At 33.4% G+C, this 130848-nt stretch overlaps 6 protein-coding genes and 6 long non-coding RNA genes across 20 annotated transcripts; 5 read left to right on the top strand and 7 right to left on the bottom strand.

Moving 5' to 3' along the window:
* Positions 1-6345: 6345 nt before the first annotated feature.
* Positions 6346-6813, bottom strand: LOC124449568. The gene is made up of 2 exons (XR_006949445.1): positions 6596-6813; positions 6346-6439 (listed from the first exon to the last, which is right to left on the bottom strand). It is a non-coding gene; the product is annotated as an uncharacterized LOC124449568 (long non-coding RNA).
* A 15923-nt stretch (positions 6814-22736) lies between these two features.
* Positions 22737-27042, top strand: LOC124447822. The gene is made up of 2 exons (XR_006948842.1): positions 22737-22806; positions 26855-27042. It is a non-coding gene; the product is annotated as an uncharacterized LOC124447822 (long non-coding RNA).
* Positions 27043-27049: 7 nt separating this feature from the next.
* LOC124449026 (serine/threonine-protein kinase/endoribonuclease IRE1-like) lies at positions 27050-28415 on the top strand. Its single transcript, XM_046999968.1, has 3 exons — positions 27050-27058; positions 27100-27561; positions 27642-28415. The coding sequence occupies exons 1-3, from the start codon at positions 27050-27052 to the stop codon at positions 28308-28310; spliced, it is 1140 nt and encodes a 379-aa protein (XP_046855924.1). The 3' UTR covers positions 28311-28415.
* A 15427-nt stretch (positions 28416-43842) lies between these two features.
* On the top strand, positions 43843-61634 carry LOC124447819 (serine/threonine-protein kinase/endoribonuclease IRE2-like). Of its 3 annotated transcripts, XM_046998815.1 has the most exons (11): positions 43843-43913; positions 45215-45292; positions 50985-51156; positions 52585-52636; positions 52819-52917; positions 52990-53154; positions 53371-53526; positions 54152-54242; positions 56185-56256; positions 59911-60608; positions 60863-61634. In XM_046998815.1, exons 3-11 carry the CDS (start codon positions 51011-51013, stop codon positions 61508-61510), a joined length of 2127 nt encoding a protein of 708 aa, XP_046854771.1. In that variant the 5' UTR covers positions 43843-43913; positions 45215-45292; positions 50985-51010; the 3' UTR covers positions 61511-61634. The 3 variants fall into 3 exon arrangements, with proteins under 3 accessions (XP_046854771.1, XP_046854770.1, XP_046854772.1); XM_046998814.1 differs by lacking the exon at positions 43843-43913 and having other exon boundaries at positions 45158-45292; XM_046998816.1 differs by lacking the exons at positions 43843-43913; positions 45215-45292 and adding an exon at positions 48661-48838.
* Positions 46395-47235, bottom strand: LOC124447823. Its single transcript, XR_006948843.1, has 2 exons — positions 47135-47235; positions 46395-46631 (listed from the first exon to the last, which is right to left on the bottom strand). It is a non-coding gene; the product is annotated as an uncharacterized LOC124447823 (long non-coding RNA).
* Positions 61635-70346: 8712 nt separating the features above from the next.
* LOC124447820 lies at positions 70347-84982 on the bottom strand. 2 transcript variants are annotated; one of them, XR_006948840.1, is made up of 5 exons: positions 84471-84982; positions 75469-75488; positions 72198-72587; positions 71340-71666; positions 70347-70374 (listed from the first exon to the last, which is right to left on the bottom strand). XR_006948840.1 is itself a non-coding variant. In XM_046998817.1 (4 exons), the coding sequence occupies exons 1-3, from the start codon at positions 84980-84982 to the stop codon at positions 72202-72204; spliced, it is 918 nt and encodes a 305-aa protein (XP_046854773.1). In that variant the 3' UTR covers positions 71297-71666; positions 72198-72201. The 2 variants fall into 2 exon arrangements, 1 of the variants encoding a protein (XP_046854773.1); XM_046998817.1 differs by lacking the exon at positions 70347-70374 and having other exon boundaries at positions 71297-71666.
* Positions 83491-84421, bottom strand: LOC124447821. Its single transcript, XR_006948841.1, has 2 exons — positions 84200-84421; positions 83491-83757 (listed from the first exon to the last, which is right to left on the bottom strand). It is a non-coding gene; the product is annotated as an uncharacterized LOC124447821 (long non-coding RNA).
* Positions 84983-101161: 16179 nt separating the features above from the next.
* Positions 101162-118615, top strand: LOC124449677 (TNF receptor-associated factor 5-like). Of its 3 annotated transcripts, none has more exons than XM_047000633.1 (8): positions 101162-101277; positions 112116-112192; positions 113371-113534; positions 114957-115008; positions 115961-116059; positions 116125-116289; positions 116476-116631; positions 117699-118615. In XM_047000633.1, the coding sequence occupies exons 3-8, from the start codon at positions 113389-113391 to the stop codon at positions 118290-118292; spliced, it is 1212 nt and encodes a 403-aa protein (XP_046856589.1). In that variant the 5' UTR covers positions 101162-101277; positions 112116-112192; positions 113371-113388; the 3' UTR covers positions 118293-118615. The 3 variants fall into 3 exon arrangements, with proteins under 3 accessions (XP_046856589.1, XP_046856588.1, XP_046856590.1); XM_047000632.1 differs by lacking the exon at positions 101162-101277 and adding an exon at positions 110231-110469; XM_047000634.1 differs by lacking the exon at positions 101162-101277 and adding an exon at positions 110956-111034.
* Positions 106218-107326, top strand: LOC124449024. The gene is made up of 2 exons (XM_046999967.1): positions 106218-106521; positions 106605-107326. The coding sequence occupies exons 1-2, from the start codon at positions 106218-106220 to the stop codon at positions 107324-107326; spliced, it is 1026 nt and encodes a 341-aa protein (XP_046855923.1).
* LOC124449671 lies at positions 107221-110184 on the bottom strand. 2 transcript variants are annotated; one of them, XM_047000624.1, is made up of 6 exons: positions 110020-110184; positions 108740-109822; positions 108358-108611; positions 108091-108224; positions 107728-108005; positions 107221-107655 (listed from the first exon to the last, which is right to left on the bottom strand). In XM_047000624.1, exons 2-6 carry the CDS (start codon positions 109398-109400, stop codon positions 107582-107584), a joined length of 1401 nt encoding a protein of 466 aa, XP_046856580.1. In that variant the 5' UTR covers positions 109401-109822; positions 110020-110184; the 3' UTR covers positions 107221-107581. The 2 variants fall into 2 exon arrangements, with proteins under 2 accessions (XP_046856580.1, XP_046856581.1); XM_047000625.1 differs by lacking the exon at positions 110020-110184 and having other exon boundaries at positions 108740-109991.
* Positions 118616-120808: 2193 nt separating the features above from the next.
* Positions 120809-123254, bottom strand: LOC124449707. 3 transcript variants are annotated; one of them, XR_006949515.1, is made up of 7 exons: positions 122952-123254; positions 122756-122851; positions 122544-122599; positions 122166-122376; positions 121443-121602; positions 121070-121176; positions 120809-120986 (listed from the first exon to the last, which is right to left on the bottom strand). It is a non-coding gene; the product is annotated as an uncharacterized LOC124449707 (long non-coding RNA). The 3 variants fall into 3 exon arrangements; XR_006949516.1 differs by lacking the exon at positions 122544-122599; XR_006949517.1 differs by lacking the exon at positions 122756-122851 and having other exon boundaries at positions 122544-122579.
* A 304-nt stretch (positions 123255-123558) lies between these two features.
* On the bottom strand, positions 123559-125619 carry LOC124449700. Its single transcript, XR_006949504.1, has 3 exons — positions 125333-125619; positions 125082-125176; positions 123559-124244 (listed from the first exon to the last, which is right to left on the bottom strand). It is a non-coding gene; the product is annotated as an uncharacterized LOC124449700 (long non-coding RNA).
* Between the last annotated feature and the right edge of the window lie 5229 nt (positions 125620-130848).

Genomic DNA, 130848 nt, shown 5'->3' with positions numbered 1-130848 from the left:
TTTTGGACAATTTGACTGGGATAGTATTAAACCTGAGCTATTTCACATACATGAAATGTTGTCCCATGTCACATATTGTCCCCTTTCTAACTGAACACTTCATGTAGAGATGTCAAGGTGTGTTGATCTACGGCTCATACCAGATTGTTTGCCATATTCCAAAGGGCTATTGATGTATGAAAACATTTTCTATAAAGTAAAAGATGTGTTCCTAGGTATGCAGATAAGCTTTGAAATTTGGCAAAACAGCCAGTTTAAGATCACTAGGTAATTTTTCTGGTGATCATTATAATTTTAAACTAAATTATTTTTAGATTTACATTTGAACTAGTTTTGATTCTATGAAAAGTTATTTATCATAGCCAGTAAGCTTGACACATGAACCAATTCTTAATACTCATATAATTACATGATTAAAGACATGTTGTTTACATTCTGTTTTTTAGCAAGTACAATGCTACTGGTAATTGCTATATAGCACAATCCTTGCAATGGACTTACAGAAGATAATAGTCTACTGAAAGGCTTCATAACTTAAATGGCATTAAGCTGTCCTTAATTGCAAAATTTCCTCTGATTTTTATTATTTATCTTTGTGCACTCTCCAGATTTTGAATTTTTTCCCAAAATATGAATTTTCTGCCACTGTAAGTGGAAATGGGTTAAGGGTTTTTATAAACTTGCATGGTTTTGAAGTCTGAACTTTTACATTCATGTACTGACCCCTTTAGTATCCTCTTTTCTAACTTAATCATATGTGCAGACTCTGAATTTTGGATATATTTTAGACAATATAAAATTCTATAATATACTTGAGTTTAAAAAATTCTACCGTGTAGTTTTAGCTATAGAGCTGTTTGTCGAATGTGGTGCCAACTTCACTTGTTTATTCTCAAGGAATACTATTCCTTTTATATTTTGTGCACTCTCCAGATTTTGATATTATAGACAATAAAAATATCTACATATGGCCAAGTTTAAAAAAATTCTACCGTGTAGTTTTTAATTTACAGGCCTTTGTTTGCAAAGATACCTTGATATAGGAAGTTAATTATTAAATATTATATTACGCGTATTCGTGTCATCCGACTTTGCCGATGATTTTCTACAACTTATTTTTTTGTGCACTCTCCAGATTTTGGATATATTTTAGACAATAAAATATCTACAGTATGGCCAAGTTTAAAAAATTCTACCGTGTAGTTTTTATTTATAGGCCTTGTTTGCAAAGATACCTTGATATTGGAAGAATTATATAATATTATATTACGCGTATTCGTGTCATCCGACTTTGTCGATGTTTTTCTATCATTTATATTTTTGTGCACTCTCCAGATTTTGGATATATTTTAGAGAATAAACATATTCACATTATGGCCAAGTTTAAAAAATTCTACCGTGTAGTTTTTATTTATAGGCCTTTTTTGCAAAGATATCTTGATATGGGAAGTTAATATATAATGTTATATTACGCGTATTCGTGTCATCCGACTTTGCTGATGATTTTCTACAACTTATTTTTTGTGCACTTCCAGATTTTGGATATATTATAGACAATAAACATATCAACAGTATGGCCAAGTTTAAAAAATTCTACCGTGTAGTTTTTATTTATAGGCCTTTGTTTGCAAAGATACCTTGATATGGAAGTTAATTATATAATATTATATTACGCGTATTCGTGTCATCCGACTTTGCCGATGATTTTCTACAACTTATTTTTTGTGCACTCTCCAGATTTTGGATATATTATAGACAATAAAAATATCTACAATATGGCCAAGTTTAAAAAAATTCTACCGTGTAGTTTTTTATTTATAGGTCTTTGTTTGTTAAAGAACCGGAATTCTTAACTTATTTATGCAAGATTATATTACGCGCATTTGAGTCATCCAATTTGTCGATGTTTTTCTATCATTTATTTTTGTGCACCTCCAGATTTTGGATATATTTTAGACAATAAAAATATCTACAATATGGCCAAGTTTAAAAAAATTCTACCGTGTAGTTTTTTATTTATAGGTCTTGTTTGTTAAAGAACCGGAATTTTAACTTATTTATGCAAGATTATATTACGCGCATTTGAGTCATCCAACTTTGCCGATGTTTTTCTATCATTTATATTTTGTGCACTTTCCAAATTTTGGATATATTTTAGACAATATAAAATTCTATAATATACTTGAGTTTAAAAAAATTCTACCGTGTAGTTTTTTAGCTATGGAGCTGTTTGTCGAATGTGGTGCCAACTTCACGGTTTATTCTCAAGCAATACTATTCCTTTTATATTTTTGTGCACTCTCCAGATTTTGGATATGTTATAGACAATAAAAATATCTACAATATGGCCAAGTTTAAAAAAATTCTACCGTGTAGTTTTTTATTTACAGGCCTTTGTTTGCAAAGATACCTTGATATGGGAAGTTAATTATTAAATATTATATTACGCGTATTCGTGTCATCCGACTTTGCCGATGATTTTCTACAATTATTTTTTTGTGCACTCTCCAGATTTTGGATATATTTTAGAGAATAAACATATCAACAGTATGGCCAAGTTTAAAAAAATTCTACCGTGTAGTTTTTTATTTATAGGTCTTTGTTTGTTAAAGAACCGGAATTCTTAACTTATTTATGCAAGATTATATTACGCGCATTTGAGTCATCCAACTTTGCCGATGTTTTTCTATCATTTATATTTTTGTGCACTTTCCAAATTTTGGATATATTTTAGACAATATAAAATTCTATAATATACTTGAGTTTAAAAAAATTCTACCGTGTAGTTTTTTAGCTATAGAGCTGTTTGTCGAATGTGGTGCCAACTTCACGGTTTATTCTCAAGGAATACTATTCCTTTTATATTTTTGTGCACTCTCCAGATTTTGGATATGTTATAGACAATAAAAATATCTACAATATGGCCAAGTTTAAAAAAATTCTACCGTGTAGTTTTTTATTTATAAGGCTTTGTTTGTTAAAGAACCGGAATTCTTAACTTATTTATGCAAGATTATATTACGCGCATTTGAGTCATCCAACTTTGTCGATGTTTTTCTATCATTTACATTTTTGTGCACTCTCCAGATTTTGGATATATTTTAGACAATAAAAATATCTACAATATGGCCAAGTTTAAAAAAATTCTACCGTGTAGTTTTTATTTATAGGCTTTGTTTGTTAAAGAACCGAATTTTAACTTATTTATGCAAGATTATATTACGCGCATTTGAGTCATCCAACTTTGCCGATGTTTTTCTATCATTTATATTTTGTGCACTTTCCAAATTTTGGATATATTTTAGACAATATAAAATTCTATAATATACTTGAGTTTAAAAAAATTCTACCGTGTAGTTTTTTAGCTATGGAGCTGTTTGTCGAATGTGGTGCCAACTTCACGGTTTATTCTCAAGCAATACTATTCCTTTATATTTTGTGCACTCTCCAGATTTTGGATATATTATAGACAATAAAAATATCTACAATATGGCCAAGTTTAAAAAAATTCTACCGTGTAGTTTTTTATTTACAGGCCTTTGTTTGCAAAGATACCTTGATATGGGAAGTTAATTATTAAATATTATATTACGCGTATTCGTGTCATCCGACTTTGCCGATGATTTTCTACAACTTATTTTTTGTGCACTCCAGATTTTGGATATATTATAGAGAATAAACATATCAACAGTATGGCCAAGTTTAAAAAAATTCTACCGTGTAGTTTTTTATTTATAGGTCTTTGTTTGTTAAAGAACCGGAATTCTTAACTTATTTATGCAAGATTATATTACGCGCATTTGAGTCATCCAACTTTGCCGATGTTTTTCTATCATTTATATTTTGTGCACTTCCAAATTTTGGATATATTTTAGACAATATAAAATTCTATAATATACTTGAGTTTAAAAAAATTCTACCGTGTAGTTTTTTAGCTATAGAGCTGTTTGTCGAATGTGGTGCCAACTTCACGGTTTATTCTCAAGAATACTATTCCTTTATATATTTTGTGCACTCTCCAGATTTTGGATATGTTATAGACAATAAAAATATCTACAATATGGCCAAGTTTAAAAATTCTACCGTGTAGTTTTTATTTACAGGCCTTTGTTTGCAAAGATACCTTGATATAAGGAAGTTAATTATTAAATATTATATTACGCGTATTCGTGTCATCCGACTTTGCAGATGATTTTCTACAACTTATTTTTTGTGCCACCTCCAGATTTTGGATATATTATAGAGAATAAACATATCAACAGTATGGCCAAGTTTAAAAAAATTCTACCGTGTAGTTTTTTATTTATAGGCCTTTGTTTGTTAAAGAACCGGAATTCTTAACTTATTTATGCAATATTATATTACGCGCATTTGAGTCATCCAACTTTGCCGATGTTTTTCTATCATTTATATTTTTGTGCACTTTCCAAATTTTGGATATATTTTAGACAATATAAAATTCTATAATATACTTGAGTTTAAAAAAATTCTACCGTGTAGTTTTTAGCTATGAGCTGTTTGTCGAATGTGGTGCCAACTTCACGGTTTATTCTCAAGCAATACTATTCCTTTTATATTTTGTGCACTCTCCAGATTTTGGATATGTTATAGACAATAAAATATCTACAATATGGCCAAGTTTAAAAAATTCTACCGTGTAGTTTTTTATTTACAGGCCTTTGTTTGCAAAGATACCTTGATATGGGAAGTTAATTATTAAATATTATATTACGCGTATTCGTGTCATCCGACTTTGCCGATGATTTTCTAACACTTATTTTTTTGTGCACTCTCCAGATTTTGGATATATTATAGAGAATAAACATATCAACAGTATGGCCAAGTTTAAAAAAATTCTACCGTGTAGTTTTTTATTTACAGGCCTTTGTTTGCAAAGATACCTTGATATGGAAGTTAATTATATAATATTATATTACGCGTATTCGTGTCATCCGACTTTGCCGATGATTTTCTACAACTTATTTTTTGTGCACTCTCCAGATTTTGATATATTATAGAGAATAAACATATCAACAGTATGGCCAAGTTTAAAAAAATTCTACCGTGTAGTTTTTTATTTACAGGCCTTTGTTTGCAAAGATACCTTGATATGGGAAGTTAATTATATAATATTATATTACGCGTATTCGTGTCATCCGACTTTGCCGATGATTTTCTACAACTTATTTTTTTGTGCACTCTCCACATTTTGGATATGTTATAGACAATAAAAATATCTACAATATAGCCAAGTTTAAAAAAATTCTACCGTGTACTTTTTTATTTATAAGGCTTTGTTTGTTAAAGAACCGGAATTCTTAACTTATTTATGCAAGATCATATTACGCGCATTTGAGTCATCCAAATTTGTCGATGTTTTTCTATCATTTACATTTTTGTGCACTCTCCAGATTTTGGATATATTTTATACAATAAAAATATCTACAATATGGCCAAGTTTAAAAAAATTCTACCGTGTAGTTTTTTATTTATAAGGCTTTGTTTGTTAAAGAACCGGAATTCTTAACTTATTTATGCAAGATCATATTACGCGCATTTGAGTCATCCAACTTTGCCGATGTTTTTCTATCATTTATATTTTTGTGCACTCTACAAATTTTGGATATATTTTAGACAATATAAAATTCTATAATATACTTGAGTTTAAAAAAATTCTACCGTGTAGTTTTTTAGCTATGGAGCTGTTTGTCGAATGTGGTGCCAACTTCACGGTTTATTCTCAAGCAATACTATTCCTTTTATATTTTTGTGCACTCTCCAGATTTTGGATATATTTTAGAGAATAAACGTATCAACAGTATGGCGAAGTTTAAAAAAATCTACCGTGTAGTTTTTTATTTATAGGCCTTTGTTTGCAAAGATACCTTGATATTGGAAGTTAATTATATAATATTATATTACGCGTATTCGTGTCATCCGACTTTGTAGATGTTTTTCTATCATTTATATTTTGTGCACTCCAGATTTTGGATATATTTTAGGTAATATAATTATCTATATTCTGGCCAAGTTTAAAAAATTCTACCGTGTAGTTTTAAGTTATAGGCTAATTAAGAGAAATGGAAAGTACACTGTAATATAAATCTTAGTGTTTTCTTCAATTTCTTGACTTTTATACATTTTTGTGATGTTTAAGGACAGTAAAATAATAATAAACAGTTAAGAATTGTTTTTTACTATTTTATTTGATGGAAAACGTGTTTTAAAGACGATTTTTCGATTTATCATTTTGAATGATAAATTTTAGTTGAATGTGGTGTTGAATGTTGTGATGAATGTTGTGTTGAATGTTGTGCCCAATGTGGTGCCAATTTCACGGTAGTCCTAGATCCGTCCCTGCATGTTATGACAATAACAACCATACGTACTGATGAATACCATATCCAAATGCTGTAGCAAGGTGTAGTGATAATATTATCTTTATAAAATAAAAATAGAAATTAAAACTAAGAATAAACTAAGCTTAGTAAATTTGTTTGTTCCTACACTAATATACCCGGACTCATAAAGTCACGGCAAAAGTAACATACGACAATATCTAGATTATAAAGAATGATAAAATAAAGGTACTTACCACAATTTTTACGCATTGAAATATATTCTAGATCATAACTGCCTCTAAACTTGTAAAGCGAGCTGTACATTATCTTGTCTTGACAACTATTAGGCAAATTCGATTCTTTCACGAGCGATTTTCAAATGAACACGAACGCCGATATTTTACAGGTATCGAAATAATGTTGATGTCAAATTGATTTAAATAACTTTATTTATCCATGACAGATATTTGAGATAAATAATACTTTGCGAAATGCCTTAAATATTCGAAGATCCTGGTTTGTAAACGTTATCCGCCAAACATTTCTATAGAAATTTGTATCTCTTGTGGGTAACCGGAAGTGCATTTTGCATATATAATTAGGCTTCACGTTTAAAAAGGAAAGCTCAAAATAATTCGCGATTTCGCTGCCAAGCAAGAACCCGATGTAGTGTTCATCGCAGAAATACAGCTTACATGATACTTGTAATCTTGAGATATCTGAGTATAACATTGTTTATAAAAACAAAGCTTTTGGACTACATGGAGATGGTGTATATGTCTATATATAAAAAATATTTATTCAGTTTACAGTTCTTGACTAATTTAGTTTGAGGCTTTTTGGGTTAAAATTATGCCAATCAACTAGTTAAAAACTAATTAGTTAATTCAATTACAGCAATGGACATTTTTATATTCTTTGTGTGAAGTCGTTTTGAATTGTGCTTTTAATAGACTTAACTTTTGCCATCTTACGGATCAATTCTGATTACCAGGAGACAGCTTGAAATATACCTAAATGATACAACCAAACATCGGACATGATCTTAACAAATCTTTATAGTTTCTACAATAAGAATTCTATATCAACTTTCCTTCATTTAATTTATCAGAATATAATGTAATGTTATCTTATCAAGGCGTGAGATTTACTTTTCCCAACATTTAAACCAACGAACGCCTGTTTTGCCTTATTCAACTTAAACAAGCAAATGAAACAAAAGTTCCACAATATGATATTGTGAATTTTCATGTATAAGACGAACTCTTAATTATGGAGCTAAGGTTTTTTTTAACAAACTTCCAAAATACCAAGGAAACGGTAATAAAATTCAAACATGTTAATAAAAACAATAAAACTCATAAGGCCGTATCTTTGCTTTACATAACAATAAACTTTTAATGGTTTAAATTCAGTTGGACAAAATAATTTGCCACGTATCAACTGAAAGGACAAAGCCATTTGACGCTTAACTTTTCAGAACGTTAAGTGATTTGAAAGATCGAATGTTCAAAGCCTCAATCATCGACCAGTAAAAGGTTTGTAAGACAAAAGACAAAGAATTATCGTGTGTGTAAACGATGTATAAATGAGTTCTTAAATGAAAGTTGTTCGTCAAATATAATTAATACACTTTTAATAAATATTAATCTCAACCTAGTACAATAAGATATACATCATAGATACCCGTAGCAACTTGTGATCCTGTAGTTGCACACCAATTAAACAAAGTTACAAATACAAACAATTTGCTTACCGAAAAATCACTGTCATCTAAACGAAGGCGTGTTTATCGTGATGTGTCGCTTGCTAAGAAATTCAAATTGCTTGCTCGCATGCAGTTATATTTATCTTTGGGTCCGGACGGTATATTTATAAAATATGTGTTATTTCATTATACTTGTGATAGTATGAAATCACATTTATGAATCCGGAAGATAATTTAGTTTGAAATTGCAAATGGACTCATGCATGTCATCATTGAATAGTTTAGATATTTAAGTCGTATTTGAAGTAGAAATATTGATCAGGAAGTGTGTTATCTTTGTGATAAGCTAATTTGTAAGTCCTTATATTAAATGCGGCTAAAAAATTTGCTAATCTTTTTAACGTTGCAATTGTCTTTCGTCAAGCTTTGGTTGCGAAGGTTCATGTATGCAAATTCATCGCATTATACTTACAATAAATTTAAAAACAGATATGAGTATTGCAACTTAATTCTTTTCAATACTTCCACTTTATGATCATAGTTCCAAAATATCTTAAAAACGGTATAATTTAGTAAAATTCATACTTATTTCTATTGATCAATTTGTTCCAAATGGTAATCAAACTGATAAAAAAAAAACAATAAAAATCATAAAACCATATCTTTGCTTTACATAACAATCTATTCTTAAGATGTTTTAAATTCCGTAGCACAAAATAAATTTCCACTTATCGACTCGAAGGAAGAACATATGATGCTTAAGTTGTCAGAACTTTAAATCTTTCTAAAAGTTCAACTGCTCAAGGCTACACGCCGTTAACCAGTAAAAGGTTTTTAAGTCAAAAAACAAATAATTTTCATGCTTGACTGTGACGTATAAATGTGACCTATGGAAGTTTGTAAATTCTGTAATTGTAGATAAATCAAAGGAATTTACAATTCCAAACAAGAACAATATGCTTACCAAAAACAAATCACTGCCATCTTAAACAAGGTAAGGCTTATTTTAAAGTATATTTTATTATTTATGACTCACCATGAAGTACATTTTCTTTAAAATCACAAATGGACTCTTGCATGTCATCATTGAATAGTTTAGATATTTAAGTCGTTTTAGAAGTAGAAATATTTATCAACAAGTGTGTTTATATTTGTCATAAACTATAGTATCGCTTGTTCAATTTAGTAATTCCACACTTTTTATGGAGCTAAAGAATTTTGTTATCTTCGTGACGTTGAAATTGTCTTTCGTCGATGCTAAGTTGTTGACGCTAAGGCTGATATGTGCAAATCCATCGAATTAAATAATACAAGTTAAGCAATCTGAAAATAACGAAAAAGCTATAGAGTTTCACGAAAAAGTTATGGAAATTCAAGAACAATCGTCAGGTCAAAATCTTGTTGATGATGCTCAGTCTTTAAACAATTTTGGTAATTTATTTTATGAAAGAGGAAATTACGAAAAAGCTATAGAGTTTTACAAAAAAGCTCTAGAAATTCGAAAACAATCGTTAGGTGCAAATCATGTTAATGTTGCTGATTCTTTAATCAATCTTGGTTTGGTGTTTGAAAAAACTGGAAACTACGACAAAGCTATAGAGGTACACGAAAAAGCTCTAGAAATTCAAAAACAATGTTTAGGTCCAAATCATGTTGATGTTGCTGATTCTTTAATCAATCTTGGTTTGGTGTTTGAAAAAACTGGAAACTACGACAAAGCTAAAGAGGTTCACGGAAAAGCTCTAGAAATTTGGAAACAATCGTTAGGTCCAAATCATGTTGATGTTGCTGATTCTTTAATAGATCTTGGTAATGTGTATTATAATACTGGAAATTACGACAAAGCTATGGAGTTTTACGAAAAAGCTCTGGAAATTCGAAAACAATCGTTTGGTCCAAATCATGTTAATGTCGCTTCGTCTTTATACAATGTTGGTTTGGTGTTTTATATAACTGGAAACTACGATAAAGCTAAAGAGGTTCACGGAAAAGCTCTAGAAATTCGAGAACAATCGTTAGGTCCTAATCATGTTGATGTCGCTCAGTCTTTAAACAATCTTGGTGATGTGTTTGATGAAACTGGAAACTACGACAAAGCTATAGAGTTTTACAAAAAAGCTCTGGAAATTCGAAAACAATCGTTAGGTCCAAATCATGTTCATGTCGCTTCGTCTTTAAACAATCTTGGTTTGGTGTTTTATAAAACTGCAAACTTCGATAAAGCTAAAGAGGTTCACGGAAAAGCTCTAGAAATTCGAGAACAATCGTTAGGTCCTAATCATGTTGATGTCGCTCAGTCTTTAAACAATCTTGGTGATGTGATTTATGAAACTGGAAACTACGACAAAGCTATAGAGTTTTACAAAAAAGCTCTGGAAATTCGAAAACAATCGTTAGGTCCAAATCATGTTTATGTCGCTTCGTCTTTACACAATCTTGGTTTGGTGTTTTATAAAACTGGAAACTACGACAAAGCTAAAGAGGTTCACGGAAAAGCTCTAAAAATTCGGAAACAATCGTTAGGTCCAAATCATGTTGATGTTGCTGATTCTTTAATAGATCTTGGTAATGTGTATTATGATACTGGAAACTACGACAAAGCTATGGAGTTTTACGAAAAAGCTCTGGAAATTCGAAAACAGTCGTTAGGTCCAAATCATGTTAATGTCGCTTCGCCTTTATACAATCTTGGTTTGGTGTTTTATATAACTGGAAACTACGACAAAGCTATAGAGTTTCACGAAAAAGCTTTAGAAACTCGAAAACGATCGTTGGGTCCAAATCATGTTGATGTTGCTGATTCTTTAAACAATCTTGGTTTGGTGTTTAATAAAACTGGAAACTACGACAAAGCTATAGAGGTTCACGAAATAGCTCTGGAAATTCGGGAACAATCGTTAGGTCCAAATCATGTTGACGTTGCTACATCTTTAAACAATCTTGGTTTTGTTTATTATGAAACTGGAAACTACGACAAAGCTATAGAGTTTTACGAAAAAGCTTTAGAAACTCGAAAACGATCTTTGGGTCCAAATCATGTTGATGTTGCTGATTCTTTAAACAATCTTGGTTTGTTGTTTAATAAAACTGAAAACTACGACAAAGCTATAGAGGTTCACGAAATAGCTCTAGAAATTCGCGAACAATCGTTAGGTCCAAATCATGTTGACGTCGCTACATCTTTAAACAATCTTGGTTTGGTCTATTATGAAACTGGAAACTACGACAAAGTTGTAGAGGTTCACGAAAAAGCTCTGGAAATTCGAAAACAATCGTTTGGTCCAAATCATGTTGACGTTGCTACATCTTTAAACAATCTTGGTATGGTGTATTATGATACTGGAAAGTACAACAAAGCTATAGAGGTTCATGAAAAAGCTCTGGAAATTCGCGAACAATCGTTAGGTCCAAATCATGTTGACGTCGCTACATCTTTAAACAATCTTGGTTTGGTCTATTATGAAACTGGAAACTACGACAAAGTTGTAGAGGTTCACGAAAAAGCTCTGGAAATTCGAAAACAATCGTTTGGTCCAAATCATGTTGACGTTGCTACATCTTTAAACATTCTTGGTATGGTGTACTATGATACTGGAAAGTACAACAAAGCTATAGAGTTTTACGAAAAAGCTCTAGAAAATCAAAAACGATCGTTAGGTCCAAATCATGTTGATGTTGCTGATTCTTTAAACAATCTTGGTTTAGTGTTTAATAAAACAGGAAACTACGACAAAGCTATAGAGGTTCATGAAAAAGCTTTGGAAATTCGCGAACAATCGTTAGGTCCAAATCATGTTGACGTCGCTACATCTTTAAACAATCTTGGCATGGTGTATTATGATACAGGAAACTACGACAAAGCTATAGAGTTTTACGAAAAAGCTCTAGAAATTCGGAAACAATCGTTAGGTGCAAATCATGTTGATGTTGCTGATTCTTTAAACAATCTTGGTTTGGTGTTTAATAAAACTGGAAACTACGACAAAGCTATAGAGTTTCACGAAAAAGCTTTAGAAACTCGAAAACGATCTTTGGGTCCAAATCATGTTGACGTTGCTACATCTTTAAACAATCTTGGTTTTGTTTATTATGAAACTGGAAACTACGACAAAGCTATAGAGTTTTACGAAAAAGCTTTAGAAACTCGAAAACGATCTTTGGGTCCAAATCATGTTGATGTTGCTGATTCTTTAAACAATCTTGGTTTGTTGTTTAATAAAACTGAAAACTACGACAAAGCTATAGAGGTTCACGAAATAGCTCTAGAAATTCGCGAACAATCGTTAGGTCCAAATCATGTTGATGTTGCTACATCTTTAAACAATCTTGGTTTGTGTATTATGAAACTGGAAACTACGACAAAGCTATAGAGGTTCACGAAAAGCTCTAGAAATTCGAAAACAATCGTTTGGTCCAAATCATGTTGACGTTGCTACATCTTTAAACAATCTTGGTATGGTGTATTATGATACTGGAAACTACGACAAAGCTATAGAGGTTCACGAAAAGCTCTGGAAATTCAAGAACAATCGTTAGGTCCAAATCATGTTGATGTCGCTGCATCTTTAAACAATCTTGGTTTGGTCTATTATGAACTGGAAACTACGACAAAGCTATAGAGGTTCACGAAAAGCTCTGAAATTGAAAACAATCGTTAGGTCCAAATCATGTTGATGTTGCTACATCTTTAAACAATCTTGGTATGGTGTATTATGATACTGGAAAGTACAACAAAGCTATAGAGTTTTACGAAAAGCTCTAGAAATTCAAAACAATCGTTAGGTCCAAATCATGTTGATGTTGCTGATCTTTAAACAATCTTGGTTTAGTGTTTAAAAAACTGGAAACTACGACAAAGCTATGAGGTTCACGAAAAGCTCTGGAAATTCAAAACAATCGTTAGGTCCAAATCATGTTGACGTCGCTACATCTTTAAACAATCTTGGCATGGTGTATTATGACAGGAACTACGACAAAGCTATAGAGTTTTACGAAAAGCTCTAGAAATTCGAAACAATCGTTAGGTGCAAATCATGTTGATGTTGCTGATTCTTTAAACAATCTTGGTTTGGTGTTTAATAAAACTGGAAACTACGACAAAGCTATAGAGTTTCACGAAAAAGCTTTAGAAACTCGAAAACGATCTTTGGGTCAAAATCATGTTGATGTCGCTACGTCTTTACACAATCTTGGCATGGTGTATTGTGATACTGAAAAGTATGACAAAGCTATAGAGTTTCACGAAAAAGCTTTAGAAACTCGAAGACGATCGTTGGGTCCAAATCATGTGGATGTTGCTGACTCTTTAAACAATCTTGGTTTGGTATTTAATAAAACTGGAAACTACGACAAAGCTATAGAGGTTCACGAAATAGCTCTGGAAATTCGCGAACAATCGTTAGGTCCAAATCATGTTGACGTTGCTACATCTTTAAACAATCTTGCTTTGGTTTATTATGAAACTGGAAACTACAACAAAGCTATAGAGGTTCACGAAAAAGCTCTGGAAATTCGCGAGCAATCGTTAGGTCCAAATCATGTTGACGTCACTACATCCTTAAACAATCTTGGTATGGTGTATTATGATACTGGAAACTACGACAAAACTTTAGAGTTTTTCGAAAAAGCTCTAGAAATTCGAAAACGATCGTTAGGTCCAAATCATGTTGATGTCGCTGCGTCTTTAAACAATTCTTTGGTTTTGAAAAACTGGAAAGTACGACGAAGCTGAAGAGATTTACGAAAAAGCTCTGGAAATTCGAGAACAATCGTTAAGTCCAAATCATATTGATGTCGCTGCGTCTTTACGCAATCTTGGTATGGTGTATTATGATACTGGGAAGTACAACAAAGCGATAGAGTTTTACGAAAAAGCTCTAGACATTTCTAAACAATCGTTAGGTACAAATCATGTTAATGTCGCTTCGTCTTTAAACAATCTTGGTTTGGTGTTTACTAAAACTGGAAACTACGACAAAGCTAAAGAGGTTTACGAAAAAGCTCTGGAAAATCAAGAACAATGGTTAGGTCCAAATCATGTTAACGTCGCTACATCTTTAAACAATCTTGGTATGGTGTATTATTATACTGGAAACTACGACAAAGCTATAGAGTTTTACGAAAAAGCTCTAGAAATTCGAAAACGATCGTTAGGTCCAAATCATGTTGATATTGGTGATTCTTTAATTAATCTTGGTTTGGTGTTTGAAATAACTGGAAACTACGACAAAGCTATAGATGTTCACAAAAAAGCTCTGGAAATTCGAAGAAAATCTTTAGGTCCAAATCATATTGATGTCGCTGCATCTTTAAACCATCTCGGTTTGCTTTATGAAAAAGTTGGAAAACATGACAAAGCTATAAAGTATTTTGAAAAACCCCTGGAAGTTCGAAAATTGAATGTGCCAGGTGAAGACCATACTCATGTCACGTCTTTGAGCAGATTTCGTACGATGTACGAAGAAACTGAAAAATATGAGTCTCAAAAAACTCAGAGTAAATTTCCAGTTCCAGGTCATGCTCATGTTTCTTTGTCATCAAATTATTTTGGTAAGTTTGTAGGTATTATATTCAACATAATGTTGGTGGCTGATTTGCGTTAATGATATTTTGTTAAAGTGGAAGTCCGTCCAAATTTCGCCCCATCCTTTTTTCGCCAGGTGAAAAATAAGGTGATTAGAAATGGACTTAATCCAATGGGTCAAGTTATCATTTCCTTTAATGTTAGCCTTCTTTGTTAGTTTTTTTGTGACAGATTTAGACAAATGCCACACATCATATTGGTGATCAATATGAGGGTGTTTTTTTGTCATAGCACTGGCAATTTTTGTCCCAAATGTGACTTAAAAAAGGGAAATTATGTATAAACAATTAGGAAACTATAAGTTCATACTTTACGTCAAGGAAAGTACACCTAAATTCTATGCACGAAAGGCTAATTTTACAATGGTTTTATGTAGGATTATTTTTTTAACTATAATGAACACCAAACAACGATGTTTTAATTATTCAATGTTATTCATTGCAATTGACTAGTTTCCCCACATCAGTAGAAACTGTCGTTAAGGTTGAATTCGAGGACAAGCAAATGAAGCAACGAGATTACAGCACACAGTTTCCACACAAATAAACCTTCGTATTTTTTAAAAAATAATATTAATCGATATTTAAATTCTATATGTAGTGCGGAAACTGTGCGATAAAGGCCTTTATGGATGTGAAACCGTTCAATTAAAACAGAATACAAATAACCAGCTCAATACTTGCATGTAAGCTATAAAAGTTTCTTGTGTATATACCTATGAATAAAAAATTCTGAAGTTTCGAGAAGAAACATTTTGTGATTAGGAGAAGCATTTTGACTTTACGTAGAGCTTTGAGCAGCAATTGACGATATCACGTCAAATACAAGCCGCTGACATGTTTCTGTTCCCACACACCGGATGCCCTAGCTGCAGCATTTCAACTCAATTTTTGTGAACATATTGAATCGAACAAACAAAAAAATTGCCGCATATTTATTTTCACGGGACTGACAAAGTTTTAAGACCAACATTATGTGAGGGTGGAGTTCCCCTTTAATAAATCTTTGGAGGACGCAATTTTGTCATAAAGTTCATCAACGAAGTTTGTTAACGCTGACAGCCATAATGAATATAATTAGTTATCAAATGTATTCTGCCGTTCTTGTACTAAATGTTGGACACTTCGATTATTAAAATAAGCTTGAAAATGTGTAAATCTTGACGATGAAGCTTGCTGCATTGACGTCTCAACCACAGGTGATGTTGTAACTTGTAATTGTCACTGAGTCCCTGAGAATATCGTAACTATTAATCATATTCCATATACAGACATTACTGAACTGGAGAATCAGCTCCTTAGGGAAAATATACTGGCACAAATCTTGCATCCGTCAAATCAATAAATACATTAATGGCAAAGGCAATAATATCAATGTCAAATTTAATTCATGTTTTTTGTGTCTAACTCCAACTATTTGAGATCCATAGCTGAATGATGGCTTTTAATATGTTTCAGTCGGCTAAGAATACATACAAATTTCATAGTATAATACAAAATAATTTAGCCCTAATGAATTTAAAGTCCTAGATTTTAGTGGTTCATTGACATACAAATTGTTTCATGTGAGGACTGGGTTATTCATTTTGGTTGTAGACAAACAAAAGAGCGAAAGCAATAATTAAAACGCAGTTTGGATTAATATTTACATTAATCAACAAAAAGAATAATTCAAAAATCTACCTATAAACTAAAAACATGTACATAAAACCCGCTCTAAAGAACAGTTAGATGGAAACAAAACATTTTCATCAAACAATCATTGCTCAAGATGTATAACATCTATAAACTCATTGTTAGTTGCAAGATTTAAATACAACATTGCACTAATTTAGAGATAATAATATTCCATATACCTGGTTTCTATTTCAAAGTGACTCGTAGAATTAAAGCGTACATTTAAATATCATCTTATAATATATACGTATGAAAATTTAAACACACTTTGAGTCTTTGACATCTTAGAAAAAATTTTATTTCACCAAACCTAGCTTTGTGAAAATTATGTTATCAAAAAATCATATACTGAAAAATTGATAAACGTTGGAAATAAATTAGGTTGATCTTAAAACAGACATATTTTAGCATGCTTATGCCATTTTCAGTGTATTACTTTTTACAGCAAGAAAATATTACGTCATTTATACATGTAACAGATATTAAATTCTACTACGTCATCAGGTATTGTGGTGTCAAAGTTGTACGATAGAGAGCATACGCATGCGCAAGTTAGCCAGTTGTGTAGGTCTTGTCGCAAGCAAAGCTACGGAAAAATTTAGGAAGGATATTTATTCATTATAATCCTTCCCATCAATGATACAATTTCTCACAGGATCTTCTAAAAAGGATACAATCTCTAATTACAGATAAGTTTATCGTTTTCCTAACGTTATTGTTCATAACTTTTGTTCCATTTATATAGAAACCATTAAAGTATGTCATCCGAATAATTAACCGATGACCAATACGCCGTGTCTGAATTTTATGAAATCAAAGCGCCGCAACGGCCCGATAGTGCTCCCATTAGCGGTGACTCACGTTTATACTCATTGCTTTCGGCTATTGAGGGTAACATGCCAGAAACGAATAAATATCTTAAAGCTATATTTAAAGAGCATAATGCCGCCAAAAAGCGCCCATGTGCGTCTATTAAAAACAATGAATTATTGATAATAGACGAAACCGAACAAGGCGAACAGCATGAGCACTTGGCCCCAAAGAGGGAAAAATCACAAATCTGGGCACAATTCTGACGGCAATGACCGCTCATTTTACCAGCAAAGTCCTGAGTCTGAAAGTACTGTGGTAAACCCTGAGATTGTGCATGAACAATCAGACGATACTTTGAGTTTATTCGGGGGACCAGAAATTGATTCAGAAATTGAAAACGCGGTCGATAACGATGATTTTCTTTCTGAAATTGCCCAAACACAATCTTCTAAGGAGCAATCCGTGCCCCCAATTTCAGAAAAATTAGCAAAAATCATAAACGCCAAGCTTAGCGAAGATTTTGACGCTACCAAATTAAAAGAAATTCTTAATAAGTACCCTCGGCCTAAAAATTGCGAGCAAATGTATGTGCCGAGAATAAATCAAAAAATATGGCAAAGAATGAAGCCATTTACTAAAAAAGAGGATATAAAAATGGCGAATCTACAAGATTTCACCATCAAAGGTTTATCAGGGCTTGCTTGTAGCATTGACAACCTTTTACAATGCCGGGAAATAAGAAAATTCCAAGTTATAGAGCTCTTATCCCAGCACTGCTTTATTTAGCCATGCATGCAAAGAACTTTCATACAAGCGCAGAGGCAATTCGGCCAATACTTCATCCTGATTTTAAACCGCTGTTTGCAAGGACTGAAAAAGTGGGCCCTCTTGTTTGGGGAAGACCTAGCAAAATATGCTCAAGATATTCGAAGCTCTAGTAGGACAGTAATGAATCTAATACCCAATCCAGGCCAACGGGCACAAACTATTTTTACAAAACTGTTTTCATCAACCCAATCACAGGCACGCAAACCTTTTCTATACCAACAAGGGAGGGCACAGTTCCCTCCCAGAAAACCCCAAAACTTCCAGAACCGGAAAACATTCACAAAGAACTGGAGTTATTAAAATATCCGGTAACACCATTTTCAGAGTTTGTTGAGCATGTACTTAAAACTTATTTGACCAGAAAGGTTTCAGGCTTGTCAAATTAAACAATGTCACAATGAATGGGCAAATCTTACTACAGACCCCGATATTCTTGAGATAGTTTCAGGGACAAAAATTTCTTTTAAAAGTCTTACATCAGTTCAGCACCAGTCCCCTCCTAACTCTCTTCCTAAACAAAGAAGAAGCGAAATCGATGAAGCTATTCAGGCATTGAGAGATAAAGGAGTAATTATTCCTAATAAATTTGATTCTACTGAATTTGTATCACCTATCTTTACCACTCCTAAAAAGGATGGTGGTGTCCGCCTGATTTTAATTTTAAAGAAACTAAATGAATCGGTCAAAAACTATCATTTTAAGATTGAAAATATCTACACTGTACTTAAACTTATCACTAAAGATTGCTGGATGGCATCTTTAGATTTAAAAGATGCCTACGATAGCGTACCTGTCCATTCAGAATCTCAAAAGTTCTTAAATATCCTTTACAAGGGAAAATTTTAACAATATACAGCATTTCCCAATGGTCCGAGGAAATGCTGTATATTGTCTCATCTTGCCCGAGGAAATTTACTAGGCTACTTAAACCAGTTCTGCCTACATTACGTGTCAAAGGTCACATTGTCATTATATACATCGATGATTCAATCTTGGTAGGCTGTTCCTATGAAAAGTGCCTTGACACGATAATAGAAACCTTAATTTAATTAGAGAAGCTCGGTTTTGTCACACACCCATTGAAATCTGCATTTGTTCCTTTACAAGAAATAACTTTTTTGGTTTTTCACTGAATTTATGAACCATGACAAATCAGCTTACCAATAGTAAAAAAGAAAAATTGCTCTCTTTTATTAATGCAATTCTAGCGCCCGCTAAAGTTCGGATTAAAGAATTGGCTCAGATACTTGGTCATATAGTATTAAGCCTTCCCGCAGTGGAATTCGGACCGCTTTACTATCAAAAACTTGATAAAGACAAAACTTTAGCATTATCACAACACAAAGGCAATTTTGAATCGTACATGATTATTTCCGATGAATCCAAACCAGAGTTGAAATGGTGGCTAAAAAATTGAAAGGACTTTTTAAATACATTCTATCTATACCAGTTGACGTCCTCCTCTATTTAGATGCATCTCTGACTGGTTGGGGGGGGGGGCGCCCTAGGGAAAGAGTACACTGGAGGAAATTGGTGCAAACATGAAACTGAATATCACATCAATATTCAAGAAATGAATGCCGTACTCTTTGCGCTAAAATCGTTTGTTCCCCAATCAAAAATTAACATGTTGAAATGAAGGTAGACAAAACTACTGCAGTGTTTGTTACAAACAATATGGGCACGAGTCATAGTGTCATGTTCAATACTACATCATGAGAAATCTGGTAATTTTGCATAATGCACAATATCAAAATATCTGCCGCACATTTACAAAGGTCAAAAAATGTAATTGTGGACAAAGAGTCAAGAAAATTGTACCGTGAAGGTGAATGGAGGTTAAATCCGTTTGTATCAAGATTGCCATGAGCAAGTTTAATTTCCAGCCTGTAATTAACTTATTTGCTTCACGACTAATTAAACAGTTTAATCAATACTGCTCTTATCAACCAGACCTGAGGCAACATATATTGATGCGTTCTCCATCCCGTGGAACAACTTAAAGTTTTATTGTTTCCCTCCTTTCAGCTGCATCTTAAAAACTGTTCAAAAAATTCTACAGGAAAAGCCACAGGCATTTTGGTGATACCAAATTGGCCAACACAACCTTGGTATCCCCTAATTGAACCAATACTTTTACAACCTCCTCATGTTTGTCCACCGTCGCAAAACCTGCTCAAACTACCAGCTGCACCAACAGAAGTGCATCCACTAGTAAAGAAGCTAGAGTTGAAAATATGTCTTGTGTCAGGCAACAACTTACATCAATAGGTGTATCTTCCAGTTCAACAGAGATAATCATGACCTCTTGGGGAAAGGGAACAAAATCCTAATAACAAACTTATATAACTAAGTGGAGTCTATTTTGTGTTGCTGCAAAATGTGAATTTTTTAATCCCTCTATTACCGCAATCATTCAATTCTTAACTAACCTTTTTCATTCAGGGCTATCTTACTTTGCTATAAATTCTGCACGCAATGCATTATGAAAGACCAACAATCACACTATTCCATTTGGGCAACATCCTTTAGTGAAAAGATTCGTGAATTGTATATTAGAATTAAGACGTACATTCCCTTGCTACACTTCTATTTGGGATGTTAATATTGTGTTTATTTACTTAAGGAAACAACCCCCTACACTTGATTTGACATGAAAAGATCTTACTATCCGATTAACGTTCCTTCTTTTAATACTAAGTGGAAAACGTGTGAAAACTCTCCACCTGCTCAATTTAACCGACATGGATCTATCTGAATCGAAATGTGTATTTTCAATCCGAGAAAAGATCAAACATCTAGACTTGGTCATCGCATCGCTCCAATTACATATGAAGCCTATCCTCATGAACATGAACTCTACATTGTACGGTACTTGAAGGAATATATTGATCGAACTAACGATTATCGCAGTTCTATATGCAAAAAAAATTTAATAAGCTTTATAAAACCGCATCAAGTGGTTTCCCAGAATACTATTTCACGTTGGTGTAAAACATTATTAAACGCTGCAGGTATTGACACCAAAGAGTTTGGCAGTCACAGCACTCGAACTGCATCCGCTTCATTTGCCACAACATAAGTAGGGGATATGACGAAAATTGTTAAATCGATTGGCTGGTCGAATGCAACCACTTTTCAGATATTTTATAATAAACCTATTAAGAAAACTTTTAATCTAGGTTCGCCATTTTAGGGCAAAACGGAATTAGCTAAAATCGTTACCTTTTATGGAAAAATTTAAAATTTTCAATATAATCAATGTATGTAAAATTTGCTACCTTCTCTTTTTCTGTGGTTAACCTTTTTTGCAGGCAAACCACTTTGTTAATAGACATATTACGTCCTGAATCCATTGCTTGCTATGAAATCTCGTACAACTCTGACACGACCATAGCTGATGAAGTAGTAGAATTTAAGAATTAAACGAAACTTACCTTAAGTTGAAACTTACCAGTGTGCGAATTATGGTGTGCAATGTGCAATTTGCACATCGTTTTAGCTAAAATAAAAACAATTGCACATAACTTTTTCAAACGATATGCAAAAAAACTCCTTTATTTTATTCACTACCACCACATAAATTGAAAAAAGTTTTCTAGCTTAATCTTTACAGATCTTTACTTTATAAACGAGTGCGCTGCATGACAATAAAATCTATGCCCAACATAAAGTTCTGATTAGAGCCATAGAAATAGACCAAAAAAAGACAAATTGTAAAATTAAATTTATTGTAAACTTATAAAGGTAGGGGAATATCCTATTTAAGACAATAGACAACCATACCTGTCTATACAGCCTTTTACAAATTATTTCAGGAAAGCATTTCAGGTATAACAGTCTTCTGTCTAAAGCAATCATCCTACATTCTTTAAATACTCGGGAGCAGTTATAAGATAACGTGCTACATACTTGTTCCACCAACAAGGCAGTTTAGGTTGCAGGATATTCTTTAATTGGGCCTGAAAAAGGACTGACTAAGTGCGATATTGTTAAATATAAATTAAAATTACTGCTGCTTTTACTTCTTTTCGTATTCCAAATGAATGCCTATATCGGCATAAGAGTTATCAAGTTTTGCTAGGAATCAATTAAATTAAAAGCTCAACGGATACTTACAACTAAATTTGAGTCTGATAAAAGTCTAGCCAGAACAGTTATGGGTCAAACTGTCAGTAAATAAATAGAAATCTTCATCACTTGGTTCATTATTTTCACAAAATCAGTCAGCCAAGCTACCATTACTCGTTTGTGAAGTAATATCCTGGCTTTTGTTGTCGAAATCTCTTTAACTTTCGCGAGTTATCCACAGACAGAATTTCTCTATTCTCACAAGCAATGCCGCTAACAGATGGAATCTAGATAAATAATGTTTACTATATGCAGAGTGACTATTGTCTTTTGTTTTACCAATATACTCTTTGGCAGTCGTAATTCATGAAGTTTGTTTATCTACATTTATTAGTAAAATTACGCCTAATGAAAGCTGGGCTATTACGTGAAAATATATACTGCCCCCTCAATACTTCCAATTGTAAGGTCATTTTTTTACTTGAAAATGTCAGTCATGTAAAACAGTGCCTGATGTATGTATACGAGATTTTGCAGCTAATGGGCAAAACAAAATGAAATATATAGCTTTAAAAAGCTACTATCCAAAACGACTTTCCTATTTATTTGTGTTATTTGTTTTCGAACGCTAGCTGTAAATTTTATTTTTTTACTTGTTCTCAAAATAGAAATACACAGCTTGTGTGGATAACGCTTTTTAAATATTGTTCTTAGAAATCACAAGTAGTGATGATTCTAATGCTAAAGATGTCGGAAATTCTCCTGGTGTTGAAAATACAGAACAAGGTATGCCTTTCAATTTTATTTTATTTTATATATATTGCATAACCTAAGCATATTTGTTTTGTATTATATCCCAATTCAAGTCATTTGATTGGTATTTTTGTGTTTTTATGAAGATTTATATTATTTGATAATATACATGATGTACGTATACAGTGTTGCACTTTCGGACTCCAAACGTTCGTTTATTACGTATGTTCAATGCTGCATCAATGCGTTAAATTTTCCTTCTGCAAACGACAAATAATTTAAATGTACTGTGTACCAGACGGCAGTGCTCAGCACAACTTGACAAGTCTTTGTTTATCTTAATAAATACTGCGTAGCAGCAAAGTGTCGCAACTCTTTTAATAAAGTGCTCAAATTGACTACATTTGATAATTTCCATAAAAGAAAAACGATTACAATAAATGGACTAAAACCTTTTAAAACAAATTTTGACATAATGTACACCATACAGATCAGACCCTGCATTTTAGAAGTGCTCAGGTTAGACCATCTGTTTTAAAAGTGCTCGTGTTTGATTAGATTAATTACTATTTTCTTTGTTAGAGTACAGGAGATTCGTCGGAGTATAACTTTTTTCCAGATAGAAATTATGTTTTTTGCTCCTGGTTTGCAGCATGTTGACACAATTAAAAAACATCACCAAGTCCAAGTTCTAATAAAAGTTTCCTTCAAATACAGTCTTCAATCAATTTTTTACATTAACAAATGTTATGACATATATGAGTTTTTTTCATCACATGTCTAAGCAACACTTAATGGTAACATTTGCTTCTGGTTTAATCTGTTTTAACGATGACAGTAAACCTTGTCACTTCACAATTTGCACTTTAAGCACATTATAGTCAGTTGAAATTAAGATAAAACGTGAGGTGATAATGAAATCATGCAATCTATTATTTCAAAGTAACGTTTATTTGTATTCTGCTTGTTTAATAATAAAAACTTCTCAACAAACTATCCTTTGGATATACTGTCATACTTCACGTTTGCACCAACATGCATACATTACCTAGCTAATGACATTGAAAATTATGCAAAGAATTGCCACCATCAAATCGCCTTACTCAATATACTTCAATAAATAAGAATTCCTGTTCATTGTAAGTAAAATACCTCAAAATCATATGGAAAATAAGCCACCTTGACGATGTGAATTCTCAAGGTTCGACAATAAAAAGAAGGCTATTTGCAAATTTCATTATGAGAAATGTAGCATTAAATTGCACATTTCTTAAACGATTTTCTAAATTCTAAATTTACAGAAAATTACAAGTTTTTTTGAGCTCTTTCCTTGCTAAGTATACTGGAGATTACCTCTTCAGTGTGAGCATCATTCAAAAGTCCACAAAGATCACTTTCTAGCTTAGAATTAAATTTTGAATACTTTTTACTTAGAATTGCATTTTGAAACTTGCATAGGGCATAAAAGTTGCTGTATAAGTTTTTTCTACTAGAAAATTTCCCAAAATAGATACGCAAATAACGTTACTAATCGCAAAACATAAAAACAACGACTTTATTCATTGATTTCAATAAACTACACCCACTGATCTCAAAATAAATAAATGTAATTATTTGGACTATATTAGAAGAGCAAGTGACTCCAAAAATCTCATTTATGATTCAAACTGTGTCTTAATTGATGATTGTCAACTGGTTTGATGACCTCCATTAAAAAATGCACGTGAGTCAGACCAAGCCACTTACGACTTAAGCCACCCGATTGAGCAAGAGTAACACTACCGCATAAATATCGCTTACAGAATTCAATGGCTGTATCATGTTTTCTTAGTTATTGTAGCACTGACCACTGTATAGAGAGCCGAAACTATAACTTTTGGTGGGTTGGGGGAGGGGGTGTTTAATAACACTGCTAATGAAATATCGCATGCAGAATTTAATGGCTGTATTATATTGTCTTAGATATTTTAGCACTGACCACTGTATAGAGGCCCGAAACTATACCATTTAGTGGGGTTGGGGAGAGGGTGTTTAATAACGCTGCTGATGAAATATCGCTTACGGAACTCAATAGATGTATCATGTTTTCTCAGATATTGTAGCACGGACCACTGTTTAGAGGGCCTAAACTATAATTTATATTGGGGTTGGGAAGGGGTGTTAAACGACGCAGCTGCTAAAATATCACTTGCAGAATTTAATGGCTGTGACATGTTTTCCCAGATGCTGTAGCACGGATTACTTTATAGAGGGCCGAAACTATAACTTTTAGTGGTGTGGGGGAGAAGATATTCTTTAACGCTGCTGATGAAATATTGCTTACAGAACTTAATGGCTATATCATGTTTTCTCAGATATTGTATCATTGACCATTGTATAGAGGGGCAAAACTAGAACGTTAATTGGGTAGGAAATGGGGTGTTTAATAACGCTGCTGATGAGATGTCGCTGACGGAACTCAATGCCAGTATCATGTTTTCTCGGATATTGTAGCACGTACCACTGTATAGAGGATCGAGACTAGAATGTTTAGTGGGTGGGAGAGGGGGTATTCATATTTTCAATTGTGGTCCACTGATTTCTTGTGAATACCAACGTATTCTACATTTAACATAATGCAAATATAGTTAAACAAATAGACCAATAAATAGACAGCTAGATGGCTAGATATAGAATTGATTTGAAATTTTTATGTGAAAGCATTGAAATGATTTGCTCAATTGCTCTCTTTAACTTTATTTATAAATGATCTCCAATATATACGAGAAAAGTTTTCAAATTAGTAAAATGTGATTGTGGTAGCCAAAGACAATTGAAATGTTCTGCATCCCACATAAAATACCAAAAAGATGTTACAAATTTTAAAGACGTAAATTCGATCATTTGCTTGCATCGTTCGTGTTGCTTATCTTGTCAATTATTTTAAACTTTAGCACTACAACATCATGATTTCTTTCACATGTTTCTAAAACAGACAAGAATCTTATCGAAAGGGCTGAAAGATATGAGAAGAATTTAAATCGCTTACTTTTTTGTGGTGTTGAATATTCATTGAATTGCATGATTCCTTTTCTACCTGAAGAAATATTTCATCAAAAAGTAAATTTTCTCGATAACGAAAACCAGCACACAATAGACACAAGACAGAAAAATTGTTTCTTGTAAATAAACCATCATATGCTTAGTAAAATAAATGAAAAATACAAAAACCATCGTTCTCAAGATATTGAAGCTTTTATTATGTTCGATTCATCTAACTTGTGACGTCACATTGCATTATAAGAACTAGAATTATTCGGTGCATTTGCTAATACTTTACTTAAACTTTGCAGAGTGTCTTTCTTTGTGATGTGTTATTGATATAAAATACTGCCTACTATTATCAACGTAAAGTTGTCAGGAAAATGAAGTTTATTTAAAACATGGCAGCGACTCATTTTGCATGCAATATGATGTCACAAGTTAGATAAATTGGTAATAGCAAGGACTTCACTTCAGTATTTTTAGAATAAAAGAATCATACATAAAAGGTTTTAAAAAGCATTCATTTCAAAGTTCTGGTCAATGTAAATATTATGTAACTAGCAAAGTTTTCGTTTCATTTGCACTTTAATGATGTTCAAACAAGGTTTGAGAGAATAATTGTTGAGTTTTCGCTGCTGATCGAACTTCAATGTTCATATTTGGCATTAAACTTATAATAGTCTATCTAAAAGATGAGTGTCGAGAATGAAAAGAAAAATTAAATGAAGCTATTTTGTTATCTTCTGCTGTAAACAAATTTTTAGACTCTAAAAATATGCTCTATTTATATTTAAATTTTCCAAAACTTAAGGTTATTTCTTAAAAATATATGAAATTACTGCAGAAAGAAGTTTTTGTGATTAATTGTATGGTATAAGCTAACCTCAGATGTTGCCAGATTTGATTGTACAATTAAAGAACTTATGATTTGTTTAGTGGTTGCTGATAAGTTTTTCAAAAATAGTATCCTTTCCTGATTGGGAAAGTTTAAGCTATTTTGACGTATTAATTTCGTTTCCTTCACCCTTGAATGTAATATTTTATCTAATTTTTTTAGAATTGGTGTTGCAAGAGTGGAAATACATTGATGAGTCAACGAAACATAGAGAATTGTTTTTAAAATTGATTGAATATGGACGCAATTCCAGTGTTGAGGTTAAAGTGGTGGGCAATGTACGAGTAATTTTCTCAGAAGAGTTTTGCATTGGTAAAGGAAGTGATGGAACACGTGTTTATCTTGGACTGGGTAAGGATGGTTATGGTAAAGCACTGAAACAAATACGTCGAGATAGCTACATCCAGCTTGCGCTGCACGAAAAAATTTTGAATAAATTCAACGCAAGAAATTCGAAATATGTTGTGAATTATTCTTTCCTAGAGGAAGAGACTGGAACAGAATATGTATATTTGATATTAGACTTATGTGAAGAATCATTGGAGAGTTTTGTCAAGTCTTCTACTTTACATGATCTTCAAAAAGCTCTTCCCGAAATTCTCAGACAAATTTTGCAAGGATTAGTTGATCTTCATAGCGGCCCAAATCCTATTCTTCATCGTGATTTAAAGCCCACCAATGTTCTTCGAGATTTACAAGACAACTTTCTGATAGCTGATTTTGGCATTAGTCGAATATTGGATAACGATTCTACGACATATCAAAGCAAGCCTAACACGGGAACTGAGTATTGGATTGCTCCTGAATCATATTGTGAAGATAAAGATACAGTCGATAAAGGACGGTACAAGAAAGAGTCTGATGTAATGGTAGGGTGAAGGAATATAACCATTTGCACGACATGCATGTATACAGTCAATTTGTAACATTACATTGTTAATCTTTTTAGAATGCAGGAATGGTAAGTTATTATATTGCAACAAAAGGAAAACACCCGTTTGGAACTAAACGGCATGGATTAGACAATATGTTAAATGGAAACCCTGTTGGCTTGGACGAAATCAAGGATGAAGCATTAAAAGACCTTTTGATGTGGATGTTAAACCGAGAACCCGAAGACAGGCCATCAGCTTACGTGGCGTTAAAACATCCATTTCTTATGTCGGATGACGAGAAATTTGACTTATTATGTAAAGTTGGAAATCTTCACCAGATTAAGACAAATGATCCCCAATCAATTGTTGTTCAACAATTGAATAGTGAGTCCTCAGACTGGAAAAGTAAAATAGACAGTGTTGTTTATGATTATTTTAGAACGGACGTGGTGACTGGAAAGAATTTTACATATGACTCTTCATGGACAGAATGTTTAAGACTTATTCGAAATATTAACCAACATTGGTACGATCGACCACGACCAAGACCTCAACCAGAACCATTTTATAAGATTGGCAATCACAAGGCGTATATTCTCAAAAAATTCCCTAATCTTCCTGTTCGAGTGCATGCCACTGTGAGGTCCAATGAAGAAGAATTGAAAAACAATCCAGACCTCAATAACTTTTTTAATTTCAGTGAAAAGAAACCACATCAAAAATATACAGTTTTAAAACAGTAAAAACAGTTTGCGAAAAGGCAAGTGAACAGGAAAGATACCGTGTAAAATAGAATTTACTCAGATTGGAGAAGACAAATAAATTTTTCACGTATATGATTATTTTAATTGTTGGCTTTCATTGACAGATCGATTGATTGCGACAAGAACTAAAACCATCCATTTTATAAAGTTAATGATCCTAAGGAATTCTTTTTGAAATCCCAGTTTGGGTGCGTGCGGTGTCTGATGTAATGACGAATTGAAAACAACCCAGAACTTAAGAATTTTTCAGTTTTAATGAAAGCGAACCACAATGAAAAGTTTACTGACAGGAAAACAAATAAGAAATCAACGATACGGTAGTTAAAGGTTTTATTTTATAGATGTAAAGTAGCAAAACACTTTTCACGACGTATTTGGATGATGTATAATCACATTTCTGCATCTAGCTTACATTATTGAATGATATAATATCTGATTATTTCAATTTTAATCTCAATTGCTTTTGTTGAAGACGTATGATATGTAAAGTCAACTTTTCTATACATTATAAAACTCTGATACGATAGAAAATGGTATTTCTGGAGCTACAATATTACCAAGGTCACGTTTATTAAAGTATTAAAAGGCAGTCATAAGGGCCAATGCCAAAAGCACAATTAAATGGACTTAAGCTCTGAATTTAATAAACATTAATTATCTGAAGAGACTAAAGCCTTTACAGCAAATAAAGAGTGAATCCGGTATAGCACGCAGCCTGAAAGTCTGGTCTTGAATGTTGTGGGCTCTTGGGAGTTGCTTATGCTGTAAAACTCAGCATCGTCTGTTGAGCAACTCCATAGATAGAATTTAGGAGTGCTTTTTTGTTTTACTATTTCACATTATTTACGCAGCTCATCAATACAAAACAGTTGAATTAAATAACATTTTTCATGAGATCAACAGAATTTCTTCTAATGGATTCTTTAATATTTTAATTAGTTTTAATTTGATTTATTAAATGAATATTGAATATACAGATAAGGTTAACTACCTCTCTCTGTATCACCCGTTTTCTAAAAACTCTCTCACACCCACATTCATTGAATAAAGTTTAACAATAGTCTTATAACTGCTGGAAGACCTTGTATTCACTCCACTGATTGCTTGATTTGAAATATTTCACCAAAAATCTTATATCATAGATTGATGGGTAAAAGAGTTTGCATTGATTAGTAAGAACAAGGCTGTTGTGTTGCACACATTGAGGGTTAGAGTTTTGTGAGATTCTAGAATACTGGTGTATAACTTTCTCGACAACTTCACGAACATATAGTGGATGGTCAATTGAAAGAATAACTTAATGCCTAAGGTTTACCGGGGGGCCACGGCGTTTCAGCACTTATTTGGCATCTGTTTCAACTTTGTCTATTCCTGAGGCAAAATATAACCTGTAAGTAATTGTAAATTTCGGGCTTAAAACATTTTCATTCGTAAAATTTCATAAATACAAAAACTCCAAGTATTTGAATTAGGCCATCTATTAAAATAATATTGGCCATGGGCCATCCAAACACGGAAGTTATTAAATTTTATATGACCACTTACCATATTCTCACCAAAGATAGGGCATGAAAAGAAAAAAATTCAAATGATGTAGTATCAATGGAAAATTTTTTGAAATTCAAGAAACATTTGGGTCCAAATATGCAAAAAATTAAGAATTTTTGAAATCATCAGTTTTTACGGCAGCAATTCCAACATCACTATTTTATAAAACATTACGACTTTTTTTGTTAACTACAATGAACGCTTGTGTAGCCGTTTGGTAGCTGTAACAGTCAAGACAAAGCTATCTATGATGTGGGATCGAGGCTTGGCCCTGTCATTGACATTTAAGTTGTACAAACTTTGTCATATTCTTTTCTTGTACGATATATTTATGATTATTATAGACATCAACAATTACATTGAAGACCATTACGTCATATTTGTATGGTCATGAAGCCTTGCGCACATTTTTTCATAGTGTAAGGTTGATTCCATAGAAATTTCTCTAACAAAAGAATATATGATTACGCTGTCTAATTTGAAGAAGAATAGAGATATTTGTCAAAAAGTTTGCTTCATGGCATGGTTTCCCACGTTTGCTTACAAACAAATTGATCAACATCAACACAACACTTCTCAAACTACTGTGAACACATAATACGATGTCATTTACATCCATCTACATATAAAGGTTGTAGAATTGTTGAAAGTTGCATGCGTAAGATTTGTATATATCATTATCTCAGACCCCAGATCATTTGCTAGGTATCCGCACATTAATGTCACATGAAAGCACTCAGTAATAATTATGTGACAGTTTTAGTTTAAAGTTTTGTACGAGTAGCATCATTTAGCTTTTGTTAACTTATTTAACTTTGTAGACAGCACATACTATAATAACAAAGGAACGTAGTAAACTGATAAGTAATAAAGAACAAGCTACAGCTTTCACCAGCCCTTTAAACATAACGTTACTAACATTAAAAACAACACAATTTATGTAATTCATAATAGTGCAAGAGATTTTTCATGAATTGACCAAGGCAGACATTTTTGCCTTTTAATCTAGAGTCTCCTGCTTTTATTTAAGTATGATTTTAGAAATGTTCTTGTTTTACAATGAGTTGTAACATATGATAGCTAGATTGCCTGGATTGTACAACCGTGTTTTACTTTTGCTGCAAGGATTGGTTTGCAATGGTAACAAGTCTTCATCATTTTTCTCAAGACTATGAATTATTTGGTACTCGTTTACATAACACACGTCATTCTTTTTTAAATGTCATACGTAGTCGCATAGAAATCTAAGTATAACATGGGACTGAATTGTAAGAGATATTCTATATGCATGCACTTAGTAAGTATGTAACATTTATAACTCATGCAACGGTACACAAACCACCTGCTGAAATTTGATATCCACTAAAGCACCACCTTTCACTGGAGGGAAACGAACGTACATCGTACTCCCATTTACTTCCAAAATTGAAGGGAAGTGTCAATAAACAAATATGAATATTTTCAGAAAGCAAAATTTAATTAAATTAAATTGAAGCATTCGTATGTACAGTGTACTATTATGTCATTAAAAATTGCTATTCTCTTCTACTTATAAACTATACGTCATAAAAATCATCTTCTGTACTTTTAAGACTTAATTTAAATTAATGATTTTAAAAAAAAATTGTTTTCAGACTGGACCATATATTTGCCAAAAAATTATAACTGAGGACATACTTATCTTGAACATACGAATAGCCATAAATGCCTTTCCTATTACAATGTACAATTTGAGATGTTTACGTCAAAAATTATTTAAAAACTATAACTATAATATGGGCAATTCTAACACAAGAACAGTGTATTGGGGAATCAAATAAAGACTAAATTGTACCGCTCCTGAAAGATGTGTGTGACATTTTGGTAAATCATAGCTGTTTGAAATAAATTAAATATATCACAGATTTATTAAATAATTCAAAAATTTTATCTTCAGAAGATTGTCAGACGGTCAAAAATGGTTCATGTTCACGTTAACTTTATCGGTAGCATGTACTATAAACAACTTCTTTTACAAAATGAATTCTCTCTTTAGTTTTGATGATTGTATATAACATGAAGTACAACATTAGTCCTTTACCAAGGACACTGTTTTTTTAAGACTTTACCGAAAAAAATCCCTAATGACAAAACCTAAACGGTATAAACCAAGATCGAACATAATCTCACGAGAACTTGGAGAATACTGAACAGGAAAAAACCACTAGGGATTTTAGCCGTAATTCCGCGCCCCGGGGAAACCCTTGCAAACAATTAACTGTACATATCTTTGAAGCGATTCAATGAGCGAAGAAAGTAAAAGAGAAAGATTAAAATGCACTTTCAAGGTTGAAAATATGGTCTTGAAGGTATATAGACATTTTTATAAAATTCTCCATTTTTACCGAACACGGAATTTGCACAAATCTATCATCGAACTGAACAATTTTCTACTTTTAACGAGAAAATTGTTTTTGATGGGAATTTCGTGAAACGTGTGCTTTTTAACAGTTAATCCATATCCAAGTCGTACCTAGCGCCACTTAAGCTTCCTTATTTTGCACCGTTTTCATTCAGTGCTTTGCGCTTCCGGTGCTACCAACGCTTAAAATACTAGAACCAGCATTTGCTGCATGATATGGATTAGATGAAAGTAGTTCAAGTATTTTATAGAGCTGAACGACGTTCACTTGTGCAAACACTCATTTTAGAAAAATAAAGTCAATATCAAAAAACAATATCAACAGTGATCACCTGAAGAAGCACACATAGAGTTTGGTTACCGAGGGACTGGGGATGGTTTAACCAAACAACCGCTGGCGCTTGATTTACGTTATGCTTTATTTTGACGTTTATCACATACTTGACTTTGATAGCAACTGGATTTGGTGAAGATGGAAAACTTAATTACTATTAAGTAAAATATGTGACAACGTCTGCGACCTGTCTTCATACTAACCATTAAAGAAAACAAACAAGGTACTTTTATTAAAACTATGTTTCTTTTTAGGTTTTTATGAAGACATTCCACACACCTTTACCTGGTGTACTAATCGTTTATTTTATGCTCGCTTGCACTGTGGTAAAAAGTATTGAAATTCCCAGGACTGAAATATTTTTTAAAGGAGACAACATACCACTTTTTACATTTACTGTAATTACTGCCACGCCGCCCCTAAATCGTAAATGTCTTAAAGAACAAAATACTTCTTAAGTTTCAATTTGTCGAAGTGAAAATGACCGACAGAAGAATCGGAACTTTCTTCCAAAAATTTTTATTTAGTCATGTCTGTCGAAAGTGGGCTCGTCCTATAAATTCATCAAGATATCAGCCTCACGTTCGTCATCTGAGCGGAGCAACTACTTGCCGCAACTACAGCGCATGCCTATACTATCTAAAGTTTTTACCTGCGCATGATACCGATATTCCGCCCTGAAAAGGAATGCTACTTGAAGGAGGTAACCCATCATGCACTTAACTTAACTTAACCTAGTGCATGTTGCACCGACGGGTGACCTCCAACGGGGTGTGTTGAACTACTCATGCGTTATAGGGGATCCAAGAGTGCCTTAATAGTCAATGTAGAAAGCCGTTCATGGAATTGGCCAACTACCAGGACTGCATGCTTTTACCGTACTAAGAGAAAGATAGTTTTTCTTTCTAGCAAAACCACCATCTTTCCTTTGTCTTCAATAGGTCTTGCTCGCTAGATCCAGTCTTCTCGGGTCTTCTTACAGATGCAATTTGCATCCTCTACAATAAGGTACCATTTGTACCCACTAATCCCAAGTAGAAGTTGCCATTCTTTGGCCAAACGTCACTTGCATTTCCGATCTAAGCTACATGATCCTATCTATCCTTCTGCGAGGCAACGTCCGCGGCAAGCATACGTAGCTACTTAAAGCAGTATATTCATAAAGAGGTTTCCGAAGATAAATCGAGTAAAACCGACACAAATGCATGTCAATAACAGGCTAATAACCGCTGATACAACTTCACGTTTACTAATTCATACACAAATTTTAATAATGAGCTCCAGAACACAAATAATTTTTGGAGTTAAAATGAAAAAAACTTTTAAAACCTCTTAATGAAGACTATTTTTGAAATGAAGGGAGAAAACTACTATGAAAATGTGTATTTAATTTTATATGCATCACTTTCTTTACAGTTATGCAAGTCTATCATCGTGGTGAATATAAACCACAAACATCGATGTTTTTCAACCTTATATGATGACGATTTTGTCTTTAACAGAGAAATATTCATGTCTAAAATCGAGAAAACAACGAAAATTAGTTTCTAAATCTAAGGTCTCATACTTTACATGAATAAAGATCACAGGGTCGTTTACATTTACCACTTCAATAGAAGAAGGATACTCTGTTAAAACCAACATTTATCACACACATTTACCTCAATGAAGTTGGTTTCAATAAACTCAAGGTGTATTTCACAGGCAAAGGATTTTGACTTCTTATATCGTTTCTTTCTGCACGTACTGTTGTACAGAGTCATATGGCACGTTTCTCAGGTTGAGTTAGTTTTAAAATATGTCACAAGTTGCTTAAACTGTTATCTTCTGATTGGTCAATTCCTAGGTATGTTGTGTTCTGATTGGTCAGTTCCTAGGTATGTTGTCTTCTGATTGGGTAGTTCCTAGGTGTGTTGTTAATTGTATTTCGCAATTCTTATTGCACTTCTAGCAACGGTATACAAGGCCTATAAAAAAAGGGAACACCTTCATGACCACGATTCCAATCCTGCTGCTGCCTAAATACTGTTCCTGTTCAAGAAGTTACATTCAATTTCAAGGACAGAAAACCTTTCATGTTTATGACTGAGATATGCAATATATGAACGTATAGCTTGCAATTCTTTTTGAACCCATGGGCTTAGCAATAGCATAATGAGAGCATTGAAATAATCACAATAGGTAAATTTATGAAGGTCTTATTTTTTCTACGTCCTGTAAAATTAGCTTTATAATTAGCATTCATTGTGTAACGAGTATTTCAGTTGTACTTCTCATTCTCGTATATTTCATATAGGAGGAAAACTCATCGAGTCAGTATAATTTAAACAATTGCTGGCAAGACTGCAGTTTAACGGACACCCGAAGCGCTTGTATGGGGAGAGTGGCTCGTTTTTGCTTAGGATTATAAGGGTAGGGTTTGGATCAGCGTCCAAGGTGTCCGCTAAACTGCAGTAACCCCAATTGTTAAATAATTGTTTAATACGTTATCTACTGGCTGTATCACAAAACTGCAATGTTATAATTTGTATAAAGAAAATTAAACAATGAAATTTAAATGGCTATGCCTTTAAGCCATACGCTAAGCGATTTGTAGTCGAACAAATTATAATTCACTTTGTAAAGGTTAGAGAAGGATCACATGTGTTCTATGAAATTAAGAGTCTCGAGCATTAGATAGAAATTCCCGAAAATTATATAGGAATTTTTAATTAATGCGAGGGTATCTCAATCCCATAGTACACAACTGATTATGCACTAAGCGTCTAGAACATGGCCAAAGCCACGAAGGATTCTATTATAGTACTAAATTTGTCCCATGCATGTTTTCAAACAAGTGATTATTAGTTTGCAAAAATTGTTTTTTGGTGTAAAGCCTTTTTTACTAGCAAGATAAGCATAATTATAAGGACCATCAAAAACAAAAGAGAATACAAAAGAAGGCAATGAAGCGACTGACACATATGACACATGCATCAGCATAAGCACAGAAACTTGACGTAAGCATAAGTGAAAAAAGCAAAGTGAAAAGAAAATCCTTTTTCTTTTATTTCCTCTTATCTCTAGAGAATATGCTTTGCTTTGTTTAATCGCTTGTGCTTATGTCGCTAGTGAAAACTAGGCTTAAGAAAGCAATTTAAAATGCAAAAATTAAGTAGCATTTAATGTCTTTAAGTAGTTCTAAGTTTTCCAAAATTGCTAAGATTTTTGTTTTCGTGCAATCAATGAGCATACAATTTAAATGTTGAACAATATAAATTTTATGAAGACAAAAATGGTTGTTTTCAATGCACGAGTACCTAGAAATGTACAGGGCAGATTGCAATGACGAAAATTCAACGTAAAGTGTATAAAGTGATATGCAACTGGAAAGAAATTATAGGTGTGTTTATGGTGAAGCTTTCTAACGAGAATTAGAGTTGTGAAACCAGTTAAATTAAACACGTCCAGAACATTTTCACGAACAATGTGCGAACAATAGCTTACATTGACATAAAAGGTAAAAGATTTTCCCATGATTTTCGAAAAGTTCCGTGTCCAACAACCCTCTAAGAAAGTGTTTTGAACAGACTATAATATCTCAGAATGGTCATTGAGGCACATCAGTTAGATGCTAAAAAAGGCCAAGTTTTCTGGTCATGTCAGTTTCAAAAGCACTTCAACAACTTTCTTTGGTTGATGTTTACATTAGAAAAATAAGAAGAAAGAAGCATGTGTTAGTACGGCGAATACACGACATACTTTAGAAGTTATTGAACACGTGGAAACACGTATGTTGTTTTATTTTAAGCAATACACATGTGTTTGCTTTTAAATTTGTGAGCAATTATTATTTTTCCAATTTTTTCGTAAGATTTATTTCAGCTTGAAAATTGTGCGCAACAATACATTTACATCATCGAAATGCATTCGAAGCGAGTTAAATTACATCTCATTTTTAGTGCTTCTGGTATTTAATGTAGAGTTACGACAATCATTAATATTCTTTAACCTAGTTAGTATTTGCTGTTTAGAGAATACTAGTTAGAAAATGAACAATAAAAAAACAATATCTCATTAGTATTATCTACATAAAGAATACTAATGAGAGATGGAGAATACCAATGAAGTATTGTATTCCATTGTTTTTACTCCAACGCCAACATGTAAGCCATTTCAACTCTAATGTATGATCTTGTGCGTGTACAAATTATGGTTTTTGCAGTCTTTTAGAGGAATTTTACCTCATTTTCTTTTGTCTTTAATGCATTCGGCGCATATAAAGTTCAACGTTTGAAAATGTCAATGAAAAAATCACTAATAAGTTGATTATGTATTAACGTTCATTCTGTAAAAATAAGCATGAACAGCAAAACTTTTTTCCGTTTACTAAGACTAATTAAGGATTGGAAATTTAATCTTTTTTTTCTCTTTCTATATATTTATGTCTCATTTCACATGGTTCGTTCACTTTCGTGACTGTATTTTTTAATCTTTTGTCAACGCTTGGTTTTATTTGACACCTGCTGAGCTGAGCGTTTCAATTTAATCTAAAGCTGTTTTTGTAGGATTTCATGTTTCTGACGCATGAAATTGGGGACGTAAGATTAAAGAAAGGGGATGCATGCAGGTAGGGATAAAACATTCGTGTTCGGCTAAATCGAATGCCTAAAGTATGTTTATCAATATAATGCTACACTAAATTTTCACTTGTAACATAGCATAAATATACTGTCTAATTTATCATATAGCTAGTTCCTGTAATTAATATAATGTAGAACACAAGTTTTTAGCCTGTGTTTTTGCCACTTTTAAGTTCCAGCTGCTAAAGCTACCACAACCCCCAAATAATACTCTCCCATTTACAAACACCTACAAAATACTAAATGAAAATTCCAACACTCACTTTGTGTTTAACAATCTTAGACGATGAAAATTCCCTTAGCTCAAGTTAGCTATCTACACAATAAACGCAAACACAACTAGACCTGAACAAATTGTAAATAATTTACTTCTTTTACGGTTATAATGCATGCAGTGAGATATAAAGATTATAACTGTAACCAATATGCAAACAAAGGGTTACATCAAAGCAAATTTATGGGTAAAACTCTTATCATTTTAGTATGATACATGATAAACACATTGGCTTAGAGAGATTGATAATCAGAAGGTGGGTAGGATTTTTACATATTCATGTCATATAATTCGTTAAAAACAATGAATTTCAAAAGAATTCAAGACAACAAATCATGCATATATGAATATGTGTCCCCCAAATTACAATTGACCTAACTGTTGCTTTTCTGGAAAATATCCTTAACATATGATTTCTAAGAACAATCAAAAATTACAATTTCTAAGAATAATAAAAAATTAGAATTTCGAAGAGCAATCAAAAATTACTATCTGCAAAATTCAAAAAACGTTAATGAGACTTGTTGAAGAATCAAGGTCATTTCAACTATATAAATGTAGTTTCGTTCAGTAGAGGACGATTACAACAGTTACAGCAGTTATATCTCCATTTTAAAATACTTTGCAGCTAACCCTATTTAAGCTATTTTGGTTCTTATTTTAAATTCTATGTTATCTTTACGATTATCTAGGTGTAGGCACGTAACTTTTTCATTACGTAACTTTTTCATAATTGATTCCAAGTACAATAGAGTACAATACGCATTAGAAATGATAAAGATCGAGTAGTTTCTTGTTATCGACAGTACTTGACACAATCGGAGAATACACTCATATTACAATATATAGTTACCACATTATTTAGGGGCTGCAATTACTATACTTCAAAACACAACAAATGTTATTTTCAGTGATTAATTGATTATAGAAAGTTCTTCACCTTTCTAAACTTCGCCCATTTCATTTGTTTCCTCATGGTATTCATCAGTTACTCTCATAACTGCCTCCCACCAAAGATTACCACTAAGAGTAAATGTGCGACCAGTGGCTTTCTCGTATCGGAAGATATGAGGTGTATACGGTTTCGACCAGGTATTTGTAAAACGGTCATACTTCATGACGTCGCCCCATATTGGACGCATAACTTTAAATCTCACCTCGACATTTGTTGCACTTGAAAAAATATTCACTCTCTCTCCATCACCACTTACTTCTTCTGTGACTTTTCTTTTGTTTAAATTATAGGTTACAATCATCTTTGAGAACCATAAACCTTTGGAGTAATATTGAATGGTTTTTCTGGTCAACTGCTTTTGGCTTATATCGTCGAGAATTGAATGTTGTTGGGTCTTTGACGCAAAATTTTCATGATTTGAGCAGGTTGAATTTCTTTGAGAGCAATAAATTTCGTCAGTTGATATAAAACGCATTTCTTTTGTTTCTCCATACCCATTACTGACTCCCATAACTGCCTCCCAACGAAGATTACCACTAAGAGTAAATGTGCGATTTTTTGCTTTTTGGTATCGGAAGATGTGAGGTGAATATGGTTTTAACCATGTCTTGTTAAAACGGTCGTACGTCATGACATCGCCCCAAAATGGACGCATAACTTTAAATCTCACTTCGACTTTTGTTGCGCTTGCAGAAATATTCACTTTCTCTCCATTACCACTTACTTCTTCTGTGACTTTTCTTTCGTTTAAATAATAAGTTACGATCATCTTTGAGATCCATGATCCTTCGGAGTAATATTGAATAGTTCTTTTGGTCAATTGTTCTTGGCTTGTTTCATCAGCAATTGAGCGTCGCTGTGTTTTTGACACAAAACGTTCATTATTTGTGCATGTTGAATTACTTTGATTGAAATCGATTTCTACTGTTGATGAAAAGTTTCTCTTTGTTTGAGAGCTATGTGTCAGGGGTTTTGCAAATGCTCCATACTTCACGTTTGAATTGTTGTCACTTAGTAAAAAATCATTTGCTCCTACCTGTAACTCATCAATTGAAGTTTCTTCAAACACTTTATTGTATGATTGTTTTGTTCTGTCTCTTCGCTGATTGTTCTCCTTTTCCTTTAATTCCTTACGCGCAAATTCATTCTCATTTGTTTCATCATCATTCTCACCGTTTTCTTGAGTTAGATAAAACTCGTGCATTAGTTCCTGTAACCCGTCAACATCCTCTCCACCAAATGAATTTTCTTCGTTTTCCAGTAGATGCAATAACTCCTTGTCTTGATTCTCATTCTCACTTACAAGTGTTGTCAGATCTAGCTTTTTAGCCGAACTATCTACGAGCTCGTAAGCAGCGTCGTAAGATTTTTCAATTGCAACTCTCGACGCCAAAATAGCAGCTCTTTTACCAACAAAGCGCAATAGTTTAACTGTATTTTGTCCAGTCGTACGTAAAAAAGCTTGCTCTATTAAGTCACCTTCAATCGTTGGTGCGGCCGCAGATGAACCACTATCAACTAAAGGTTTAGTAACTGCACCTGCTGCTATACCAGCCGTCGCTCCTATCAATCCTCCCAATAGGGCGTGAATTATGACCTTCTTTAGAGCAATGTTTTCTTTGTCAACTAATTTCCTTGAGAGAATAGAGCTCAAAGACTTACTCAAAGTATTACTCAAAGTATTGTTCAAAGTATTACTCCACCAATACCACCATTAGCTGCTCCCATTCCAATAAATTTACCAATCGAAACCGCACTTGACGATAATGCTGCGTTTCCAATGCCTACTATTCCTGCTGTGATGCCAGCGGACGCACCTCCAACGAAGACACCTGCAGCTCCACCTATCAACGCTTTTTTTATCCATTTCTCGGAATCCATTCCATCAATAACAGATCGTTCTTTTAGGCATTCACCTGAAGATTGTAAGCCGGTGCCGAATAACGCTCCACCAGCTATTGATCCTAATTATACAAAAACTGGTGCACCGAGACCAGCCGTTAAAACAGAACAGGTGATCCCACCGACAACTAATAAAGAAGAGAATACAAGAGAAGCAAGTCGCTTCCAAAAAGCTTTAAGTTGCTTTACACTCCCGCATTCAGATAAAAAATTGCTTTCCACCGTTTTAAAGAAAACCATCCTTGTTGATAGTCAAATTGGTTGTGATATTAAGCTCGATATTCATCATTTAACAAAATTTCCTTTGCGTGAATTATCTTTTCTGCTATTTTAAATCAATGGCGCGGAGAGACATGCCCAAAAGCAAACCTTCACGACTGTTCACAACGAGTATTTCTCAAAATGCTCACAGAATAGTATTCTGTAATAGACGTTTCATAATAGACATTCTGAAATCTATCACGTGCTGTTGACATAAGAGAGTAAGTTTGTTTATATTTCTTTAAACGCGTTATGGCTAATGTTTCTTTTAATTTGCATCATACGAATTTTTGTAAAGTTATTTGTTGTGGGAAATCATGCCGACGTGAGGTTTATATTAAATACAATAGATACAAACATCTTAACTATGGATATCATCACCGTTGTTCTGTCTCAATTACCCCATTATTACAATTGATGGCATCATTAAGGGCTCTTTTCCACTCATCGCAAAATGCTCTCGCTGCGAGCTTGCGAGTCTGTTCGCGCGATCAAAAATTTTGTTCAACTAATTTAACTATGCTGTAACTCGCAGGTACTCGCAGCGAGCTTGCGAGTAGGTTTTGCGATGAGTGGAAAAGAGCCTTAACTCAGTTGTAAGTTGAAACATGTCTATTTTATAAAAATTGTTCATTTTAAGGATTTGCCTACGTAATCAAAAAGTAAGAAAATCCTTTGTGTCAAGTCAAGTGACCCAGCCATTGGGTTCTATGAAATGTCAATAGACATGGAATTCAGACACAGCAGCATAGTTGATGCAGGAGTGCTCAGAAGTGTGCTCTGAGGAGTGCATTCTTTATATGGTCAAATATTTTTCTAACTTTGACGAGTCATTGCAATGCGTCATTGCAATTTGCTTTCTAGGGAGAAATCAATCACTGATCTTTTATAAGTTATAACATATTTGTGAAAATGCAAAACCAGGGTATGTGTCAACAGAAAATATTTCTAATAGTAATATATTTAACAAGAATACATTGAGTGCCTTGTGTTAAGGGATTTGAAAAAAATATCAGCTGTGGTTCTTAAATTTTGACAAAAATAAATGCTGAATCTGGCCATTTCATTGCTTCATATGATTTTGACAGGATTGTGGGATTAACTAATGTGGCCGAGGGCATTTTCAGTCATTGAATATTCAATAAAATGTTTTTTCTGCTTTACTTACAGGAACAAGTTTTATCAGCAGTTTCCTTAATTTGTGGTACTTTGTTAGCTCAAAAAGGTAAGTGATGCAGTGCATCTTTTGTTTTTTCTATGTTTATCTCAATTCATCCATTTTATTAGTTCCATCCTTATTGTATTTATTCCTAAACTTCTAAAGCCCAAATTTTTTCCTACCCTGTTTTAAAACCCAATTTTTGGTTTCCTTGAACTCAACCCTAACCTTATAGCTAACCAGGGTGGATCCACTTCCATATCTGACTTTGGAATTTTGAGTCCTGAATGTGTGCGCCACTATACGTACTACCAAAGATAGTGTTTGGTAACTACCCCAGATAGTATTTGAAATTTTGACTCTTGGCAGAGACATTGTCTGCATTTTGAAGGTTTTATTTAGAAAAATATTGATCGTACCTAGGCTCAATAAATGAATTCATGAACTTTTCCTCAGTTTTCATGTTTATTGTGAAAAATAATTCTTTTCTTGAGATATCTCTAGACAGAGAAAGCTTTACTTATGCTCTATCTTTGCATTGTTGCAACTCACAGAAAAAATCATGTTAAGTCGAAAGATCGTATAATGTCTTTTACATTATTGAAAATGAAAACGATCTTTATGTTTTTGAGCTTGTTCCCGGTAGCTTCAAATAAAAAGTGGACTAGCACCAGAGCATGCGCTACCATAAAAACAATCACGTGGCCATGTTGATGCCATTATTTCATAATGATGCGAGCATAAACAATATCGAGCTAAATAATTACATGAGAACCTTAATGAACCAATCACGACTAACCAGCCTTGCTCTTTTACATTTACATTACCTTCGATCATCTTCAATTGACGTAGAGGAAGCGATAAACATTTATTCAAGAAAACATAGTTGTCGATTGCAATTTGACACTTTATTTTAAACTTCACCTAAAGGGATTGATGTAAGGCTTTAATGTAATGCTAAGTTTTATAAATATATAGTTGTGGTATACAAGTCCCTTTTTTTCAAATGTGCACCCCCCCTTGAAACTTTCTGGTTACAGCCCTGTATTTTTGGCGCTTTTTGGCACTTCTTTGTAAAACACATAAAATTTTAATGGCTATTAACAGAATTCATCGACTAGCTATCAATATTCATTTAAAAATTTGTGAGAACGGAATTGCGGAAATATAGTCCTCAGCACATTTTATGGTTTGTCGCACGCAAATGTTTAAGCAACATAGCATCAAATTTTATAAAATGATGTCTTGTTACAAAATTTTACACTCTAAATGAAATAGCCGATTATAAACTTGAGTAAACGGTGCACAACCGTACATTATTCCTGGCCATCCATGCTGCATGCGTTGTTCATGCAATGGTATTGAAATTTTCTGCCGAAACCTATTGAAATGATGCCTGTTAAATAAATCTATAACAAAACTATTAATATTTTAATTCCTAATTGTCGATGAAACTCTTCCAAAGATTTTTGATTTTTCGATGCTTTGATGACTTTGATTCCTAAGCAATCAGCAGTACGCATATAATTCTTTTTTTTATGCGCACAAAAAGGAGGTACGTAGATGCCGTTTGTACTTTGCCTGTGCAAATTCAACAAAAAGCTTTCAATAATTAATTACATAAATCGTCGTAGATTGTTTCGTGTGATAAACATATCACTGTGAAATGTAAATGAAAAACAGCGAAATCGTAATAAAATCCGTCCTTCAAAATGTCGGAAAACGAAAGATATATTTTTGAATTTTTTTAAATAAATAACTGATTCAACCCGGAAAGTAATAGGTCGATATGAAAAAATATCATTTGATTTGCTTTGTACAAATGTGCGTACGTCCGTTTGATTCGATAAAGAGTTGTTCGAGTTGCAAAAGCAATCTTCGATTTGAAAGTATTGAGTTTTAGTAATATAAATGTGCCATAATGCGCAGTATTATTGTGGCGACAGGCGCGTATAAGCCATAAGTTGCATAATTTGCATAATTTGCGACACGATTTGTGTGAATCGATTTCATCGGTCACTCGCCCTCTTTCACAATAAATGAACGATCGCTACATATAAAACAAGCAATTAATATTTCTCATATCCATGTGACGTTGCCAAACGCTGTCGACAAGGACACGCTAGGTAAGTTTGCAATCATCTTTTTCAATGAACCCATTCATTTAGCGTTTATAAAACAGATTGAGCATGCAATTTGTATTGTTTAGGTTAAAACTTATGAGCTTTGTTGATTGTTTGTTGAATCAAAAAGTTTCTCGCTTTCAATTTACTAACTATTTGTTATAGGCAAACATACGATCGCAAGCTGGTAATACAATATCTCACATGTTACACTTGAATATCCGTATTTATCACTGCTTTGTTGATATAACTGTTATCAATTAATCGTATTTATCACTGCTTTTATAATCAAATCTAATTATGAAAGATGAATAATTTTGTGATTGCGATTCATCACGCATTTTGCTTGAACACTTCGAAACTGAACTCCTTGTTTAAACTCTTTGTTCTTCGTATGTACTGTTTGAATTCAAACATTTGGCAGAGTCGGTTATGGCGTTCTAATTCATATTTCATTCTTTGAAAAGCTTAAAAAGTAAAATATGTGCTACCTGTTCACTTTATTATTGGCAACTTGAAGTACGTTGGTCTTCTAGATGTTCGAGTTCAAGGAATGATTCTAAACGTTCAGAATAAGCTTTCCAAATGATTTGGGTGAAGATTACGAATGTCAATAAATTCTTTTGTTTGTAAATGCGTTTGGGTTTCGCCTAAAATAAGAACATGTGATGGATTTTGAACTTGACAGCTATCGTAAAACACTGTAGACATACACGTTCAAATCTCTTTTCTCGTCAAGTTTTTGTTTTTATGTAGGTAAAGTATTATGCTTTAATTACTGAAATGTGTAAATGCTGGTGAAAATAATTTTTTGCCAGTTTTGATTTGCTTACATTAAGAGATTTAGATGGGGTAATTTCTGAATGGGTTGATGGGTGAGAACTAATTGAAGCAGAGAGGCGTTCTAACTTTTAAAAGCCACAACCAAAGCCCTCTAAAAGTTTTAAGTCAATCTTAGAGCCGAGATGAATTTACTGTGGGTTAGGCACTCTTCCTAGCATTGGCTACAAGTTGTATGAATTTTCCTTTAAATTATTAATATACAAGGGAATTGAGAAAAAACCAATTATGATTTGTGTTTTGTGGAGCACCCTTAAAATATATTTCCACTAGGCTACCTATGCTATGAGTAACAGAATTTGACATATAAGCCCATCATGACACAATGACATCCAAAAACTTCTAATCCAAACCAAAGCACCTCATGTCCCCCCTTAAAATCATTCTTGATCCATCCCGGTCTTGAAGTGAATGCACTAAATTTATCCCCAGTTTCACATTTCACATTTTGTGTATTTTTTAAGGTGCAGAAGAAAGATTGATTCCTTCTGTGTTCTAACTCCATCACTAAACTTGTAAGATACAGGGCCAGGACTCAAGTGGTAAGTTGCTCTTTCTATTCTAAGCATACTACTAAGTCAAGTTAATCTTCCAATAGAATGAATAAAACATCACCTAGATTTTAAGAAATTGAATGCATGATTAGGCACCATACCACTATCATACATAAGTCTACATACGTAAAATATGCTGGCTTGGCTAAATTTGTGAGCAACATAATTTTATTCATGACCATGGTATCAGGGTGTCTGTTGAGAGAACATGTTCATTTGAAATGTGGGTATCCATCCATTATAGGAAAAACACCTGCAATTTTAGCTTCTTGCTTTAAAGTTAATGATGTTTGAATGCCATATATTTACAGGTTAGCAAACTTTTCATATCAATGAAAACCTTTCACTCTGACATGATGTATATAAAACAAGAAAACTGAAAACTCAAGCAGTTTCATTAATTGACTATTTTATGTGATCACATAGTGAGCATTGAACACCCACAAAATTTGAAAAGCTTTTATAGAAACTGCATGATATTTTATTGTAAAAAATTATTGAGATAAGTATAATTTCTGCTTTTCGTGTCAGTACAGCAAAACTGCTCTTTTATATCAGTTCAGTTGTAAAGAGTTAAAAAACAGCTTGCATCTTGGTGATTGCTTTTGAGCAATTACCTCTGGTTTGATCAAGTTTGATGGCATTGGTTTGTCAAAATTGAGTCCTTTTCATGTCCATGACAGAAATGTTGATAAGTAGTTACCATTTCTAACCAGATTTCCTGACGAAACTTTGAAGATATTAAGGCTATTCCTGTCGTTACACATATTATGTTGGTTAACCTGTTTTCCAATGAGCTTGCTTACAAAACCCAACAGAAAGGATACTGAGCCCTCAGAAATATCTTTTGACATTTTATATAATAACATATTTTGGAAGTAGTTTTGAAATATTGGCTGATGGTTTTACATGAATTGTCTGATTCCAAAATTTGATCTATTGAGTATAGATGTTGATTTATAGTCATACATAAAGACAACACAATTTGGCAAAATAGGATTGAAGTGATTAACATAAATTATTCTTGCATGGGTGGAAAAACAGAAGTGGTTATAGAAAAATGAAATACCAAACAAAAACTATGAAGGCATTTTTGTTTCAAGGTTCATTTAATTTAAGGTCAGTTAATTCCTTACTAATTTCAAAATAGTTATACTCCAATAATTTTGTCTACCATAAAGACCAAACTATTTGGCAGACAAATGCATTTTTTCCAGGTGCTTCTGATAATCTTTTTTATGCATCAGTTTGGATGCATAATACATAAATTAAAACAGTTAACAAACTTATGAGCCCAATTAGGAAATTCTTCTCAGTCAGTAGTTTTCTATACCAAAATAAAAAAACAGGAAATTTATTCATTTGCAAGTGCATGACAAAAACAATGTACCCAATTTTGGAGATAGCATTAAGTTGGATGCTATTGTGTTTTTATTCTGTTACATTATTATTACTTTTCATACTTGACAATACAATTTATGTATTTACAAAGTTAGCTATCATTCATTTTTTGATATAAATATACCTCAACACCAGGCTAACTGAAATCATGGTGAAAACCATTACATATTTTAGTTGTTTCATGCGTTCATCCTTAAAATGGACATAAATGCCACAGAATATTTACATACAGGTCATTTCTAGTGATATTTGTGATTTGCATTTGTCGAGTGGCAATTTTCTTTGCTGAGTGTCAATGAATCATATATAGTGTTAATATAAAAGTCACTGGAGACGATTTTCTGTTTATAAGTATTTTGTGTTAAAGGTCCGTTCCTTCATATTACAAATATACACATTAACTTAAGTATAATGTGTAAAATTACTTACCACTATCATTGTTTTCTTTAATTTCAGCAATAATGCGAACCATGCAACTTAATATTAAAGTTTAAAATGAATTTAAAATAAAAATTCAATCAGAAGAGCATACACTTTACAATAAACGATTGAAGATATCCAAAACTTTGCTGGATAGTAAATTGTGGTAAATGATAGGGGTTGCGTGGTTGCGACCAGGCAGGCAAGTTACCAGGCCTGTTGTTTTAATGGACGTTTCAAATTGACTTATAAAGTCAATTTGAATTTATTTTCACAATTAGCGTATAGAGTTAATTTAAGGAAGAGACTGGGTTGGAAAAAACAACAAATGTAACAACAAATGTTACACACCCCCTTTCCTCCCTCAACCAAAAGTTTTGCGTTATATTTAATTTTTGTACAATACAGGAAGCCAAGTAAGACTACTCTTTCTTAGAAGACTATGGCACTATGTCAACTATCTATACTTCAAAATTCTCATAACAACAAATTTAATTTGCAGTCTGTGGTTGAATTTCGTTGTATATATAAAAATTTAAGAGTAATACCAAGAGTCAACAGTGTTTTTGCATAATATAGTATAATTCACTGCTTTAATTCTGGAAAAGAAAGTACATTTTGTTATTGAGTTTATATCCCTTTAACTTAACTCAACTAAAACCGCAGCAGTAGACAAACAAAGCGTGTGCTATTTTATTTTTTTATTTTGTTTACTGATCATCGGGAAACGTGTCTTTATATGAATTTCGAGCACCGATTTCGAGTCGCATAAGTTTAGAGCTGAGCTAGAGCAGTGCAAACATTGAGGTTATGAATAAAACTGAATACAAGAGGTCTGGTAACTTGCTTATTTATGCCTTTAGGGCGCCATTTTGCTTTGGAATATCCGTCTCAATGATGCGTCTGGATGCCAATTTATGACTAGAGTCCCGTCTGAAAGATTTTCTTATCTAACTTTACCGACTATTACTTAGGACGAGGAAGTTTAGATGGGAAAATCGCCTGTCTTCGGATTCATATAGATTTTCCCGTCTGAGACAAGTTTTCCGTCTATTATGTGAATTCGGCTTATATTGCCGACGTGGTGAAAAAATTGAGCGAAACCTACTGCATTTTCGATAAGTGATGATTTAAATATAATAATAATATAAGTAGATTGAGTACTTGAAGTATACGTCTAGTCACTTATCTCTAGTGGCGTACAAACGTTCGAATACAAAATATGATTTCAATGAGCCATTTCCCGTTTCCGGAGAATAGGAGATTCAATTTTGACACGGTTACGACACGTGGAAAAACATGCACTTTTTTGACGAGTTTTCACGTGCCTTTACTGTGTCTGTAAGTCGTAATAACATTGTCACAAATGCTGCTAGGGGCAACCAGTTGAACACCAATTGGAAGATCATAAATAATCATGTGCATTCACGACTTGATGTGATTGGGCGCACTTAGGGGCGGATCCAACTGATTGCAACAACTTAGTCTTTGACTGCCCCACAGAGCGCTTTTATATTTGTATGTTTATACAATAAACAGCAGAAATAAACCGCAGCATTTAATGAAAGGTTAAACTGTATCAATTATTAATAGCATCAAAAAAGTCTACACGCGACCGACTTAACATGCTTCGTCTTTAAATGTACGAAGTAAACAAGGACTTTGAAATCTCATTAATATCGATATCTACTCCGCCTGTTGTTTTGTGAGAGGGTAAGCGTGTTTATATTGCTTGTCGCTGCGTTCATACTATTTGTTGTTCGTTTAAAAGGCGATATTTTTACCAATGTTTGTACGATTAGTTCTGTGAATGAAAGGATTAGGATTTAGCTCATTATAATCATGTTGATTTTATCATTTTCACGTTTGTATTGTTTATCTAAGCTGAGTTTAATGATTCTTTTGAGGCCTTGATTAACTATTTATTTGTTGTGGTAAAGCATGGCAATGTGTAAATTGTAATTACGTACAAACAAGTACATCGGTATTTATCTCCGCTATGTTGTGATTAGCACCATTATCTTATCGAATTAGTTGAATTGAGCGTGCATCGAAGTAAATTCTTTGTGTTCGTTCAAGCGAAAAATAATGCGTGGAATTTATTTTCTAAAAATGTAAACGATAATTTTCTCAAAAAATTTGCATAGTACGAGTGAAAGTTGCGGTCAGCTTCGCTACTGTAACACAAACAATGAATTTCAGCGTCTAGACAAGAAAGCTGTTAATTGTTTAAAATCACAGGACAGAATGAGAATATACACAAAACAGTTGATTACCATATCAATTGCTATAGTTAGTACACACAATCAAGGACTTAGCAAACTCACTTGAGGTATATGTTATGTTAGGACAGGCACATATCATTGCTGGCTGCTGTGTCTTGAAATGTGTACCGTGTATACAAAATAAATGGACTTTTGAAACCAACTCAGCCGGTTGTTGTGTTTTGTGAGAGTTTATTTCTTGCCGCTGCTTTCATATTGTTTATGTAGCGTTTGAAAAGCGACATTGTTAATAATGTTTGTATAGATTTTACAGTGCATGAAAGCATGCGGGTATAGCTCATTATCACTGTTGACTTGAAAATTGAAACATTTATATTTTTATTTATGCTGCGTTTTTATAGTTCTTTGTGGCTTTTGATTATAGTTCTTTGTTATGGGAAAACATGCCCACTTGTGATTTATAATAAAATACAAAATTTACATGTAAAATCTTTGTATCATCACCGCCATATTGCTATTATTACTATAATTTGATTATTAAACCCTATTAATTAAACATAGTACGATGTATTAAGTACAATACAAGATTATAATAGGGATAATATGTTACAATGATAATACATATTATAGTATAAAACAAATTTCCGAAAAAAACAAGACATCTTGAGATTGCAAAATATGAATCAAAACAAGACGAGAAGTGAACTGTAAATATTCGACTCCGAAAAATTAGCAGTTCACTTGTCGTCTTGTTCTGAATCATATTTTGTACTCTCAAGATGTCTTGTTTTTTCGGAATTTGTTTTATACTATATTTTTTTAAATTGTCAACTGGTCATGGTTTTTAATACATACTAATTTGAGTAAACTATTTAACATACAACAATTCATTGATATTTAAACACTATGTAGAAATTTTCCCATTGTTCCTCCCCTTTTCTACATTGGCGGCAAGAGAAGATATCATAAAGCTATGTACTTAAGGCCGAATTATGCCGCTCGCGACAATTGTATTTATAATGAGTTCTAAATGAAACACGTGTTTCTGGTGTAGCACATATTATCAGGTTAATATCACAATATCATCAACTTGTCAAGTATTTGCCGAGCTTTAAACCACAGAATAGATACATAATTATGTATCTATTCTGTGTTTAAACCGTCAAAAAATTTCTCCGACAAAAACAGGTTCACTTCTAACAAATATAGTCATATTGATAAAACGATGAAAATACGACGCATTTTTAGGGGATTCAAAAATTATCAACTTTTGACAGGCAACTAATTGTGACAATGACGCTCGCTCACGCACACCACAGTCCAAAAGAGCATCAACAAATTTTTTGTGTTTATTAACTCCTCCAGCGATGATTATAATCTAATAGCACTGAGGCGTAAAAAAAATATCCCCCGCGATTACAGTTCGTTTGTAAACATTACTCTCGAAACTACGGTAAATTGATGTAGTTACAAGTTGATCAAATACTGACATAATAAGGAAATTCGTTTGAACACAAGGTGTTTAAGAAACACTAGTTCTTTTAGTAACTAATTTGCGTAATTTAAATGAAAATTAATCGATCTTCTTCAAGTTGTGCAAATTCTTAACTATAATTATTCATTTATCTCTAAAGTGTGAAAAGATTTACCCTCATCCAAGATGCCAGGAATCAAAATTCGTGAGGAAGACCGACAGAAAATTCACTCAAGGTATTTTTGTGGTTACTGTAATCTTCTCATGGTCAATCCAATCCAAACCACTTGTGGACACTTGTTTTGTCAAGCTTGTTTTGACATCCTGCTCGGGTAAGACATTTTATTGTTTAAGTTTACAACCTTTTAATATATTAATCTTAACACGGTTTATTTTATATGCACATGAAAAACATGTGACTTGGACGAGATTTGATCTCGCACTTTCGGGATAGTAGTCCGCCGCTCTACCCGTTGAGCTACCACGCCCATAGGGATTGGAGACCAGTCAAATCTTTTTTGTGACTGCTTATTTGCACTTATCGCAGAAACATTGTTGCTTATCCTAATGCCGAGTGACATATCTCGATCAATGCTTTATCACGTATCCCAATGTGGTCTCCTATATTCCGATATCGTAGGATAAATTTCAGAGTCGTATCATATATTCAATGTTTTGCCAACATCAGTCAACTCATATCATACACCTCATGTTAATTATGTACACCTCGATTGACTTTTCAACAAAACGCAAACAGGAAGTACTCCTTGTTTAAAGTGTCATATAGGTGTCAAACTGGAATGTAACTTCGTCTCTAGCCGTTCAACATGTTCATCAATTATATACCTAGTGCATTTAATAGTTCGTGCGCCCCTGTGAGAGTTGGAAAAACAAAATTGTACTGTTTACTACATGAAAACGACAAGCTCTTACTTTCTCAATCGAACTCTGAATTGCAAAACTGCCTCAAAACACTCAGCACACCACTCTACACCAACGAGTGGAATACATTGGCGGTCAAAAAACCTGATCACGCATAGAAAGCACCAAAACTAGGCGTATCAATATAAAAGCAAAAAATTTCAGCGCTTACGTAATTTACCAGTTTATACTTGATACTGATGGTCGCGTTACAACAATACTGCTTTTAATGATAGCTAGGGTTTGCAACCGTAAATGAAATCAGAAATGAGAAACATCCTTTATTGTCCTGCTGCACAATTACAAAGTTGATGGACATTTAGAAAAAAATGGTGGAAAGGCCTATAAAGAATACATAGATCTTTCTAAATTTTTACTAAAGGGGCTCTGTTCACATACTCAGTGTTAATGCTGGAGACTCATATATAAAACTAACAAGGAAATTCTGCTTTTGTATATCTTTACCGTTCGATGATGTATATAACGTTGAAATTGTTTGTGAAAGGAATCAATCGCAAACCAAACCCATGAAACTCATGTATTACAGATAAAAATATAAATTAATTCTATGTCATGTACTTTGAGTTGTGTTGTCATTGTAATTGTTCTTGTAATTGTTCACATACTTATCATACCAATTATGAGCCTGTTGATGACTTGTAATAGAAGGATGTATTATTCTACGCGACACTGAAAATTTTAAAGCTTAAAACTTCCGTTCATCATTGTAGCGAAGTTCAAGCATCTAACTGAAAATCATCCTTTGAGGTCTCTTCACCTACCCTCAATTTTTTATTCTTTACATTTGATAAATGCTTTCATATTTCCTCGATGTGTAGAGGTCCTGATCCCAAATGTTCTAAAGATCAAGAAAAATTAAGCAAGAAAAACGTATGTGAAAATATTCTATAGTTTTGACGCGGGAAAATTTTAATATCAATTATTGCTTCGGAAGGCTTTACACGAAAAACTTCACTTGTCTTTATTACGACAAAACCCAGTCTATACATCGCTGTATCTACTAATGTAAAACTTACTTTTTGAATCGTTGACTTTCTATGAAACCTATGTAGGCTTTCCCGGACAATTGCACAAAACGTGAGTTGAAAAGTATTCGTTTACATTGTCCCTCTGAACAATGCAAATGGTTTGGTGCTTATGAAGAATTGGAAGTGAGTTGAGCTGAGAAATTTATCGAAGAAGTCTAACCTTATTACTTACTAATTAAAGTTGTTTCTTGCCAGGGTCATTTTGCAGTTTGTGAGCATGCGCTCATCAACTGTATCCACAAGCAATGTAACATTCAGTTGCCTCGCTCTCTTCTTGGTGAACATTTGAAGAATGAATGTGAATATCGAAATGTGAAATGTGAATATTGTGGTAAAGATGTCCCGTATGCTTCACTTAAGGTACGAGGAATATTCGTTCACTGATCAAAGTAACATTGAGTTGACTACAAAGCAATATTCAAGACAGAATATTTCTAGAAAACATTTTTACCATGAGAACCGGAAAAATAATTGAACCTTTTCACCTCACATTATGATGCATAAACATCTGTTTCCAAATCATCTAACGCAAATCTATGCACAAAAATGTTGCTTTTATTTTCTTTTAACATATAGAAGCTCAAAGAAATAATGTGTGAGAACTATCGAGTGGTTTGCAAATATTGTTTTCCCTTGATACCAAGCAAAGAAATGGAACATGATGAAAGTACGATGGGTGATGAAGTGCCGACGAAATGTGAATTTCAAGCCATTGTATGCAACCATGATAAAGTAAGAATGTTTGACGTATTTATAATATCATGTCAGCAGTAGTAGATGCGTAGTAGCTCCTACCGGCAATCTTGCATTTGTTCTTTGCATGAAAAAACTTTACGTCAAAAACCTTTGAAATGATAGTATGATATAAAAATGCTTAGAAGTTTTAAAGTTGCAAACAAACAATGTTAAAAACGTTGACTTTGTAGTTAAATGCAGCTGCATCAGGTTTACATGAAGTACACATTTATAAATTCACTCATTTACAAATTTCTTAAATTCAGAACATATGATTATTAAGATACTTGATGGTTTACCCAAGCTAAGGAGCTAGAGCTTTCCCGATAAGCAAGTTGCAGTAAATATAATTCAATCTGCCGTATTAACGTACTTTGTACTCCTTACTTTACACGTATATGGAGACTGGGGGGACTGGGAAAAGCTCAGACGTGCCAAAAAATGAACTTTCTCGTTTACTTTTCTTATAGATAAAATATAAGTCGAGAAACAAAATTTATTAATGATACATAATGTCATAGTCATTTAAAAAGATTGAATTGAAACTACCAGTAAATAGCATGAAATATTTTGTTAAAATTATAATATAATTTGCTGGCAGTATCTTTTTCTCACTTCACAGACTTTAAAACGAAAGAAGATCAGACAACCAGGAGCGGATCTAGGATTTTCTAAACATCAGTCATGGAAGGCCGGAGGCATTCCCCACCATGGTAAATAATGATTACTATATACAGAGTGTCTATTGTCTTGTATTTTAACAAAATACTCTTTGGCAGGCGTAATTCATGAAGTTTGTTTATCTACATTTATTTGTAAAATTACGCCTGAGGAAAGCTGGTTCATTATTCGAAAATATATACTGCCCTCTTAATATTTCCAATTGTAAGGTCATTTTATTACTTGAAATTGTCAGTCATGTAAAACAGTGCGTAGTATATGTATATGAACCATTTAAAATAAACAACAAATTTTTTTAAAGCAAACATGTTTCGGCATACTTTATGCCATCTTCAGTGCAAAGTGAATAAATATAGGTTACATGACAATATGTTGTAGTGATGAAGCGGAAATATCGAATAGTTATGAATAATTATTTACAGCTGAATGAGGTGTTATAAAATGCTTGTGTTACGTTTTATCACAAAAAAAAATTGCAAAGAAAATGAATAATATATGATAAGGTAGTAATAGTTATTTACAGGTCAAAGATAGTGTTGAGATGTTGTATTTGTTTGTTGAGGTTAGGTTGACGCTTCTTGATATAAAGGGCTTCTTTTAGTTTAAGGGCGAAAGGAGTGTGAGCGGTGTCTAAGATACGGAAACAGGATTGTGTGTAATTGTTTTTGCAGTGTGGTGACGAGAGTAAGTGTGTGAATATGTGTGAGTTTTTGTCCGTGGTTGTGTGTTCTTTAATCCGTGTGGAAAGGTGGCGGGTGGTCTCCGCAATGTAACTGGAATTACATCCAACACAAGAAAATTCATAAACCACGTTGTATTTTAAACGAGTGGGAATAGGATCTTTGAAGCTAAAGTGATTTTTGATTTTGAAAGATAAAAAAATTAGTTTGATATCTAAGTCTGTGCAGTAGCGTTTTATTAAGTTGTGTAATTTCCGATTTGTGAAATGTAGCCAATGTAGAGTAGTTTGAAGAAGTAAGTCTCGAGTTGGGTTGGCGTGGGTTCGTTTCTGGTGTTTATTTTGTTTGTGTTTTTGTCGTGGTCATATGATTTAATGATTTTTCTATGAAAGGCAAGGGAAAAGAATTTCGTTTGAGATTGTCGATGAGAGCGTTTAAATCATGATAGTAGCCAGTCGACGTGTTGTTAATTTTCAGTATGCGGTGTATATGAGTTTTAATTAGTCTTGTCTTATACTTTTGTGAGGTGAAGCTAAAGAAGTTAAGTAATAGGCCAGTGTAAGTTTTTTTATGAAAAGTAGATGTCGTGTATGTGTTCGTAACTGTGTTTTTAGTAATGAGTATGTCTAAAAAAGGTGACTTGTTGTCGTGTTCTTTTTTTATGGTAAAGTCAATGTTCTTGTGTTGTAAATTTAAATAATTAAAAAAAGAGAGAGCGTCATCCTCGTTGTTAAAAATACAAAATATGTCATCTACGTAGCGTCTGTAAAACAATACTTTAGGTTCGTCATAGTTCTTGATCCAATTCTTTTCATGATATCCGGTGAAAAGATTGGCAAGAAGTGGTGCTAATGGTGAGCCCATCGCGACTCCGTCGATTTGGTCAAACATTGTCTGTTAAATAGGAAATGAGTTTGTGATGTGGCAATGAAAAAAAGTTGTTTTAGGTCTTGTTTTTTGATGATATGGTTGGGCTGGTGTAAATAAATAAGATCTAATGCAATGTCTATGGTTTCAGATAAGAGATGTTAATGAAAAGACTTAAGGCGTCAAAAGAAACGAAGTAGTTGATGTTGTGGTTTTGGGTGTGTAGTTCGTTAGCAAAACTAAAAGAGTCTGATGTAGTGTAATCATTGGGTATGACAAGGTTAAGTAGAGTACATAAGTATTTGGAGAGATTAAAGTTATATGAGTTGGTGGAAGAGATTATTGCTGTAAATTCATTTTTTTACTTGTTGTCAAAATAGAAATACACAGCTTGTGTGGATAACGCTTTTTTAAATATTGTTCGTAGAAATCACAAGTGGTGATGATGCTAATGCTAAAGATGTCGGAAATTCTCCTGGTGTTGAAAATACAAAACAAGGTATGCCTTTCAATTCTATTTTATTTTATATATATTGCATAACCTAAGCATATTTGTTTTGTATTGTATCACAATTCAAGTCATTTGATTGGTATTTATGTGTTTTTATGAAGATTTATATTATTTAATAAAATGCATGATGTACGTATACAGTGTTGCACTTTGGACTCCAAACGTTCGTTTATTACGTATATTGAATACTGTATCAATGACTTAAATTTTCTTTTTGCGAACGACAAATAATTTAAATGTACTGTGTACCAGACGGCAGTGCTCAGAATAACTTGACAAGTCTTTGTTTATCTCAATAAATACTGCGTAGCAGCAAAGTGACGCAACTCTTTATAAAGTGCAGAAAAATTGACTACACTACATAAAATGTATTAAAGAAAAAGAATTATAAGAAATGGACTAAAACCTTTTAAAACAAATCTTGATAAAATGTATCCCATACAGAACAGACCCTGCATTTTAGAAATTTTCAGGTTAGAGCATCTGTTTTAAAAGTGCTCGTGTTTGATTACATTAATAACTATTTTCTTTGTTAGAGTACAGGAGATTAGTCGGAGTATAACTTTTTTTCCAGATAGAAATTTATAATTTTGCTCCTGGTTTACAGCTTCGAAAGTGTTAAAACAATTGAAAAAATCACCAAGTCCAAGTTCTAATAAAAATTTACTTGAAATACAGTCTTCAATCAACCTTTTACATTAACAAATGTTTTGAGATGTATGAATTTTTTCATCACATGTCTTAGCTCACTGAATGGTAACATTTGTAGCTGGTTTAATCTGTTTTAACCATGACAGTAAAATCTTGTCACTTCACAATTTGTACTTGAAGCACATTATCAGTCTGTTAAAATTAAGATGAGACATGAGGTGATAATGACATTTTTTACAAAACGTTACTATTTTTTTAAAGTAAGGTTTATTTGTATTCTGCTTGTTTAATCATAAAAACTTCTCAACAAACTATCCTTTGGATATATTGTCATACTTCACGTTTGCACCACCATGTATACACTACCTAGCTAATAACATTGAAAATTATGCAAAGAACGGCCACCATCAAATGGACTTGCTCGATATACTTCAATAAATAAGAATTCCTGTTCATTGTAGATAAATTACCTCAAAGTCATATGGAAAATGTGCCAATTTGACGATGTGAATTCTCTAAGTCCACAATAAAAAGAAGGCTATTTACAATTTTTATTATGACAAATGTAGCATTAATTGCACATTTATTAAACGATCTTCTAAATTCTAGATTTACAGAAAATTACAAGTGTTTTTGATCTCTCTCCTTGCTAAGATACTGGAGATTTCCTCTTCAGTGTGAACATCCTTCAAAAGCCCACAAAGATCATTTTGTAGATTAGAATTAAATTTTGAATACTTTTTACTTAGAATTGCATTTTAAAAGTTGCTGTATCACTTTTTTCTACGAGAAAATTTCCCAATATAGATAAGCAAATAACGTTACTAATCTCAAAACTTAAAAACGACGACTTTATTCATTGATTTCAATAAATTACTCCCACTGATATCAAAATAAATAAATATAATTTTTTGGGTTGTATTAGAAAAGCAAGTGAGTCCAAAAATCTCATTTATGATTCAAACTGCGTCTTAATTGATGATTGTCAAATGGCTTGATGACCTCCATTAAAAAGTGCACGTGAATCAGACCAGGCCACTTACGACTTAAGCCACAAGATTGAGCAAGAATAACGCTGCTGCTGAAATATCGCTTACAGAACTCAATGGCTGTATCATGTTTTCTCAGATATTATAGCACGGACCACACTATAGAGGGCCGAAGTTATAACTTATAGTTGGGTGGGAGAGGGGGGTATTCATATCTTCAATTGTTGTCGACTGATTTCTTGTGAAAGCCAACGTAGTCTACATTAAACATACAAATACAGATAAACAAATAGACCAATAAATAGAGAGGCAGATGGAAAAATATAATATTGATCTGAGAATTTGTTGTGAAAGCTTGGAAATATTTTGCTCAATTGCTCTTTTTAACTTTATTTATTGGAGATCTCCAAAGGAGAGTTCTGTTATACAAAAAATTTTTCAAATTAGTAAAGCGTGATTGTGGTAGCTAAAGACAATTGAAATGTTCTGAATCACACATAAAATACAAAAAAGATGTTACGGCGTTTGAAGCTGGAAATCGATAATTTGCTTGCATCGTTCGTGTTGCTTATCTTGTCAATTATATTATACTTTAACCTTACAACATCATGATTTCTTTCACATGTTTCTGAAACAGACAAGAAGATTTCATCAAAAAGACGGAAAGATATAATAACGATTTAAATTGCTTTTTTCTGTGGTGTTAAATATTTATTGAATTGCATGATTCCTTTTCTACCTGAGTGAAAATTTCATCAAAAAGTAAATTTTCTCGATAACGAAAACCCTGACACAATAGACACATGACAGACAAATTTTTTCTCGTAAATAAATCATCATAAACTTAATAAAATAATTGAAAACTGCAAAAACCATCTTCAATTTGGCAAAAGTAAAACAATACCAGCAATGTTGCACGAGAATAAAAGAACACGAGGTAGAACTTGAGTTTGCAGAAGTAGAGATAACAAGGTTCACTTTACCAAGGTGAATAAGAGAAACAGTACGTGTCAGATAATTTACAGTTAAAGCATAAAATGTCTATAAAATGAAAATTTTGCAGCCTGTGTTATACTTTTATTGAATAGAAATTTTAATATGACAACGGTATTTCTCTACTAGTTTATGCGTATCTCTTTACATTCTCAAGATATTGAAGCTTTTATTATGTTCGATTCATCTAACTTGTGACGTCACATTGCATAATGAGAATTAGAATAAATTTACTTCAACTTTGCAGTGTTTCTTTCTTTGTGATGTGTTAATGATTTAAAATACTGCTTACTATTATGAACTTAAAGTTGTCAGGAAAATGAAGTGTATTTAAAACATGGCAGCGACTCATTTTGCATGCAATATGATGTCACAAGTTGCATAAACTGCTAATAGCAAGGACTTCACTTCAGTTATTTTAAAATGAAAGAGTCATACATAAAAGGTTTTAGAAAGCATTCATTTCAAAAGTTCTGGTCAATGTAAATATAATTTAACTAGCAAAGTTTTCGTTTCATTGGCACTTTAATGGTGTTCAAACAATGTTTGAGAGAATAATTGTTGAGTTTTCGCCGCTGATCGAACTTCAATGTTCATATTTGGTATCAAACATAAGACAGTCTATCTAAGAGATGAGTGTCGAGAATGGAAAGAAAAATTATATGAAGCTATTTTGTTATTTGCTGCTATAAACAAATTTTTAGACTCTAAAAAATATGCTCTCAAAATTTAAATTTCATGTTTTCGAAAAACGTAAGGTTATTTCCCAAAAAATATGAAATTACTGCTGAAAGAAGTTTTTGTGATTAAATGTATGGTATAAGCTAGCCTCAAATGTTGCCAGATTTGATTTTACAATTAAAGAACTTATGATTTGTCTAATGGTTGTTGATAAGTTTTTTCAAAAATGTACGGTAGCTAATGATATCCTTTCCTGATTGGGAAAGTTTGAGCTTTTTGACGTATTAATTTCGTTTCCTTTACCCTTGAATGTAATATTTTTATCTAGAAGAGTGGAAATACATTGGTGAATCAACGAAACATGAAAAATTGTTTTTAAAATTGATTGAATATGGACGCAATTCCAGCGTTCATGTTAAAGAGGTGGGCAATGTACGAGTAATTTTTTCAAAAGAGTTTTGCATTGGCAAAGGAAGTGGTGCAACCCGTGTTTATCTTGGACTGGGTAAGGATGGTTATGGTAAAGCAGTGAAACGAATACATCGAGATAGCCACATCCAGCTTGCACAGCAAGAAAAGAAAATTTTAAATAATTTCAACGCAAAGAAATCGAAATATGTTGTGAATTATTCCTTCTTAGAAGAAGATACTGGAACGGAGTACGTCTATTTAATATTAGACTTATATGAGGAATCGTTGGAGAGTTTTGTGAAGTCTTCTTCTTTGAAACATCTTCAAAAAGCTCTTCCCAAAATTATTAGACAAATTTTAAATGGATTAGAGGATCTTCATAGTGGCAAAGAACATATTCTTCATCGGGACTTAAATCCCTCCAATGTTCTCCGAGACTCACAAGACGACTTTCTTATAGCTGATTTTGGCATTAGTCAAACATTGAAGAATGGTTCTACGACACATGAAAGCAGTCCTAACAAAGGAACGGAGTATTGGATTGCTCCTGAATCATATAGAGAAGATGAAAATTCCGTTGATAAAGGATGGTACATGAAAGAGTCTGATGTATATGTAGGTGTATGTTGCAATACGGTTCTTGATTTGTGAACTATTTAACATTGATCCGTTTAACACTTAAAATATAATAAGTACATGTATTTTTCTTTTTTTCAGCCCGCTGTCTGAGCTTTCTAGAAACCTAAGGTCCCTGAGGGGGAGAGGGTTTTACAAGCAATATACTACATTATTATAATAGTATAGGAATATAACTGTTTTACTTCATGCATATATACAGTCAAGTTGTGAAATTACAATGTTAATCTTAGAATGCAGGAATGGTAGCTTATTATGTTGCAACAAAAGGAGAACATCCTTTTGGAATTCAACGCTATAGACTGGACAACATGCTGAAGGGAGACCCTGTTGGTTTGAAAGAAATCAAGGATGAAACGTTAAAAGACTTTTTGTCGTGGATGTTAAATCGACAACCCGAAGACAGACCAACAGCTAAAGAGGCGTTAAAACACCCATTTGTTTTGACGAATGACGAGAAATTTGACTTATTATGTAAAGCTGGAAATCTTGAACAGATTAAGACAAATGATTCCAAGTCAATTGTTGTTCAACAATTGAATAGTGAATCCTCAAATTGGAAAAGTAAAATAGACAGAGATATTTATGATTATTTTAGAACGAACGTGACGACTGGAGAGATTTTTAGGTATGGATCATCATGGACAGAGTGCTTGAGACTTATTCGAAATACTCGCGAACATTGGTACAATCAACGACGACCTCTACCACAACCAAAACCATTTTATAAGATTGGTGATTACAAGGCGTATTTTCTCAAAAAATTCCCCAATCTCCCTGTTAGAGTGCATGCTACTGTGAGGTCCAATGAAAAATTGAAAAACCATCCAGAACTCAAGAACTTTTTAAATTTCAGTGAAAAGAAACCGCATCAAAAATAAACAGTTTTTAAACAGTAAAAACAGTTTGTGAAAAGGCAAGCCTACAGGAAGAATTTGTAGATACTGTTGTAAATTATAATTTCCTCAGATTGGAAAAACAAATACATTTTGACGTATATCATTATTTAAATGTCGGCTTTCCTAGATAAATCGATTGCGACCAACACTAAAACCATCCATTGTGTAAAGTCGATGATACTTAGGAGTTCTTTCTGAAATCCCCGTCAGGTAAAATGACGAATAGAAAAACAACCCAGAACTTAAGAACTTTTTCAGTTTTTAATGAAAGCGGACCACATCAATGAAAAGTTTATAGGCAGGAAAACAAATTAGAAATCATCCATACGGCAGTTAAGGATGTTGTTTTATAGGTGTAAAGTAAAAACACTTTTCACGACATATTTGGATGATACCTAAACACATTTGTGCATGGTGAATCTAGCTTATATTACTCATTGATAAAATTTCTGATTATTTTATTTTTACTCTCAATTGCTTTGGTTAAAGACGTATGACAGTTAACTTTTATATAAATATGTTTGATTTCACTGCAAAATGTACACTTCGCCCATCAAACAACTCTTTTACAAAAGTAAATGGTGTTTCTGAAATTATAGTAATGACTAAGGCCCCGTTTGCGTGCACTGTCCGGGATTGCTATCAAAGCAGGTTTAATTTTCTAAGTATTGAAAGGCAGTGATAACGTTCAATGTCTGAAACACAATTAAATAGTCAACTTAATAAATGTTTAATCTCAACAGATTGATCCCTTTTAAAGCAAATGAAGATGTCGTTATTAGCGAATCCAATATAGTGTAAACGCAGTGTTCTACTACAACTGATTTTTTTTGAATAAGTCAATATCAATATTTTGCTCGATAGTTAATAATTTCTTGTGAATACGCTAACTGATAATTTTTCATTGGAAATGATTGTTGATGGATCGAATAATCGTCCAGGTGGTTCTCTAGGAAAGAAAATTAAGCCATTCCTAGAACGTAAAGGGGGGTAGTAGTGTGGTGTGTATTGATGTAAGTGGTGTCTCAAAAAAACAGAGCCGGCATAGGTTAATTATGTATTCACTGAAATTATCATGCATAATAATGTACTCAACATTCAACGACAGTTTATGTACTTGACAATTCTGCACCTGTGGGATTTCTTAGTGCTTGTACAGTATTACTTCAAGCAAAACAAGTTAAATATACTGTCCTACATTGATTTTCATCTCAAATTTATTTCGCAAAAGCTTTGTAAAATTAAAGCGACATTAACTGAGTTATAACTGCCACAAAACGTAAACATATTTTCCATAAGTTGCATTGAATATGAACTAAATAGCGTTTAAACAGACTGAGAAAATATGTATTTCATGTTATTTCATGAAAATTTCATTTTTATGAATACTTATATTGTGGGTTCACTCTGTATACGTGCCCTTCTGGGTTTTTTTCATGTTAATTGACTATATGAGCGCAACTGAATGTATGAGTAAAGCCCATCTTGATTAACAATGTAGAGACGACCCTGGACACGAGATACTTTTATTAATTTTTTTGCTGGATCATGTCCATGGACGAAAGTAGAACGCAAAAATGGGGAGAGGGGTGAAAATATTTATGTATTCAGCTCTGCCTATTGATATCTTCTGAAAGCAATTTTAGGCTGGACAAAGCTGATTGTATGAATTATTCACTCAGTGTACCCGAGAGGTGTATTAGGAGGAACGCTCAGCCCCGCTTTATAACTCTTCAACACTTTATAATTTCAAATTGTGAAGAATTTTTTTATTACAAGCAGTAACAAACATACGTTTTTTGATCGTCTGCTTTTTATGCCACAAAGCTCCCCTGTAAAAATTTTGGTTATACACCGCTGCTCTACCTCCTTCCCCTCAATTAGCTTTCTATTTTTGCCCGTGTTCATGTCTATTCATTGATTTGAAAAATTGGTATGCTTGTAAGAATCTAGCAATCATGTCATAAACGTTTACAAAAGAAGCCAAATATTTTGGTGTTCTTCTTATATCCACCTTCTTTACTCACACAATTCCACTATCATTGTGAATACAAAACATCAACATATGGTCACTGTGTGTTAATTATTTGCTTTTGACAGAGAAGTGTTCAAATCTAAATATTAGGGATAGGACGAACATAGGTTTCTAAATCTAATACTTCAAAGGAAAAGAATGTTTTAGTCTCACAATTTGCAGGAATAAAGATGACAGTATCGTTTACATGTAACACTTTGTCAAAGAAAGAGTGCTCTGTTTAAACAAATATTTAGGTAATTTGAACGTTAAGTATGTCTGGAACTTTAAAAACGCAAATTTTTGTCTTTGCTTTAAAAATTAAAACTTCTCAGCATTGCCATGACTTTGGCCGATTTTTGACATTCTATTTAAGAAATATAAATTGTCGTTCAATGTTTGAATAGTAAATCCTCAGATTGGAAGAGTAAAATAGACAATGATGTATATAATTATTTTAGAACAAATGTGGTGAATGGAATAATTTTTATATATGACTCTTCATGGACAGAATGTTTAAGACCTATTCGAAATATTAGCCGACATTAGAACGATCGACCATGGCCAAGACCAAAACCAGAACCATTTTATAAGATTGGCGATTACAAGGCGTATGTTCTCAAAAATTCCACAATTTCCCTGTTCCCAATGCTATTGTGAGGTCCAATGAAGAATCGAAAAACAATTCAGATCTCAAGAACTTTTTCAATTTCGGTGAAAAGAAACCACATCAAAAATAAACAGTTTTTAAACAGTAAAAACAGTTTGTGAAAAGGCAAGTGAACATGAAAGATACCGTGTAAAATAGAATTTACTCGGACTGGAAAAGACAAATAAATTTTTTACGTATATTATTATTTTCATTGTTGGCTTTCATTTTATAAAGTCGACGATCCTAAAGAGTTCTTTTTGAAATCCCAGTTCGGGTACGTGCGGCTGTCTGGTGAAATGACGAATTGAAAAACAACCCAGAACTTAAGAACTTTTTCAGTTTTTAATGAAAGCGAACAACGATGAAAAGTTTACTGACAGGAAAACAAGTAAGAAATCAACGATACGGTAGTTAGAGGTTTTATTTTATAGATGTAAAGTTGCAAAACACTTTTCACGACGTATTTGAATGATGCATAATCACATTTCTGCATCTAGCTTACATTATTGAATGATACAATATCTGAATATTTAAATTTTATTCTCAATTGCTTTTGTTGAAGACGTATGACATTTAAAGTGAAATTCATAAAATACATAATAAAACTCTTATACGATAGTAAATGGTATTTCTGGAGTTACAATATTACCAAGATCCCGTTTATTAAAGTATTAAAAGGCAGTGATAATGGCCTATACCAGAAGCACAATTAAATAGACTTAAGCTCTGAATTTAATAAACATTTATTACAAAAAAACAAATGAAGCTTTTACAGCAAATGAAGAGTGAATCCGGTGTAGCACGCAGCTTAAGTGTCTGGTCTTGAATGTTATGGGTTCTTGGGAGTTGCTCATGCTGTAAACCTAACCATCGTCTGTTGAGCAACTCCATAGATAGAATTTTGGAGTGCTTTTTTGTTTTACTATCTCACATTAATTACGTAGCTAATCAATACAAAACAGTTGAATTAAATAACATTTTTTATGTAATCAACAGAATTTCTTCTAATGGATTCATTAATATTTTAATTAGTTTTGTGGAAAATATTCATAGTTCTCATTATTTTTTATGATATTTTCGTTTGTTTCATATATTTTAACCCTAATATTTATTTCGTATCTGCATCCATGCAACTAACATTCAAATACTTTATATTTAAGATTTATTAAATGAATATTGAGTATACAGGTAAGGTTAACTACCGCTCTCTGTATCACCTTAATCTAAAAACTCTGTTACACCCACATTCATTGAATAAAGTTTCAAAATAATCTTATAACTGCTGGAAGACCTTGTATTCACTCCACTGATTACTTGATTTGAAATATTTCACCAAAAATCTTATACCACTGATTGAGGGGGAAATGAATTTGCATTGATTAGTACGATCAAGACTTTTGTGTTGCACACATTGAGGAATAGAGTTTTTGTGAGTTTCTAGAATACTGGCGTATAACTTTTTCGACAACTTCACGAACATATAGTGGATGGTCAATTGAAAGAATTACTTGATGCCTAAGGTTTAAGGGAGGCCACTGCGTTTCAGCACTTATTTGACATCTTTTTCAACTTTGTCTATTCCTGAGGCAAAATATAACCTGTAAGTAATTGTAAATTTCGGCTTTATAACATTTTCATTCGTAAAATTTCATAAATACAATAACTCCAACGTATTTGAATTAGGCCATCTATTAAAATAATATTGGGCCATCCAAACACGGAAGTCATTAAAGTTTATATGAGCAATTATCATATTCTCACCAAAGATAGGGCGTGAAAAAAAACAATTCAAATGATGTAGTATCAATGGAAAATTTTTTGAAATTCAAGAAACATTTGGGTCCAAACATGCAGGAAATTAAGAATTTTTGAAATCATCAGTTTCACGGCAGTAATTCCGACATCACTATTTTATAAAACATTACCACTTTTTTCTTTAACTACAATGAACGCTTGTGTAGCCGTTTGGTAACTGTAACTGTCAAGACAACGCAATCTATGATGTGGGATCGAGGCTTGGCCCTGTCATTGACATATAAGTTCTACCAACTTTGTCATATTCTTTTCTTGTACGATATATTTATGACTATTATAGACATCAATAATTACATTAAAGACCATTACGTCATATTTGTATGGTTATGAAGCCTTGCGCACATTTTTTATAGTGTAAGGTTTATTCAATAGAATTTTCTCTAAAAAAAGAACATATGATTGCGCCGTCTAATTGGAAGAAGAATAGAGATATTTATCAAAAAGTTTGCTTTATGGAATGGTTTCCCACGTTGGCTTACATACAAATTGATCAACATCAACACAAAACTTCTCAAACTACCGTGAACACATCATATGATGTCATTTACATCCATCTACTTTTAGTAGATGATAAAAGTTGTAGAGTTGTTGAAAGTTGCATGCGGAAGATTTATATATTTTATTATCTGAGACCCCCAGATCATTTGCTAGGTATCCGCACATTAATGTCACATGAAAGCACTCAGTAATAATTGTGTGACAGTTTTAGTTTAAAGTTTTGTACCAATAGCATCATTTAGCTTTTGTTAAACTATTTAACTTTGCAGACAGCATATACTATAATAACAAAGGAACGTAGTAAACTACTAAGTAATAAAGAACATGCTACAGCTTTCACCAGCCCTTTAAACATAACGTTACTAACATTAAAAATAACACGATTTATGTAATTCATAATAGTGCAAGAGATTTTTCATGAATTGACCAAGGCAGACATCATTGCCTCTTAATCTAGAGTCTCCTGCTTTTATTTAAGTATGATTTTAGAAATGTTCCTGTTTTACAGAAAGTTGTAACATATGATAGCTAGATTGCACAACCGTGTTTTACTTTTGCTGCAAGAATTGGTTGGCAATGGTAACAAGTCTTCATCAATTTTCACAAGACTATGAATTATTTGGTACTCATTTACATAACACACGTCATTCTTTTTTAAATGTCATACGTAGTCGCACATAAATCTAAGTATAACATCGGACTGAATTGTAAGAGATATTCTTTATATGCATGAACTTAGTAAGTATGTAAGATTTATAATTCATGCAACGGTACACAAACCACCTGCTAAAATTTAATATCCACTAAAGGACCACCTTTCACTGGAGGGAAACGAACGTACATCGTAATCCCATTTGCTTCCAAAATCGAATGGAAGTGTCAATAAACAAATATGAACATTTTCAGAAAGCAAAATTTTATTAAATTAAATTGAAGCATTCGTATGTACAGTGTACTATAATGTCATAAAAAATTGCTATTCTCTTCTACACATAAACTATTCGTCATAAAAATCATCTTCTTTACTTTTAAGACTTCTTTCAAATGAATGAATTTCAAAAAAATTCGTTTTCAGACTGGACCATAAATTATAACTGAGAACATACTTATATTAAACATACAAATAACTATAACTGCTTTTCCTATTACAATGTACAATTTGAGATGTTTACGTTAGAACTGATTAAAAAATTTCAACTATAATATGGGCAATTCTAACACAAGAACAGTGTATCGGGAATCGAGCCCGAAGACTAAATTGTACCGTCCTGAGAAGATGTGTGTGACATTTTTGGTAAACTAAAGCTGTTTAGACTAAATGAAACAGATCATAGATTTATTAAATCGTTCAGAAATTTTATCTTCCGAAGATTGTCAGACGGTCAAAAATGGTTCGTGTTGACGTTAACTTTATCGGGAGCACGTACTCTAAACAACTTCTTTTACAAAATGAATTCTGTTTTTAGTTTATATGATTGTATATAACATGAAGTACAACTTTAGTCGCTTACCAAGGACACTGTTTTTTTAGACTTTACCGAAATAAAAAATCTTTAATGGAAAAACATAAATGGTATAAACCAAGACCGAACACAAAGTCACGAGAAGTTGGAGAATACTTAACAGAACGAAACCACTAAGTCTTTTAGGGATTTTAGTCATGTCTGTCCAAAGTGAGCTCGTCCTATAAATCGATCAAGATACCAGTCCCACGTTCGTCATCTGAGCGTAGCAACTACTCGCCGTAACTACAGTGCATGCCTATACTATCTAAACTTTCTACCTGCGCATAACACCGGAATTCCGCCCTGAAAAAGAATGCTCCTGAAGGAGGTAACCCATCATACCCTTAACTTAACCTAGTGCATGTCGCAACTACGGGTGACCTACAACCGGGTGACAACTCAAGCATTATAGGGTATCCAAGAGTGCCTTAATAGTCAGTGTAGAAAACCGTTCATGAAATTGGCCAACTACAAGGACTGCATGCTTTTACCATACTAAGGGAGAGATATTTTTCCTTTACACCAGAACTACCATCTTTCCTTTGTCTTCAATAGGTCTTGCTCGCTAGATCCTGTCTTCTATGGTCTTCTTACAGATGCCATTTGCATCCTCTACGCTAAGGTACTATTTGTACCCATTAACCACAAGTAGAAGTTGTCTTCCTTTGGCCAAACTTAACTTGCATTTCCGATCTAATCTATATGATCCTATTTATCCTTCTGCGAGGCAACGTCCGTGGCAAGCATCCGTAGCTTCTTAATGCCGTATATTCACACAGAGGCTTCCGAAGATAAATCAAGTAAAACCGACACAAATGCATGTCAATAACAGGCTAATAACCGCTGATGCAATTTCACGTTTACTAATTAAGACACAAATTTTACTAATGAGCACCGAACACAAAAAATTTTTTGAGTTAAACTGAAAAAACTTTTAAAACCTTTTAATGAAGGCTATTTTTGAAATGCAGGGAAAAAACTACTATGAAAATGTGTATTTAATCTTATACCTGCTCAGAAAAAAATAGCCCTATAGTGGAATATACTGCGCACCAGGATTTGTTGTGGCTTTTGCCTTTTCTGAAAAAGACATGGCCTGTTGGCAGGCTAAACTACGTACAAATCATAATTGAAACTCACGGTTTTCGAGGAATCCGTTGCCAAGTTTAAGGAAAGGACGATGAATTTTTCTTTCCTTTATTACCATGAAGTGAACGGATGCTGAGCACGTGAAATCATTCAGAATCCAAAAACAATTTTTGTCGTTGTTGGTACATCCATCGTATCCAACTTTCCGGCTACCTGACAAACATCCCCGGTTTAGTGTCGACGACGGCAAGCACAGAAGCAAGATTGGCTATTTCTTACAACTGTGCTTGTCATCTACGGCATGAAAGCGGAAACATCGACAGATAGTCAGAAAATTAGGACTTTTGGTTTTCTTTTGCATGCTGAAAAAATTCCATGTTTTTATTAGGAAAATTTTCTAATTAATTAATGTAGAAATTTTGCTGGTCGATGGTGGCGTGGTTTTAATCATCTGCAAAGCAAGAAAAACTATTGATAGTGACTTTGAGGATTTGCGGGTATTTTTGCTGTTGTGTTGTGAATAGTTTAAGATAATTATTCTTACGATGATATTATAGATATATCGTCGTATATACTTCGCATGTCTTTAGGATTGGCGGATTGACCAGTGAGAATCGTATCTTAGTTATATATAATACCCAGGATAGTAACGTTTTGAACTGCCTCAGTCCAATAGTCCAATAACCTTGGTCATATTCCAATAGGACAGGGACTTGTTTATGGACATAAAAGTTGAGCTGATGGAAGCATTGATTAAGAGCAACATGTTCTATTTGCGATTATAGTATGTGATGTAGACGGATTGATGGACAAAAGATGTCTCGTGTTTTCTAACGTCATTAAAGTATATACTGTCCCATCCTTGATCATTGTTCTGAGGACTTGATTGCCCATTCTTGTTGATTGTTCGGAGGACTTTATTCAAGTATATTATTTATTCTTGATAAGAATTTCTATACAATAAGATAATAGAAGATAATGTCAGCTTACAATATACTGCCAGCAAAATTAATGACAAAAATTAATAACGTAAAAAGTACTTACTTTGAGAAATGGAGAATACCAATGAAGTATTGTATTCCATTCCTTTTACTCCAATGCTAGCATTGCAATTCTAATGTACGATCTTGTGCGTATACAAATTATGGTTTTTGCAGTCTTTTAGAGGAATTTTATCTCATTTTCTTTTGTCTTTAATGCATTCGGCGCATATAAAGTTCAACATTTGAAAATGTCAATGAAATTATCACTAATAAGTTGATTATGTATTAAACTTCATTCTGTAAAAATAAGCATGAACGGCAAAATTTTTTTTCGTTTACTAAGGGTAATTAAAGATTGGAAATTTAATCTTTTTTTTCTCTTTATTTATATTTATGTCTCATTTCACATCGTTCGTTCACTTTGGTGACTTTATTTTTTAATCTTTTGTCAACGCTTGGTTTTATTTGACACCTGCTGAGCTGAGCGTTTCAATTTAAACTAAAGCTGTTTTTTGTAGGATTTCATCTTTCTCACGCATGAGTTTGGGGACGTAAGATTAAAGATGGGGGTTGCATGCAGGTGGGGATAAAACATTCGTATTCGGCAAGATCGAATGCCTAAACTATGTTTATAATACTATACTAAATTTTCACTTGTAACATAGCATAAATATATTGTCTAATTTATCATATAGCTAGTTCCTGTAATTAGTATAGTGTAGAACACAAGTTTTAGCCTGTGTTTTTACCATTTTAGCCTGCTACAGCTACCACAACCCTCGAAAATACTCTCCCATTTACAAACACCTACAAAATACTAACTGAAAATTCCAACACTCACTTTGTGTTTGACAATCTTAGACGATGAAAATACCCTTAGCACAAGTTAACTATCTACACAATAAACGCAAACACAACTAGACCTGAACAAATTGTAAATAATTTACTCCTTTTACGGTTATAATGCATGCAGGGAGGTATAAAGTTTACAATTGGAAACAATATGCAACAAAGGGTTGCATCGAAGCAAATTTATGGGTAAAACTGTCATTATTTTATTATGATACATGCTAAAGACATGGGCTTAGAGATTGATAATCAAAAGGTGGGTATGATTTTCACATATTCATGTCATATAATTCGTTAAAACAATGAATTTCAAAAGAATTCAAGACAACAAATCATGCATATATGAATATGAACCGCCCAATATACAATTTTCCCAACTTTTGCTTTTCTGTAAAATATCCTTAACATATGATTTCTAAGAACAATCAAAAATTACAATTTCTAAGAATAATAAAAAATTAGAATTTCGAAGAGCAATCAAAATTACTATTTAATGATTACATTATACACAAAAGCATACTTGTATAAGATAATTGTCCAAAGAAAACTATTTTGTTAAAAATCATTATGTGAGAGCCATTGCTGTCTCCATCATTTGAATAATGATGATTTATACGTTGTATTTACAGTTACACTCAATCTCAGGTGAGGTCAATTATCATTTAGTTCAGCAATCACTTATTTGTTCTATGTTAACAGAACGTTTCCCAATCATTGCTTCCGCTGGCGATATCTGCAAAATTCAAAAAACGTTAATGAGACTTGTTGAAGAATCAAGGTCATTTCAACTATATAAATGTAGTTTCGTTCAGTAGAGGACGGTTACAACAGTTACAGCAGTTATATCTCTATTTTAAAATACTTTGCAGTTAACCCTATTTGAGCTATTTTGGTTAATTCTTATTTTATATTCTGTGTTATCTTTACGATTATCTAGGTGTAGGAACGTATCTTTTCATTACGGCTTATGATTGATTCCAAGTACAATGGAGTACAATACGCAATAGAAATAATAAAGATCGAGTAGTTTATTGTTATCGCCAGTACACAATCGGAGAATACACTCATATTATATTATATAGTTACCACATTATTTAGGGGCTGCAAGTACAATACTTCAAAACACAACAAATGTTATTTTCAGTGATATCTGCAGGGAATTTGTTAGCTGGAATTCAAATGATAAACGCCAATAGCACACATGTGTCAAGCTTACGTACGTTACGTATTGTAAATTATTAATCGATTATAGAAAGTTCTTCACCTTTCTAAACTTCGCCCATTTCAGTTGTTTCCTCGTGGTATTCATCAGTTACTCTCATAACTGCCTCCCACCAAAGATTACCATTAAGAGTAAATGTGCGACCAGTGGCTTTCTCGTATCGGAAGATATGAGGTGTATACGGTTTCGACCAGGTATTTGTAAAACGGTCGTACTTCATAACGTCGCCCCAAAATGGACGCATAACTTTAAATCTCACTTCGACATTTGTTGCGCTTGCAGAAATATTCACTCTCTCTCCATCACCACTTACTTCTTCTGTGACTTTTCTTTCGTTTAAATAATAGGTTACAATCATCTTTGAGATCCACGGACCTTTGGAGTAATATTGAATGGTTTTTCTGGTCAACTGCTCTTGGCTTATATCGTCGAGAATTGAGTGTTGTTGGGTCTTTGACGCAAAATTTTCATTATTTGAGCAGGTTGAATTTCTTTGAGGGCAATAAATTTCGTCAGTTGATAAAACCCATTTCTTTTGTTTCTCCATACTCATTACTGACTCCCATGACTGCCTCCCAACAAAGATTACCACTAAGAGTAAATGTGCGATTTTTGCTTTTGGTATCGGAAGATGTGAGGTGTATATGGTTTTAACCAGGTCTTGTTAAAACGGTCGTACGTCATGACATCACCCCAAAATGGACGCATAACTTTAAATCTCACTTCGACATTTGTTGCGCTTGCAGAAATATTCACTCTCTCTCCATTACCACTTACTTCTTCTGTGACTTTTCTTTCGTTTAAATAATAAGTTACGATCATCTTTGAGATCCATGATCCTTCGGAGTAATATTGAATAGATTTTTTGGTCAATTGTTCTTGGCTTTTTTTTATCAGCAATTGAGCGTCGCTGTGTTTTTGACGCAAAACGTTCATTATTTGTGCAGGTTGAATTACTTTGATTGAAATCGATTTCTACTGTTGATGAAAAGTTTCTCTCTCTTTGAGAGTCATGTGTCAGGGGTTTTGTAGATGCTCCATACTTCACGGGAAATTCGTTTTCTCGATTTATGTGACGACCGATTATTTTTCTGCCATTTTCGTATACAGTATTTCGTTGACAAATTAATGATTCACTTATAGTTATCCCTTCGATATCGTTGCAATTCTCGGGTCCAAGAAGCTTTTCTTTATTTTTATTGTCTATATGCGCAAAAATTTCAAACTTGTATGATTCCTTATGACGATAGCAATGATTCTCTGTTGGTTGGAGTGTTTTGAAGAAGTCGGAAACTTGCAAAAAGGAGACCAACTTTTGTAATAGTTTACAGTGATTTTAACATTGGAATGGTTTTCAACGACTAAGCATTTATATTGATCATCCGCCATTGAGTTTTGTTTTTTGAACTCTTGATTTATCCAATTTTCTTTATGACACACTGTCGTCTTAATGTTCAAAGTTCTGCTTAATATGTCATCACATTAGTTCCTAAGAAAAAAAAATCATTGTAAACTGAAGTATTAACATTTTTAATTGCAGACTTGGAGATTGCAGATTACGCATATAAATTAATGAAAAGAATGGAAATCTAATCTTCATAATGTAGGAGGCAATGAATTAATGATAGCGGCTACTAAAGGAGTTAAATTTAGTTTTAGTGATATCATGTACAAACAAATTGATGGGGTGGCATTGGGTTCTCCTCTTGGACCAGTATTTGCTAATATTTTCGTAAGCTATTATGAATGTAAGATGTTTGCCTCTTCTGGGCCTCCAGATGTGCTGTGGTACAAACGTTACGTTGACGACACCTTTTCCCTTTTTCGTAACAATAAAAATCGCCAATTCTTTTTACATAAACTCTGTTCTTTTCACCCTTCTTTAAATTAAACGTCTGAACATGAATCAAATTGTCAGTTAGCGTTTATGGATGTTCTGTGCATATACACAACGGTCAATTCCTTACAAGCATTCATCGCAAGGCAACTTTTACGGGTTTGTACACACGCTTTAACTATTTTTCTTCACATAGAGAAAAGACTTCTTTAGTAAAGTGTTTAATAAAGCCAAAGCTTAGACTGTCATCAAAGGAACTCATTGAGGGTGATCTCAACTATTGAAAAAGATATTTCTCTCAAATGGATATCCGGAAAAAATGCTTGATAAACTTTTTTCATCCACAAAAAATGAGCAGAACATGCCTTTTGGACCAGCTAAGTGCCCTGTGTTTATCAAACTTTTATGGATGTGATGATATTGAAAGAGGAAAGAAGAATATTACGGAGAATTTATTTTTTGCAAGCCATGCTATCTTTCTATTTTCGAAAAGAACTATTCTACCACCTACCACAAAGAATCTCTACCGGCACCACTTTTAAGCAATGTAATTTACGAATATAAATATGAGTGTGATGCTCGCTATGTAGGTAGAACGTCTCTAAGGTTGGGTGATAGGATCGAACAGCATGTAACAACTTCAATCAGAAATGGAACGGTCCCCTCAAGACAACAACCAACACGTCATTGTAAGAAAAGTAATTTAGTTTCATGTGACTCCGCGATAGGTAAACATCTCTTGAATAACTCCGATTTTGCTGATTCTTATTCAGAGGACAATTTTAGAATAATTACAAAATGCCGTTCAATCTTTCAGTTACGCATCATGGAGGCTGTTTCAATCCCGTCCTCTGCCGACAAAAGGTTTATGTCTTTAATTTATCCCTGTTTTGAGCGTCATCTCCCCTTTTGGAGACGTACACCCTTTCTTGGCATTATAAATATTGGTAGATTGTAAATTTTCATTTAGCAGACGTTGACACCTGAGGAGTAGTCTGCCGAAATGCATCGTGTCGTTTAATTTAGAACTATTGGGTTAGTGCTCTTTACTTAAAACAGTTCTTTTAAGAACTATCAACTTATTATATTACTTTTACCGTTCACTAGGATGTTCTCTATCTTTGGAATTATTTTCAAATTTGTCCCCACGACAAAGTCCCTATTTTATTATTTAAGAAAGCGCTATAATGGTCGTCAGGTTCGTGACCTGAATAAATTGGTGAGACTTAGAGGAAAGGTTCGTTCGGTGGTAGCAGCAATCCGGAATTTTACGATAACTGACCGAGCGCCCCGCACTCTTATGGCTAAGTACGTCAGCAAAAGTGCTTTTTTATTTTATTTTGTTTTGTTTTTTTTTTTGAAAAATATATCTTCAAATCACTTTTAGTTGTTATACTTATCTGTAAATGTGCTGATTTGCCAATGATCTCATTGATTTTTTCTGTATATACCTAAGTCAAAATAACTAATAGGAGAACTGCATTTGAATTATGTCTACAAATCATAAATGCATGAAGCAAGTTTAAAATTGAGTTGTAATTTCAACATAATTTTCATGTTTCATAGTCCCATATTCTCATCGTGTTCATTTTTTAGTAATGTTTTCAAATATTCTCATAAATCCTTCAAGATTATTTAAATGTTTAAAAACACAACCTCTATATTTACATCATTCATCGTCAAGATTGTGAAACTCTGTGCAATATAAGTACTAACAATCTCTTTGGAAGTTTCTAGCAACAATGAATAAAACACTCCAATACTTGGATGAAATGTTTATTTATAAAATAGAGATGCAGCTTACAGGGCCTTTTTAAGTTTTTTTCGATCAAGACTATCATATTTAATTATCCTTATATGGTTTTCCTAAAGCCCAATGAAATATGAACCAATCAAAAATCCAGTTTATTAAAATTTCGTTTTAAATGAGTAATATAAGGTTAAATAGTTGGAACGCTACTGAATAACACAAATATAGCATAATGCTATTTTTGTGTTTCTTAATAACATTGCGACTATTTAACTTTATATTTATCGTCATATTGGCAAGCGGAATGCTTATGAAAATCTATGTTAACATCGGTATAAGATTCATTTTTTCAGTATGAAGCGGGATGCTTTCACTGAAGAAAATCATGTATTGCCTAACATTAACATCGGTATATGTTACTGTATATTTAATATTGATCGAAACAAAATGAACAAGAATATTCAGTTGATTAATCTCTGATAAACCTTTCACCTTTACTTGTCACAAGCTCGGCACTTAAAGCGCAAGGCTCAGGGGCGGATCTAGGGTATGTCAAATCAGTCACGCCACTGATGTTTATAGTTCCAAATTTATTTATCAAATTTAATGATTACAATTTTTTGTGATCATTAAATTTCCGTCATTCCCGGATTTCATCGTCAAAATTCTGTTTTATACATGAAAACTTATATAAATACGTTGGTACTTAGTAAACAGATCAGTGGATTTTAACATATATGGAATTATATTAACGGGCTGACTGATAAGCGGGGAGGCTCGACTGTTTCGACGGATAACGGAGTTCAAGAACGCTTATTTAAGCCATTCTATTGGACGATCTGGAATAATCTCGACCGATAAGCGGGGTGGCCGGACGGATAAGGGAATCCAATTGCTATCGTGTAATTGGTTAGTTTAAATTTTCGTCTTACTGTGATTGGTTTGACCGATTTCGACTGATAGCCAACTGAACTAACATAGTCAAGCTCTTAAATGAAGATATATACGACATTCCTTTCACGAGAAAACATGAGCCCAACAATATTGACCTGCTCACCACTGTGTGACTTCATAGCTCAGTTGGTCAGAGCACTGCACCGGCACCGCAGAGGTCATGGGTTCGAATCCCGTTGAGTCACCTGATTTTTTTTCAGGTCCTGAGACGATTGCTTAAATTGTCCAGCAAAGTGCGAAGATCATATCTTCATTTAATTTCAAAGACCGCACTGTATAAAACATTATATAGTCAAGCTCACTGTCTGAATTGAATGTTTCATCGTTTCATAGTAATTTTCTAAAGAATGATTGAAACTACAATCAAATGGAATTTAGGGAAATCTTTTACAAATTCATATTTTGACATGAATGCTGCTGTCCAGACTGGGAATTTTTTCAAGAGGTTGAAAAATTTATGGATGAATTGTAAATGCTTGGCAAAGACGATCTCGCGAGCGACATTTCAGTCATTGATGTTCAAAAGCAAGCCATCATTGTTTAGAGTTTTCGCAAGAGAAATTTACATCCAAAATCGTAAGTAAAGGATAACTGAAGTGTCTGCATGAATGTAATATATCAAATGCAATTTATGCGAGTATGTGATGCGATTTATGTCAATGTAGCGTATGGAAAGCAGATTGATGCTTCTAAAATTGTTATTGCCAAAGGACTTTTAGCTATGATTTCTCTAGTGCTTGGGGAATCGTAGCCGTTATATGGCAGCGAAATCCTACATTCCTGCAAGTATATTTCAATCGACAAAAAATCTGTAGCCATAAGGCGCCATAGTATTATTAACTTTATATTAAACAAATGTTTGGGGCTTTTCAGTTTATGATCATTGATCATTCAATCATTGGACAGTTGTAATATACATTGTTTTGGGTTTAAGAAAACTGATATTGATTATATGAGAAGCTGTTTACTATAACAGCTGATTATGAGTCTTTCTGATCCATGAAGCTTTTTATTTTGACAATTTGACTGGAATGGTATTAAACCTGAGTATTTCACATACATGAAATGTTGTCCCATGTCACATATTGTCCCCTTTTCTAAATGAACACCTCATGTAGAGATGTCAAGGTGTGTTGATCTACGGCTCATACCAGATTGTTTGCCATAAATTCCTAAGGGCTATTGATGTATGAAAAGCCATTTCTATAAAAAAAAATTGTGTTTCTAGGTATGCAGATAAACCTTGAAATTAGGCAAAACAGAAAAGTATTTTCATGATCACTAGGTAATTTTTATAATGATCATTATAATTTCTAAACTAAATTATTTCAGATTTACATTTAAACTAGTTTTGATCATATGAAAAGATATTTATCATGACCAGTAAACATGACAGGTGAACCAATTTTAACATTCATGTAATTATATGATTAAAGGCATGTTGGTTACATTCTGTTTGTATTTGCAAATACAATGCTACTAGTGATTGCTATATAGCACACCTTGCATATACTTACAGAAGATAATAGTCTAGTGAAAGGCCTAATAAACATTAATGGCATTAAGCTGTCCTTAATCGCAAATTTTTACTCAAATAATCTTTGTTTAATCTTTGGCAGAAAAAAATTTTGAGTTTTTTCTCAAAAGGTGAATTTGCTGGCACTGTATGTCGAGATGGGTAAAGGTTTACAATAAACTTGCATGGTTTGAAGTCTGAGCTTTTCCACATCTTTGAACTGTCCCTTGTAGTACCTCATTTCGAACTCAACTCATTACAGAGATTTGTGAATGGGGGTCTCTAGGGGGGTCTATGCCTGACAACTTGGTAGAATTTTTTAAAGACTATATCTTTTTTGGAATAGCATTATTGTAAAGAAAATTTTATGTTCCTAGGCATGATAATGAGCCTTATATTTGGCATGATAATGAGCCTAAATATTTGGCCAAACATTCAAGTATTGTTCATTTCAGGAGTTTTTTGAAAAAAACGTAAGCACAATGTGCTGTTTTTAGGACAAAACGATGCCCACAAAAAACATTTTGTATTGCTCTAAAACGCTGAAAATGGCATTTCCAACGCTTTGAAATTCAAAATTTCTCAGGAGAGAATGCCTCGGAGCCCCCCAGGTGCAGAACGCGTCCGACGTTCCATAACTGATGTTTGAAAAATCCTAGATCTGCCCCTGCCAAGGCTCTCTACATTTAAGTTGACTCGTCTCGTTCACAAGGAAAGGAGTAGCAGGTTGACATTCAAATGTTGTGAGATAAGATAGTTATTGTAAAATGAATAATTTTGTTGATCTAAAAATGAAACTGTCGAGAACTATAATAAAAATGAATGACATTCTTCAAATACAAAGATAAACGATTATATTTTTGTCTTCGAAGTTTTCATTTTTAAGAAGTGATCTCAAAATCCAAAAAAAATGTCTAATAAAACAGATGACAATTTAGCTAGTTTGGTCATAGACACGTTTTCATTCTCAAAAATGAATTCTCTTTTACTAGGAATCAATGTAATATGTCTACAATCAACGAACACGTCATCCAAACTCACCGTTTTTTATTGAAGACGATTGTCGACGATAAATTTTGTTCGTGTTTTTATTCACGCTATGCTTCTTGTACAGGAAAGATGCTCGTTGTTGTTGTTGAAAGTTCTTAGACTTCAGACAAACATTCCACGAAGGTAAACTTCATAACCAACTATCAGGTCTGTATGTGATAATTTGAACTGCGCAACAGCTTTATAATTTGATTGTTACAAAATAAAACAAATTCCGAAGAGGGACATCTCGTTTTCTTGATATTCAAGATATTACAAGAGTTGAAACAAAAGATGGCGCATTAGATTGTTATGTACAGTGCTGCCACTCCAATATTTTAAATTTCACTACGTGTTGAATTTCACTACTCAGGGATTTCACAAAACGCGACAGGATTACATTACAGGATTACTATTTTGATATAACTACACGCTAAGAATGTCTTTTAGGAAATAATAAAATGCAAGTAATTTTCAACCGCAAAGCAAAGTAATAATTCATTTACTGAGAGAGAATGACATAAATAGATTAAATATAGAACGACAATATCCAAAATATAGTAAAAAACAAATTCCGAAGAAAGTGTCGGCTGAACATTATTGTCGGCTGGAATTGGTTAAATTGTCGGCTGGACATGGTTTTTGATACTATCCAAGACCTGGTTGTCTGCGATTTGTATTGGATTAACTTTCTCTCAGGCTTCATGGTTTACATAATATGCTTTTTTTGCCATACTTTAAAATGTACAATCTACACTGAAATTTGTTACTTTTGAAGGTAGCACAAAATTTATATTATAATTTCCCATAACTTAACAATCTCAGTGAGCAACATACAGTTTCAGCCTTTATTTCAACATAAAACAAAGCTTTTCGTGTCGTAGGAAACTAGTTATTTTGCGCGAGAATGGTTTTTAGAAGCTATAGTCAAGCTGTCGTAGAAAACTATAAGACATAATAACACACACTCTGGCTTAGCTAATTCGCGTCTTTTCAGTTTAAATGTGAAAAGTAATTTTCCGTCATTTGTTTTCCGCTTTAATTCACCACTTTTACGGCAGCGTGCACGTGTATCTATGACGTCATTAAAAATGTAAGCAAAGTCAAAGTTCGGACATTGAAAGCTTCGTTCATTATGATGCAATAGTAAAAAGTTATTGTAGCTCAGGAAAGGATTAGGTTATATTAAAAACGATTATTAGCATGTATGCCAAAATGTTAAGTAAAATGCGCAAAACAACCCCATAAAATTATCGTAATGCTGGAGCCGCGCGTCGCGCTAAAAAATTAACTTAAAGGACATTGGCAACGAAAATTTTTATGGCATATTTTTGAACCTTTGTGATGTCTAACAACTAAAATAGAAAAATTTTTTCTCAAAAATATTTTGTTGCTGAGATATTTGCAGCAAATTTTTATAAATTGCGCCATCTTGGATAAAATTTTGATAAAATTATCTCGAGCGGTAGTGACGTCATTGGCTGGTGAGCAGTCAAAACAACAATACAATATACTTTGTGATTGACTGCGTTACAACACATTTAAAGCGTATTTTACGGGGTTTTTTTGCTGTAATGGATGACATACACGAAAATCAACCGGGTGAGGTTCTGCCCTATCAATATGAACCTGAAGTGAAGGCCGAAACTAGTGAAGAAAGCGGTTCCGAACAGGAGAGTGAGCAGAGCGACTTGTCCTCGTCGGAGGATGAAATACATGCTGAATTTGAGAAAGCAAATGCTTTGCGCCTTCAAACTCTTAGTTGGTGTAAGTGTGGACATTGTACTTTGTCAAAAAAGGCAATAGAGTGTTTTTGTTGCCACGAAAACGCGCTTGAATACGATGAGTATGAGGCTTTGCTAGGCCAAACAGAAACTCAAGGAGAAAATTGCTTGACAACACACCAAGAATTTAGGAACAATATGCTGTCAGAAAGTGTGTTAAAGATAGACGTGTGTCGGCATCTTGAAGAAAACTGGCCCCTGTCTGATGAGGAGCTGGCGAGAATACACAAGCTGTATCGATTAGTTGCCTATCAAAGATGTTCAAGGTGGATTTTTCAAATTTTGGGGAAGAAACATCGAAGACTATTTCCTGCTTGTGTTTATGCTAGCATACGAAAACGCTTCGCGTCTCCAGACGGACTTTATACACATTTTAAATACGCATGTTATCACGAAAGACCGTAAATTTAGTCTTAGACAGACGCTCTTTGATGTTCTTTGTTATGGTCTGCAATTGCGAGCCATATCATTGTCAAAGGATTGTCACGAACTGCGCAAAAGCAAAATGCATGAGTGATCCACCCAAAACTTGTATTCATTCATAAGTTATAAAGTTAATCGAAAAGTGTATTTGTACATTGTGCACGCAAACACGCAGTAAAACATTACGGATAAACGAAACTCTACAGTCAAGAACAAAACATAGCGGCTTAGAGCTTATCACCTATATAAAACTACATAATCTTTCAAAGACTCTTATGTATACAAATAATAAATTACACGTATAACTCATTTGTTGGTCACAGGTTTGTAATATGTGAAATATTTCTATTGCACGAAATAGTGTATAAAACGCGCTTGTTGTTGTACACTTGGTATGTCGGCAAAACCTAGTTGTAAGATCTGCTAAAATAAACGTTTCTACGTCTTATAACGACTAAATATTGGAAAAGTATATAAGCGTGATAAACTACACAACTTTTTAATCTTAACAACCGCCGACTGTTGTTTTGTTTTAAAATTCCAGTGAACAAATGTGCTATATATTATTATAATACTATTATTTTATATTGTGTCATTCAGTGGACACCAGCCAATGACGTCAGTAATGTTTCCCCCATAATTTAGCATAAAGCTTTTTTTCCAAAATGGCGGATAAGGATTCAACTTTATGTCAAATTTTCTCAACAGCAAAATTCAAAAGACACGAAAACACGAAATTAAGTATTCCATAGCTATCTATGATAAACGTATGAAAAAAAAATTTTCGTTGCCAATGTCCTTTAAGCGCTATAGAGATGTCCATTTACGGAAAATGTACTTAGGTTTGATGTTTACCTTTTCTTGCAACGCATTGACTTACTAAAGATTATCGAGACATGATGTACACCATTTCCTGTGTAGATCTTGTGCGTATACAAATTATGGTTTTGCAGTCTTTTAGAGTTTATCTCATTTTCTTTTGTCTTTAATGCATTCGGCGCATATAAAGTTCAACATTTGAAAATGGCAATGAAATAATCACTAATAAGTTGATTATGTATTAACGTTCCTTCTGTAAAAATAAGCATGAACGGCAAAACTATTTCTCTTTCTGTATATTTATGTCTCATTTCACATGGTTCGTTCACTTTGGTGACTGTATTTTTTATTCTTTTGTCAACGCTTGGTTTTATTTGACACCTGCTGAGCTGAGCGTTTCAATTTAAACTAAAGCTTTTTTTTGTAGGATTTCATGTTTCTGACGCATGAGTTTGGGGACGTAAGATTAAAGAAAGGGGGGGCATGCAGGTGGGGATAAAACATTCGTATTCGGCAAGATCGAATGCCTAAAGTATGTTTATAATATTACAGTAAATTTTCACTTGTAACATAGCATAAATATATTGTCTAATTTATTATATAGCTAGTACCTGTAATTAGTAAAGTGTAGAACACAAGTTTTTAGCCTGTGTTTTTACCATTTTAGCCTGCTACAGCTACCACAACCCCGAAAAATACTCTCCCATTTACAAACACCTACAAAATACTAACTGAAAATTCCAACACTCACTTTGTGTTTGACAATCTTAGACGATGCAAATACCCTAGCTCAAGTTATCTATCTAATACACGCAAACACAACTAGACCTGAACAAGTTGTAAATAATTTACTCCTTTTACGATTATAATGCATGCAGGGAGGTATAAAGGTTACAACTGTAACCAATATGAAACAAAAGGTTACATCAAAGCAAATTTATGGGCAAAACTTTCATCATTTTATTATGATACATGATAAAGACATGGGCTTTGAGAGATTGATAATCAGAAGGTGGGTAGGATTTTCACATATTCATGTCATATAATTCGTTAAAACAATCAATTTCAAAAGAATTCAAGACAACAAATCATGCATATATGAATATGAACCGCCCAATTTACAATTGACCTAACTGTTGCTTTTCTGGAAAGTATCCTTAACATATGATTTCTAAGAACAATCAAAAATTACAATTTCTAAGAATAATAAAAAATCAGAATTACGAAGAGCAATAAAAAATTACTATTTAATTATTACATTATACACAAAAACATACTGGTATAAGATAATTGTCCAAAGAAAACTATTTTCTTAAAAATCATTATGTGAGAGTCATTGCTGTCTCCATCATTTGAATAATGATGATTTATACGTTGTATTTACAGTTACACTTAATCTCAGGTGAGGTCAATTATCATTTAGTTCAGCAATCACTTATTTGTTCTATGTTAACAGAACGTTTCCCAATCATTGCTTCCTCTGGCGATATCTGCAAAATTCAAAAAACGTTAATGAGACTTGTTGAAGAATCAAGGTCATTTCAACTATATAAATGTAGTTTCGTTCAGTAGAGGACGATTACACCAGTTACAGCAGTCATATCTCCATTTTAAAATACTTTGTAACTAACCCTATTTAAGCTATTTTGCTTCTTATTTTAAATTCTGTGTTATCTTTACGATTATCTTGGTGTAGGAACGTATCTTTTTCATTATCTTTTATAAATGATTCCAAGTACAATGGAGTAAAATACGCAATAGAAATGATAAAGATCGAGTAGTTTATTGTTATCGACAGTACTTGACACAATCTGAGAATACACTCATATTACAATATATAGTTACTACATTATTTAGGTGGTGCAAGTACTATACTTCAAAACACAACAAATGTTATTTTCAGTGAATAATTGATTATAGAAAGCTCTTCACCTTTCTAAACTTCACCCATTTCATTTGTTTCCTCATGGTATTCATCAGTTACTCTCATAACTGCCTCCCACCAAAGATTACCACTAAGAGTAAATGTGCGACCAGTGGCTTTCTCGTATCGGAAGATATGAGGTGTATACGGTTTCGACCAGGTATTTGTAAAACGGTCGTACTTCATAACGTCGCCCCAAAATGGACGCATAACTTTAAATCTCACCTCGATATTTGTTGCACTTGAAGAAATATTCACTCTCTCCCATCACCACTTACTTCTTCCGTGACTTTTCTTTCGTTTAAATAATAGGTTACAATCATCTTTGAGAACCATGAACCTTTGGAGTAATATTTAATGGTTTTTCTGGTCAACTGCTCTTGGCTTATATCGACGAGAATTGAGTGTTGTTGGGTCTTTGACGCAAAATTTTCATTATTTGAGCAGTTTGAATTTCTTTGAGGGCAATAAATTTCGTCAGTTGATATAAAACCCATTTCTTTTGTTTCTCCATACTCATTACTGACTCCCATAACTGCGTCCCAACGAAGATTACCACTAAGAGTAAATGTGCGATTTTTTGCTTTTTGGTATCGGAAGATGTGAGGTGTATATGGTTTTAACCAGGTCTTGCTAAAACGGTCGTACGTCATGACATCACCCCAAAATGGACGCATAACTTTAAATCTCACTTCGACATTTGTTGCGCTTGCAGAAATAATCACTTTCTCTCCATTACCACTTACTTCTTCTGTGACTTTTTCTTCGTTTAAATAATAAGTTACGATCATCTTTGAGATCCATGATCCATCGGAGTAATACTGAATGGTTTTTTTGGTCAATTGTTCTTGGCTTGTTTCATCGGCAATTGAGCGTCACTGTGTTTTTGACGCAAAATTTTCATCATTTGTGCATGTTGAATTACTTTGATTGAAATCGATTTCTACTGTTGATGAAAAATTTCTCTCTGTTTGAGAGCTATGTGTCAGGGGTTTTGCAGATGCTCCATACTTCACGTTTGAATTGTTCTCACTTAGTAAAAAATCATTTGCTCCTACCTGTAACTCATCAATTGAAGTTTCTTCAAACACTTTATTGTATGATTGTTTTGTTCTTTCTCTTCGCTGATTGTTCTCCTTTTCCTTTAATTCCTTACGCGCAAATTCATTCTCATTTGTTTCATCATCATTCTCACCGTTTTCTTGAGTTAGATAAAACTCGTGCATTAGTTCCTGTAACCCGTCAACATCCTCTCCACCAAATGAATTTTCTTCGTTTTCCAGTAGATGCAATAACTCCTGGTCTTGATTCTCATTCTCACTTACAAGTGTTGTCAGATCTAGCTTTTTAGCCGAACTATCTACGAGCTCGTAAGCAGCGTCGTAAGATTTTTCAATTGCAACTCTCGACGCCAAAATAGCAGCTCTTTTACCAACAAGGCGCAATAGTTTAACTGTATTTTGTCCAGTCGTACGTAAAAGCTTGCTCTATTAAGTCACCTTCAATCGTTGGTGCGGCCGCAGATGAACCACTATCAACTAAAGGTTTAGTAACTGCACCTGCTGCTATACCAGCCGTCGCTCCTATCAATCCTCCCAATAGGGCGTGAATTATGACCTTCTTTAGAGCAATGTTTTCTTTGTCAACTAATTTCCTTGAGAGAATAGAGCTCAAAGACATTATTACTCCACCAATACCACCATTAGCTGCTCCCATTCCAATAAATTTACCAATCGAAACCGCACTTGACGATAATGCTGCGTTTCCAATGCCTACTATTCCTGCTGTGATGCCAGCGGACGCACCTCCAACGAAGACACCTGCAGCTCCACCTATCAACGCTTTTTTGATCCATTTCTCAGAATCCATTCCATCAATAACAGATCGTTCTTTTAGGCATTCACCTGAAGATTGTAAGCCGGCGCCGAATAACGCTCCACCAGCTATTGATCCTAATGTTACAAAAACTGGTGCACCGAGACCAGCCGTTAAAACAGAACAGGTGATCCCGCCGACAGCTAATAAAGAAGAGAATACAAGAAAACCAAGTCGCTTCCAAAAAGCTTTAAGTTGCTTTACACTCCCGCATTCAGATGAAAAAATTGCTTTCCACCGTTTTAAAGAAAACCATCCTTGTTGATAGTCAAAGTGGTTGTGATATTGAGCTCGATATTCATCATTTAACAAAATTTCCTTTGCGTGAATTATCTTTTCTGCTATTTCCTTATTGCCATTAGGCTTGTCGGGATGCCATATAAGCATCATTTTAAGAAATCCTGTTTTGACCGCTTTTTTTAAGTCATTTACATTCATTTTACGAACTTCTTTCATGTTTAATCCTAGTTGTTCATACAAGTCTCCAGAGGGCAATTCGTTTTCTCGATTTATGTGGCGACCGATTGTTTGCTTGCCATTTTCGTTTACAGTATTTCGTTGACAAGTTAATGATTCATTTATAGTTATCACTTCAATATCGTTGCAATTCTTGGGTCCAAGAAGCTTCTTTTCATTTCTATTGTCTATATGCGCAAAATTTCAAACTTGAATGATTCCTTATGATGATAGCGATGATTCTCTGTTGGTTGGAGGGTTTTTGAAGAAGTCGGAAACTTGCAAAAAGGAGACCAACCTTTGTAATAGTTTACAGTGATTTTAACATTGGAATGGTTTTCAACGACTAAGCATTTATATTGATCATCCGCCATTGAGTTTTGTTTTTTAAACTCTTGATTATCCAATTTTCTTTATGAGACACTGTCGTCTTAATGTTCAAAGTTCTGCTTAATATGTCATCACTATAGTTCCTGAGAAAAAAATCATTGTAAAACTGAAGCATTAACATTTTTTAATTGCAGACTTGGAGATTGCGGATGATTGCCTCTTCTGAACCTCCAGATGTGCTTTGGTATAAATGTTACTGAGGAGTAGTCTGCCGAAATGCATCGTGTCGTTTAATTTAGAACTATTGGGTTCGTGCTTTTTATTTAAAACAGTTCTTTTAAGAACTGTCAACTTGTTATATTACTTTTACCATTCACTATGGTATTTGCTATCTTTAGAACTATTTTCAGATTTGTCACCACGACAAAGTCCCTATGTTATTATTTAAGAAAGCGCTATAATGGTGGTGAGGTTCGTGACATTAATAAATTGGTGAGACTTAGAGGGAAAGTTCGCTCGGTGGTAGCAGCAATCCAGAATTTTACGATAACTGACCGCGCGCTCCTCGCTCTTATGGCTAAACACGTCAGCAAAAGTGCTTTTTTATTTTATTTTGTTTTGTTTTTTTTTTTGAAAAAGAAATCTTCAAATAACTTTTGGTTATTATACTTATCTGTAAATGTGCTGATTCGCAAGTGATCTCATTAATTTTTTCTGTATATACCTAAGTCAAAATAACTCATGGGAGAACTGCATTTGAACTATGTCTACAAATCATAAATGCATGAAGCAAGTTTAAAAATGAGTTGTAATTTCAACATAATTTTCATGTTTCATAGTCCCATATTCTCATCGTGTTGATTTTTTAGTAATATTTCAAAATATTGTCATAAATCCTTCAAGATTATTTGGAATGTATAAAAACACAAGCTTTATAGTTACGTCATTCACCGTCAAGATTGTGAAACTCTGTGAAATATAAGTACTAACAGTCTCTTTGGAAGTTTCTAGCAACAAAGAAAAAACACTCCAATACTTGGATGAATACTTTTTTACGATCAAGACTATCATATTCATTTATCCTTATATGCCATTCCTACAGCTCAATGAAATTTAAACCAATCAAAAAATCCAGTTTATTAAAATTTCATTTTAAAATGAGTAATGTAATAGTCCGTGATCTGTGACCGATTTTCTTTCATTCCCGTTGGACACCTCAAGGAAGGTCGTGAAAAATTCAAGACAGAACGACTTTTACATGCTTAACGCAGTTTTACTTCTTGTCATCTCCAAAAAGCTGCAGTTTTATTGCTATATTACATTAAAATTTTAAAATTTGTAGCTCATTACAATTTCGGAATCCGCCATTTTCCCCATTGAGTTCTATAATAACTGGAGGGGAAACGTCAACAAAATTTGTATAAATTATTAGCGCGCGGCCGCGTGGTCAAAAACATGGCGGATTTTGGTGGTCAAAGTCAGCGGAGAGACGCGGGCTCATGAAATAAAATTTTTGTCGCCCACCCTGATTTGACCACCACGATTGCGAGTATAAAAAATATCAAAACTATTTATTTTCCTAACATAAACACTTTTTTAAAATTTTATTTATTAAACCGCCAACTTCTGTGGTTTGGGGATGCTGAAATAGCGACAGAAAAGGGAACATTTCTTGACTCCGGTAAGTGGCAAAGTATTAGTTTTACTATTGTGTTTTTAACACGATACTTGAAGAGTGTTTCTACTACTAAGTTTTAATTTAAAGTTATTTTGGTCCAGTCTTGTTTGTTCTTCACTTAATCGCTCGCCAGACGTGGCGAAGCCGTCAATTTTTATCGAGTTTTGCATCCATCTTGTATCATGATCAAGGCATCAAGCTAAACTCTCCTGATTTGAATTGAGTTTACCTCCCAATAATGGGGCATAATTTATTCATGTTTTTTTTTGAAAAGATGAAGGGAAAGTTTACAACAGAGTTGTGTTGAAATTGAATGCAGTGCCATGCAAAATTAATGAGAACTATGGTATATGTTGCATAATAAAAATAACTATTAAACTGTTTGCCTGCTCAATTTGACTGACTGTATGGTGTAGACAGTTATAATGAGATTGGAAAGTTGGATTTATGCTAACAATTTTAAAGTACTACTTAGCATTTCTGTAAATGAAGTATTTATTGTTATAGTAAACAGGTTAATACTTCAAAACCAAGATGAAAGTAGTGTGTTGAACAATGTGCTAAGATTTGTTTCTACCTTGAAATTTTTGTTCAACAGTAGATTATATCATTATGATTATATCATTAATATGCATGAAAAATTAAACATTGTCTCATCTCATTAAATCCATACTTGGTATGATTCCAGGTGATCCACAAATTCACATCGGATGCACTGGTTACAATGAAGTTGAATGTAGAGGAAGCAAAAATAGATGGCAAAGAAATTCTTTGTGTCTTATGAAGAATTAGTAGAAATCAATAAAAAGAATTCTTTAAACAAATTGTAAACAAATTTAAATTTGCTCATGGTCAAGCAACCTAGTCAAAGAAGCAAAGTCTGTCTTCAACATGCGACCTTTCCAATTATTTAGTTTCTTTGTACAAAATACTATTTTCGAGAAACTTGATTTGTAAGTCTTTCATTAATATTTTTTTACCAAGAGATAAAAGGAACTAATTCAAAGGCTTGATGTAAAATACAAAGATTTAACAAGTTGTTTATCATTTAATTCCCAAATGTTAGTTTGTACATATGGCGAGAGATAGAGACGTTTGGCGTAGAAAAATTCATGGACCGGTCAACCCCCCTGGCGGGGATTAATAGTGGCCGGTATACAAATGTTGTTTGTTGTTTGTTTTAGTTTGTACATATAAATAATTAGTATTGGTAGCTGTAAGTTGTTTAAGCAAAACAGAAGAGTAGTAGTGCTCGAATGGGTTAGCATTTTTGAAAAATTATATCTTGTTCTTGACATATATTACACAATTCCAAAAAACTGTAAGTAATGCACAATAATATCTATAGAACTTGATAAATTTCTTCACCTACACTGTCAAATAAATATTTTGCCTTCATGCAGCAATAGACAGTGTTTTGTCAGAGAAACCAATGCACTTTAGTTTCCAAGTTTGTAATTTCAATGGAAAATTAATGTAGTTCTGTTCAGTAAAAGATCCAAAATTCTGCCAAGCCGTTTTTACAAAATACAAATTACCAAGCAACAGTGTCATGGTGTTTTGAATTTTTTCTTTTTTGTAGCTCTTCTAGTTCAACATACTTTCTTTATGAGTTTTCAGTAGATTTATCAGGTAATGACAATACACTTATGATACTTATCCATGGTAAATTTTTAGTTGACTTATGTCGTAGGACTGAAGCAAACATTTTCTCGCTTCCTTAGGAGCACATTAAAAGGCTAAAATGTCATAAAATAACTTAAATGTTACATCCAAAATATGCGTTTCTCTACCGTCGATCTTCGTTATTTTGATGTGTGTCTGTACTGTGTTTTTCACGCAATGCTGAAGCATTATTTTCACATGATATGCTGTCGGTATCGTAATTGTTTTTTTTTCTCACTTGTTTTCGTTCATACAAACAGTATTAGAAATCAGGAGGGAGTGAATATTGAAAAAAATTTTTAAAGTGGAAGTTTTGACCACCAAAATCCGCCATTACCGCCATGTTTTTGACCACGAGGCCCAGGCCCCTTTGCCCCTCCAGGTCTTATAGAGCTCAATGATTTTCCCCAATAAACTTCATGTTATTTATATTTTGTGTGCTAGTGCCAGACCTAATAGAGAGCTATTCCGCACGATAATGCTGGCAACATAAATAAAATGTCTGAAAGAAATACATATTTCACTCGTGCATTAGGTTGGATTTTAGCAATTGTTGCGAAGATAATATTTTGAAAGTTATAATCGTATTGTGCAAGACAAGGCGCGCTTTTTTTAAAGGTCTGTCTCGAATTCGTCGTCAATGTCATCATCTAAAACTCCTCTTCCTCAACATCATTGTCGTCATCAATATCTACATTCGTGCATGCAGTACACGACCATACATCTGTGTACTTCACTCCGGCTTTGTTACATGAACAACGTTGGAGTTACAGCCACGTTGCAGCCAGTCTTACAACCACAATGAACGTTATCAAGTAGGGAATTCGGCGCTAGGGGAATGGTCATCCATACGATTTCAGACTTGCAGTTTCCCGTCACTCGTTTGCCACCCATTTTCATCCGGAGGAGTAATATCCATTTGTGGTTGTAAACAGAAAGGCCAAAGCGCGGCTTATACAAAATGTAAGTTCCATAAACTTCCATTGCTAATCAAGAGTTAGTGTAAATATTGCTAAAGTCATTCTTATTGCATTCTGTATACAACTGAGAGGTATTTTGCAAAAGAAGTTAAAATCTCAGTTAAGAAGCATAAAATCTCAAAACACCAAGCTAGAACTCAACATTATATGATTCTTAGAACAAACTTAGCTACTATTTGTTTACAATATGTCAGAAGTGGTAAACTTTTGTATTTTCAACAATCTCTTTCATAGGTTGTGATGATTGTTAATCTTCAGTTAAGGCTTTATGCTCAAGATCATGTTTTACAGTTCAAGAAAGAATATTTTCAGTGAGCCATTTCAGAAGCCAGAAAGCTGGGGTTTTTTGCTTGGGTTGAAACTTGTTTTATTGTAAATTTGATTAGCGAGGACTTTCATAGATAAAAGTTGTCTTTGTCATACCATGAAAAGGAGAGTGAAAGACTTCTGGCACATTGATTGAAAAGTGATCCTGTATATATATATATTTCTCACAAGAAATGTAGTTATGATTCTGATCTATACATACTAATTTACTAATTTACTGTGTCCTTTGATAAAAGTTTATAATGTTGATTTAAAATAAAGAATATCTGAATTATTTTGAAGTCATTCTTTATATAATCAATGCATGGAAACAGCAACTAAAGATGGTTTTGGGACATTGGTATGTAATGGAAACAAGATCCTCTGTTAGAAGTGAGCAAGCACTTTAATGCTTAGTGTAGGTTCTACAAAACCAAAAAAATGTTGTCCTTCTATATTTAAAAAGAGAAATTTCAGAATTCTACTCTTCCAAAGTAAAGAATGGACTTCACTTATCCTATGTGGAGTGACCTTGTAGAAAGAGTGGTCAAAACATTGAATCAAAGTAATTCTTGTGTTTAGTGAGTCTAATAGCCTGATAGCAATACTTTTAAAACTTTATTTTTGCTCTTGCATCACTTAAAGCAGGTTAATCACAAAGGCATGTACTTTATGGAATCTGTAACATAGCTGTAAGCTGCTAAATGTTTGTTCTACAACTTTTACATTTATCTTAGGCCTATGCATAATGATGTGCCTCTTTAAGAGCTTATTAACAAAAAACTCTTTAGTGGTAATGATCAATTTCTTACCAAGCTTTAGTGATTAAGGAAAAATTTATGGAAAGATGCGTTGCTATCCTTCGAAAAGTGAAGTTGCGCACTATTTAACCATGAGTTCTTAAAACTGACAAGATTTAGGTTTAAAACAGGCTTCTCCTATGTTGATACATAAGTGCAAAGGTGACAGTTTAGGTTTGCTTCCAAAATTTTCAACAAATTCTTCATTTAAAACTTACATTTTATTTGGACTTTATTAAGAGTCTCGCCTTTTTGCCACCTTTCAAGATGGCACCCGTAAATAAATTTGCCTCACCATGACAACGGCAGTTAGATACAAAGAGTTCCGCACAAAAAAAATGGCGACATTCAAAACTGAAGGAGCGAGGAATTTTGAAATTCAACCGCGAAATACTAAAAAACTGCAGCTTTTTAGAAGTGACAATTAAAAGAATATCAAACAGCAAGTGACTTTCTATCTATTTTGAAAATTTTGCGACCTTCCTTGAGGTGTCCAACGAAACTCATTATTAAAGCATATTTTTGAGGCACAGATCATGGACTATAAGGTCAAATAGTTGGAGCGCTACTGAATAACACAAATATAGCATAATGCTATTTTCTGTGTTTCTTAATAACATTGCGACTATTTAACTTTATGTTTATCGTCATATTGGCAAGCGGAATGCTTATGAAAATCTACGTTAACATCAGTATAAGATTCATTTTTTTTCAGTATGAAGCGGGATTCTTTCACTGAAGGGCAATCATGTATTGCCTAACATTAACATCGGTATATGTTACTGTATATTTAATATTGAATTCGAAACAAAAATGAACAAGAATATTCAGTTGATTAATCTCTGATAAACCTTTCACCTTTACTTGTCACAAGGTCGGGACTTAAAGCGCAAAGCTCTCTACATTTTAGTTGACTCTTCTCGTTCACAAGGAAGAGGAGAGAAGGTTAAAATACAAATGTTGTGAGATAAGGTAGTTATTGTAAAATGGATAATGTTGTTGATCTGAAAATGAAACTGTCGAGAACTATAATAAAAATGAACGACAGTCTTCAAATACAAAGACAAACAAATATATTTTTGTCTTCGAAGTTTTCTTCTCAAGATGTGATTTCAAAATCCAAAAAACTATCTAATAAAACCGATGACAATTTAGCTAGTTTGGTCATAGACACGTTTTATTCTCAAAATGATTTCTTTTACTAGGAATCAATGTAATATGTCTACAATCAACGAGCACGTCATCCAAACTCACCGTTTTTTATTGAAGACGATTGTCAACGATAAATATTGTTCGTGTTTTTATTCACGCTATGCTTCTTGTACAGAAAAGATGCTCGTTGTTGTTGTTGACAGTTCTTAGACTTCAGACAAACATTCCACGAAGGTAAACTTAATATCCAACTATCAGGTCTGTATGGGATAATTTGAACTGCGCAATAGCTTTATAATTAGATTGTTATGTACAGTGCAGCCACTCTAATATTTCAAATTTCACTACGTGATGGAATTTAACTACTTGGGTGTTTTTCACTCAGTGATTTCACAAAACACGACAGGATTACATTACAGGATTACTATTTTGTTATAACTACACGCAAATAATGTCGTTTTTAGGAAGTAATAAAATGCTAGTAATTTTCAACCGCAAAACAAAGTAATAATCCATTTACTTAGAGAGAATGACATAAATAGATGGAACATAGAACGATAATATCCAAAAGATGGTAAAAAACAAATTCCGAAGAAAGTGACGGCTGGACATTATTGTCGGCTGGAATCGGTAAATTGTCGGCTGGACATGGTTTTTGATAGTATCCAAGACCTGGTTGTCTGCGGTTTGTATTGGATTACTTTTTGCTCTGGCAGCATGGTTTACATAATCTGCTTTATTTGCCATACTTTAAAATGTACAATCTACACTGAAATTTGTTACTTTTGAAGGTAGCACAAAATTTATATTATAATTTCCGATAACTTAACAATCTCAGTGAGCAACATACTGTTTCAGCCTTTATTTCAACATAGAACAAAGCTTTTCGTGTCGCAGGAAACTAGTTATTTTGCACGAGAATGGTATTTAGAAACTCTAGTCAAGCTGTCGTAGAAAACTATAGGACATAATAACACACACACTCTGGCTTAGCTATTTCGCGTCTTTTCAGTCTTAAATGTGAAAAGTAATTTTCCGTCATCCGTTTTCCGCTTTAATTCACCACTTTTACGGCAGCGTGCACGTGTATCTATGACGTCATTAAAAGTGTAAGCAAAGTCAAAGTTCGGAAATAGAAAGCTTCTTACATTATGATGCAATAGTAAAAAGATATTGTGGCTCAGGAAAGGATTAGGAAACATTTAAAAGGATTCTTAGCCATTATCCAAATATGTTTAGAAAAAATACGCAAAACAATCCCATAAAATTATCGTAATGCTGGAGCCGCGCGTCGCGCTAAAAAATGAACTTAAGCGCTATAGAGATGTCCATTTACGGAGAATGTACTTAGGTTTGACGTTTACCTTTTCTTGCAAAGCATTAACTTGCTAACGATTATCGAGACATGATGTACACCAATTCCTGTGTAGAAAAGTCTATTTTCTCTCTACTTTTGCCAAGAACTATTTTAAACACGCTTATTTTATATCTTTGTATTTTGAAATAGCGTTTCCATTGAAAGAAACAGAGAGAGGAGTCGTGTAGAAATTATTGAAGGTTTCCTCAACAGTTGAATTTATGTAATTTCATACCAAATAAGCTGCGTGTCATCTAAAACCTTTGTGCTTAGCCGATATTTTTAATTACTTGAAGACAGCTATAACAATCATTAATTTTTCCCGTTTGCAATGTACATAGTTACAAACATGGAATAGGCATTAGACACATGTACTAAGCAAGACTATATTTATGATACTCCATTGAGATTGATAGGTGACAAGATATCTCACAATTCATCGTGAGGGAATTTTTTAAGTCGTTTTCCGTTATCATGTTGAAATTATCATTCAATGGCACATCGTTGATAATTACTTGCGTTTGGCAAATTTTTTTCCTTATCAAATTCTTCACAATATTTTTTCACGCACAGAGCCGAGAAAATACCAGTGCTGGTGTCAAATAACCGGGAAAAAAAAGCGAACCAATTAAGGTCGGTCATTAAACTGTTGTTTGACAGTTTATAAAAGATAAAATAAGATTATAGGAGCACTAAAGTATGAAAAAACAACAACGAAGGGCTTGATTATATGGAGGCGAGCTGGCCCGGATAGCGAATAGCCTCAGACAGTATATAAACTACATTATTACATGAACACATAATTACATGAGAGCGCATTACAATATATATAGAAGTGTGAATAATGTGGCCGAGAGTAGCTAAATGAGATGAATATTTTGAATTGTTTTCATGTTTTCATTGAAATGTATTGTTATTATAAACACGCGATTTTTCGCGCGCCGTAGTTTCTCCAGCCGGTTAGCCATATATCATGTCGATAAAAGCTTTCTCGTCCAGCGGGCTAGCTCGCCTTCTTATATAATCAGGCTCTAAGTGTTTTCACTTCGCCGCTATTTGCTTGGGTGCTGCTATTGCGAGACTGTATACGACGAAGCTTAATTTATTGTGCGAACTTTAACATTGTTAACATTTTCAATGACGTTATAGGCACTTAAAGTGGTGAATTAAAAAAAAACATCAAAGGCAAATCAAATCTAAAGTTCGTTTTTCGCGTGTCCATTTAATTTAGTTCAATGGCGCGGAGAGACATGCACAAGTGCAACTCTTCACGACTGTCCACGACGAGTATTTCTCAGAATGCTCACAGAATAGTATTCTGCAATAGACGTTTCATTATAGACATTCTGAAATCTATTACGTGCTGTTGACATAAGAGAGTAAGTTTGTTTATATTTCTTTAAGCGACATTATGGCTAATGTTTCTTTTAATTTGCATCATTCGTATTTTTGTAAAGTTATTTGTTGTGGGAAATCATGCCGACGTGAGGTTTATATTAAATACAATAGATACAAACATCTTAACTATGGATATCATCACCGTTGTACTGTCGCAATTACCTCCATTATTACAATACATTGGCATCATTAAGTCAGTTGTAAGTTGAAACATGTCTATTTTATAAAAATTGTTCATTTTAAGGATTTGCCTACGTAAGTAAAAAGTAAGAAAATCCTTTGTGTCAAGTCAAGTGAGCCAGCCATTGGGTTCTATGAAATGTCAATAGAAATAGAATTCAGACACAGCAGCATAGTTGATGCAGGAGTGCTCAGAAGTCTGTTTTGAAGAGTGCATCCTTTATATGGTCAAATATTTTTCTAACTTGGACGAGTCATTGCAATGCGTCACTGCAATTTGCTTTCTTGGAAGAAGCCAATCACTAATATTTTATAAGTTATAACATATTTGTGAAAGTGCAAAACTAGGGTATGTGACAACAGAAAATATGACTCATAGTAATACATTTAACAAGAATACATTGATTGCCTTGTGTTAAGGGATTTGAAAAAAACTTCAGTTGTGGCTATTAAATTTTGACAAAATTAAATGCTGAATCTGGCCATTTCATTGCTTCATATGATTTTGACAGGATTTTGGGATTAACTAATATGGCTAAGGGCATTTTCAGTCATTGAATATTCAATAAAATGTTTTTTGCTGCTTTACTTACAGAAACAAGTTTTATCAGCAGTTTCCCTAATTTGTGGTAATTTGTCAGCTCAAAAAGGTAAGTGATGCAGTGCATCTTTTGTTTTTTCTATGTTTATCTCAATTTATCCATTTTATTAGTTCCATCCTTAGTGTATGTATTCCTAAACTTCTAAAACCCAATTTTTTCCCTACCCTGTTTTAAAACCTAATTTTTGCTTTCCTTGAACCTAATCCTAACCTTATAGCTAACCAGGGTGGATCCACTTCCTTGTCTGACTTTGGAATTTTGAGTCCTGAATGTGTGAGCCACTATAAAGGGTTGTTTAGGGACATGCGTACTACCAAAGATAGTATTTGGTACTACCCCAGATAGTATTTGAAATTTTGACTCTTGGCAGAGATATTGTTTGCATTTTGAAGGTTTTATTTAGAAAAATCTTGGACGTACCTAGGCTCAATAAATGAATTCATGAACTTTTCCCTAGTTTTTATTTTTATTGTGAAAAGTAATTCTCTTCTTTGGATATCTCTGGACAGAGAAAGCTTTATTTATGCTCTATCTTTGCATTGTTGCAACTCACAGAAAAAATCGTGTTAAGTCTTCTGTTTTATACTGAAGATGTTGTACACATTGTGACATTAAACAAGCTAGAAAGTGATGTTTATACACCTTTTCGATGAAAGCAACGAGTTCTGTATTATACATGTAATTTATTAAAGTAAACTAGCATTACAACAAACCGTATACTTAATTTTTGCTTCAGGACACAAACTTTATAGTACTTTCATAATTCTTATCATCAAAACACAGAAGTATTTGCATTACATGACTAAGATGCAATTTTTATAAAAAGTACTTATATTGCCTTTGAAGTGCCATGTTAATTTCATAAATTTTACTAAATTGTTGATTTACAGCTCTTCAATACATACAACACAATTTGCAAGCAAAGCAATGCAATATATCTAAAATATGCAGTGTTTGTTTTGGCACAATTTTTTGTGTCATCTTTATGATTTTATCTTATCTTGTATAATGCATTCACAATGATTCCACCGCTTTTTTTGACCTCTTTGGAAACTGCAATGTTATCAAAATGGTGAAATATATCTTTTATTTGAATAAGATGGCTTTTTATGCATACATGATTATATTAAGAAATGTTGTTTGTCATTAAATGATCATGGTTACGTATTTAATTGAGTATTAAGTTTGTATAAACTATTTAGAAACAAATAAGAATGTGAAAAATGATTTTACGTTTTCAAATTATTGTATTTTAACAACTGTAGATTTAATTTACATGTTAACTGCATCTGTTCTCTCTCTTCTGCAGAGGTTTTTGAAGTAACCTGTCATTTCTGATCATTGCAACGTTATCATCAACTAATCTGCTAACGTTGAAGTGCTTCATTTTTACTGGCAACTATGGGATGTTGCATTTGCTTTTGGGTTTGTTACTTAATTAAGCAGGGGGGCTAATAATATTCATATATGCACATACTTTGTATTGTTTTGTATTGAAATCAATCATTATTACAGATTGTACAATATTAATATTTAAATATAGCGCCCTTATTTATCAAGCTTTGGCCGCCCTTGTATTGAAGATACTTGTATCTTCTGAACTACAATCTTCTGTTTTGTTCGTTGATGCTTTATTTCATTATGTTTCTATTGAATACAGTACATGGTATGCTTCATTTAATGTTTGTTGTTCGTTTTATTCACATAATCAGTTGTACAAGGTTATAAGCCTAGGCAATATTTTGTATTGGTCTCTGCCCAAAGATAAATCTATTTCCATTGGTGCACCCCAGTACAGATGATGTAATCAGATGATCACAGTATCCGCAACTCCCATTTCTATTATCCTAATTGCCCATAGCATAATACTTACAATAATTAGGCACTTTGAAAAGCACGATGGTTGATATAATTTTCAAAGTCTACTATTCCTGCAGTAGGTAATACAGGTTGGTGATGATGAATGAAAATTTCGCAGCAGCTGCCTAGCCATGTGGATTGGGCATGCCATGAAACTTCAAGCATGAGAGTAAAAAATTCTGAAGATTCCATTTCATAATATATTTCATAAAAGTATTGAAATGGCGTGTTTAATATGCAAGAAAACATTTTGTTTGAACATTATAGCTAAAATTTTAAAACATAGTAAATGTCAACCACCAATTTTTATCGTCTTGTTTATTAGCCTGCAACAAAAAAGGGCACATTAATTCCGATATTTGTTTAAAATATTTGATACAAAGCGTGGAAGGAAAATCACGAACAATTTTTGTAAATCTTATTGGATTATGCAACTCATTGGTCTGTTTACTATACACAGTTCATGGAAGACTGCGAATGTTCTCAAATGTTCTCTATCTTATCTACACTGTCGAGATTAGAGTGCACCCTCGCTGGCGCTCGTTTGAAATGAATAATATCCATATTTCATGTGGATTGTTCCAAAAGCGAATGTTCTACGAAATTTGAGCACCATTGGTTGCACTTCCTTGATTTCGGTGAAGAATAACTGTTGCCTGCTGCGATTTTTTATGAGTATTTTTCGGCAATATTTTTCATTCCATAAACTCTAACTATATTTTCGATCTAAAATAAGTGTTGCCAAATGAAATTTAAAACTATAAAAGGAGGTACGATGTGTACATGTGGATAGCGTGGTAAATGTGTTGTCACAAAATGAACATAATTCAAAAAGTAATACATATTTAAGTAATTTACATCAAACTTTAAAAACTGCTTAAGTTTTCAAAAATGTGCTTCATGCTCACACGAATCATACACTTGCCGAATGTCAACACTTTGCTTGTCACGTTAAAGGTCGCGTGCTCAAATCATAGAAACTCAGGTCCTTTGTCACTCGACCGATAAATGTAAAAGCACATGACTTGTAATGATTTTTCATGGAAGCGTCATTGGTATTTCTATTTTTGGAGAAACGGTAGTGTACTTTTGTCATTTTTTAAATAATATTTTAAAAATACTAAATTTCTGACGATTTTCGCACATTGGAAGGGAGTGTGAGTATATCATTGTGTACAATGTATTTTCTGCTCATTTCTGAAACGTATCATATAGCATGTCTGATTTTTAATGTCATTCAACATTATTTAAATCAGGGGCGGATCTATGGTATGTCAAATCAGTCACACGACTAATGTTTATAGTTCAGAAATTACTTATCAAATTTAACGATTAAAATTTTTTGCGATCATTGAATTTCTGATGTATAATCGTTTGAATTTCATTGTCAAAATTCTGTTTTACATCTGAAATCTTACGTAAATATCACGTTAGCAAACAGATCAGTGGATTTTAACGTATCTGGAATTATATTAACTGACCGATAAGCGTGGTGGCTCGACTGGTTCGACCGATAATGGAGTTCAAGAACGGCTAATTAAAACCATTCCATTGGTCAATAGCCAGATCAGTGGACGATCTGGAATAATGTCAATCGATAAGAGGAGTGGCCGGACCGATAAGGGTGTCTAATTGCTCTCGTGTAATTGGTTCGTTTAAGGTTTTATCTTACTGTGTAATTGGTTTGACCGATTTCGACTGATAGCCAACTGAGGTAACATTGTCATAACATACTGTCTGAATTAGTGTTGCCAAATCGTGAACACTGTTCACAGATTTGTGAAATTTTTGCTCTCTTCATGAACATTTCATGAATGTTAAAAGTTTTTAAACTTTTTTTGAACTTTTCTAAATATTACGTATTTTTGTATTTTCATCATTTTCATAAAGAATGTATAGATAAATCATAGTTCAATGAAAAGAAAATCTTCATAGCTCGACAGTGCTTTCAAAACAACGACGATTTTCAGATAATCCGATGTTTTTCGAATAATTCCGAGGGTTTTCGAAAATTTCCGAGGTTTTCCGATAATCTTCGAGTTAATCCGTTAACTTCCGATCTTAAAAATTAGATGTAATATGAACTTTTTGCAATTTTTGTGAACTTTGACGCAAGCGAGCATGAATATTTTAAAATTTCATCTGGCAACACTGATCTGAATTGAATGTTTGATCGTTTCATAGTAATTTGCAAAAGCATGATAGAAACTATAATCAGCGCCACCGCAGAAATTTAGGAAAATCTTTTACAAATTCACATATTGACATGAATGCTGCTGTCCAGATTGCGATTTTTTTCAAGAGGGTGAAAAATTTATGAAATTTATGAATGAATTGTAAATGTTCGGGCAAAGACGCGAGAGCCGAGAGACATTTCAGTCATTGATGTTGAAAAGCAAGCCATCATTTTGTTAGAGATTTCTCAGCAGAAATTTACATCCAAAATCGTAAGTAAAGGATAACTGAAGTGTATGCATGAATGTAAAATATCAAAGTCAATTTATGCGAGTGTGTGATGCGATTTATGTCAATATGGTACGGTGGCCCATAAGGGACACAATACTTCCATGCAAAATATTATGTTTTTCATTGAACATTTAATATTTCCACGCAAAATACTATGTTTTCCATGGAACATTTAATATTTCCGTGCAAAATACTATGTTTTCCATGGAACATTTAATATTTCCGTGCAAAATACTATGTTTTCCATGGAACATTTAATATTTCCGTGCAAAATACTATGTTTTCCATGGAACATTGTTGCTTCGCCGTACAATATTGCTTGTTTTCCGTGCAACGTTCAAACATGTGCGCGCGCATATTAAGATCTAGAAATGGATCAAAAACATTGTGATCGAAACCATCGAATCCATCGAATCGAAGAATCGAACCCAATCGAACCAATATGGCAGCTTGTAAACATTGTTTAGTAGAGTTTCCTTGTCAAGTTCACATTACGTTTTGTCCTTCATGTGGAATTACACAAACGGGTAAGATATTTCTTAAATACTAAATTCTGTTTATCCCTTAAAGACCCAAAGTAAAAAAAATTTGAAAAAAAATTTGAATTTTTGAATTTTTATTGAAAATAGTGCCAATATGCAAAGTTTAAAGAAAAATTTGAAGATTTTTATAGTTAGAGCATATTTCTATGCTGTGACATATTTGTCACATTGGGCATTTAGGTGCGTTTTACTCTAATATTTTGCTGAAACATGCAATTTATAAATAACAACAATTTATATGCTAAACCCCAAAACTCTTAATAAAACAGCACCCATAAGATGTCTATGAACTATTTATAGTAAAAAATGGCATTTTTAATGTATGTCAAGTATAAACTGATTATTCTTCATATACAGTAACTAAAGTGTTATCGCCTGGTATGATATTCCAGATAACAGTTTCTCTCCTTGTTGAAACACAAGTAAACTTTGCACATTTTAAACATAATATAAGAGCAATTATTTTTACAAAGCTTGCAGCCTTGCCGGTTTTCATTGTCCCATTCTGGCATGTGGTCGACACAATCATATCTCACATTATCTACCGGTACTGCGGTTGGTCGCTTTCTAAATGGTGGAGATATGGTGTCTGATGGACAACCTCTTTTCCTGCTTTTCCCAGCCTATAACAAACCTTCAGCAACCAAGGCTTGGAATTTGCTAAGCTTCATGAATTTACCATTTTGCTGATGCTTGCGATAAACAAGCCATGAGTTGACCAAGGCAACTGTCAAGGTGTGGTACCAGATGTACAAATACCATCTTCGGGACCTGATCGAATATCGATAGAGAGAGCAGAGCATGTCCATAAGATCAATTCCTCCCATGAATTTGTTATACTCATTAACTATCTCTGTTTTGCTCCATCTCTTTGCCACTCCCATTGGCTGTGTTCCAATGGTGATGGCTCTGGATCTTGCACTATGTATTCCTCACCTAGGAAAGGCACTTCTGGTGCATCAAAACCATGGCTCCTCCATCTGTATGTATATTTTTTTTGAGAGGAGCTGGAGGAATTCTTCCGCTTTTGTAATTCAACCAAAGGGACATTGTCAATATCTCCACTGTCACTTTCATCACTACTATTTTCTCCTTGCTGAATATTACTACAGCCTTCAACCTCTTGGTCATTTTCAAGAGTGTATTCTTCTTCAGAATCCCCATCACTGAATTCAAACTCGCTATCACTTTTGTCAATCAACTCTAGTAGATCATTTACTGCATAAGCTTGTCGACTTCTTCGCATACTTACATATGAAACTGTCAACTGAATGAACTAAGAAAAGCTATGAAAAATATTATTAATTTGTAATAATAGATATTATTTAATTTGTAATAATAATATTTACAGAGAATACATAGATGTATAATAATAATTACACAAATGATAATTACAAAATATGGCAATTTTTCTACTTCATTTCAATAATGCCTTTCAAGGTACTTAAATGACCAATGTGACATATTTGGCACGTCTCAATTCAAACGCAATCCACGATGAAAATTTTTTATTTTAATGCCAGTATTCAACTATATTTTATACCTTAAATATAGCTTGTTTATATGAAACCGTTAAAAAGTTATAGCTTTGCCCTTTAAGTGCAATTTCTACCGCGAACAACTCAAGGACATCAATACAATGTTCGAAGCGTGATGGCAGCCATTTTTAAATCGAAATATATAGTGTTTGTCCCATTGAGTTCTATAATAACTGGAGGGGAAACGTCAACAAAATTAGTATAAATTATTAGCGCGCGGCCGCGTGGTCAAAAACATGGCGGATTTTGGTGGTCAAAGTCAGCGGAGAGACGCGGGCTCATGAAATAAAATTTTTGTCGCCCACCCTGATTTGACCACCACGATTGCGAGTATAGAAAACATCAAAACTATTTATTTTCCTAACATAAACACTTTTTTAAAACTTTATTTATTAAACTGCCAACTTCTGTGGTTTGGGGATGCTGAAATAGCGACAGAAAAGGAACATTTCTTGACTCCGGTAAGTAGCACAGTATTAGTTTTACTATTTTGTTTTTAACACGATACTTGAAGAGTGTTTCTACTACTAAGTTTTAATTTAAAGTTATTTTGGTCCAGTCTTGTTTGTTCTTCACTTAATCGCTCGCCAGACGTGGCGAAGCTGTCAATTTTTATCGAGTTTTGCATCCATCTTGTATCATGATCAAGGCATCAAGCTAAACTCTCCTGATTTGAATTGAGTTTACCTCCCAAAAATGGGGCATAATTTGTTCATGTTTTTTGAAAAGATGAAGGAAAGTTTACAACAGAGTTGTGTTGAAATTGAATGCAGTGCCATGCAAAATTAATGAGAACTATGGTATATGTTGTATAATAAAATAACTATTAAACTGTTTGCCTGCTCAATTTGACTGACTGTGTAGTGTAGACAATTATAATGGGATTGGAAAGTTGGATTTATGCAAACAATTTTAAAGTACTACTTAGCGTTTCTGTAAATGAAGTATTTATTGTTATAGTAAACAGGTTACTACTTCAAAACCAAGATAAAAGTAGTGTGTTGAACAATGTGCTAAGATTTGTTTCTACCTTGAAATTTTTGTTCAACAATAGCTTATGATTATATCATTAATATGCATGAAAAATTAAACATATTATTATCTCATCTCATTAAATCCATACTTGGTATGATTCCAGGTGATCCACAAATTCACATCAGATGCATTGGTTACAAAGTTGAATGTAGAAGAAGCAAAAATAGATGGCAAAGAAATTCTTTGTGTCTTATGAAGAATTAGTAGAAATCAATAAAAAGAATTCTTTGAGCAAATTGTAAACAAATTTAAATTTGCTCATGGTCAAGCAACCTAGTCAAAGAAGCAAAGTCTGTCTTCAACATGTGACCTTTCCAATTATTTAGTTTCTTTGTACAAAATACTATTTTCAGGAAACTTGATTTGTAAGTCTTTCATTAATATTTTTTTACCAAGAGATAAAAGGAACTAATTCAAAGGCTTGATGTAAAATACAAAGATTTAACAAGTTGTTTATTATTAAATTCCCAAATGTTAGTATGTACATATAAATAATTAGTATTGGTAGCTGTAAGTTGTTTAAGCAAAACAGAAGAGTAGTAGTGCTCGAAGGGGTTAGAATTTTTGAAAAATTATATCTTGTTCATGACATATATTACACAATTCCAAAAAACTGTAAGTAATGCACAATAATATCTATAGAACTTGATAAATTTCTTCAGCTACACTGTCAAATAACTATTTTGCCTTCATGCAGCAATAGACAGTGTTTTTGTCAGAGAAACCAATGCACTTTAGTTTCCAAGTTTGTAATTTCAATGGAAAATTAATGTAGTTCTGTTCAGTAATAGATCCAAGATTCTGCCAAGCTGTTTATAAAATACAAATTACCAAGCAACAGTGTCATGGTGTTTTGAATTTTTTTTCTCATATTTGTAGCTGTTCTAGTTCAACATACTTTCTTTATGAGTTTTCAGTAGATTATCAGGTAATGACAATACACTTATGATACTTATCCATGGTAAATTTTCAGTTGACTTATGTCGTAGGCTGAAGCAAACATTTTCTCGCTTCCTTAGGAGCATTTTTTACACAGATTTATCCATTTGAAGCAAGAAAAATAGGTGCACCAAACTGTTTACAAACAGTCAAACACACAAAAGCATGAAATAATGTATAAGTTTGACGAGATTGACAGGTCTAGTAAAGATTGCCGTTTGATTTTCACTTTTAAAAGGTTAAAATGTCATAAAATAACTTAAATGTTACAGCCAAAATATTCGTTTCTCTACCGTCGATTTTCTTTATTTTGATGTGTGTGTGTACTGTGTTTTTCACGCAATGCTGAAGCATTATTTTCACATGATATGCTGTCGGTATCGTAATCGTTTTTTTTTCTCACTTGTTTTCGTTTAACATAAACAGTATTAGAAATCAGGAGGGAGTGAATATTGAAAAAAATTTTTAAAGTGGAAGTTTTGACCACCAAAATCCGCCATTACCGCCATGTTTTTGACCACGAGGCCCAGGCCCCTTTGCCCCTCCAGGTCTTATAGAGCTCAATGGTTTGTCCCCCCCGTTTATTGAGTTTAATGATTTAATATGGCGGCCAAGAGTGCCATATATGTCACAATGGGTATTAAAGAAAGAAAATAAATATTTTAAAACAAGGACGTTCCCATAATAAACATGTGACATATATGTCACCCCGGGTATTTAAGGGATTTATTATTCACATGTGGCCTTAAATGCGATATAATTTTGTTAACAACAGAGAATGAACGAGAAATTATTGAAAATTATTTTCATGCTGGATATAAATACGACCTCATTGTTTGTTTGCTGATGAAGAAACATGGTATTGAAATGACTGTTCGTACTCTCAAAAGACGTTTGAAATCATATCATTTGTCTCGTCGAAATGAAAACATATCTGAGGACAATGTGAGAACCCTTCTCAGGCAAGAAATGCAAGCTGCTGGAGGTTCATTAGCCGGTTATCGGAAGATGTGGCACATTCTTCGAATTCAACATCATGTGCACGTTCCCCGGAAACTTGTTGCGACAATTCTAAGACAACTTGACCCAGAGGCAAGTATTAGAAGAAGAAGGAAAAGGCTTCAAAGGCAGTATATTTCTCAAGGTCCAAATCAATGCTGGCATATTGATGGTATGTTTTTTCATGTAAAATTTGTTTATATATCTACTTCAGTGACATAATTTAGCATATGAATTATAAGTGACTACCAACAGGATATGATAAATTGAAGCCATTTGGTTTTCCTATCCATGGTGCTGTTGATGGCTTCAGCCGGAAGGTTTTATGGTTGGAAGTGGTAAAGTCAAACAATGCTCCTGAATCAGTTGCACAGCTCTACTTGGATGCTGTCAGAAGATACAGAGGTTGTCCACTTCAAATAAGATCTGATTGTGGTACTGAAAATGGTGTGATTTCTGCTGCTCAATGCTATTTTCGAGCCAATGATAGTTGGCCAATGGAAGGAGAACAAGCTCATACATTCGGGACATCTACCCATAATCAGAGAATTGAAAACTGGTGGTCACATCTTAAAAAGTCATGTACAAGTTGGTGGATCCAGTTTTTTAAAGACTTTGTTCAGCAAAGGCAGCTGAACTTGTGTGATGACAATGTTAAACAATGTTTATGGTTTGCCTTTCAAAGTTCTCTTGATGAAGTGCAATTATATTGGAATACACATCATATAAGACCGTCAAGACATGAAACTGTCTCTGGAGTACCTGATATATTGTTTTCCATCCCAGAGCAATATGGAGGCTTTGATTGTCTAGTCCAAGTCCCTGATGAGAAGCTGCAGGAAGTTGAAATGAGAATTGCACAGCAAGAAACTGAAAATGGGAAAATATTCCAAGACTATTTTAATTACTTAGTGGACATTCAACAACTAGAGTTTCCAGAAGACTATAATGATGCTACAAATATTTTGATAATTTGATGAGTTATGTGTAGTTAATATGCAGTACTTAAGAAGTTTGCAAAAAGTATTCTTTTGACAACAGAACAATATCATATGTACATTGAAGGACTTTGTTTTCAAGTTCATATAAAACCAAATCCCGAATACTCCAGTAAGGCATTGTCCATCGCTAAGTCAAAATCATTAGTATTATCAAAGTGAATTGGAAAGCAGATACTTGGGTCACATGTAGCAGCAGATGGACGGCATTTACAATTCGCAGGGCAGCCATGCTTAAATTTGACAGTGATGTGCTTTTCTGCTCCCAGTGATGAATCTGTACAGCGTTTTTAATGATGTGCTAGTGTCTATAAAGGAAAAGTGTTTAAGACAGTCAAAAGCCATTAAAGTAGGTACAATTGCATTTATCTCTCATTCACCTTTTGTGTCCAATTCTTGAATATAGTCACAAAAAAATTTGCGGACATTTATTTCCAATTGCTTTTTGTTGCTTCCTTCCGGGCTAAACTCCACAGTCATATTTTCAAGAACAATGTCTGCAGTCAAGCAAAAATTAGCAACACCATCCAGTGTAAGCATTGATGCCATTATCTCCTGGTGATGTTGAATATGCTGCAGAACCCCAAAAAGTGTAAGACAAGTTTTTAATTTGTCCATCATTGCCAGCATATGGCCAATTCCTGCAATTATAATCGACCTACAACAAAAGATATTGATGTGTCAAAAAAGATGAACAATGTAGATTGAACTGTATGTATGAAAACATGACCATGGTTTTATACCGAATAATGTTGTCTCGTGAGGCCAATTTCTCCTTGGAGGGAACACCCCTGTAGCCGATTGATTGCAGAATGTTCATCATGTCATCTGAGCAAAGCAATGTCCTCAGCTCCTCATCACTCTCACATTTAACTAACTGAATGCAATTAAGAATGCTATGGTAATAAGTAGAACAAATGAGAGTTAATTTTTTCTATTCTTTAAGCGCAGCTTTGAGATATTTTAAAGTGAAATTTGCTTGCTTTTCTCAATGAGTGCATATTTTTTACCTTATCAATTTCATCTTTGAAATTAGCATTATGAACCAACTCCAACCAGTTGTTGGCCTGTATGCTATTTACCCCTTCAGCCACATAATTAAATACATTCTTTAGCAAGAAGCATGGGGCTGGTCCTCCCTGTGCCAGAGAGGATGATATTAACTCACCAGCAACCATGAAGTCTTTATTTGCTAGTGCTCGTGCACTAAACAGTGGATAACCATTTGCATCAAACAAAGTTGGCTTAATGTGTTGTAGGACATCTGTCAATACAATGAAACAGACTTAGCATTAAACAAGGTATAAAAACAAATATTCAAATTACAACATATTGGTTTCTTTGCACAGTTGTACAGTATGAATTGAAAAAAATCTTCACTGATTTTCTCACCTGTGAAAAACTCCCTCCTTGGGCCACCACCATCAATAGAAGGTTCACCAGCAAAACAAATTTTAAGATTTCCTCCTTCAGCAAACCATTTTCGTTTCCATGCATCCACATAATCTGCAAAAGCTAATCGCCTACGAATAGTAACTCTGTTGGTAGACAATCTGTTAACATTGTCCTGAATTAGATGAACCACTTCTTGCATAGTGGCAACAGTTGGCTGTCCAGTTTCCTCTTCAGCAATGAGTGTGTTTTCCAGGTTATTTTGATTGTCATCTGATAACTTGCCAATTGGGTCTATCCACCTTTCTGCACACATGTCTGCATGAGCCTCTATGTCTGCATGTGAATAGTATCCAAGACATGTAGGGCATTGATGTTGCAATAGATATTTTTCTATTCCATGCTGAGACAATTGTCCTTGTGACATACTACAAACTTGAGACGTTGAGGTAAATGAACTTTGAGAAGACAAAGAAGAGGATTGGAGGATTTTATTACTTGCATCTTCATTGAAATCCCCACAGCCTGTTGTGGCCAATGACTTTGATGTAGAAGGTTGAGACTCATGATACTTCATCGAAATCTCTTCAAGTTCCTTGTCAGAACTTTCATCAGAAATTGAATTTTCAAAATCATCTTCTGTACATAGCCAGAAATACATTTTGGACTATGGCAGCAACAAATCTTCTTTATATTTTGAAAGCACAAATGGTATGTTGGTCTGGGGTAAATACCTCACAATTGACATGTCATTATACAAAAGAACATATTTGTTATACTTGTTAAATTGTTTATGATGTCTTGAATGTTTATCAATTGCTTTTTCAAGAAGAGCATTTCCATCAACATCTTCAACAACTGCAATTGTTATTGTCCTTGACTTCACTCTTACCAATACACCATCTCCATTTTTGTCTTTCACAATGCCAACCTGCACCTTCACCTCTTTTGACAACTTTGCTTTTTTTCCACCAGGTTTTGGCTTAAATTTTGATGATCTGTCTTCCTCTTTCTTCTTACGAAACTCTTCAAATGAAAGGGGCTTTACTCCAATGGTCTTGCTTAGAGGTTTTGAGCCTATTTCTGTGTTTAAAAACAGTTTGAAATATATCGTTTAAGAAAATAATACAACAGCCAAAAATATGAGAAAACATATGAGAAGAATAGGGATAGATAAGAAGATTTTAAATAAATAAAAAGTAGAATGAACAACTTCCATTTTACAATTGAACGAACGTTTGTGCACTTGTATTTTATAAACTATAGGGTTGTGTACTTACCGACATCTGATAATGCACAAAATCCACAGTTGTGGCAAAATTTGGCTTTATCCAAAAGCTTTGTTCCACAACTTTGGCAGAACATTTTGCTATAAAAATTCCACTTTCAGACTCGTGTTTTATGAGATTCAATGATTAGATTTACCAAATAGATTTCCTCGAAACTTCAAGCAACTGCATTATATTCAATTCATGCGCGCGCACAAGTTTGAACGTTGCACGGAAAACAAGCAATATTGTACGGCGAAGCAACAATGTTCCATGGAAAACATAGTATTTTGCACGGAAATATTAAATGTTCCATGGAAAACATAGTATTTTGCACGGAAATATGAAATGTTCCATGGAAAACATAGTATTTTGCGTGGAAATATTAAATGTTCAATGAAAAACATAATATTTTGCATGGAAGTATTGTGTCCCTTATGGGCCACCGTAATATGGCGTATGGTAAGCAGATTAATGCTTCTAAAATTGTTGTTGCCGAAGGACTTTTAGCTATGATTTCTTTAGTGCTTGGGGAATCTTGGCCGTTATGGCAGCGAAATCCTACATTCCTGCAAATATATTTCAATGGACAAAAAATCTGTAGCCATAAGGTGTCATGGTATTATATACCTTATTATAAACAAATGTTTTGGGCTTTTCAGTTTATGATCATTGATTATTCAATCATTGGACAATTATACTACACATTGTTTAAGATTTGAGAAAACTAATATTGATTACATGATAGACTGTTTACTATAACCTGTGATTATGACTCTTTCAGATCCATGAAGTTTTTTATTTTGACAATTTGACTGGGATAGTATTAAACCTGAGCTATTTCACATACATGAAATGTTGTCCCATGTCACATATTGTCCCCTTTTCTAACTGAACACCTCATGTAGAGATGTCAAGGTGTGTTGATCTACGGCTCATATTCGATTGTTTGCCATGATGTGTTCCTAGGTATGCAGATAAGCCTTGAAATTTGGCAAAACAGCCAAGTATTTTTCATGATCACTAGGTAATTTTTCTGATGATCATTATAATTTTTAAACTAAATTATTTTAGATTTACATTTTAACTAGTTTTGATTCTATGAAAAGATATTTATCATAACCAGTAAGCTTGACAAATGAACCAATTTTAACATTTATGTAATTACATGTTTAAAGACATGCTGTTTACATTCTGTTTTTATTAGCAAGTACAATGCTACTGGTAATTGCTATATAGCACAACTTGCATGGACTTACAGAAGATAATAGTCTACTGAAAGGCTTCATAAACTTTAATGGCATTAAACTGTCCTTAATTGCAAAATTTCCTCTCTGATACTTATTGTTTAATCTTTGGCAGAAAAAAAATTTGATTTTTTTCTCAAAAAGTTAATTTTCTGCCACTGTAAGTGGAAATGGGTTAAGGGTTCAATAAACTTGCATGGTTTGAAGTCTGAGCTTTTTTACATCTATGAACTCTCCCTTGTAGTACCTCAATTCTAATTTAACTCATTACATAGAGGTGTGAATGGGGGCTACTAGGGGGGTCTATGCCTGACAATTTGGTAGAAATTTTTAAAGACTATCTCTGTTTTGAAATAGAATTGTTGTAAAGTAAGATTTATCCTCCTAAGCATGCTAATGACCCTTAACATTTGGCAAAATATTCAAGTATTGTTCACTTTACAGTTTTTTTTTTGAAAAAAACAATGTCCACACAAAGCATTTTGTATTGCTCTAAAATGCTGAAAATGGCATTCCCAAGGCTTTGAAATTCAAAATTTCTCACTCTTCCGAGCGCTCGCTACTCGTTATACGAATTTTCCTGTAAAGTATTAATACACAAATGAATTGAGAAAAAAGCAATTATGATTTGTGTTCTGTGGAGCACACTTCAAAAATATTTTCCACTAGGCTACCTATGCTATAAGTAACAGAATTTAACATAAAAGCCCATCATGACACAATGACATTGAAAAATGTCTTATCGAAATCAAAGCACCTCATGTCCCCCTTTAAAATCATTCTTTATCCATCCCTGTCTTGAAGTGAATGCACTAAATTTATCCCCAGTTTCACATTTCACATTTTGTGTCTTTTTTTAAGGTGCAAAGAAAAATTGATTCCTTCTGTGTTCTAACTCAATCACTAAACTTGTAAGATACAGGGCCAGGACTCAAGTGGTAAGTTACCTTTTCTATTCTATGCATACTATTAAGTCAAGTTAATCTTGCAATAGAAGGGATAAAACATCACCCAGATTGTAAAAAATTGAATGCATGATTAGGCACCATACCACTATCATACATAAGCCTACATACGTAAAATATGCTGGCATTGGCCAGATTTGTGAGCAACAAAATTTTATTCATGACCATGGTATCAGGGTGTCTGTACAGAGAACATGTTCATTTGAAATGTGAGTGTCCATCTATTATAGGAAAAACACCTACACTTTTAGCTTCTTGCTTTAAATTTAATGATGTTTGAATGCCATGTATTTACAGGCATCATGGTGAAAGCTATTACATAATTTATTTGTTTCGTGTGTTCATCCTTAAAATGGACATTAATGCCACAGAATATTTACATACAGGTCATTTCTAGTGATTTTTGTGATTTGCATTTGTCAAGGGCAATTTTCTTTGCTGAGTGTCAATGAATCATGTACAGTGTTAACATAAAAGTCACTCAAAGTTAAATTAAGATAATTGAATGTAACTATAGCAGAAGATAGCCAGTATTAACCAGTCAACCAACAATCAAACAAACCATGACTTTCCATTTAAACTGTGACCAAAGGTAGGGGATGGGTGGCTATGGAGGTTGCAGCCTCAAAATGATTAAGATGGAGGTGCCAAGACCCCTCCATTATTCAATTATTCATTGTTACAAAGAGCTTTTCAATGTTTTTTTTTCTTAAATAAGTTCCTGTTCGATAATGGAAAACAATTGACTTTTAAATGGCCTCTCATACTTTCTGTCTCTCTCACACATAATGACCTAATGAAGCTGAAACTTTGCTTAATAGACTGAATGCCAAGCGCCTGCTACGACGTTTCTTGTTATTTGCTACACCGCTCTATACAAAACGTCTTCTGCTGTCACTGACTGTGACAGTAAAAGCTCTTATTGTTGGTACAACAGCGTTAAGAAAGTGGAAAAAGCAAAAAAAATCAAGGCATTTAAACATATTTTAAAATCCTGATCACGTAAGGTGCATTTGCCCAAACGTCTTTTTTATTTTTCAATAAACTGCAGGTGGTTTTCTCTTTTCTTCGGTATTTAAAGAAACGTGGTGTTTGTGTTTATTTTTTGGTATGCTAGTTACGTGTTTTAAACTTTTTTTCTTTGAAAACAGATTTTGACTTTGTTAACGATGCCTGGAATCAAGATCCGTGATGAAGATCAAGAAAAAATCCCAGCGAAGTATATTTGTACTTACTGTCATCACCTTCTCATAAATCCAATGCAGACCTCGTGTGGACATTTGTTTTGTAAATCTTGTATGGACATTATTCTTGGGTAACGTCATTTTTTAAGTAATAAATCATCCATAAAAAGTTATAGTAGTTATCATACATGATCTTTCAATAGACCATGATTATGCATCCCAATATCGTATCACATTTCCCAAAGTATTCCTGCTTATCATTTTGTTCAATTAAGTCGGGAGTTTTAGCAAGAGTACGACTACGAGAACGAGTACGAAATTTGACCGTGTAAGGGAATGGCACGAGGAAGGTTGTTGTCGTTATCGCTTCGTCTAAATTTTGCATTAGTTGTAAACAACAGAACGAGCCTTTTTATTGTGTAAAACACCGACGTTTGCGAATCAGCTACGGCTCTATTTGTCATTAATGATATCAATGAATCGGTAATACTGGTTTTGCGAGAATATAGGACTCTTTAGACTGAAAAATCTTCACTATTTTAAGTTTTAAGTACGATATTTTTGTACTATTTTATTGTTTGTTTACCTTTCACTTTCCGTACGAAATACATGAAAGTTTTGCAGGTCATATTTTCCTTTTTAATGTACATCTGCGCTCAAAAAGGGTTCTAAATTAAAGCCTGGATGCTCGAAAATAGTACTGTAAACTAATTTCTTACAGAATGAAGAAATATACCTACTTTCTTTGCTTAAAAAGACATCGTAGTCGCGACTACAAATTTTTTATAAAACATCGTACTCAGATTGATGACGGCTACGTGTTTTTGTTGTCGCAACAATGTTTTCGCGCCAAAATGACGTAAATCGTGCTCGTAGGGTTAGCACTATTTTCCACCCAGCAAACCGCCCTTTATTTTGAAATATAATATTTTACACAATATAATATTTTACACAATCTAATATTTTACACAATATAATATTTTATATACACAATCGTCGAAAACGACATATTTTCCAGCCTGGATTATAAGTTTATAACTTAAGGTGGTTGCATTTATACTGCAACATTTATCTGTAAATATTTTCATATGTTGATATTAAAAACTGTATTATAAAAATATAAAATTACTCGCCATCTCAAAACGACCTAAAACACCAGTGCATGCATGGTTTCCTTTTACCTTTTGGTTCTTTCCCATTAGCCGCCATCTTTAATTTTTTCCGATTGTGTAAAGTAAAGGGCGGTTTGCTGGGTGGAAAATAGTGCTAACCTGCTCGTAGTCGTACTCGTAGGCTCTGCTAAAGCTCCCTATTAGATCTCTTGATACGACTTTGGTTAAAAACTGTTGCGTAGGAGACTAGGGAGAGCTCATCATACTCATATTTTTACAATCCTAAATAACAGCTGCTTTCCTAGGAACGTAATTTATCACAACATTCATGTACAAATACTGACCACCACCCCCCCTATTTAATTGTCGAACTGGTTACGCTATCCACTCTACGAAATTGATCATTCTTGTTAGTAGTTTTTGTCTTTTTTCAATCTGTAGAAATCCTGATCCAAAATGTCCTGAAGATAAAGAAAATTTGACCAAGGAAAACGTAGGTGAAAATATTGCAAAGATTTGACAGAAAATTCAATTACAGTCTTGTTGCTATCGATCATTAGCGCAGCCATCCCGCAAGTTTAGTCCTGCTTTGTAAATTTTAGTACATAATATTTTCCATATTACAGGGTTGTCAGTTAATGAGCAAAGAAAAATTAGCATAGCACGACTAAATAAGCATGTTGGCTTAACAACTATAATTATAATTACTCTTTGAGTTCTAAAAAATAATACATCGATTTACGTATATTGTCGTGTCTTGTGACATAGGTTATCAAAGCTACGTGCAAACGTTCTCAATATGTTGACTCAACATGCGCTAAACATTGTTTTGTGTTTGATGAGTGATGCTAAACGATGTGTGTAAACGCTCTCAACATGTTGAGTCTTCAAATGATATCGCGTAGGATCATGAGATAAAATACTCCACCATTAGCGTATATACAGGTACATAAACGGTTCAGTGACCAGGTAAATAACAACAATATAAGCTGCACAGGTAGTGTGCATGCTTTCGCTCACCATGTTGAGTGTGCTGTTTTAAAAACCAGAAGTTTCATTGCGCTATAAACAAAGTTGAAGTGCGGTTTGGTGACCATGGAACAAAACAAATGTTGAGTGATGTTGAGTGGAAATTTTGAGCAAGTTCAAACTTCACTCAACAACGCTTAGCACCGCTTAATAGCTACTACTCAACTCTCCTAAACACGGTGTTGAACATGTTGAGCTCGTTGTTGAGTCTACATGTTAAGAGCCTTTGCAATTAGCGTTAGTGCGTCGGTGAATTCTACTTCAAAAAAGTTTGCCAACAGTTCTTATAAGAAATTTACGTTACTGTTTCATTTAACGTCTAGTGCAAACTTGCATTTGAGTGAAGTGAAGTGACTCTGTCTTTTGCTACATTTAATCTTGTTTCATAAAAGATCAATTTTCATGGATCCCTCTAGGTTTTCCTGGATGCTTTCACGAAGCGTGAATTAAAAAGGATTCAATTACACTGTCCATCTGAAGCGTGTAAATGGTTTGGTACACACGAAGAATTGGAGGTGAGTTGGGCAGAGAAATTTATCAAAAAAGTGTGGCATTTTCACTTATAAAGTTTTTTCCTTAGGGTCATTCTCAAGTTTGTAAGCATGCGCTCATCAGCTGTATACATAAACAGTGTAACATTCAGCTACCTCGCTCTCTCCTTGACGAACATTTGAAGAATGAATGTGAATATCGAAATGTAAAATGTGAATATTGTGGTAAAGATGTCCCGTATGCTTCACTTAAGGTGCGTGCATGAATCACAGGAACACAGCAAGTTGAGATAAATATTTTGTGTCGTAATAAATATCTCTTTATTGTCTTTGTTATTGCTTAGCAATCACTATCAATTTCTTTTGACCGCCTTTTTAGAAAGGAGACCAAACTTCATCCATTAAATTGTCGTTGCTTTGTATTTCCTTTTAACATGTAGGATCACAAAGAAAATGTATGTGGATATTATCCCGTGATTTGTAAATATTGCAATCAAATAATACCGAAGAAAGATACTGAACACCATGAAAAGACGACTTGTAATGAAGTGCCGACAAAATGTGAATTTCAAGCCATTGGATGCAGTTATGACAAAGTAAGAATGTTTGGACTACTTTATAATTTCATGTTAGCAACGAGATAACGTTTATTCAATGCAAGTTCAAAAGAGAGAATCAGAGGTGTTGCATAATGAGTTGGTTGAAAAATTTGTAGAAAAACCCAGGAGGCTAGCTTTTCTTTATAAATTGATGTTCTTATAATGCACGGTACTTCATTGAGAACATTAAGCATTACTTTAAAGAATAAAGCCGTCCCTGTCTACCTGCCCCAATTTAAACAAGTGTAAACTAAGAAGTGGAATGCTAAGAACAATCTCTCCCTATGCATTTTAGGAAGTGTCGTTTACTATGTTATTTTTTGTACTAATCCAAATTTCTTCTGTTTATTCAGGGGCAGTGATGAGTTTGATTCATTGTGCTTTAGGGGACAATTGTCTCCTGCGTAACTTTTCACTGAGCCGCCTTTAGTACCTCTTTAACTAGTTGAAGTTTTGACAATTGCCATATTAAGAATGCAGCTAATAAAAACATGTTTTTATAACGTATTGTACAAGAAATATTTCGCCCTGCAAATCGCAGGAAATGTTGTTTCCAAGGCTATGGATTTCAAAATTTTCAAATTCGGCGCGACACGGGTAGGCGGGAGTTAATATTTTTCCTGGCTACGCCAATGTTCACCAGGCCATTCAAACACTTGACAAATTTCCATAAAGGCATCGACCAATCAGAGCACGCGTTTGAAATTTGTTATTTTGTTATGACTATTGCCAAAATTTAGAACTTCAAAACAAAGATAAGCACCACCGTTACCAATATTTTGAGTATAGAAATGAAATTATGGTAACGTCCAGTTATAAGCAGCTGCACAACTTATTTATTTGTTATCAAACAGGTTTGACCTGTCAGAAAGTTGATTTGTATAGGTTCTCTGTTTGAAAACGGGGCATGTTTGTTCATTCTTATTAATTTAATGATTTCAGTGCTTAGAGGGAACAAAATTTGTTCTTCATCATATTTAGATTAAAATTACCGAAGTTAGTTGCAAGTAACGCTAATTTGTGGAAAATAATGCTTTGCCATTATCTTTTTCTTTTTTTCACAGACTTTAAAACGAAAGGAGATCCGTCAACATATGAATGACAATATAATTGATCACGTGAGCGCCTTGTTGCGATATGTTATGGCATTTGTTACACAGTTAAGTAACTATACACCGCGTCCAGAGTTTACCACTGCTATTCAAAACCTGGGCGACCGAATCACTGCTGTTCGTGCGATTCTTTCAGACAAATTTTTGATGTTGGTTGGAAAACTTACAGGCTTAGAAAGGAGAATTGAGAGTCTAGAAAGTCGTTATGGGAGCAATAATAATAACACTCAATTGTCTGTAGATGGTTCCTCGATGCGTGAAAGGATTGAAACCCTCGAGCGGCAAGCAAGAGATAATTCATTCATTATGGTACAGTTTTACGAGCGTTTCGACCATATTGACGAATCATTTGCGCGAATTCAAGGCATGGCTGACCAAGTCCCTACTTTTTTTGTCAATCTCTTTGAAAAAGTGGAAATTTTGGAGCGTGAAGTGAGAGCTAATACATCTACTATACAATGGACTAGCGAGCGTTTGGACGAGGTAGACGAGTTACGTGTGCAAAACCCGGTTATGGGAGCCCAAAATGAGGCACGCGAACTTTGATGAAATCATGCAAAGCAATTATTGCTATTTTTAGTAATTACTTGCCAATTATTATTATTTTTATAAATGATTTTTATTCTATTCAGTTTCATACTTTAGTAATTTTGAAGAATGTTCATTGCATTGTAAATGCAATTTAACATGCAGCTTTGATATAGCAAGATCATAAAATGATGTCCATTTATTTGTAATTTATATTACTGTAAGTTTTATCTGAAAACTCCATACATAAATAAAGAGTCTGTGAAGAGCTACCGTTTCTATGTTCTGTAAGTACAATTAAATAAATAAAAAGAAATTTGCTAATTAAATGTAGCGTAAGGAGCCACGTCCACCAGTTCCACATTTGTTATTTTGAAAATTTTAGATTTTATTGATTCATGATAACCACAATTATAAATCTGACCCATAAGTACGCTGAACTAGCTAATCGCAATGCGAGGGTCCTGTGATTGGAAGGAAATAGAAAACTAGAACAGTGTGGACTCCTTAAAGAAATCCTTCCAATCCTTAATGCCGAGAAAAAACCCTCTTAATTAGTTGCTCGGCATAAGACTTGATTAGAAAATTAAGAATTAGAAATTAGAAACTTTCGTACCAATTTGTTAAACTCAGTAAAACATTTTTTTACGTTTAAAAATAAAAGAGCTTTTGACACAGATAAGTTGCTCCATTAGAGTTAAAGGGAAAAGTTCATAGGATACTGATATTGATTGGAACCATCATTTTGTATTGACTCAAACTGAAGATGATCATGTGATACTTCCTCATGCAAAAAAAGGATATATTTACAGACTTTAATAAAACGATTTTATTAAAGTCTGTATTCGATATAAAAGCCCACAGTTTTAGCTGGACTTACTATATACAAATAATAAAGCTAAGGACATCACTGTTTTAGTGTTGGAGATTTCAAATTGACATTTTTTGGAGGGTGGAGTTTTCGAAGATGCTTTAATACCACTAAAACATCCCAGACCGTAGCATTATCTAGGAAGAGCTGGTCTTGCATCAAATACACCTTTAACAAACCTAGCAACGAGTGGATGTGTAACAAACGAGATGCCACTTGGTAGCATTAAGATAGTACACAAGGCGCTCCTTGCAGTATTAATACCGCTGTAGGATAAACCTTCATGGTAAAATTTTGTAACAAAATTAGTGCCCTCTTCTACAGAGGACGCGACAGGATCGATATTGTTTGCACTGCAATATTGTCGCCTACGGTTAAGGTATGTAGAATATTGTTCTTGGTACCGGTCCACCAGGCCTTTTGGATATTTTAGAAGCTCCCTAGAGAAATACCTTTATCAGAGAGGAGTTTCCCAATAAATGGCAAAGTAGTAACTCCAGTTTTGTAAAACAACTGGATGTGCTATTAGCATCTGCATTAAAGCTGCCCCCCAAATTGTGTTGGCCAATTAGGGACTAAGACTAGTCCTGTGCTTTTCTCTTGTACTATTGTTTGTAACACTTGCGAAATTATGCTAAAAGGCGGGAACCCATAAAATGTATAATTGGCTCACGATATCGTAAAGGCGTTGACAGCTATAGCATACAGGTCATGTTGGTATAAAGCATAGGGTTTCACTTAATTATTCAACCTTGACGCAAACAAATCAATGTTCGGAGTTACGTTTAGTTTTTGAATGGTACACGTGAACAGAGTCTTGTTCAACTGCCATTTTGTTTCTCTGCGTGATATTCGAGATTCTCGATCCGCAGTGACAATTTGTAATCCTGGAATGTGCGTTGATGTCAACCAAATATCATACGAAGTGCAGCATGTCCAGACTTTGAATGTCAAGTTGTGAACTGACATTGAGTGGCATGTGCCCTATTGGTTAATGCAAGCTACAGCGGTAGTATCATCAATTATTAGTTTAACATGATGACCTTTTAGTTCTAGAGAAAATGACTCAAGGGCAAACAATACCTCAAGAATTTTCAAATAATTTAAACGGCTGGAAGCCTCCAAGGGCATCCAGTTACCTCAAGCACATAAACCATTTATGGAGCAGCACCACCTTGTCAACGAGGCATCTGTTTTTAGGCAAATGCTAGAATCATTGTGCTTATAAAGTGCCAGTGAGTAGTGCGTAATAATGACTGTCACCATCTTAAATCATGTATGGCCTCTGAAGACAGGCTCATTGTCCCGTCAAATTTACCGCGGTTTAACTTAAGGGCATCGATTTTATCTATACCAGCCAGCAATAATGCAACGGGAGACCTAAAGGTAGAGTGCCCAAAACCCGTATAACATCCCTTATTTTTGTGTGAGACGCTTGTAGCAGGTCATGAAAAATGCGTTTTATCTTCTCAGCTAGTTCTGTAGTCACAGATATTCGCATAAGGACTGATTTGAATTGGAAACCAAAAGTTGTATTTTTTGGATAAAGCTCATTGAATAGGAATAGTGTCAAATTCAATTTTTTTCTCCAACTGTCTCTAAGATTTTCTTATCAGAGTTGAGTGTTTCCCATGCTCTTAAATTTGATGTGCTGCCAGCCTGATATTTCTCAAAGCTTTTGTTTAGATACGGTTTTTAGCTTGGGTACAAAAGATAAATACTGGTTTCTCTATAAAATCTCAAAATTTCTTAAAAATTTGTTATTTACTTGCGATCGTTCATTGTGTCCGATCGTTTCTTTCTGAATTGGTTCCACTTCAGTTCCACTGAGTTCTCCCTGTCTAAGTTGTTGAGAAGATCAAACAAAGAAAAAATGGCATCTATATACTTTACCCAGCAATCTATGATGACAATGACATGTTACCTTAAATCTGGAACCCTCTCGCTTGCCTGGAGCATATTTTAAAAATTCGGCGATTTGCTCTTTAACGTTGGCCTGGCTGCATCCTTTATGCCTTTTAAGGCAGGCTTCTAGCAAGTGAAACGAAACAGAAAAGACATACTTTATATAAATTGCATAGATAAAACACTAAATCATTTTCGTAAGATGAATGATAAACAACAATTCATTATAGTGACATATGCAAAACAGTTTAATGTATTAGCTTTTAAAACTTGCAATAATATTCCTTATGACAAGGAGCAACATAAATGACTGTTTTTCCAATTCATGAACGAGAAAAATGAGACACAACATGGTACTGCTGCAGCAATCATTATTGTCTGATTGTGCTTACTTGTTATAACTTTGCAGAGGGCAAGGTGCTGAAATAGTCACTTTGACTTTTTGCCTTTTAAACTATATTGGGACCATAGATTATTTGTTCCTAGCTTTGTCATAATTCTTCTAACACTGTTTGCACAGGTGTTTGCGCACAGTGCTACCAAAAACTGCAGCTGGTAAAGAAAGTAAAAAATAAATTATATGGAAAAGTTCAATTTACACATATATAAATATACATTTTGATCTCGAATTGTAAAATAAAACCATCCAAAGTGAATGGTGAGAGCTTTTAGAAAGAATAGTTTCTTCGTTAAAATTTTTCAGCACAAATAAAACGACACACTCCTAAGAGCCGTTTGAAATATCGTAACGTATATAAATCAATAACAAAACGACAATGCTCTCACGAAAAACGCAATGCTAGATTCATATAGTTTAATCAGATAATCTGACCCCCTAACGTCACGAAAATCGTCATTAAAATTACGTTTCAGACTTTGACAAACGTGCATGTTTTCAAGCTTCAAACACAAATGGTAGAAAAAAAGTCAATATTATGTTACGTAATTGCAAATGAAACAATCGTTTTCACGTTTCCAAACCAATAAAGGTGAAGAGCTATGCCTTCCTTTGTCACATTTTTTTACGTAACACTTGAAAGAGTCATGCATAAAAAATAGGCAGTGCCAATAAATATTACTAAATACGTATGGGTGGTTAACTTTCCAAAACTTACCAACTTTCTTCTGGACTCTTCTTCATCAAGACGTAGAGGATAGGTCCTCAAGTTCTTCAACCAAATCTAAGGGATTAGGTACAACATCTTCAAAAAATTTCGTGCTCGTCTACACCTTTCTTAGCCCTTAACAGAGCACGCAATATTGACAACGCTTCTTCTTTTTTATCAATTAATGTTTCCAGTTTGGTGAGAACTGAACTTTGGATGCCTACAAGATAGATAAGAAAATAATAGAATAACTTATGTATAACCTACGTAATATCTTAAAAATATAAACCTTACAACTTGCTGAAAAGAAAATTCAAATAAAACTCGCATCAAATCGTGGTGAACACAACTGTAATTTTAACTATAACTAACATTTTTTCAACTTACTACAACAATATTTTAAAGGACCAACGCCTACAGCACCTGTAGAACATACAGAAGCCCTATAATGCAACGATGGACGTAGAAAAACAGTAAATGTACAATACAAATGTTAAAGTTATTTAAAAAGAATCAATCAAAATTATTTCAACATTCTAGTCGACATACATATTATATGAAAGTTGCTGATTAGTCAGTTCTGATGACAGAAAACTTACCACTACGCTGAGATGGTGTCCTACTAGTAGATGGGGAAGTTATTGCATGATCCTATGTGTTTTGAATTTCTGGTACTAGTTCACATTTATATAAATCTAGATCAACATTGTATTAGTATAGAAAGAGAATGTTTATAAAGGCATGCTTCTGTCAAAAAATTGTATACTTGTACAAGGATTATAATTGCCCTTATACCTTTTTCTGCAAGGGAGATCAGCTCGCTGTACACCAGCAAATCTAAAAAGCAAAATCACTCATTAGATTTAAATGCAAGGTAGCAATATGTGAAAAACTGCACTCCTGTTTCTACTAACAGCCTCTACATGGGCAACAGACAATTTAGCAGCGCGATTTCCCCTCATCCAAGCCATAATCAATTTATGCATAACACCCAGACACAGTTGATGCATGTAGTCAATTGGAAATTGTTTTACCATATCAACAGGCAAGTGACAGAAAGGGCTAACAAAGCGACGATGTTCTTCTTGTATCTGCTTTCTTAAAGAAATATTAGTGCGCAATTCCATATTATTATTTTGAGAGAAAATCACTTGACCAAGCCACTTCCCTTTTTGTGTACACTTGTCACAACCAAAATAATCAGAATAAAGTTTTGTACCTTTAACAAGGGCTGTTGCAGGAGCATCACAAACAATGCCCCTACTGTAACAGTCAGAACCTTTTCCCCATCTCTGACTCCTTTCTAGAATACCCTTCAAATTTTCTATAAACTCATCCAAAACTCCAAGTCTTTTGGCTTAGAGTCACCACATGTTACAACAATAGGAAACACTAAAACAGGTTTGATATTCAAAATGGCACACAACAGTGGCCATACATTTTTTGCAGAAATCTTCTAAACAAAGGAAGCCTCAAGATGATTAATGTTTTTAACTGTTTCACAAGGATGCTTGTGAAAGTGCTTTAACAATTGTTCACCAAAAGAAAAATATACGTAATCCATGCCAGATTTTTCTGAATGGAAATACATCTTGATGTATGCAACTAAGTGCAAGCACAACTAGGCAAATTTTGATGACCATTATCCTTATTAAGAGCAAGCAAACCATCAACAAAATTTTGCTTAATTGAGTACTCATTCACCAATCAACTAACCCATCTTGAAAAGAAACACTTAAACTATCATCTTCAAAATCAGAAGAATCAGAAAAATGCCTTTCCCCAATGTCTGCATTCCCATGGACCAAAGAATTAGCTTTTCCATGGCAAAAAGAAACATCTAAAGAATCAACTTCACCAGAAACAGCACGGTCATTTTCCCCAATATCACAATCATTAAGACCAACTTGCAAAGAGAAAGAACTTTGTTTAGGACTGGTAATGGTTCGAGCTAATTTTTGTAAAGTTTATGAATGTTCACGATCATGTCTAAAATATTTTTGAACAGATTACTACAGCTTGAAGCTCTATTAGCAAAAGTCCAGTTTTTTCTGTATTTCGTCTTGTCACATTTCATTATGATATGAACTAAAATAAATAATAAAATGTAACTTTCACTCTATTTTGATTGATTTAAACATATCCTAATGTTACAACCCATTCCCCTAAGTGCTGGTGATCACAACATTTAGCAAAATGTTTTGATAAAAAATGATGAGTCTCATTCACAGGTCATGGTAACTTATATGTCTCCTCAACCATTTGTAACTTATTCTCTTCTTTACATGCATGTATCATACCTAATTTATACATAACCCTAAAATTTTAAGTATAACATTATAGTTTACTTGCTAACAACAGCAAATGGAAAATGTTCTAAATAAAAACAATTTAACTGACATTGCAAGCTTACTAAAGAAATAGGCTAAGTTAATAAACTAATCTAAGAGATAAAAAAGTGGGTTGTAAAACACATATTGTCTTGAATGCAATAATTGGACAAATGATACTTACTAGTATTATAAAGCAACCATGCATTGTTATGAATAAACATTCAATTACCTCTATGTAAAATTATATCACTGTTTAAAAACTGCTGTGATTTGCAATAGAAAGTACAACTATTTTAAGGTTTAAGGCTACGTGACTCTTAATCAAAAACATTTTGTAAATCACATAATCACATAACCCCATGTTAAAAAATATTAATCATTGATCACCGCTTATCAGTCAGTCAGTTAATATAATTCCAGATATGCTAAAACGTGATATTTACGTAAGATTTTAGATATAAAACAGAATTTTGACAATGAAATTCATACGATTATACATCGAGAATTCAATGATCACAAAAAATTGTAATCATTAAATTTGATAAGTAATTTTTGAACTATAAACATCAGTCGCGTGACTGATTTGACATACCCTAGATCCGCCCCTGCATGTTATGACAATAACAACCATACGTACTGATGAATACCATATCCAAATGCTGTAACAAGGTGTAGTGATAATATTATCTTTATAAAATAAAAATAGAAATTAAAACTAAGAATAAACTAAGCTTAGTAAATTTGTTTGTTCCTACACCAATATACCTGGACTCATAAAGTCACGGCAAAAGTAACATACGACAATCTCTAGATTATAAAGAATGATAAAATAAAGGTACTCACCACAATTTTAAGCATTGAAACATATTCTAGATCATAACTGCCTCTAAACTTGGAAAGCGAGCTGTGAATTATCTTGCCTTGGCCACTATGAGGCAAATTCGATTCTTGCACGAGCGATCTTCAAATGAACACGAACGCCGATATTTTACAGGTATCGAAATAATTTTGATGCCAAATTGATTTAAATAACTTTAATTATCCATGACAGATATTTGAGATAAGTAAAACGTTGCCAAATATCTTAAATATTCGAAAATCCTTGTTTGTAAACGTTATCCGACATACATTTTTATAGTAGTTTGTATCTCTAGTGGGTAACCGGAAGTGCACTTTGCATATATAATTAGGCTTCACATTTAAAAACAAAAGCTCAAAATAATTCGCGATTTTCGTGCCAAGCAAGAAACCCGATGTAGTGTTCATCGCAGAAACATAGCTTACATGATATTTGTAATCTTGAGATATCTGAGTACAACATTGTTTATAAAAACAAAGCTTTTTTGGACCACATGGAGGTGTTGTATATGTCTACATATAAAAAAATTTATTCAGTTTACAGTTCTTGACTACTTTAGTTCGACCACGTTCGAGGTTTTTTGGGTTAAAATTATGCCAATCAACTAGTTATAAACTAATTAGTTAATTCAATTACAGCAATGGATATTTTTATATTCTTGGTGTGAAGTCGTTTGAATTGTGCTTTTAATAAACTTAACTTTTGCCATCTTACGGATCAATTCTGATTACCAGAAACAGCTTGAAATATACCTAAATGATACAACAAACATCGGACATGATCTTAACAAATCTTTATAGTTTCTACAATAAGAATTCTATATCAGCTTTCCTTCATTTAATTTATCAGAATATTATGTATTGTTATCTTATCAAGGCGTGAGATTTACTTTTCCAACATTTAAGCCAACGAACGCCTATTTTGTTTTATTCAACTTAAACAAGCAAATGAAACAAAAGTTCCACAATCTGATATTGTGAATTTTCATGTATAAGATCAACTCTTAATTATGGAGCTAAGGTTTTTTAACAAACTCCCAAAATACCAAGGAAACGGTAATAATATTCAAACATGTTAATTAAAACAATAAAAATCATTAAGCCGTATCTTTGCTTTACATAACAATAAACTTTTAATGTTTTAAATTCAGTTGCACAAAATAATTGGTCACGTATCAACTCAAAGGACGCAACCATTTGACGCTTAACTTTTGAGAACGTTAAGTGATTTGAAGGATCGAATGTTCAAAGTTTTGAGCCTACAACTAGTAAAAGGTTTGTAAGACTAAAGATAAAGAATTATTGTGTGTGTAACAAATCAAACCAAGTTACAAATAAAAACATATTAACTGCTTACCAAAAAACTGCCATTCATCTAAAATATGGCGTGTTTATCTTGATGTGTTTAATTATAATTTAATTTATGTTTGTAAAAAGTAGTGTTTGCCTTTTACCAACGTTATTATTTTGGAAATGTAGCTTTTTTAAATGTTTATCAATAAACCATTTATACTAAAGATTTCAACAAGCACAATTTAGACGTTCATGACATATATATGTGCAATGATATTGTGTTATTCAACAGGCAAGAGTACCACTAGTATAAAAATAAAAGTGACATATCGAGCTGTAGTTTTTACCAATCGCTCCCAAAGTACCTTGAAAATGGTATAATGTAATATAATTTACACTTCTCATTTCTATTGATGAATTCAACTTAAATTCAAACTTATAAAGAAAAACAACAAAAGTCATAAGGCGTATCTTTGCTTTTACATAGCAATTATCTTTAAATGTTTTAAATTCAGTTGCACAAGATAATTTGCCACGTATCAACTCAAAGGACGAAGCCATTTGACGCTTAACTTATCAGAACGTCAAGAAATCTGAAATATCGAATGTTCAAAGCTTCAACCGTCGACCAGTAAAAGGTTTGTAAGACAAAACACAAAGAATTTTTGTGTGTGTAAACGATGTACAAATGAGATCTTAAATAAAAGTTGTTCGTCAAAAATAATTAATACAATTTTAATAAATATTAGTCTCAACCTAGTACTATAAATGTACATCATAGGTACCCGTAGCAACTTGTGATCCTGTTGTTGTATACCAATTAAACAAAGTTGCAAATTGCTTACAATTTGCTTACCAAAAAATCACTGTCATCTGAAGTAAGGCGTGTTTATCATGATGTGCTTGCTTGCTAAGGAATTCAAATTGCTTGCTAGCATGTAATTATATTTATCTTAGGATCCGGACGGTATATTTATAAAATATGTGTTTTTTCATTATACTTGTGATAGTATGAAATGACATTTATGAATCAGGAAGAAAATTTAGTTTGAAATTGCAAATAGACTCATGCATGCCATCGTTGAATATTTTAAATATTTAGTCCTTTTTTGTAAACATGTAGTCGTTTTGTGACGTTGCAATTATCTTTCGTCGAGCTGTTAACGCTAAGGTGATACATGCGAATTCATAGCATTAAATAAAAAACTGAAAACTTTGATTTCTGATTTGTAAAACAGAGCTTTTGGACCACATGGTTTTATACAGCAGAAATTCTAATATAATTCTGCTATGTTTGAGGCTCTTCTATTTAGAATTAGACCGATTAACTAATTATAAACTAGTTATTCAATTCAATTACAGCAATGAACATTTTTGCATTCTGGGTGTGGAATCGTTTTGACTTGTGATTTTGATAAACTCAACTTTTGCCACCTTACGAATCAATTCAGATTACCAGAAACAGCTTGTAGTTAAATATACCTAAAAGATACAACCAAACATTAAACTTGATGCTAACAAATCTTTATAACTTCCACAAGAATAATTTAGACAATAGAAATATTTTCGGAAAACTTTAACTTTAATACGCTCAAATCATACGTACAAGGTTTTATACACAGCTCACAATAAGCAGAACTTTTTATTAACTTCAGGTCAGCTTGCTTCTTATCGCATCAGATATGTTTGGATAAATGAGTAAAATTTTAATTCATTATTTTTTGTTTGCTCTCCTTTTCGTCCAAAATGCACATTTACTATCGAAATTCATTGTACATTGGGAAATTGCAGCAACTCTTATGCATTTAATTGTTTTTGTTTAACTCATCCCTAAATATACTGACTTTATGTCTTTCAAAGAATTGCAGTTGAAACTGGGGATAAACAGTGACGAAAATGATATATAGATGGTGAAAAACCTGATTTTGAAGGTCAATAAGAGTGGTGCATGCTCATTTTTATCTAACAAATCATTGAATGTGATTCACGTGAAACGGCTTTTTACTATATTGCATAAGTCGCAAAAATTTTCACAAGGTCTTAATTTGACGCTTGACTAGTGATATTCTAATATTTATTTTTGCTTCATTAACCATTTTTTGATTTGACAGATCTTGCATGAAATGGAAGCGTCTTCTTCAAGACTTTATGAAGAAACAAGTGAAGCCAGTAGTAAGCGTCGCAGCCCTAATATTGACGGCAAGTAAAACTCATGCCTTGTTACTCACAAATAATAAGTAATTGAATGCAAACATCGGGTAAACTATTCAACGTAAGCAAAATGACGAGTGTCCAAGTGGTATGACAAAACACAACATACCGATTTATATGTGAAGGTAAAGTAGAGTATGTTAGTAGAGGGCAGAGGAGGTGTCAGTGAGTGATGTGTACAGAGGAAAACCAAGGAGATCCACTAAAAGAGGACAAGTGGAACCTTTATGGTTTGATGTGTTGTTGCCTATTTTCTCGAGATGATTTATGGGTAGAGCAACATAAAGAGAAACATGCAATCATTTACTGCTGAAATTTTACATTTGTGTGTGAGGAAGTCATATATTCTGCATTTTTATGAGAAATAAATATGGCTATATGACGAATGGCTTTTAAACATTCGAACTAAAAAAAATGCATAATTTGAAAAATAAAGTATTTGTATTTGTTGCTTGCTATAGAAGCAATGTTTCCACACTAGAAAGACATTTTGTTTCAAATTGTATACATTTTACGCATAGTTTTCAAATTTTAAAATGACGTGGAGCAATGAGCATACATCACAACAGAGGTCAGATAAATAATGTCAATAATGAAATATCGAATTTTAAACTGTTTTTTTACGAAATGCATGCAATGGCATAAGTATGAAACTTTTACCATAGTTTCTGAGTAGCAGAAAGTTTAAAAAATATTTAAAAAAACGATGATTTTTTAAAAGCAAACATGTTTCTACATTAACGAAATGCCATCTTCAGTACGAAATGATTAGTGTTACGAAATATGATACAGTATAGGAAGGTACGTAGAATAAATTGTTTACATTGACTGGGAATGTGATATAAATAAAAGGCGTTTTAATTGTTTTGTCTTGAAAGTCGGTAGCTTTGATTGCATCTATCGTTTTGTTGTACATCCTCTAGTTTTGAATCTAATTACTTTCGAACAACTTTATTCTTAATTCAGACGACTGACACTTAACAATTACTTGGTCTCGACTCTGCTCCGAAAATTGATGTACAAAACTACAATTTTCTGTGCTTTATCACAAATGGATCGATGAGTAGTATTATTTACATATAAACAAATCTAAAAATCCTATCTGTTATTTTATGATTACAGATAAACTGCACTGCAATCCACTAATTAAAATCAAGAAATATCTCAAAGTGTATTTTTGCAATCTATATTACATGGTTTTATGGGTTTGATTGGAATTCACCACTTTCGCTACTTATATTTTCGTACGTCACGTGGTACAAACTGTAAACATTGCGTACATTGTCACAGCTCTATCATATATTCTTATATAGCGTGGACTGTTTTTGCTAGAAAAATTTCAGGTATTCTTTTGGCAATGTTATAATACAAATATCTTTTTTAATTTTGTTATAAATGGCAGTTATTCTGTTAGTTATATAGTTGCTAGCTTCTATAATCAATCATAATCGACTTAAGAAAATGTGAATACTGAATAGTGTGGATAGAAACGATCGTTAAAACGTTATGTGCTTTGTGTGTTTCTAACAACGACTCGCGCCATACAAAATTGATGAAAAATAATGAAACTGGTAACAAAGTATGTTTTTTAAAGGTTCGTGCAAAATAAAGTGAAATTTTGCGCCATATTCAACTTTATGTCTGATTGAATGTTTAAATTAGCTACGCCGTCACATAGCCAACCCAATTCTTTTTATGTGATCTCTAGATCATTAACCAGAAGCAACTTTTATCATTTACCTATTGACTGTTATTTCTAAGCGACTTAAAAAGATAGTTGTGTGACTAAACTGCCCTAAGAACACATCAATACTCCAAAATTTCTAAAGTCAAAACAGTCATTGCCGTATGAAAATATATGATAGAGCTGTTAACAGTATAGGGAATATACAGTAGGTCCATATTGTGTGCAACTTGCTGCTGTATAATTAATTAGATTATTGGCTGCTGTTAGCCATTTTATCTTTCCTATTGGTCAAAAAAAGCAATTGACTGGC

This window comes from Xenia sp. Carnegie-2017, unplaced genomic scaffold (assembly GCF_021976095.1).
Source record: "Xenia sp. Carnegie-2017 unplaced genomic scaffold, XeniaSp_v1 HiC_scaffold_23, whole genome shotgun sequence".
In the NCBI taxonomy this organism is placed as follows: Eukaryota; Metazoa; Cnidaria; class Anthozoa; order Malacalcyonacea; family Xeniidae; genus Xenia; species Xenia sp. Carnegie-2017.
The sequence above is the reverse complement of the archived record's forward strand: the minus strand, read 5'-3'. Positions and strand labels throughout refer to the sequence as shown.

Bases quoted from the DNA above. Each gene is read 5' to 3' on its own strand.
- LOC124449026 (XM_046999968.1), top strand. The intron at 27,562-27,641 runs GTAGGGTGAAGG...TAATCTTTTTAG, and splicing joins AGAAAGAGTCTGATGTAATG to AATGCAGGAATGGTAAGTTA.
- LOC124447819 (XM_046998815.1), top strand. From the start codon at position 51,011: ATGCCAGGAATCAAAATTCGTGAGGAAGACCGACAGAAAATTCACTCA. The intron at 52,918-52,989 runs GTGAGTTGAGCT...GTTTCTTGCCAG, and splicing joins GTGCTTATGAAGAATTGGAA to GGTCATTTTGCAGTTTGTGA. The intron at 54,243-56,184 runs GTAAATAATGAT...TATTGTTCGTAG, and splicing joins CGGAGGCATTCCCCACCATG to AAATCACAAGTGGTGATGAT.
- LOC124447820 (XM_046998817.1), bottom strand. From the start codon at position 84,982: ATGATCGTAACTTATTATTTAAACGAAGAAAAAGTCACAGAAGAAGTA. The intron at 75,489-84,470 runs AGTAAGTGGTGA...TTTATGATTTGT, and splicing joins GAAAGAAAAGTCACGGAAGA to AGACATAATTCAAATGCAGT. The intron at 72,588-75,468 runs TCTCCTATTAGT...AACACTCAATTC, and splicing joins AGACATAATTCAAATGCAGT to TCGACGATATAAGCCAAGAG.
- LOC124449024 (XM_046999967.1), top strand. From the start codon at position 106,218: ATGACTGTTCGTACTCTCAAAAGACGTTTGAAATCATATCATTTGTCT. The intron at 106,522-106,604 runs GTATGTTTTTTC...GACTACCAACAG, and splicing joins TCAATGCTGGCATATTGATG to GATATGATAAATTGAAGCCA.
- LOC124449671 (XM_047000624.1), bottom strand. From the start codon at position 109,400: ATGTATTTCTGGCTATGTACAGAAGATGATTTTGAAAATTCAATTTCT. The intron at 108,225-108,357 runs GTAAAAAATATG...AATTGCATTCAG, and splicing joins TCAAAGATGAAATTGATAAG to TTAGTTAAATGTGAGAGTGA. The intron at 108,006-108,090 runs GTATAAAACCAT...CTTTTGTTGTAG, and splicing joins TCACGAGACAACATTATTCG to GTCGATTATAATTGCAGGAA.
- LOC124449677 (XM_047000633.1), top strand. From the start codon at position 113,389: ATGCCTGGAATCAAGATCCGTGATGAAGATCAAGAAAAAATCCCAGCG. The intron at 113,535-114,956 runs GTAACGTCATTT...TTCAATCTGTAG, and splicing joins TGTATGGACATTATTCTTGG to AAATCCTGATCCAAAATGTC. The intron at 116,632-117,698 runs GTAAGAATGTTT...TTTTTTTCACAG, and splicing joins TTGGATGCAGTTATGACAAA to ACTTTAAAACGAAAGGAGAT.